Here is a 128,890-nt window from a genome sequence, read left to right as displayed (position 1 = left end):
TCATAGTTAGCACGTGGAGACTTAATTCAAGGTCAGCCTGACCTCAAATCCTTTGTTGTTCGTGACCACGTCCAGGAGAGGCAGCCTGGGGTCCACCTCTGGGATCAGTGTTCCAAGTGTGAATTTAGACTAATTACCTGTAGTTCCCAAGCTGGGTGGCCAGTGTACTTGATGAAATTTTTTCTTGAGCCTCTACTCCAGACATCTGCTTGAACAGAGCCATGCTGTGGACCTCAGTTTGGCCAGCTCCCATGTCTTTTCTGGCAGTTTCCTTTGCCAGGATGGAACTACGGCTTCCTGCCCGAGGTCCCTGATCCATCACCTGGTCCGGGTCTTGCTGCTGAAAAAACCTCTACTTTCTCAAAGTTCACTCCCACAGGGGAACTTTCACCCACATGCAAACAGAAAGTCTGCGATGGCCTTTGAAACCTGGTGATGTAGGGCTGTTTCCACCAGATCCGTGCCGACCAGACCCAGCTAGCTTCTGTGGATCCCAGACACTCATCTTGAGGATTACAGCGAACCCAGGACGAGCAGGTCACTTCTCCGAGATTGCCCTCTGATTTTGTTCAAAGGGACACGGTTTAAAGTTTATTTCAAAAACAATGCAAGTGAAAAGAGGAAATCAAAACCATGCCAAAAAAGATAAACTGACATATTAAAATATGCAAAATGATCTTTAAAAAACGACAAATTTATTTGTTAAATCCAAGCACATGCCCCAAATAACTGGAAGTGCTGGTTCAAATGTAATATAAAATGCAAATAGATTAAATTTATCTGTAAGATTATGAAGGGTTACTGATGATTGTTTTTAAAATGTTCAACTGTATGCTGTTTCTAACAATTACACTTTATCTCCAAGAGACAAAAACAGACTGAAAGTTGAGATAGCATTAAAATCTATCTTATTTATTTCAAATACTTGAAAATGGGGGTTACAAAGTTGGTATAGGGTTAAATTAGATGTCATAGCAAATAATACTAAAAAGAAAGTCAGAAGAGAGAATTAAATCTAAGATTATTAATTGTACGCAAATTGTTGTGAAGTACCTCTCTAGAAATTGTTCATCTTGCAAAACTAAAACCCTGTCCCCATTAAACAATAATTCCCCATTCTGCCTGCCCCCAGCTCCCGGCAACCATCATTCTATTTTCTTTTTCTATGAGTATGATTACTTTACATACATCATATAAGTGGAATCATCCAGTATTTGTCCTTTTGTGAATGGCTTATTTCATTTAGCATAACGTCCTCATGGTCGATCCATGTTAACGCCTGTCAGGACTTCCTTCTTTATTTAAGGCTAAATATAATAGTCTATCATATGTATATATCACATTTTCTTTATCCATTCATCCTGCTAGGGACACTTAGGCTTCGTCTGTTAAACAAGTGTATTTTTAAACTTTTCTCTGAAATACTTCATAATTAAATATTTTAAAAACAATTTAAAGAGCAAAAAAAATCAGTTTCAAATCAGTTAAAAATATTTTCAGCAAGGAATAAAGGTAAACTTGGTGGAATAAAGAAAATCCCTTGTTTTACGTGCCACCTCATTTTGTTTAAATAGAATAGAGATCTAAGCTAAACAAATAAATCTATTAGCTGAAGGTAGAGCGGTGTTTGCTACGAATGAAGATGACGTGGGTTCGGATCATGTACGTTGATTTGGTTTTGCATGATTTGGGTAGTGTACTGCATGATTTGGGTAGTGAATTTACACCCCCCCCCCCAAATGCTTGGTCTCAGCTAAGAGTGAACGTGGTAAGCATTTCTGGGGACATACCAACCGATATGGATTGCACTTTCTCTCCATTCCCACTGTCACTACTCTCATTAATTTTTCTGGAATGATAGCGATGTTTTCTAGAGACGTCTTGGCTGCTGTTTCTGAATCCATCACACCACGGCTGAAGCAGCGTCCGAGTGCAGCTGTGAAGCGGTTACTCCCTGCTCCAAAGTTTTCACTCTCTTTCTATAGAGGATCCGGCCAAGACTGATTTTCATGGTGGTCAGTGCTCTACCTTTTCAGCCTGAGCTCCAGCCTACACACCACAAAGCCAGATTATTGGCTCACCTCCAAACCTTTCAACCAAGTGCTTTCCCCGACACAGTTCCCCTTGCCTGGAATTCCCTTTTCCTCCAACGTCTCTCTATTAAAACCACATCCCTCTTTCAAAGTCTGTCTTAGTTGTGACTTCCGTCACCAACATTTTGCAGATTCCTCTGGCTGACATTCATCATTCGTGTCATTTGGGGGCATAATTGCAACACACACCTCCATGCCTTGCTACATTTTCTCAAGTGGAGAGACCACACACTCCTTCATTCAACGCTCTTTATAGAGGAAGACAAATAACATATGATATCACTTATATGTAGAGTCTAAAATATGACATATGACACAAATGAACTTATCTACAAAACAGAAACAGACTCCCAGACATAGAGAACATACTTGTGGTTGCCAAGGGGGAGGGGGTGGGAGAGAGAAGGATTGAGAGTTTGGGATTAGCAGATGCAAACTATTATATAGAGAATGGATAAACGACAAGGTCCTACTGTATCGCACAGGGAACTATATTCAACATCCTATGATAAACCATAATGGAAAAGAATATTTTAAAAAAGAATGCATATATGTATAACTGAATCACTTTGCTGTACATCAGAAACTAACACAACATTGTAAATCTACTACACTTCAATAAAATACACTAAAAAACCCACTCTTTATAGACAGCCTACTGTGTGCCCAGCACTGCGGACAGTACTCACCACAGTGCCTTTGAACATAACTGGCCCTTAAGTATCAACACTGACTTGAATCACTGTTGGAAGGTGACCTGGGCCCAAGAGTAATAATTCTTTCCTTTCATACATTGTCCTTTTCAAAATATGTCCACATCGAGCTATTTGGCTCCCAATAATGGAACATAATATTCAATACCATCTTCAAAATCTAGAGTCTACCTCTTACTAGATTAGTCACTGTAGCAGGTTACTTTATCTCTCTGTAAATCAGTTTCTTCACTTGTAAGATGGGGCTATCCCATTCATGTCATGGGGCGGCCGTGAGGAAGAGTAAGTGAAGAACAAGATAGGTGCCTGGCGCAAATCTAGGAGCTGTTCTGTGCTTGTATCATTACTGTCACTGTTCTAAACAGCAAAAGAAACCCAGCTTGGAATGTAAAACAGAATCAAGGGCATATAACTGAGAGTTGTCTCTAGTTTTCTGCCTAAGTTTTCCCTTCAGCCTTTGAAATTACACAGTGCTACACCTTCTGGAAAAATGTATCTTCTGGATACCGGAAGCGGGAAAAACACCCCTCCCCTCCCTTGTGTAGCGTGGGCTGGGGGAGTTCCCAGCCCAGTGGGTGCCTCAGCCTAGCCCTCATGGAAAAACCCTGTCACAGCTTTGCATTCTCTGCTGAGATAAAGACAATTAAGACCTTATGGGCTGAGTACCAAACAGAACCTCCAAAATTTGAACAAAACCATTCTCAACTAAGAGGTCCAAGATAATCTCTCGGTGGATATCTTTAACAGTTATTCATGTTGAAATAAATTCCATAGTATACTGTGGATACTGAAGTTGAGAAAGTAAAATTAACACGGTCTAAAAGAAAGTTACTTAGCACATTTTGCTGTTTTCTGAGATTGCTAGCGTGTTGGCGGTGGTTGGCTGTGGGCAAGGATAATGTGGAACATTTTTGTTGGTCTGCTAATAAAAAAAAAAGACCTTATCGGGCTTCCCTGGTGGCGCAGTGGTTGAGAGTCCGCCTGCCGATGCAGGGGACACGGGTTCGTGCCCCAGTCTGGGAAGATCCCACATGCTGCGGAGCGGCTGGGCCCATGAGCCATGGCCGCTGAGCCTGCGCTTCTGGAGCCTGTGCTCTGCAATGGGAGAGACCACAACAGTGAGAGGCCCGCGTACCGCAAAAAAAAAAAAAAAAAAAAAAAAACAAAAAAAGACCTTATGGCATGTTTTGCAAATATAAATATGATTTCCAATATTCTGGCCCCTTCCATTGGTCATTTCATCTCTGATGACTATAATCTGATATTTGGAATGACCTCAGGACAAGCCAAGCTAAGGGCAGCCTGGGTCACGCTTCTCCTTTTATGCTGATAGCCTATCTCCAAATTCCAAGGTCTTGGGAAAAAACCCACCACGTTTGATCTCTCCTGCTGTCCAGAAGCGCCAGGCTCCCTATCAGGGCAGGTGTGTATTCAGGTCAGGGGGTCCTGCACCTGGGGCCCTTCCACCAGCCCTGGCCCTGGGCGGCTCTCACTGGTGAATGGAATGTATTGGTTGGTACTTACATTCTCCAGATGTACAGCATGGAAATCGCTACCACAAATGCTGCCAGAATCTTCACTTTCATCGATGTGAGAATCAGTAGGAATCTAAGAGAAAAAAATTTCAGTACACTTCATAATGTTTAAATAAAAGAATAACTCATTTCGTGCCCAATGAGAATTCTCGGGAATATCAATACACTTGGCATTTGTGGCTCTGAGTGTAAGGCATGGTGGCTTAGATAACGGTGCGGTGATAACTATCACACATTTACAAAACCCAGTTCTAGTTCTATCATTGTGAAAGAGTATATTTTTAAAAGTCCAAAGTCAAAGGTGAGCTAACGTACAAATAGCTGTATCTGACCCTTACCTGCTTGTTTCGCTAGTTCAGATGGGGCATGACATGGAGCAGGTCTGTTGTCTACACGTATTTGAACTCTCATACCTTCCTTCTAGTAGTCAGGTTAAGATGTTCTGTCTTAGGTTCTTCAAAGATTATTTGTTTTAATTTCTCAAGATGATATTCCAGTATTCTGTCACATCTTTTTTCCTCTCTCTTACGTGTAGGTGTGGGCTGCTGTAATTTGGGACCAGAACACAAAGAGATTTCAGAAGAAAAATGTTAGACATTGGGTAGAGGTTTCATGAGCCAAAAACACAAAGTTAGAATGTGGGGGGCTGATTTCCTTGTTCATTCTTTTTAAAAAATTGTTTATTTTATATTGGAGGATAGTTGATTTACAATGCTGTGTTAGTTTCAGGTGTACAGCAAAGTGATTCAGTCATATATATGTATATATACAGATTCAGATGTTCTTCCCATATAGGTTATTACAGAGTATTGAGTAGAGTTCCCAGTGCTATACAGTAGGTCCTGTTGATTATCTATTTTCTATATAGTAGTGTGTATATGTTAATCCCAAACTCCTAATTTATTTCTCCCCCCCACCTTTCCCCTTTGGTAACCATAAATTTGTTTTCTAAGTCTGTGAGTCTGTTTCCGTTTTGTAAATAAGTTCGCTTATAGCATTTTTTTTAGATTCCATATATAAGTGATATCATATGATATCTGTCTTTGTCTGACTTACTTCACTTCATATGATCATCTCTAGGTCCATCATGTTGCTGCAAATGGCATTATTTCATTTTCTCTCTTTTTAAAAAAAAATTTTGGGGCTTCACTGGTGGTGCAGTGGTTGAGAGTCCGCCTGCCGATGCAGGGGACATGGGTTCGTGTCCCGGTCCGGGAAGATCCCACATGCCGCGGAGCGGCTGGGCCCGTGAGCCATGGCCGCTGAGCCTGTGCATCCGGAGCCTGTGCTCCACAACGGGAGAGGCCACCACAGTGAGAGGCACCCGTACCGCAAAAAATAAAAAAAATAAATAAATAAATTTTTTTGGTTGTGTTGGGTCTTTGTTGCTGTGTGCGGGCTTTCTCTAGTTGGCGGCTAGCGAGGGCTACTCTCTGTTGCAGTGCACAGGCTTCTCATTGCGGTGGCTTCTCTTGTTGCAGAGCACGGGCTTTAGGCACGTGGACTTCAGTAGTTGTGGCACGTGGGTTCAGTAGTTGTGGCTCGTGGGCTTAGTTGCTCCGAGGCATGTGAGATCTTCCCGGACCAGGGCTCGAACCCTTGTCCCAGGCATTGGCAGGCGGATTCTTAACCACTGTGCCACCAGGGAAGTCCTAGTTCATTCTCTTTTTATGGCTGAGTAATAGTCCATTGTATATATGTACCATATCTTCTTTATCCATTCATCTGTTGATGGACATTTAGGTTGCTTCCATGTCTTGGCTATTGTAAATAGTGCTGCAATGAACACTGGGGTGCATATGATGTTTTCAAATTATGGTTTTCTATTCCTTGTTAATTCTTGAGCCACGAAAACTTGGCTTTGCCGTTGAGTCGTTTCCATTATTCTCTGCTCTGTGTTCCCTGTCTCAGAAGTTTGCATTCAAACCCATTGCCAAAAGGGAGACAGTTGGGTCCATGGGTGCCTGGGGACTGACCAGCCGTTATAGGTCAATTCCAGTGTAGCGGCTTCCTGCATCCCTCCCAGGGAATCTGGGTGTTTCTGGCGGGGAAGGGATCACATCTGGAAGCTGCTCTCACTATGACACTGACAGCTGGTATTGCTGTCCCAGGTTGGGAAGCACCTTTGTATGAGTTATTGTGGTTGCCTCTGAGGTGTAAATAGGGCAAGGAGTATGTGGGTATCTGAGCCACAAGGGATGCTCAAAGTCATCTAGCTGAGAGTCTAATTTAAAAGATGATGAAAGTGAGGCTTGAGAAGTTAAGTCCGGGGCTAGAGTGATACAAGCTGGTCGTGGACAGAGGAGTGATATAGGGTGGGGGACAGACTAGTAGTGGCAATGGTGTCTGAACTGGGCAGACTGGTTCCTCATTTCCAGCCCCAACCCTAGCCTGCTAACTCACCAGCTGTCTTCATGACTTTGGGCAATTTTCTGCATGCCTCCATGTTCTCATCTGAAAAATGGGGATAAGAAATAGTACTCAACTCTGAGCATGTGTAAAGGGCCTAGAACAGTGCCTGCAACATATTAAGTGCTCAGTTAATGTCAGCAGTGATCAGTAGTGGTATCAAAGCACATTTAATCCATGGAATTCTGATCTCCAGGTAAGTACTCGGTGGTTTTTTTCATTTCATGTTGCATCTCTTGTGTCCTCAAGGGTGTCTCAAGGGCATTTCAAATGGAATGAACACAGCCAAGGAGAAAGGCTGTCCTGTTAGCCTTGCATCAAGGAGGGGCCTCATGAGCCTCCCTCACTCTCATCCCTAACGTACCTCTTGCAGTTTGGTGTCGGGGCAACAGGGTAAACTCTCTCCCTCTTTTCCAGTGAGATGGCAGGTGAAAGGGACTTGGAAGGAGAGGTGGATTGAAGGGGTCATTACCAAGAAGACCAGCACACTTGTGAGAGCAGTGCTGGGAAGTCTAAAAGAATAAATAGATGTGTGAGAGATCCCAACACCAAAAGGCACCTTTAAAGCTGTGTTTGGAGCGCGTGGGGGACAATGAAGAAGAATACTAGGCCTACAGCCGGGGAAAGCAGCGGTAATGTTAACTGGGAGTTTATTTAGCTTGGTTTTTCCTTGGAATAGGATAACCAACTGGAAGGTGTAGCATGAGCAATGGGTAAAACCCAGGAGGAATGTACCAGTAATAAGGCTGCACTGAACTAATTCAAATTAATCGTGTCTCGGCCCAAGACTAATTACATGCCAGGGAACCACAAGGAATTCTGGAGAAAGAGCTTGTAAATGACGCTCCTTTGGTTCCTTCAATTTCCGAAAAGGAGGCCATTTAGATTCTATAAATTATAGGTTGGGGAGCTTGAGGTTGACTTTATTTTTCTTTAGAAAAAGTATGAATGAATGAAACCATTCAAAAGAGGGTTTGAGAACTCTTGAGAAGGAAGCATTTTGACAAAGTCATGTGTGCGGAAGGGGTTTGGTGATTAAGGCTCGCTAGATTCTATGGGATAGGAAGAAAGTGGGAGGAATCAGTGTGAGATTTGGGGGTAGATGGACCAGAGATGGCAGAGGAAGACAGCCTGGGCTCTGAAGTCTTGGGAGGTGGGCACCCAGGAGGCAGAAGGGGAGTCTGAAAACCACAGGAAGGTGCAAGAATACTGTATAAAGACCTTCTCAAGGGTCAGGAAGCGGGAGGAACCAGCCACCTTCCGGTGCGTGCTGATGGTGGCTGGAGTTGAAACCCGAGGCATGGGCCCAAGCCTAGTCCGGTCCTGAGATGCAAACTAATTTGTCAGCAGAGTCAGGGGCTGGTAACACACACACATAATCCATTAACATGCCCGTACCGTGTATCATAGCCTAATTCTTCCCCTTGATTTGTAAACTTGTGAATGGCAAAGGGCCATTTCCTGCCTAAAGGATCAGTGATTAAGCAGTGCTTGATTGAACTAATTTCACTTCTTTTTACCCCAGTGTTTCTATGCTAGAGACCCAGACTTCTTATAAGCACAGATGGTTTCCAATGTGCTTATCATGGATGAGGTGGAAAATGAAAACGAATGAGCTTTAAACTGCTTAATTACAGAACCCATTGTTTGAACAAATCCAAGCAGAAGAGCTTTGATGAACAGATTGATGTTAAATTGAAGGAATGGATTTTGTGGTGAGAAACAGCATTCTAAAACTCACAGAGGGACTTCCCTGGTGGCACAATGGTTAAGAATCCACCTGCCAATGCAGGGGACACAAGTTCGAGCCCTGGTCTGGGAAGATCCCACATGCCAAGGAGCAACTAAGCCCGTGTGCCACAACTACTGAAGCCCGTGCGCCTAGAGCCTGTGCTCTGCAACAAGAGAAGCCACCACAATGAGAAGCCCGCGCACCGCCATGAAGAGTAGCCCCCGCTCACCGCAATTAGAGAAAGCCAGTGGGGAGAAACAAAGACCCAACGCAGCCAAAAAATAAATAAATAAAAAATAAAACTCACAGAACTTGTTCAAATAAAATATACTTGAAGTACACTTGAATGAAACACTGGACAAAATTTCAGATGACAGGTTGTTGGAAAGAATGCCTAATATTCTGGTGGACAGATGGAGAATCCAAAGACATCTGGATAGGCCAAAATAAATTCCAGAAGCAGTGAAGACTCAGTGCGTTCACCAATGTAGACTCTACCTGGAATATTGCATTCAATTCTGAATGAAATTCAGAATTTGACTCTCTTCTCTGTGGCCTCCCCACGTGACCTGCACTTCTCCCTGGATGGCTGCGGGGCCTCCACAGGAGTATTCCTGGTGTGTGACAGTGGAAGCTGTAGATGGGTAAGGCCCGTCCATGGAAATTACGCAGTCACACTTCTGCTGCATTTTACTGGGTCAAGAGAGTCTCCAGGCTCCCCAGATTCAAGGGCAAGAATTCCACTCTGTAAACAGCAGGTTCATCATAATCAATGACCAATCACGTCACTTCTTTCACGGTCTTTCTGTGATTGGCCGCTAAGCGTCTGTTATTGGGTTCAAACACAGACAGCAAAGCATGTACTTGTGTTTCCTCCTTGTCTCCCGGTGATAAACCCATGTGACATTTTACAAACACGGATGATCGAAAGGGAGAATTGGCCCAAAAGATGAAAGTGCAGGAAGAAAATGAAAAGCAATCATGCTGGGAGTGGAATTTGGATTTGAACGTAAATGGAGTCACAACGAAAAGCTGACCCGGGGGATGTGGACACTCTAGCTGGGCAGCCACAGAAATTCTGTGAAGGTGAATTTATTGCATAAATGAGGAAAGCAGTTGTGATGGAAAGAAGGATGTCTTTTAGAGAAAGTGACACCGCCAAAAGAACACACTTAAAGGAACGCTTGGAGGTGTTTCACAGCACTGAAAGCTCAAAGGAAGAAATCTGGGAAGCGAACCCAAACTTATAAAGAGGTAGGGCAATTTCCCCAGGCATAGAGAAGATGCTCACTTAATGTCAGAAGTTACAGAGCGGGAAGAAGGCCAGCACTGTTCAACTACTATTGGTAAGTTTTTACCAAAAAGTAAACCACTTTCTCAATGTTTTTGATGTCTGAACTTATGGTGTATTCAATAAATACTAGTTTTACTCTTTTTAAATTTTCCTATGCATTTGTAACCAACAGTAAGAGAGTTTTTAAGGTTTTGACAAAAAAATTTTAAAGGTCAAGGAATAATCATCATTTTTCCCATTTATTATTCATTGGTTTGCACAGTATTAGCATCTAGGGTCATGTTTATGGTCTCACGTTGCAAAGGGAGGACCACCTCTGTGTGTGTGTAAATATGAAAATAAAAATAAATACACATACACATGCACACAATAGCTTGCTTTATGGTAAAAAATGGGGCCCCCCTGGAATGTTTTAGAACCATGAAGCGGGCCTCCGCCAGGGGCTACTCTGGGAGTTTATGGGGCCACCTTCTGGTTGTCTTAATGACTCTAAGGTGCTGCTAGCAATTGGTGGGTGAGGTCAAGAATAACAAGTGTCCTGCTTTGCACAGGACAGTGAAGGCCACAAGGCATCTGAATGACCCACCAGACATCTGTGTAAGTGAAAAGCATGTTTAAAATTATTTGGTCTTCCAACCTAATTCTATTTCACACGATAGTTTAAAAATGTTTTAATGTAATTGAATTTGTGGGAATGCAACTACTGTGCAAATTAATGAATGATTGTACTTTGAACCAAGAAGTTTGCACCATTTTGGAAAATAGCATCATCGATGACAAAGGTGATAATGGAATCTGTATCTTTTTTTTTTTCTGGTCAAACTTTTTTTTTAACATCTTTATTGGAGAATTGGTGCGTTAGTTTCTGCTTTATAACAAAGTGAATCAGTTATACATATACGTATGTCCCCATATCTCTTCCCTCTTGTGTCTCCCTCCCTCTCTCTCACCCTCCCTATCCCACCCCTCTAGGTGGTCACAAAGCACTGAGCTGATCTCTCTGTGCTATGCGGCTGCTTCCCACTAACTATCTAGTTTACGTTTGGTAGTGTATATATGTCCATGCCACTGTCTCACTTTGTCCCACCTTACCCTTCCCCCTCCCCATATCCTCAAGTCCATTCTCTAGTAGGTCTGCATCTTTACTCCCATCTTGCCCCTAGGTTCTTCTGATCATTTTTTTTTCTTTTTCTTTTTTTTTTTTAGATTCCATATATATGTTAGCATACGGTATTTGTTTTTCTCTTTCTGACTTACTTCACTCTGTATGACAGTCTCTAGCTCCACCCACCTCACAACAAAGAACTCAGTTTCGTTCCTTTTTGTGGCTGAGTAATATTCCATTGTATATGTGCCACACCTTCTTTATCCATTCATCTGTTGATGGACACTTAGGCTGCTTCCATGTCCTGGCTACTGTAAATAGAGCTGCAATGAATACTTTGGTACATGATTCTTTTTGAATTATGGTTTTCTCAGGGTATATGCCCAGTAGTGGGATTGCTGGGTCGTATGGTAGTTCTATTTTTAGTTTTTTAAGGAACCTCCATACTGTTCTCCATAGTGACTGTATCAATTTACATTCCCACCAACAGTGGAAGAGGGTTCCCTTTTCTCCACACCCTCTCCAGCATTTACTGTTTCTAGATTTTTTTGATGATGGCCATTCTGACCGGTGTGAGATGATATCTCATTGTAGTTTTGATTTGCATTTCTCTAATGATTAATGATGTTGAACATCCTCTCATGTGTTTGTTGGCAATCTGTATATCTTCTTTGGAGAAATGTCTATTTAGGTCTTCTGTCCATTTTCAGTAGGAAGCTGCTGTGCGAAATCAGGAAGAACAGTCTGGCAGAGTCTGGAAGAATGATTCTAGAGCGCCTGCTTACTGGGGAAAAGATTTTAGTTTAATTCGAAGTTTCTGTTTTTACCGCGATTCCTAAGTCTAACCAAAGCGGCTTTTGGAAGGTGTGGATCTGCAAATCTCAGCCGTAAATAACTGGAAATATTTTATATGTGTCTCCACTAGATGGCGCAAGGTGCTCACCTATTTTGAGGTGATCCAAAGGCCCTTGGGCAAAATAGGGACCCAGAACAGTAAAACACTGACCAGGCAGTGGGTGGATACCAACTCCTGTGTCATTCTAGAATAATCATAGGAGCTCTACTGTAGTGGCACTGCATTAGCACACGCCTAATATCACCAGTCAACCATGCAGTGTTCCCTCCAAAAACGCTGGCATCGCCACGTATTAAAATTATTGATTCTGACATACAACACATAAAATTCATGAATACCCAAGAGAGATTCACTTCTAAGTCTTATTCAGGAGCTGCACTTAGAAAACAGAAGATGTGGATAATTACTTATAGTAAACTAATCAGCCAGTCGAGCAAGGCACATTTACTGAATAGTGGAGTCCCACATACCCTTAACTCGACTGTCCTGTTGGTAACATCTCACATAATTATAGTACAAGATCAAAATCAGGGAAATTGTCATTGGTCCAATCCACAGCCTTAGATTTCACCAGTTTTATATGCACTTGTGTGTGTGTGTGTGTGTGTATGTGTGAAGGGGGGTCAGTTCTTTGCAATTATATCACGCATGTAGATGTGTGTAACGACCACCACAGTCGATACAGGACAGTTTCATCACCTCAAAGATGTCCCTTGAATTGTTACTCCTTTAGAGTTACACCCAATCCCTCCATCGCTCAGCCCTTCCCTGCATCCCTAAACCCTGGCAACCAGATGGGATGATGCACGTGCCAACATTAATGGGTGTATTAGTCAGCTCAGGCTGCTGTAACAAAATTCCACAGACTGGGGGCTTAAACAACAGACATTTATTTCTCAAGTTCTGAAGGCTGGAAGTCCAAGATCAAGGTGCTGGTGGATTCGGTTCCTGGTGAGAGCTCTCTTTCTGGCTTGAAGACAGCTGTCTTCCCACTGTGTCCTCATAGGGTGGAGAGAGAGACAGCTCTGGTATCTCCTCCTCTTCTTATTAGGAGGAGACCCCACCCTTATGACCTCATCTCACTCTAATCACCTCCCAAAGGCCCCACCTCCAAATACCATCACATTGGGGGTTAGGGCTCCAACATATGAATTTTAGGTGGACACAAACATTCGGTCTATAACACAGGTGATGACTGAGGACCAGTGGACCCTTCCTTATACCCCCAATCCATTCCCTAATGACTTGATGGAACTTAGGACCCATCCAACGGAGAGGAAGGAAGGCAAAGAACCCTAAATTGACTAAGAAAACAGTAATTTGATTTTTAAAAGACCCATATGGATGGTTTATCATGAACTGGCAAGAGTAAAGTTCGTTCTACACAGGAGGTTGGGAACTCAGTATGGAGAAAACCTTGAGATACAGGGTAAAAAGGATTACATATTTTGGTTCAGCAAGTCTGCACCTGTGAGATTCAAACCTGCCGCATGTGTTACAGAGACAAGAGAATTTCTCCTTCACCAGCCAGGCAGCAAGCCTGTGAGCACCGGAGAAAAAACTCGATGACAGCTCTGTTGTTAAGTCTTGATTTCAGAGAGTGCGATCTATCTCTTGGCATCAACCACAAACCCAACAATGTTTTGCTTTAGTCAAAACCCTTCCAAAGACACACCTGTGGCTTTCAGTGAAGTTCTCTGGACATCTCCCAACATCTGTCTGGAAAGGATCCAGCAGGTCATCAGGGAGAAAACTCACACTGTGGATGAACTCCAAGTTTCCATCTTCAGTGCCTGAGAGAGAAAGAAAAAGCCTGGTGGGGCATTCACGTTGGGCACTGAGGCAGGTTGAACTGATCCTCTGTCCCTGCTGTAGCATCAGCAAAGCCTCTGTGCTATTTCAAGTCTTCTGTGGTCCCTGGTTAAATCCCAGAAAACCAGGACACCTCTCGGGGCCCTAGGCATTCTTCCAGAAGATAAGATTAATTCCTAACTTTGCACTGAGCTTGTTCAGTGTTCAGTGAGCACTTCTACAGAAACAAACCATTGCTCAACGGACAAATATTTCTTCAGAATGATTTGCCCGGCTTTGAATTACTCTTTAACACAGATGCAGAAAAGTAAAGACAGCCATCCACAGCTAATGCCGAAGAGTGAGGAACTGGCTTTGATTTTTTGCGTGTGTGTGCATTTCAGGAAATAAGGCCAAATTCATGCTAGTTGTGCCTTCTGATGACCTCGGGAATAATAAAAATATATTACTACATATAATCCTTAAAATTTTTCAAGGGAAGGCGATGATTTTAGTCCGTATGTTTAGAGAAAGATGATAGTGATTTCTGAGAGCAGATTTTTTGGGGGGGATCTTTGAAGGGGCAAGGGTCTCCAGCATAGAAAAATAGAGGTAGGAGTGGGGAAAGTGACAGATTAGAACTCGCTTCTCTCACCATGAGAACTCAAGCCCATCAGGATCTAATCCTCTCAGAGAAGATTAAACATCGGATAGAATGTTATACTGCGGGTCAAATTCAGCTGTCTTTCCCCTGTTCTTTTAATTATAACTCTCACAAAGATGAATAAATAATAAAGAGAGATAACTGTGGGCTAAAAACATTTTCAGCCATTGAAAGTCAATATTCTGCTTTTTCTTGGAAAATATTCACCCCCAGAGAGGTAAACACTTTGTCTAAGGTCTTATGGCCATGCAGGCTGGTGTGGTAGAAATTCCCAATGAAAGGCACACCGTGAAGAGCAGGCCATTCTGAGTCTTCCTTACTGAGTCAATAAATATTTCTCAAGCTTGGAGGACATGCTGGGGGCTGATGAAGCATACGAAGATGAACAGAACACAGAGCCTGCCCTCCGCTGGGTCTTGGTTTAGTAAGGAAGACAGACGTGTAAACAAAGAGATGAGGTCTCTCCTAGAGGCGCAAATAGCACTCACCAACCTGATGAGTCAGTGGAATGCATTCCATGCAAAGCAAGGAAGAAAGACAGAACAAGGGAGTGTATAGGAAACCAGAGTCATTGAGTGTGTGTGGGGTGTGTGTGTGTGTGTGTGTGTGTGTGTGTGTGTGTGCGTGTGTCTGTGTTTCGGGGCGTACAGGTCCCTCCCATGTGTGCTACTGAGGTTAGCATTAACCCAACAAGCCCACGTGAGATCAAGTCTGATGTGAGAGAACCCTCAGGAGTCAGCTTTTCCATTATTATTGTTGTTTTTGTTGCAGCTACAATTTTAAATTAATTGATCAATTGAGTCCAAACAGGTAATATATTCACAGTGTTCAAAAGTAAAAAAATCAAATATTATGTGTAAGAACAAAATTCTTCCCTTCCTCTCCTGGATTCTGACCTGTTCCCACCCTCTCACCATCCTGCCTTCCCCAAACACGCTTCTTCTATGTCTATGTTTCCTAGAATTTCTCTATGCAAATACAAGGGATCATGAATACGCTTCCTTATCTTCTTCTTTTCTAACACTAAAGACGGCACACATTACACTTGCTCTTTTTTCTTAATTTTATAATATCTTGGGTATCTTCCTACAGCAACACAGAGGAAGCTGCCTCATCCTTTCTTCCAGCTTCATGATATCATGTTATATTTAACCAGACTCCTATTAATGAACGTTTGGATTCATTCCAGTTTCTGGGCATTACAAACAATGCTGTGATGAATAACTTTGTACCTACACCATTTTATATGTGAGCAGGTTTATTTGCAAGATAAATCCCCCAAAGTGGGACTGATGGGTCAAAGCGTAGATGGATGTCCAGATCTGGTAGAGACTGCTGCCACAGGGTTACATTTCTTTGGCTTTTCATTAGTGGGCCTACCACGTAAATCTATAGAGAGTTCTACATATATGTAACCGTAGACTGGCATCACAGTCACTTAGCCCAGATGAATCCTAGGTGGGGAGTCCACAGCGTGGGTGTCATTAAAAAGCATGTGTGTTCTTCTCAAGACTTGTCATTGCCAAGGAGGGGGTGGGTGGGGGAGGGGTGGATTGGGAGTTTGGGATTAGCAGATGCAAACTATCATATATAGAATGGATAAACAACGAGGTCCTACTGTATAGCACAGGGAACTATATTCAATATCCTGTGATAAACCATAATGGAAAAGAATATGAAAAAGACTGTAAATATATGTATAACTTTGCTGTACAATAGAAATTAACACACTGTAAATCAATTATACTTCAATAAAATAATTTTTTTTTTTTTTTTTCGGTACGCGGGCCTCTCACTGTCGTGGCCTCTCCCGTTGCGGAGCACAGGCTCCGGGCACGCAGGCTCAGCGGCCATGGCTCACGGGCCCAGCCGCTCCGCGGCATGTGGGATCTTCCCGGACCAGGGCACGAACACGTGTCCCCTGCACCGGCAGGCGGACTCTCAACCACTGCGCCACCAGGGAAGCCCTAAAATAAATTTTTTAAAAAGTATGTGTGCTCTTTCAAATGCATAATGCATCCCATGAAATGTTTATTGAGCCTAATTACACTGAGAGCTTTGGAGGCTGTGTAAATGTCTCTGTCAGATTCCTAAACAACATAACCTATCAAGACAGCATGTGGCAATGAGCCGTTTAATTTAACTTTAATGGTTTACTAAGAACACGTTACTTGATTTACAACTGGTTGCTCGCTTTCACCTGGCTGTACTGAAATGTCAAGTTGACTCGATCTGAAATTGTACTTTTTCCTTACATGAGAAGGTTAGACCACATGTTTACCAAGTAAAAATGTATTTTTTAAAAGTTTCATTAACATGAAAGGTTTATTCGAAAAAGCAAAAAATATATATATTTAACTACTCATTTTATAGTATTAATAATGGCAGCAAGTATGGGTCACTGAAACAGTAACAGTTTTTATAACATCTAGGTATACGGTACCGGTACCGTTTGTGGAGGGTGTGGGCGGGATTTCAGAATCATCTGGGAGATTTCCCAAATGGCAAGTTTTCCCTCCAACGCCTTCCTGAGGCTCTGGTTCACTGCCTCCTCCACTGCACCACCCCTGAGACATACTCTTCTCACCCAAGGACCCCCAGTGAGACACTAATAGGAGTGACAAAAACACTATCACTAATAGGAGTGACACTATCGCTAATAGGAGTGACAAGGACAGTTCTTTAAAAAAAATGAGCTTGAAAAAAATATACCATAATGCCTCCGTTTATTTATCTCCTTTTGCAAGGGGCTGGAGAAAACGTTGTCACGAGCCTGCACTGGTCTGCAGGTTTGCCCTTGGGGACTACTGAGATCTCCTTTCCCACCTGTTAGCTCAGGAACATTCTACAGGTAACTCCCCAAACTTGGACCTTTCCCCCAGCATTCTGTGTTCTTTTCCCCTATGTCAAAGCCTTTTCCACTCTTGGACCTTCTCCTTCTCCTGTCTCCTTAATGCCCTGTCGTCTCCACCTGGCTTTCAAGTCTGATTCACGCAAAGAATAATTTCCACTTCCTCCCCGAAGCCTTTTCTAATTATTCTAGACCACACTCACAATCTCACCCTCCTCTCCACTTAGCATCTCATCACTGAGCTCAAATTATGTTGTCTGTTAGTTCCACCTTCATATCTAAATGGTAAATTCTTCCAGGTTGTGGACTGTGTCTAAAACCCGTTATAACACAGCTAGCACAGGGCATCATAAAGCCAGAAACACATTCTTTCAACCATCCATCAAACGCACTGCATGTCGACTCTATTCCAGGCAGACTGGGAATATAAGAATGAGCATGAGACAATCCTTGCCCATGAGCAAATCAAGTCTAATTAGGGTCTCAAATCTTTAAGCAGATAATTAAAATAAAATATGATGTGTTACACTTTGTGAATAGTTGATAAATTCAGCAAATCATCAATCAGATCAAATTGGAAAACTGTATTCTCTGCTTCCAGTTTCACAAATCTTCTGTCTGGGTAAAACTCACTGTCTGTAAACTAGGTGAACAGTGGGTATAACTAGACTCCCAAGATATCAAGGGCTCCTGAGGAACCGTGGAGCCAAGGCCAAAATGAATCCGTTTCCTCCCCAGTCTTTTTGATTAAAAAAAAAAAGGCAAGTTGTAAGAAACTGTCAGGATTATGCAAAGTTGTCAGGGGTCCAGGAGAAACACAAGGCCATGTAAGTAGATAAAAAGGTGAGACCAGGGAGGTGAGAAAGAGCTGGCCCAGAAGAGAACAATGGCCTTGCAAACACTCAGAAAGGAACACAGACAAGGGAGGGACTGATGTGGGGGCCGGAGGAAGGGCTTGAATCTCAGAGCAGCTGGATAGAGGGACCAGGGGGTGACCCTCGGGGGTAAATTCAAGGGAGAAGAAAAGAGACCAAATGGACAGCCTGCCTTCCCTCTTCAGTCTCTGCCCTGGCTACGCTAGCTGGGCCCATCAATTGGTGGTCTCAAGTGGGGGACCAGGGGGAAGCCCCTAACTCTAATGAGTCTGATTCTAAAATTCTGGAATCCCTGGCCCATCCTTCAGTTACACAGGGGAGCCATTTCCTGGCAAGAGCCGGCACGGGGGCCTCTCCGACCGGCAGCTCGTCTTCGTTCTTGCACTACGAAGCCCTTGCTGCTGAGCCCTGGACCCAGATTCTGCCAATGAGCACCTGGGTCCTGGCTGGAGATTTGTGCCTAAATGGAGTGTGGGCCTGGTCCCTGACGTGTCTCCTTGGAAAAGTCAGGATAGGGTTTTGGCTTTGAGGTTCTAGAAGCTTTGTGGTCTCAAACTGCAAAGTCAGCAACTCCTGGCATCAAAGGACACATGCACGGGGATACCACAGCCCCTTTTGGGGGAGGACAGTTAATTTTTTTTATCCATATTTATAAGGTCAATATAAATCACTGTCTATGCTTATCAAGAGTTTTGTAAACCTTTCACAGGGTTCTTTTGGTTTTCTTGTGGGTTTTTTTGGCAGCGAGTCATGTGGGATCTTAGCCCTCTGACCAGGGATCTAACCTGCACCCCCTGCATTGCAAGGTAAAGTCTTAAACACTGGACCGCCAGGGAAGTCTCACTGTGTTTTATTTGTATCACACTACCTAGTTTTTAAAGATCATCCCTATCTGGTCGTGCAGATGCTCTGACATCACACAGAAGCCTAGGCTATTACAGTCTGCAAATACTAGGAAGTTTAGAAACTCTCTCAAGTCACATAGCTAGAAAGTGAATACAGCCCAGGCCTCCTCTGCCTCAGCACAGCCAGCTTGGCGGCAGGGGTGGGGGGCACCCTCAGGCCTCCAGTCTCCTAATTCCATTCATGGAATGCTTCTTCAATGCTAACTGTACCCTCAGCACAGTGTTACAAGTTGTGGAAGATGCTTGCCCTCAGGGAAGGTGGGATCCATTTGGTCAAAGGGGCCACAAAACAATGTAACAACCGCTAGCACCACAGCCTAGAGTACAATTGGAGAGTCCTACCAGATGAAGAAAATAAAACTATTCTCTTGACTGTTTGACCTCTGCTGAAACCAGTTGGGACAAATTGGGACCAAGAGCAGATATAAGGTCAAAAATAGAGTCCAGTAGGAGAGGGATGGTAGAGACAAAGACCGGGTCCCAGTCCTGTTGGAGGATTGATGGAAATAACAGTAGCTGTTACTGTTTCCTTTCAAATAACCCGGCTTTGTCCAAATTCAACTTTCAGTTCACCAGTAGGTATTTCCCTTTGGCGGCGAGGAGGTGGGGGGGCAATAGGCAAACCTTGATTCCAGATTTGGGGCTCTCCTCCTTAGTTTTAAAATGAGGAGGAGGGTAGGCAGGCTTTGTAGGCTGCAAAGTTTCTAAGTGCGCCTGGGATACATCTGTAACTCACGGTTAGTAAAGAACTAAAAATAAAAATCCTTTGACTTCCTTCTCCTTTACCAATGTTTTTGTTGCAGAAACTCAGCTGGACCAGCTACTGTCACTTCATGTTGGTGGCATTTTTTAAAAATTACTCAGAGGTTAGGCTATTAAATGTTCAACTGCTAATGACAATGATCTTCCTTTCATTTATTTCACCATAGCAACATTTCCCCCTCTCTTAATGTCATTGTTTAAACAATCAGCGTTTCAACAAGAGTAAATAAAATATTTTAAAAAGAGATCTCACCATAAGCTAACCCACCCACTGTTTTCATTTTTCCCTGCTTCTGATGTCCATGCATATGTATTTTTACCTAATTACACTCATACTCTCGATATGTCATGTGATCTGACTTTTTCCTTTAGATTATGCTGTAAACATTTTCCCTGTTTCCATAGACCTCGTGATTATTATTTAATAGCTGCATAACATTCCACAGGATGGACGTTCCATCATTTGAGTTAACCATTTCCTTGTTCTTGGCCACTGAGATTGATGCCAACTTCTATTACTCAGTGTATTGATTTAGATGCAATTTTTACAGAGACATAAAAAATGTCTTTGAGGTGCTTGTCTTTTGGAAGAGGAAACAAACAGCTCCAGCTCATTGTGTGTCTACCAGGTATAAAGATGGAGCCCAGGGCTTCCCTGGTGGCGCAGTGATTGAGAGTCCGCCTGCCGATGCAGGGAACACGGGTTCGTGCCCCGGTCCGGGAGGACCCCACATGCCGCGGAGCGGCTGGGCCCGTGAGCCATGGCCGCTGAGCCTGCGCGTCCGGAGCCTGTGCTCCGCAACGGGAGAGGCCGCAACAGTGAAAGGCCCGTGTACCGCAAAAAAAAAAAAAAAAAGATGGAGCCCAGACTCTAAAAGGCCAGTCAGTGGGTGAGTGGTTGCCAGATAATTATTCTATGACAGACAGAAACATCACCGATAGTTTGTAACTATGATAACAATGACATTCACTTTCATGATTAACAACCAAAAAATCAGAAATACTACGACATGGTGCCAATCCTAGCTTCCTCTTTTCTGTTCCTTTACGCCAGAGCCACATAAAATGGGACCACATTGCTAATGCCATTCTGCATTAGACTACAAATTAGCACCCCTTCATTGGGCCTGTGAGCGTCAGAGTTGGACGCCAAGGGGAATGCGCTGTTCTCTCAGAAGAAGGCAGAAGGTCTCTTGTTGCCTTTAGGCTGGCAGGTGGGGGAATGGTGGTGGTACATACAGTAGGTGAGGGGGTGGTATATATTAGCAGTGGGAGGTGGTACATATGGGGGGTATATATAGCAGGTGAACGGGTGGGCTGTGTACCGAGGGTCAGGCTGGCCCTTACCGTGTTCTCCTGCGACAGTAATGAAGTGAGTCCATGAAGAAGCGGGAGAGGAAGAGAGGGTCGGTCGGGGTCTTGGAGGTGGAGAGAGGTGCCACAGGCGCTGGGTGGAGAAGGGAGGCAAAGAAGCCGAGGGAGGGGCGGGGCTTATGGGTGGGGGGAAAAGGACAAGGGAGGGGGTATGAGCTGTGCGCTCTGGGCGTGGTGGGGTGGGGGGGTAACCGGTGTGGGTGCAGCGGCGCGGGGCAGGATGGGGGCGAGGCTCGCGGGAGTGCTGGGCCGGAGCCGGGGGTCTCGCGGGAGTGCAGGGTCGGAGGGGCGAGGGGGAGGGACCGAAGGGGCGGGGCCGGAGGGCGCGGAGGCGGGGCCGGGGAGGGTGCGCGGGGCGCGGGCGGGAGGTGCGCGGTGGGGCGGGGTCTGTGGTGGTGAGGGGTCCGGGCGGGGCGTGCGGGGGGCGGGGCCTGTGGGGCGCGGGGGCGGGGCCGCGCGCGTTCGCAGCCGCGAGCCCAGCGCTGCACCTCGCGCTGTACCCCGCGCTGTACCCCGCGCGTCCCGCCGCGTCCCGCCGCATTCCGGTGACACCGCCCCGGCCCTGCCATGCTCCCGCTTCTCGGGCTGTGCTTGGCCCTGCCGTTCTGCGCGGGGTCGTTGGAAGAGGTGCAGAGCTGGGGGGACACTTCGGAGCAAGTAAGTGGAGTTCGGGGGGCCCAAGGCGGGCCCCGGACGCGGGCTGCCGCCCTTTCCCACCGCCTGCTTCGGGCGCGTGGCTGCCGGACAGGATCCTGGACGCTAGAGAGGGAGGGTTCACCCCCATCTCCTGTCACATCTTTCCTCCACCTCCTCTCTGTCCCCAGCCTTCTGCTCGGGAACTTCCCCATCTACTGGTCCCTCGAGGAGAGCGTCTGGCTGGCGAAGTTTCTTGCAGAGTTGTGTCTGCCACTTCAAAGTCCTGCAGAACCAAATCTCCTTGGCTCCTGTTACCTGCGCGGGTTTCTGCTAGTTTTTTGTTGTTCATTTCTGAGCCAGAGCCCCAAGTTAACTACAGGATTCTTTAAGACTCGTGTGTGGGGTAGTGTGTTGTTGCTGTCGGTTCCTAGTTGTTCCAGAGAGAAAGCACATATAGGAAAAGTTCCAAACTCCTGGAAGCCTCTGCTTTTCCCATCTGAAAACCGGGAGAACACGACTTTCCATCAGGTTCTTATCAATGCTTTAGCAGTTTAAAGGTGGCCAGATGATGGGCAGAGGATCAAGAACCAAAGGGTCTCAGTTACCCTGGTTAATATTCTGTGTATCTGCCAGAGTTTTTTAAATGGCTTAACCTCACAGGTGAATGAATCCTGCAAATATGAAATCTCAGTACAATGCCCCATGGATAGGAAAGCTCTTTGAAGAGTATAAAACAGGTTGGAACAGTTTTCAAAGCACAGACCTTATAGGGAGAAATGGCTCTGTCCTGATTAAAGTAGACAGTGCATTTCTAAAGTAGACAGTGCATTTCTAAAGTAGACAGTGCATTTCTATGTCTCCTGGTGCTGTTTACACACACGTATTTAAATTGTTTAGCTGATAGCATGCTTTCACAGGATGGGAAGAAGAGATAAGCAAGTATACTTTGTGTCCCCTTTCCCAGCACCTTGGTTTAAAGAGCAGATCTGGAAAACAGAATCTACCTAAACATCCCGTAGTTACTTTCATGTTGACACTCCCTCAAGGATGTGCTTATCTGTGAAATGGAAGAAATGGTCATTCTCTTGTAGGACTATCAGGAGGAATAACCCATAAAAATTCCAGGAGGCTGTTCGGTGGAGGAGAAACATGCAGGCTTCGGATCCAGAGAGAAAGGCTGGTCTCTCCTTTGCCTTTTACAGCTGTATGGTCTGGACAAGCTGCTTACCTTCTCTGAGCCTTCCTTTACTGTCCATCACAGCATGGAACACACCTCCTCTTGAGCATACTTGTAAGGATCCAGCTGCTAGTTATGTAAAGGACCTGGTATACAGTGGGTGCTCAAGAAATGGTAGCTGTTTTGGTCAGTGGTTACGGGCATAGACTTGGTGCCTGGGCTGATTCCTGATTCTGGCACTTACCAGCTCTGTGACGCTGAGCAAGGTCCTGGGTGCTTCAATCTCCAGTTCTGTGAAAAGTGGGAGAGAACAGGGTGATGAGGATTGGATAGTTAATACACCTAAGGTGCAGGGAACGGTGTCAGCACTTAATGTTGGTGGCTGCTGTCAGGCTTGGGCAGCTGAAATGCTGAGGGTAGGAATTTAGGGTAAAGATCCTAAAACTTTTTTTAGGGGGCGGAGGGAGAAGAATGTGGGAAGCACTGAAACAAAGATTCTGTTTATGAGCTGGGAGGAGGGATTAAAGCTCTGACATCTGCAAGTCCAAGTAGGCTTAACACTGAACTTCCCTGAATAGAAGAACATAGGTTTAGCCCATTTTAGTGACTTCATGCATTCGTCAACTCACGGCACTATTTATTCATCTGGAAAATGACTAAATCAGAAAAGACTCCAAATATAAAGTTCTGTGAAAATTTGCGATTTTACCTTTGTATACTCTATTAAAAAAATTTGTGTGTGTGTATAAGATGTAGGATTTGAGAGCACAGGCTCCAGAACCAGACTTCCTGGGTTTGAATCCTGGCTCTGCAGTTACTGGGGAGTTAATTAACATCTATGAGCCCCTATTTACCCATCTTGAGAATGGGGATGATGAGATTACTTAATTAAAAGGATTTTGAAGATTAAAATAGTTAATGTACTTAGAACTTAGAATGGTGCCTGGCAATGCAGTTAGTGCTTTGGTCTCAATAATTATGGTCTTCAAAATTATATGTGAACAATTTTTTAAAATTTTATTTTTTATTCAAGTATAGTTGAATTACAATGTGTTCATCTCTGCTGTATAGCAAAGTGATTCAGTTATACATATATATATTTACATTCTTTTTCATATTCTTTTCCATTCTGGTTTATCACAGGATATTGAATATACTTCCCTGTGCTATACAGTAGGACCTTGTTATTTATCCTTTCTGTATATAATAGTTGGCGTCTGCTAATCCCTAACTCCCAATCCAGACCTCTCCCACCATCCCTCCCCCTTGGCGACCACCAGTCTATTCTCTATGTCCCTGATTCTCTTCTGTTTCATAGATAGGTTCATTTATGTCCAGTTTTAAATTCCACATATAAGTGATATCATATGGTATTTGGTGAACAATGTTTAAATTGCTTGTGTTGCAATTCTTGTGTTGCAGCTTGCCTATTAGCTTGTTATATACCTTTAATTGAAAATATTACTAATAATATCCTAGATTCAAGTCCCTTCCTCCCTCTCCACCTCATCTGTAAACAGTGTTACCCGTAGTGTAATAAACCCATTATCTGCAGTGGTTTTCAAACTTCATCTTGCAGAAAGACACTCAGGGGGCTCTTTCAACATTCAGATTCCTGTGCCCCACCCCCATCAATTTCCATCCACTAGGTTTGGGTGGGACCCAGATGATCCTGACGCAGGTGATGCATGGACCACACTTAGACTAATTCAGCTTTGAAAGAATCTTTCAGGAAATCAATATTAAAAAGCAAGACTCTTGTATAAAATCAGCCTGCTTTCAAATTGATATGGTTTCTTTTTTTTTTTAATATTTATTTATTTATTTTTGGCTGTGTCGTGCCTTCATTGTGGCTCGCGGGCTTCTCTGTAGTTGTGGCACGCGGGCTCGCGGGCTTAGTTGCCCAGCGGCATGCGGGATCTTGGTTCCCCAACCAGGAATCGAACCCGCGTCCCGTGCATTGGAAGGCGATTCTTAACCGCTGGACCACCAGGGAAGTCCCTCAAACTGACATGGTTTCTTTAACTAAGGATGGAGCTGTGTTCCCATTATTACAAAAGCAGTTTTTAATTTACAGAATAATAGTAGGCACCAAGTGTTGAGTGTCAGGGAGAGTTTGCTAGGAGCTCTATGTAGAAATAATAAGAAGCAGTAAAGTATATGGTTAAGAGCACCCCAAGTGGAACCAGACTGCCTGGGTTCAAATCTGGATCCCACCACTTACTGGCTGTGTGTACTTGGGCAAGTAACTTAACCTCTCTGGGTCTCCGTTTCCTCACCTGCAAGATGGCGTTGTTAATGGTTCCTACTTCATAGGCAGGGGTGGATCTAAGTTTTGAGAGAGGAGTCAAGTTTATATAATGGGCAAAGCCCTCTTAAAGAAAAATGCTAAATGCTAAAAGTGCTAAAATAAACATTTATTTAGAAGGATAAATAAATCACAGCAAATGACACATTTTGACAAACACTACGAATACCACTGTTTGTTAAGGGACCGTGCAAGTGAAGGATCCTGATGCTTACCTTTTATTAGCTTCTAAACAATAATAAACTATTAAATAAAAAGTAACAAACCCACTTCTGCTCCTGTTTGTTGTGAGGATAAAATGAGCTGATTCAGGCACAGCACTTACATATAGTAAGCACTCAGGTCCTATTAGCTATTTGGGTTATTTATGCACAGCCTGGTTGAATCTCTGCCACTGCAAGGAAGGCCTCAGCTAGCTTATGCTCCAGGGGAACCATGGAAGTCCACCCAGGGGAAGTGATGCACGCAAGTGATATTTCAGAGCCTAGATTAGAACCCAGGAGTGCTGAATGCCAAGCCGGGCTCTCAATGACACCTCCAAAGACCGCCACTTTCATATTTACAATGTAACGTAATTTGTTTAAACACGATTTTAATTTGTAGCTCCTGGCACATAGATTGTGTTCAGCGTAGGCTTCTGGTACCGCACGCACAGCGGTGATACATTTCTAATTCCCTGAATCGAGCATTTCTGCGGTTTTAAGTTTTATAGTCTCTCACTCAGAACCTTTGCATTTGGGAAAACAAAGAAAATCAAGACCAGTTTTGTTTTTTTCTTAACGCTTTGAAAAGGAAAGTCACGGAAAGATTCTGTGAGCTCCAGACCACTCGATAATGTCTCCTTTATGTGCACGGGTGTGATCGTTGCAATGGAGTCCTAAGGCTGGATGGGGAAGAAGGGTATTAACAGGAGAGATTCCAGAGATTTACTCACTCCCGAACCAGAGCCAGCCATATCTGGTTTCTTTGAGGGGGAGGTGGGGAGAAGGATGGGGGAGTCCCGCGAGCTGGGCGATGAGTCGTATGTGACTTAGTGTTCCTAACTAACGTTCTCCTAAAGTCCTGGATGCGCTAACATAAAGCATCCGTGCCCACGGTGCTGTCAGAGGTCCAGCTGGAGGTCCTGTAAGCTTTCTGTATCCAAGGAGCAGAGGGTCTGTTTAGGAAAATGGGGCCATAGGATGGAGACCTGAGCTTTCTTTGTGGGGTTGGGGGGTGGTCCCACCCTCCTCATTATCTTCCCACAAGCCAGATCCATTTCTCTTGTTTCTCACAGGTTAAAAGAAACAAGGTGACTTGCCTAAGGATAGTTGGTTTGGGTTTTGTTTTTGTTTTTCCAGCTGCCTGGAAAATTGTTTGGAATTTCAGCCCCCCAAAGAAGTTTCTTCTTCCATTGCTGAGGTTATGGGCCCCCCAAAGGGCAAGAGGTTCATAGCAGGACAACCTGCAGCAACATTTCTCCAAAGGAAGAGAACTTTTGAGAATTACCCAGACGGGATCCTCCCAGACTAACTGTCCTCGGTCCAGGTGATGGGTGGCAGCTCCCGTGCTTTGCAGCCTGTAGCCCTGGGTTTGGTGTCAGGTCCTGTATCAGATCTCTGAGGCAGCAGACTCCTGAGTTCCTGGCTCTTGGTTTCAGGTTTTCAGAATGCCCTCAGAAGATGGAGCCCAGCGGGTAGATACATTTCTGGCACAGAGCCCGCCAGGAACTCATGTCTTCAGCCGTTTGATGGTGTGTGGCTGAGGCTGGCCTAAGTACAGCCTGAGGGCATGAACCCTGCCTTTCTGTCCCTCTTTCAGTGCACGCGGGTCACTAAAGCATCCATCCGTAATGGGCATGTGTGTGTGTGTTCTACGTATTCACGATATCCCTCACCCTGGGTGGAATTAGGGTTCCCTCCTCTTCTCCTTTCCTGTGCTCTTTCCCATCTGTGGATTTTCTGGAACGCTTTCACGGTGCTTCTCTTCCCTCCCAATCCTGTTCCAACCCTGTGATCGATTCTGGCGGGAAAATACCATCTCTGTTATCCAAATTACGAACATGAAGCAGTGCCTGCTGTTTTCTACCTCTGGCTGGACTGTCCGATGACGGAGTAGATGGAGATTCCAGTCCTCCAGCTCTGACGGTGTTACCGCTACATTCTTTGTGCAGAGGCAGTCTTCAGCCACCCTTGCACATCCTGGTAGGGAATGTTGCTTGGTCCATGTGAGCTAAAGAGGCAGATTCTGAGCTTTTTCCCAGCATGCTTCCCGTATTGAACGGGATGCTCTGTAAATTTCCCTTCCCCTTTCATTCCACTCCAACAAACATCCTACACAACTACTTCTAGCCATCCCTCCATCGTAAAGCCTCTCACGGTCATCTGAGAACATAGTGAACTCTTCTTTTTTCCATTTCCTTTGTAAAAAATACCTCGTCTACTAAGTGTTCCTGAGTGTCCTTCTTTCCGGTTAGGTAGTATGGTCCTTGATGGCAAAGGTCATGGCTGGTATTTCGCAGTAAACACTGTGGTCTGGACATCTGATGCTGGAGAAGCAAGCTCAGCTCAGTAGGAGCAAAAAATCCTATTTGAGCCATCTCTTAAGTCTATTATCTGGTGGTCCATGCTCTGAGATTACTATTCATGGCAGCCCTTGACATTAAGCTGGAGTCGGTCACCCACCTGTCCTTAACCCACACTCCCAGGTTCTTACAAGGCAAGGGGAAAACTCTCGAACAATAAAAGGAATCAGGAATTCCTAACTAAAAACAATGCAGATGACTGCTGTCATTTCCACTTCTAATCCTAGCTGGTACCAGGAAGTTTTGATTCTGGTTCAGTCCGAGTCTAAATTTGGACTGAAGTGTAGCCATCGTGATCCCCTGAGAGGCCAGTCATCTCAAAAATGAGAAACCAGCCTCTCTTGTTCTCCTTAATGCTTGTTTATTTTCTTGGAAAACCTATTTTACAAAGGAGGAGACTTCAAAGAAATACTTCAGATCAACCGGAGAACATAATACCTGCGCAGGCCTGAGCTTCCCTTCTGACCAAGGCTATCTTAAGTGGTCCCCAGCCTATTCCACAATTTTAGGAAGGGAGAGGCCTGAGCTGAGCCTGCAGACCCGATGGAGACCTTGCCCAGGAAACTTATTCTGGGCCAGTTTCCTTGGGCGGTCCCAATCATCCCATGTCATTTTAGAAATAGAAACCAGTGTCCTCCTAGTCATTGTTTGGTTCTCATGGAGCCAGGGCCGAAGTCAACCTAAAACCCTGTACTAATTCTTTCTATTCCATGTTCTGTAGAATAGGAGACTCTACAATGGCTTATAATGGTAATGTACAGTAGCATTATCTATTTTCAGGAGGGATCAGGGAGAGGATAGTGGTTAAACCAGTTTCTGTTATACTTGGAGTTTACAAAATGGAAATATCTTTATTGTTTTTTTCCTATTTGGAAATGATACACAGTAATTTGTCCAAAACTGAGGTAGTCCAAAAAAGTTTAAAGAAGAAGAATTTAATCGCTCAAAGGTAACAGCCATTAGCATTTTGGGCACATTCTACACACGTAGACACTTATAAAAATGAGATCATGTTAAAGATAGCGTTTTGCTACCTGATTTAATCACTTAAAATATGGCTGAATGTATGAGTGAGGACAGGCCAGGCTGTACTGGCGTAACAACCCCCAAATCTCAGTGACTTAAATGACAAACGTTTGTTTCTTGCTTGTATGACTTGTCCATCTTGGATTGTCGGTGCAGCAAGTGTGATCTTGGGCTTGGTGGAGCAGTGACCGTATCAAACGTTGCTAATTACTATGCCGGTGAGAAAAGGCAGTTCTGGAGGACCTCACACCTGCGATCAAATCCTTGGCGCAGAAGTGACAGATGCCACTTAACATTCATAACTTATTGGCCAGAGCCAGTCCCGTGGCTCTGTCTTCCCACAAGGGGGCCAGGAAATGCAATCCTTCTGGCAGAGAGTTGGAGAAATATTTGGTGAACAGCACAGGAGTCTAGTAAAATTAACATTGATGTCAGTAAATATAGGCCCACAGTATTATTTTCAATAGCTATATTCTAATTAATCAATGTATCATAATATATTGAACCAAACCATTTTTAAAGGATATGTTAGGGTATTTCCAATGATTAGCAATTGTTTTAAAAGTTGCAAAGAATTTTTTTGTACATTCTTTTTTGTCCTATTGATTTTTCCCCCATATGATGCTTTTCTGAAACTAGGATTTCTAAATTGGAAGACGTGCATACTGGTGGAAATGTAAAATGTTGCAGCTGCTTTGAAAACTGGTTTATCTATTTCTTAAAAGTTAAATTTATCATATGATCCAGGAATTCCACTTGTGGGTATCTGCCTGAGGAAACTGAAAACATATGTCCAACACAAAGAACTCTATGTGAATGTTCATAGAGTTCAAGTTCCACATTATAAATAATAGCCAAAAAGTAGAAATAACCTAAACGTCCATCAACTGGCCAATGGATAAACAAAATGTGGTGTATCCACACAATGGAATATTATTCAGACGTAAGAAAGAACAAAGTGCTGATAAATGCTACAAGATTACGCTAAGTGAAAAAAGCCAGTAATAAATGACCACATATGGTATGATTCCATGTATATGAAATGCCCAGAATGAGTAAATCCATAGAGACAAAGTAGATTAGTGGTTGCCTGGGCCCAGGGCAAAGGCTGGGGTTGGGAGCCTTTCCGTTAGGACAATAAAAATGTTCTACATTGATTGTCGTGGTGATCGCACAACTCTGTGCATACACTAAAAAACATTGAATTGTTTTAAATGAATGAATTTTATTGTTTGTAAATTATACCTCATAAAGCTGTTGAAAAAGGCATGCATACAGTCTAAGCATATTTTCCAAGCCTGTGATGGACATTGTCAAACTGCCCTCCAGAAAGGCCGATTCATCACTCACAGCAGCGGTAGTTAACACTTCTGTTCTTTAAACAGTGATGTGTCATGAGAAATAATCAGCAACCAGCTAGGACTTTTAAATTAGTCCAGAGGGGCTGGTTAATTATTATATGATTTTTAAAAATAAGGATGTTATTACCGTCCCCTGCCCCTCCTCTGCATGTGGGAAAGTATAACAAATCATCCACAAAAAAACACAGTAAGAAAGTTCAAGGTAAGTTCAGTTTTGCTTCCAGAGTTTCCTGGAGTTTTGAGCAGAGTAAATGAGCCCATCAGAGTTGAGCTGACAGGTTTACTCGTTGTAGCAGACACAACAGCAAAGAGCCGATTTTCAAGCCAAAAATGAATGGAAACCGAAAACATATTCTAATGAACTCTGTCCTGGCCATTTCATCTGTCTTCCCCTAACAGATGTAAGAACCCTCAGGTGAGGAGGGGGTGTGACATCATGGGTTCAGCAGTCAGCCAGGTCTGAGAGGGATGAATTCTAATCCTGGCCTGGATGCTCCCTGGTTACAGGTCAAAACTGCTTTTCAGGATGGATAACCCTTTGCATGAATTTGAATTGGTTTTAACCCCACTCATGTAACTCACATGAGAATGACCTCACGATCATATTTCATGTCTCTTTTCTTCTTCTAGGTTGCACTCAGGGTCCCAAGGCAAGTCAGGCTGTTGCAAAGGCTGGTACGTATATTCACGTATATTCTCTTAAAAATCTGTTCCCCTTGCTATTCTGTGTAGTTTGAACCAGGCAATAACCATGTTCGCAGCTCCCCCAAAGCTTATAAATTGCATGTAGAAGAAATCGAACATGAAACAGTGTAGCTTCTGTAAGGCTTTCTTTTATAGGCTTTTATAAGGCTTTCTTTAAGTGGATTTTTTTTCTGAAAAGAGACCTAATTATTCCAGTAGAACCGTAAGGACAAAGTATGAAGTTTTCAAAGACCTTCTTAGAAAAAAGCCCAACACCTAAGTGAATCTTTACTTTTTTATGATGTTCTTACACAAGAAATAAAGGCTGTGTTGTGAAGTCAACAGCTAAAGCAAGCAAAGAATTCACATTTATAGATTAAAGCTTTGTGTAATGGAAGTTGGTCCAGGCTCTCAGTGCATGCTGGAGGTTTCCAGATGGAACTTGGGCAGATGTTCAGGATTCTAAGCATTTAACTGAAATGATCTCAGTCCTTCCTTCCCACTGTGTGTGCCGTGATCTATCAAAATGTGGGGACACGCCTTCAGGCTCTGAGGCTATGGATTTCTCTGTACATCCTCAGGAATGAGCCATTTACCCAAGGCCTCCGCACTCCTGGCTGGTGGTCGAGTCAAGGCTGGATTGACCATGACCAATGTCGCAATCATTACCATCTTTATTTGGACCAGGACTTTGTATTCTCATCGTTTTCTGCATGGCCTCTTCCTCCCCTCCCTTCTCCTATCCTCCCAATCCCGACTCCCCATACCCCAGGTTTGCTAACCTCATTGTCTCATGTTTTCGTTCATGTTCACATCATCATACACAGACATATGTGAACATAAACGGGTAAAGAATTGTGAAGAGTCTAGATTTTTCCCCTACTTACAAGCCAATAAGCTAGTCTGTTGCTGTTTCATGGATGCTGGCACAAAACAGGAGACTCCTGGGCCAGAGATGAAGGATGATTTATTACTCACAGTAAGAGCAGAAGTCAGAGTGGCAGGATTGGTGCCTTTCCTCCAGCTCAGTTCTCATGTAGTGATACAGAGAGGGCCAGGCAACACCTACACACGTGGTTGGTTTTATCACAAGAGAGGTACTGTATAGCACAGGGAACTCTACTCAGTACTCTATGATGACCTATGTGGGAAAAGAATCTAAAAAAGAGTGGGTATGTGTATAGGTATAACTGGTTCCCTTTGCTGTACAGCAGAAACGAGCACAGCATTGTGAATCAACCATACTCCAATAAATGTTAGTCAAAAAAAAAAAAGAGAGAGAAACGCTAAGCTTAGGGAACCTGCCTCTTTTGTAATGAGCACTAAGCCTGCCTGATCTTTGCCCTGGAGGGAGACATTCTCTTTATTATTCTGGACTTTAAGCCAACCTGCCCTTTGCTCTGAAGGGAAACCCCACCTCTCTCTTCCCAAGCTGTTCATTATACAAATATCCTGGAAAATGCAGTACGAAACAGAGGTAGCCAGTGCCTCTGCACAGAAAATGTGCAGAAATACCAGACTCATGGACAGTAGTCTCCCAGCAAGACATGGATACACATATTCATTCATTCAACAAGGTTTTTGTTTTGTTTTGTTTTGTTTTTGGCCAAGCCACGCGGCTTGTGAGATCTTAGTTCCCTGACCAGGGATTGAACCCGTTGCTGCTTGCAGTGAAAGCGCCGAGTCCTAACCACTGGACTGCCAGGGAATTCCCAAACAAGTATTATTTTGAATCCTACTATCTGCCCAGAGACGTTCAAGGCATTGGGAGTATAGCAATGAACGAAACAGGCAAAAGACCCTGTCTTTCATAGAGCTTGAATTCTAAAGTGGGGCAGCGATAGACACAGTCAATAAATAAATGGTTAAGTGTGTTAGGAATAGAGAAGATGCCATGAGAAAAACATCATGGCAGAGGCAGGTGGGGGACCCTCGTGTACATTGGCATGTATGAGAGTTCTCATATTTGCTTTCAGACAGTGGGACCATGTAACCACAGCTACTGTTCCCTGCATGCTGACCATGTGCCAGGCACTGTCCTGAGCGCCTCATGTGTCATAGCTCAACCAAATATAGAGACATTTTACAGATGAGAAAAACCGAGGTTCAGAGAGATTGAGCCCCTTGTCCAAGATTACACTTTCCGAAAGAGGTGGTTGAACCAGGATTTTGAGTCCCAGCAGTCTAGCTTCTGAGTCTGTGCTTGTCACTTATACACACAGCTGCCTCCTCACCTGATTGTATTTTTCTGTTTCTTATTATTTTCACTCAACAGTGCCTCACCTGGCCTGCCTCTATCCATTCTTTGAGATGGTGAAAAATATTACAGGTTGTTGGCACACGATGGTTTATCAAGCATTCTACTATTGATGAGCTTTCAATATTTTTCCAATTTTTTTGCCCCTGTAAATGCTTCTGCAAAACATTTTTTTTTCTATTATGTGGGTGCTTTTAATTCTGTGGCTGAGATTTTCAGTAAGAGGATTGCTGAGTCAGAGTGCACACACACTTTTAATTTTGATAGATGTAGTCAGACTACTTTTTGAATACACCTAGTACCTTATGTCTTAATTTCATTTCTATCAGCAGTGATGAATATGTACATTTCTGCCAGCAGTGCTATAATTACTCCTTTTGATTTGTCAGTCTCTTAGATTTAAAGTGATACCTCATTGTTCCTTTAATGTGCATTTCCCTGAGTCTGGACTTTTCCCCATATATTTATTGGCCATTCAGAGTCATTCTTCTGTGAAATTTTTTCTGCACCCATTTTTCTATTGTGTTTTTTTATCCCCTAATTGTCAGTATGTAGGAGATCTTTGTGTGCTCTCCATACTCTGTCTTCTGAATTGGAAGAGTTCTCCCCTAAATCTGTTACTTGTCTATTAACTTTGTATATAGTATAGTTGCTATATAAAAGCTTTAAGTTCCCGAGTAATAAATAAGTTTATCTCTTCTTTATACCCCTCAAGGTTTCATTCTTGGTTAAAAAGATTTCCTTGGCCCTTTGCCTTAGACTGTTTTACACAATCTCTTAAATTTTCTTAGAAATCTAGTAACATTAAAAGCCTCACTTTTATTGATGCATGTATTATAATGTTGTGATGTGGACTTGATTTACCCATCCAAACAGTACCAGAATGATCTTTCCAGCATAGGTCTGGTGCATCACTCTCTTTTGCAAATGCCTTCAGTGACTTTGTATCACCTGTAGGATTAACTCTGAGGACATCTATGGCCCCTTGTGTTCTGGCTCCTGCCTGCCTCTGTAGCCCTCGTTTACCCGAGTCTCCTTGTATTTTGTGTTCTAGCCATACCACACTAATCTGAATGTTCTCTACTCTAATTAACCAAGAGGACGCGGTGGCCACAGCTGGTACCCTCCTGTCACTGCCAGCTCATGGACCCCTGGGGATTTGCTTGATTTTATTCTGAATTAAGTAGATACTCTTTTAAGGAAGCCCTTGTATCACAGACGCCAAAAATGTGTATGTTTTGAAAAACAGGAGTATCTTTTTTTCTGAGTCTCCATGGTGCTTAACAGCTACTGGCCTGTTTTCCTAAAATAATTCACTGCCATCCTTTAACCTCCCGACGGCAGGGGCTGTGTCTTGGCATCCCCTTCCTAGCAGATATTCTAAAATTTGTAGCCGGGATATGTTTTGAGCAGATGTGGTGAGACACACAGACACGGAAATGATCCTCACGAAGGAGGAAGTTTATACTCAGAGGTCCCAAGGGATGAGAGGCATGGCAGCGCTATGTGGGGAAGCACCGGGTCAGTCGGGGCAGCAGGGACAGAGAGAGAATGCGGCCAAGAGCCTTTATTGGGGTTTCTACAGGAAGAAATTGATGAGTCAGGTTAGGCATGCTGCGTAAGCTTAGGATTGGGTAGTTGGAATAATGTTGGCAGTCTCTGGGCTACAGCGATGGTCCCCAGTGGTTGGGTACCTGGTCCTGGGGTGATACGGGGCAGGGGGAATATTGGTTGGTGTGTGAGAGTTTGGTAAAGGAGGTGGTTGAGGTGGAGGGCTCTGTGCTGATTGGTTGTATCTCGAAGGTGTGCTTGCGGGGGCGTCATTTGTTATCTCTAGGAATCAGCTGGCCCTGGGAGGAGCAGCCTCTCCAAGATCAAAGCCCCAAATGCCAGAGCATCAGGAGTATCGAAAATAAGAAAATATAGTCAGTTCAGCAGGTAGTGTGGTGCTGGGCCCCATTACCTCACTGAGAGCCAGCTACGTACGTGTCTGTCTCCCTGCTCCCAGCTCTAGCCATCGTGGTTTATCTGTTTTAGGGGGTGTACAGAATGGAATTTTTTTTCTGCATAAAGATGATAATTGCGGGCTTCCCTGGTGGCGCAGTGGTTGAGAGTCTGCCTGCTGATGCAGGGGACACGGGTTCGTGCCCTGGTCCGGGAAGATCCCACGTGCCACGGAGTGGCTGGGCCCATGAGCCATGGCCTCTGAGCCTGTGCGTCCGGAGCCTGTGCTCCGCAACGGGAGAGGCCACAACAGTGAGAGGCCCACGTACTGCAAAAAAAAAAAAAAAAAAGATAATTGCATTTTGTGTTTCCTCTCTAAACATAATGAAATATTGCCCTATAGAATGTATTACTGCAAATAGGCAATTCAGAGCTGATGACACCCTCTGTCTACAGAAGGAAAATTATTTCCCCAGGGTGGTAAATACAGTCATCAGGGAGGTGCCCTGTCTGAAGTCCTCTGCTTCATGTAATAACAGCACCCGCTGTGTTTTTCTCAAAAGGAAGAAGCATTCAGGTTTAGTAAAGATCTCTGGACTGGAGTCAGCCAATTGCCAAGCTCCATAAAGTGAGAGGAGCTGATGAGGTTGTTTCTGAGGTTCTCTCCCACCTTTGGGCTGATTTCTTCTAGTGGTCGACAAAGAACACTTAGACCAGGATCAAACAGCAGAAGGTCAATCTTCTGGGAAGAGACCTGGCTCCTGGCAAAGGCCGTGGCAAACACTCCCCTGTCACAGTTCCAGATGGCATCTTGGGGGATTCAGGATGTCTTCTGGGTGACTTGATCTTAAGTGACTCACATGAGTCACACAGAAACCTCTGGTCCCCCAAGCAGCTAATTAAGACACTCCCTGCCTAAAAATGCTTTTCCATCTGTTTCATTTTTTCAGGAAAGATAATGAAGACATTATTATGTCACAGGAAGACTTGACTTCTGCCCCCTGTTTTCCAGCCCACATCCCCAAACAAAATACTGAGTTGAATGCATATATGGGAAGCATGTTGGATTTTTAAGAACTATGCTTTGGGAAAAACCTAGACCATGGTTTTATATCCTCTCTTTTATGACACATTTTCCTAAACTTCTCCCATTCCAGGTTCTGTGCTTGGCCTTGGGGTGGTGCATCTCCTCACGATTTTATGTACCTGGCCAATATTCTTCGCCCCATGTGCCCTCCTTTCTAACTAAACTGCACTATTCTTGTGCCAGGAATGGGCTATGGTTCATTCCCATTTCTATGTCTTTTGTGTTATTAGAATATTCTTTTTGTTTTCTTTCACCACATGTAAATCCTACATCTCTTTAAAAGCCTTTTCTTACTTTTATGGTCTTCACTGTTTTCTCTTCCTTCTGAGCTCTGGAAAGTCTTCTTCTAGTCAATCAGTAAATATTACTCAGTCATAAAAAGGAATGAAATTGTGTCAGTTGCAGAGACGTGAATGGACCTAGAGACTGTCATACAGAGTGAAGTAAGTCAGAAGGAGAAAAACAAATATCATACATTAACGCATATACGTAGAATCTAGAAAAATGGCACAGATGATCTTATTTGCAAAGCAGAAATAGAGACACAGACGTAGAGAAGAAACATATGGATACCAAGGGGGAAAGGAGAGGGGTGGGATGAATCGGGACATTGGGATTGACATATATACAGTACTGTGTATAAAATAGATAACTAATGAGAACTTACTATATAGCACAGGGAACTCTACTCAGTCCTCTGTGGTGACCTAAATGGGAAGGAAATCCAAAAAAGAGGGGATATATGTATACGTATAGCTGATTCACTTTGCTGTGTGGCAGAAACTGACACAACATTGTCAAGCAACTATACTCCAATAAAAAAAAGTAAATACATATATCTCCCTATATCTTCCTGTGCTTCTCTCTATTTTTTGCACTTTATTCCCAATGCGCCTTGAGAGAACAGATCGTGTGTAATATTTCTTCCCAATCCATCATAGAATCTAGAGTCGTGCTTCTGAAATACTACTTTATTACTATTTCCCTTTGGAGGATATCTATTTTTCTCTAATTGTTCAAGATTCCGAAAATTCAGTTTTACAAATGTTTTTGATTTTGATTCTCTGCTGAGAGCTGTGGATGAGAAAAAAGGAATAAGTCATGGCCCCCGTTTTCCACGTGTTCACAGGCCAGGAGGGGCAGGGGAAGGGATGGGTAGCTTTCGGGGATGGGGGATAGAGTTGCACATAATTGATGTTAATAGATTTTTGGCGGACAGCGCAGTCACGGAAAGGCAAGGGCTATCCATGTAAATAACACAGGGGCTCCTGTGGGAAAACACTAACTGGGCAGAAGCAGTAAAACTAAAATAGTTTCTTGAAACTTTTCTCAGCCTGTCTCTCGGGGCTACAGACCATAAACTGTGCTTCCTCGTGATGTAATGTTGTGGAAAATTCTGCTACATCCATAATCTTAAGGCAAAAGAAGATACCATAGTAGTCAAACTTAGCATTTTGTCAGGCGTCTCCTAATTTTCACATTTTAATTGCAGTGAGATTTTAAGTGATCATTATCTCATAAATGAGAACAAATCAACATGACATCAAAGATAATCTCAAGGGTACCAAGTGCAGAAGATCTTTAAATACTTTAGAAATAGTCCAGGGCAAGGACTCTTTATGGTAGAAGCTGCGTTTTGTTTGGAATGCCGTGCAGCTAGAGTTGTATGCTCTGTTTATCAAAGACGTAAACTAAACAAGATTTTTTCCCTAGTAGTGCTCGACTTTTGGGTAAAGAAGTGATAAGTTGATAAGAAAAATATTGGGGGGGGGCGAATTCCCTGGTGGTCCAGTGGTTAGGACTCCGCGCTTCCATGGCAGGGGGTGCGGGTTCGGTCCCTGGTCAGGGAACTAAGATCCTGCAAGCTGCGTGGTGCAACCCAAAAGAAAAAAGAAAAAAAGTTTTAGAAAATGTCAGAATGTGGCACTAGTGCAGAATGGATTCAGCTCCCTGACCTGTCTGGAGTGTTTACAGTTTAATGGGGGGGATAACTGAGGTTTACAGGTAACTTTTGAATTGAACCAGCATTACATATACTATGCTTTGGCAGTTCTGTATTTTACTGGCTGTCTAACAGTGACCGCTGGGAAAAGCCTTGATCAGCCAGGCCACCTCTGGAATCCTTTTACAGAAGAGGCAGGATTGGAAGTCAGCAACTCCATATTCTCATGCTGGATTTCTTACCTCCCACCTGTGTGACCAGGGGCAAGTACCCTAGCCTGGTCTTAACGTTGGTAAAGTGAGGGGATTGGACTTGAGAGTTTCTTTTTCTTTATATTTGTCTTGATAGCTTTTACTATAACTGCTTCATTTCAAGGGTGTTTCTAATATGCAGAAGTCTAGTTCCCAAAACAAAACCAATAAAGCACGTAGAGATCAGAAAGAGCATAGAGTTCGAAATAAATTAACAAAATGACTAAATCCAGCTCAAGGGCAACTCACACTAAAGTAGGGTTGTAAACTCAAATGTCTAAAGGTGTCCAGGTCTAAAGGTCCAGGTCTAAATGTCTAAAGGTGTACGAGGAAGGTGTCCAGTTTCTGTTGTTGTATGAAAATCTTCTCTCAGCTTGGCGGCTAAAGCAGCGGATTTTGTCCTAAAGAGACTAGATGTTCATAAAGAATGTTTTGTCAACATTGCTTTACAGTGTTGTGTTAGTTTCTGCTGTACAGCAAAGTGAATCAGCTATATGCATACATATATCCCTTTCCTCTCGGGTCTCCCTCCCACCCTCCCTGCTCCATCCCACCCATCTAGGTCATCACAGAGCACCGAGCTGAGCTCCTTGGGCTGTACAGCAGGTTCCCACTAGCTCTCTGTTTTACACATGGTAGTGTATATATGTCAGTCCCAATCTCCCAATTCATACCACCCTCCCCTTCCCCCCGCCGTGTCCACACATCCGTTCTCTACGTCTGTGTCTCTATTGCTGCCCTGCAAATAGGTTCATCTGTACCATTTTTCTAGATTCCACATATATGCGTTAATATACAATGTTTGTTTTTCTCTTTCCGACTTACTCTTTGTGACGTTGTAAAGCAACTATACCCCAATTTTAAAAAAAGAGGACTTCCCTGGTGGTGCAGTGGTTAAGAATCCGCCTGCCAATGCAGGGGTCACGGGGTCGAGCCCTGGTCCGGGAAGATCCCACATGCCGCAGAGCAGCTAAGCCTGTGCGCCACAGCTCCTGAGCCTGTGCTCTAGAGCCTGCGAGCCACAACTACTGAGCCCGCATGCCACAACTACTGAAGCCCGTGTGCCTAGAGCCCGTGCTGCACAACAAGAGAAGCCACCGCAATGAGAAGCCCGTGCACCGCAACGAAGTGTAGCCCCCGCTTGCCGCAACTAAAGAAAGCCTGTGTGCAGCCACGAAGACCCAAAAATAAAATAAATAAATAAATTTATTTTTTTAAAAAAGAATATTTTTAAATAAAAAATATAATCATATATATGATTATATATTATATATATATAAATATGTATGTGATTATATATTTTATATATAAAATCATATATATATTTTTTATCTATATAATCATCGATTATTTCTGATTTCAGGAATAATTTCCTAAAACCCAATGTTTTATTCCTTACTTTTGACCTTGAGTTAGATTCTTGGATCTCAGAAGAAGACATAATTTAGGTGATTTACAAACCCTCTCAATTTATAGATATAAAATTCTAGCAGAAATACATGAAGTGTCACCTAGTTATATTAGTTTAAAAGAGTGCTTCTCAACCCTCAGAATCCCCTGGAGGGCTTGTTGAAACATAGCCTTCTAGCCCCACCCCCTGAGATGCTCGCTCTGTAGGTTTGGCATGGGGTCTGAGGTTCTGCATTGCTAATAAGTTCCCAGGTGGTGCTGCTGACGCTGCTGGTCCAAGGACCACATCTCAAGAACCATTGTTTTGAAATACCTCCTTCTCAGGCCAAATTGGAGAACTTGTTTTCTTTCTAGGGGAAAATCTTTCAGATGTGTTTAGATTTTTTTCCGCTTCAAGTTCAGCCACCAGATGAACAGTCTGGTGGAACTCTGCCACCACCACTGCCCACACTCTGGCCTGGCTCATGCGGTGAAGAAGACACTTAGCAGGAGTTATAATACCATGAGGCAGAAGCAAATGCATATATTATAGATGCACAGAGAACTGTGAATAGTTTAACCAGCTTTTAAATTTGCACTGGGTAGCTACTGCCCTTACCAGAAGTTTGGGGGATAAATTTAATGAGCACAGACTTCCCTATTTCTGGGTTCTAATTCCCCAAATACTTTCTTGAGCTCAGTATTGATTCTTATTTTACAATAATGTGATTGTCATCTGAAAGGAAAAGCCCCAGAGTATAGTTTCTCTAAGTGGATATTGAAATTAATTAGGAAATATGAGAATTTCTTTAGGTGTAATCTGATGTTGTGGTCAATTCAGTGAGTCTAGAAATGTGATCTAAACATTTATAACAGAAAAGTGTTATATACTTCACATACTTCTAAAATTCCAATATTTTATTAAATTCTTTAAGTAGAGTATATTCTCTGTTAAATTGGAAATCTTAACTGTGTCCATTTCTTTTTGTTTTTTACAGTTTTTAAAAAAATTTTATATTGGAGTGTAGTTGATTTACAATGTTGTGTTAGTTTCAGGTGTACAGCAAAGTGATTCAGTTATACGTATACATATGTCTATTCTCTTTCAGATTCTTTTCCCATATAGATTATAACAGAGTATTGAGTAGAGTTCCCTGTGCTATATATACAGCAGGTTCTTGTTGATTATCTATTTTATATATAGTAGTGTGTATATGTTAATCCCAACCTCCTAATTTATATCTCCCTACTGTGTTCATTTCTTAAAGCTGGGCTAAATAATTTGTTTCTCTGTCATGTACTGGTTGTTCAACCATGACTTTTACAACTGAGGGGAAAATCCGGAAAATCAGGACAAGACAAAGAAAGAAGAAAACAATCACAAGTCAAGGGCTCCCAAACTGAAGATGATTTCTCTTACGGAAAAAAAAAAAAAAAAAACACCTACTCCCAAATGGTTGAATCATGCTTTCATGTGCCATTGAAAATACTGGGTTTTTTTTAAATTTTTATTGACGTATGGTCGATTTACAATGTTGTGAGAGTTCCAGGTGCACAGCATACCGTGTGTTTTGATTCCAACAGAAAACCAAACCCTTGATGACAGAATTCTCAGTGAAGTCCACCATCATTTCCCGTTACGCCTTCACTACGGTTGCCTGCAGGTTGCTGAACAGAGCATCTGAGGACCAGGAAATCACGTTTCAGATGCAGATTCCAGCCGCAGCTTTCATCACTAACTTCACTATGTAGGTGACACCCTGGTCAGAGACCCTGGGTTGAAGGTTTCTAGGCAGGAGGGTCAAGGGGAGCCTGAGATGCTGTGAAGACCACAGTCTTTGGCCGTGAGAATTTATAAATTCTCAGTCCAGTGGACAGTTCGTGGGAAAGAATGTTGATTCCCTCCCCCCCTTCCTTTCCCTTCTTCCTTCTGTCTCTCCCTCTCCCCCTTCCTCCTTTTTATTACCTCTTCTTTTATTCCATTACTCTCTTCTTTCCTCCCTCCTTTCCTCCCCCCACCTTCATTTCCTCTTTCTTTCCCTCCAACGAACGGGTACCCACCCTGGGCCAGGTGCGCTTCAAGGTGATTGGTCTACTTCTATGAAAAAAGACAATGTTGCTCTGCTCCAGAAATTCCACTGGGGAGAAACAATAAATAAGCAAACAGATGAATAAATGAGATAACTTCAGACAGTAGCAAATGCTGTGGAGATGGCAAGTAGGATTGAGGCGGCTTGTTTAGTTGGGGAGGTGGGTCAGAGGAGTCAGTGTTGAAGTTGAGATCTGAAGGACGAGACGCCATGAAACCTTTGATGTACCAGATAGAACATCTTTCTTCTTTTCTCCTGAACTAAGAGGTAAAGAGATGCAAATGAGGTGTGTGGGTTTAATTTTAGGTCTGGACAAGGTTCAAGTTGGGGAATCTTCTTGGAAGTTTGAGCAGGTCTTCTGATTTCCTCCTGGAGAATCAGAGGCCCCCTGGCTTGGATCTTCCCATCTGGACCTGTTGAAAATCGCCCTAGAATGAGATGAGTGATACAAGGGGAGTGCCCTGGCCTGGAATGCATTCTTTCTGCACATCCAAGAGGCAAATAAAAATATTTTCTAGGGTTGTCATGGTTATGAGATCCATGTTGGAGTTTGTCTTGGACGGCAAGCTGGCAACGCGGCTGTCTTGTGTTTCAGGCTTATTGGAGACAAGGTGTATCAGGGAGAAATTACAGAGAAAGAAAAGAAAAATGGTGATAAGGTAAAAGAGAAAAGGAATAAAACCACAGAAGACAGTGGGTAAGTACCATTGAATTAAGGAATTAAAAGTCCACTTTAGCCAAGTGTCAAATTTTCTACCCTGCCCTACCCATCTTGTTCTCACCCTTTTCTTCAAAGGTTTATCTTTTTATTTTTTATCATCATAATAAATAATTAAATATACCTGGTTAGGGACTTCCCTGGCCGTCCAGCTGTTAAGACTTCACCTTCCAGTGCAGGGGATGTGGGTTCGATCCCTGGTCAGGGAGCTAAGATCCCACATGCCTCAGGGCCAAAACATCAAAGCATAAACCAGAAACAATACTGTAACAAATTCAATAAAGACTTTGAAAATGGTCCACATCAAAAAAAAAAATCTTAAAAAAAATACAGATATTTACCTGGTTAACAATATAGTAGCTAAGGGTTTATGATGAAAAGGAATATTTTATTGCTCCCATTCCCCAGTTCTCACTTTCTAGAAACATCCACTTCTGATATTTCTGTAGATTTCTGGTAGTTACCTCCCTCACTCTAAATATTATGATAGTTTGCTTTTTAAAAATTTCATGATAAAAATCAGATATTATCTGTCGATTCTGTGCTGTGAAGAAAGAGGATTTAGCATGTTTACAATACTCCCACTTTCTCTCTGCATTCCAGTTTTTTGTCTTATTATCTTTTTCTTCTTCAGTTAATTTAAGCAGTTATACCATCTTAGACGAGCCCTGTTATCTTCAGTGATAACATTCTCTCTCCTTCCTGTCATCCTACCTTTTCATTTCCATTTCCAGCACTCATCTCTTCCTCCTTAATCATTTACTTTTGCATCATCAGTTATCACCGTTAAAATTCTGATCTGTCCTGGTATTTGTATTCTTTGTCTATAAACTGAATCTAAACACTGAAAACCAATAAATCAATTCACTTTTAATGACTCCGTAGATAACATTAACTAGAGAACCACCTAGTATACTGAGAATAATCAATTTCCCTCTCTACCAGCCCATTTGAAAAAAAAGTCATCTGTTCCCTTTGAAGAAAAACGACCTTAGTATCTAGAGGAAAAGGTGTGGGCTTTATGAGGATTATCTTTTCTTACACTTCATAAATTGTGCAGAATCAGGCAAGCCACAGTTCCGTTTAGTCGGATCACAGCAGGAATCTGTTTTTCCTGGAGGTCAGCTGTGTCAATCCCCCTCCCCTTTGCTCCCTCGGGTCTGACACAAGGAGAGGTCGGAGAGTTCAGTAGTCTTTGAATTCTCTGCTCTTCAGAATTCCTTGAACCTGTGTGACCTTCCTCTAGTGCAGGCCTTTGCTACTCGTCCCAAAACTAAATTCTAGTTTTTCTTTCTAATGTCAACTGAAAAAATATGCACAACCTAAAAATCAAGAATTATGTTTTATTGGAGGCATTACTGAAGACTATAGCCTGGGAGACAGCTTCTCAGCTCTGAGGGACTGTTCCAAACAGGAGCCAGGATAGAGAGGAGTTTTTGCTGAAAACAAAAAAGAGGTAGTCACACATCAAAAGATTACTGCTAATCACACACACTGAAAAACAACAGACATCTCGAGTTGATGAATTCAGTGCTTCTGTGTATAGGAAGATGCAAGAGTGTGGGCTCATTGAAATTATTCCTTAGATATGCATCTTAACTATCTAGGGCCAGTCTCCTGGTTTTCTCCTTCCTGAATCTCCTCAGGATGCATCATGGGGGCAGCTGCAGTGGCTGGTGGCTTGATGATGGGGAAACATTGTGGTCCACGCTAAGACCTCTCGCTGAGAGAGTTTGGCCGGGGCCCTGGGGGACTCGAGGGAACCTGGCTTTCTCCAATCCCCTGTTCCCTTTTCTCTTTCTTCCAGGGAGAAGGGGACGGAGACCTTCAGAGCCTCCGTGGTGCTTCCCAGCAAGGACAAGGCTGCCTTCCTCCTGAGTTACGAGGAGCTCCTGCAGCGGCGGCTGGGGAAGTACGAGCACGTGGTCAGCGTACGGCCCCAGCAGCTGGTGGGGCGGCTGACGGTGGAGGTGACCATTCTGGAGAGGTCGGGCATCGCGGCGCTGGAGGTGCTGGGGCTCCAGAACAGCCGTCGCCAGGGCAGCGGGCGGGGGCAAGGTGAGCGGTGCTGGGCGGATGCACTCAGGTGTCATGTGCTGACTCCAAGCTGGGCGCTGGCATTAAACCAGATGGCACCCCTGCAGCACGGGCCCCAAGAGGAGGGGGAATCTGAAGGACAGCAGCAAAACAAAGACAGTGCCCTGTACCTTTGTTTTTTAAGCCAGGCTCTATCAGGAGATTTAAATGTTCAAATCATTTGACACTGTCGTATCACTCCTGGGAATCTAACCTCGGTGAGACATCTAGAATATTGGTACTGTTACATGTACAAACCCGTTTGATAATATTTGTAGTAGCAAAAACATTCCTTCATCCTAAGTATTCAACCACACAGACGTGATTAGTAAAATAGGGTTACAAAAACAATTCAGCACGTGATAGAGAAAAAAGAGACACAGTTGTACATACACTTTAATGTTAAATATGTTAACTGTGACGCTGACAAAAGACCAGGAAGTTATATAAAATAATCATTTTATACTAGGGGTAAGGGAGTATGTGGTCATTTTCTAATACTCTTTTTTTATTATTATTTTATTTTTCAATACTCTGTTTTTAAAGCAAACTTTAGACATTAACGTAAACATCTAAATAATGTGCTATATCTTTCTAAATTTAAATAATGAAAAATATGTACTGCCAGTTTGACTTAAGACACAGACATGTTTTCTTCATTAGTAAGATTGCTCAATTTGCTTTTTTCTCAAATTTTAATTTTTTAAATAGCACTCTGTTGAAATGAAAAATTCAATCTAATCTAATTTTAACCACTATATTAATTTCCACTAATAGTTTACATTAAATATTCACTTGCATCGTGCCTTATCCTAAATATATCAGTAAGGCTTTATGTCAAATTGGTGACAGCATAGATGTGCCCCCAAATTCACCGGGGTTAGAATGACAAGATTTCGGACATCTGTGACACTGAGATCAGGGAAGTGCTGAGTGCTAAGTGATCATGGAGTGTGCAGAATCTGAATTCAACCCCTGTGACTGCAAGGAGGGTCCAGAGTCTCCCAAGAAGGCTTCTCGTACAAGAATATTTAGGGATGAGGTTGGAAGGAGAGGAGAGAAATAACTTGACACGAGGAATAACAGAATGTCGTTATCTTACATGATGCAAAAACAGTCAAGAGCCGGAGCTGGTACGTGGGACAGTGAACAGTATGGAACATACGCATTCTGCCCCCAGCACGCAGTTCAGTGGGTGACTCTGGACGTGACAGTATGGAACATACGTGTTCTGCCCCCAGTACGCAGTTCAGTGAGTGACTCTGGACGTGACAGTACGGAACATACGCGTTCTGCCCCCAGCACGCAGTTCAGTGGGTGACTCTGGACGTGACAGTATGGAACATATGTGTTCTGCCCCCAGCACGCAGTTCAGTGGGTGACTCTGGACGTGAGAAGTCGTTCACCCTCAAAGACTGGAGTGTGGATTCAGGTCTATTATAAGTTGACTCCAGACAGTGGGCTGGCAGTCCATCCAGATCTCGTCAGAAAGTTACAGATATCATCAAGGGACCTGACATTCAGAAATGACATGAGATACATGACACCATTCTTAGGTCATCTAGGTCACTGTGTGTATGGTTAATGGATTTTCAATCAGTTATGAACTATGTCCTTGAAAAAAGCTGACCTGGGCCGTGTGAGACTCAGCTTACGCATCTGTAAACAGGGATGGTAACTGTCTCTTAGGGTCATTGGGAAGCATTTGTGTACATGTGGTGCCGAGTAAGAGCTTAATCATCGTAATTAGTATTATCCCCTTCTATTTACTTTTTTTCTCTGCAAATCTTATCTCCCCTATTAGATCATAAGTGATTGTGAAGCAGGTCTTTGTCTGATTAACCTTTGTCTCCTTACAGTATTAAACAGGATGCGTTTTAAAGAGTAGATAGCTAATGAGGTGTCTGCAAAGTAGAGAAGAAAAGGAAGAAAAAAAAGGAAAAGAAAGAAAAAAGAAAAATACACACCTAATCTAATAAGAAAGAACATTTTAAAATTTCATTTCTCCCTAATCACAATTTAGTGGGGAATTTTCCCACGTGGGAAGTACGGGCGTCCTGTTGTAGGAATGAAATGGATGTGTGTCTTGCCAGGTTCAGAACCACTGTGAGTCTTCAGCGGTGTCCGCGTTGTGGTGTGTGGGTTATGCTTGGAGGGGACAGGTCTGAACCCTGTCGTTAATCCTGTTACTGCTTATCTGCAGGGCCTGTGGGAATCTCAGAGGAATTTTTCCAGACCATTGATCTCTCGGGAATCTGTTTATTTTTAAGAAAATTGTTTTCCTGGCTCTTTGCACCAGAGTAGATATTTTGCCTTCCAGAGTGAGAGGTCTCACAGGCCATTACCCAGGCCAGGTGCAGTGGACCGGGGCCCTTTTGCCCCTCATTCCCATCCAGAGCTCAGCTGTGCCTCTTCCTGCAAAACGGCAGCCCCAGGAGCCAGAGGCATAGGATGTTGTGATTTTGTCTGGACGCTATTGCGTGTTTCCAGAAAGCATCCAGGATAGAGGTGCAGCTAGAATAGCACTTAGACCAGGATGTTGGCTGTGATCGTGTGAATGTGGACCGGAGCCAGCACATGCCTCTGATAGATCTGGCTGTCCTTAAGAGGTCAGACTTCTGGACTTCTCTGACCGCTGGACCCATTGACATCTTTACAGAAGCAATTCTAGATAAAGATGACTATGTGCTAGCCACTAGACTCGGCCCTTGCACACAAGATTATCTCCTTCAACCTCTAGGACAGCCCTCTCTGGGAGCTTTTGTAAAATACTGAGGGTGTGAGTTCAAATTCCGAGTCTCTCCCTAGTTACGAAAAAAGAAAGAGAAAGGCTAAAAGCAGTGGAACCTACCTTTGCCTCAGTTTACTTGTCCGATGTACGGGGATTGGACCCACGGCTACTGAATCGTAAATGAATGGGCTTTTTCTCACTGTGAAAGCCAATTCGGTGAGATGTACTTTGGAAGCCAAAGCATTATACTTTCTGGATTATTAAAATAGTTAACTCATGTGCATGGTTCAAACTCTAAAAGGATACAAATTGGTATTCGGTACAAGACCAGACTCCCTCTCTCATCTGTCACCCTCCCTTCTCCTCCAGTAACTCCTCTAAAATATTTTTATGATTTGTGAGCTCAGTGGAACAGAATATTTGAAATTAAGACTTTCCTGGAACATCCCTGGATGTGTGATCTTCTCAAGTCATACACCAGGATAGATATTCCATCTATGTTTAAAGCTGGTTATTTCACTCTCTAGGTTAAAATCTCAGACTTCTTATGGCCCTATGGCACCAAAATTACTGCCCTTTCCATGCTTAAAAAAAAAAAAAACTGGAGGGGGGCATAAAACTTGCATTTATGATCAGATCCCTGATGGCTAGGAGTAAAATAAAATGAGATAAACAAAATAAGAAATAAGGTACCTTGCCTGTTTTATCCCCTTTTGCTTTACATCAGTGATGCTCAAACCTACAGGCACAGGAGAGGTTAAAAAAAAAATACAGATGACTGAGTCCTACCTGAAACACGTGAATTAGAATTTATCTGGGTGAGGCCTGGGTAGCTGTATTTTTGGGGTTTGATATTATTTGAATTTCTATGAGAAACAGATTTTTTATGAGCGCTTTTTAACATGCTTATTTATTTGTAAAGCTAAAGAACAATGTTGAAAAGATTTTCTACCACTAAACAGATACGGTTCTGTGACTTTCATTGTTTATCGCTTATATTCTTTGCTTTTTGAAAAAGCAGTTTTTATTGAAGCTTAGTTTGCATAGCATAACATTTTCTCATTTTAAGTCTATAATTCAGTGATTTTTAGTACATTTGCCGAGTTACGCAACATCAGCACAACCCAAGTTTAGAACATTCCTATCACCCCGAAAAGATATTTGTGCCTACTTGCAGTCACTCCCTGTTCCCACCTCAGCCCCAGGCAACCACCCATCTACCTCTGTCTCTATTTTCAGACAGCTGCATTTTTTTTTTTTTTTTTTTTTGCGGTACACGGGCCTCTCACTGTTGTGGCCTCTCCCATCGCGGAGCACAGGCCCCGGACGCGCAGGCTCAGCGGCCGTGGCTCATGGGCCCAGCCGCTCCGCGGCATGTGGGATCTTCCCGGACTGGGGCACGAACCCGTGTACCCTGCATCGGCAGGCGGACTCTCAACCACTGCACCACCAGGGAAGCCCTCAATTCACTTTTGACTGCAGACTAGCCTGTGTTCTGTATATCCGTAGATGCACAATGAGGGGTTGGTTGAATCTGTTTAAAAATCTTATTTCTCTTTTTCTTTGCTTGGTCTGGTAACCTCATGACTCTGCCTTTTGCTGTGAAGGCTCTCAGGATTGTAATCAAGGCACCTAGTGTGGTGCCTGGCATAGAATGGGTGCTCAGTGAATATTTGTTAAAAGAATTTAGGAATAAATAACTGTCGGCAGTGAAGATGCTATTGGATTTTCAATACATTCCTGGCTTAAGTTGGTCAATTTTGTCACCTCTTGGGTGTAGCTCTTATTCTGTTGTGAAGGAGGGATTAGGAGACAGAATTTGGTTCCAGAAGACTGGTTACAAGAATCTAGATCCCTCCCTTTTCCAGAATTGCCAGATAAAAGACAGGATGCTCCATTACAGTTGAATTTCAGATAAACAGTATATCCTGTGCAGTATCTGAGACATACTTATCCTAAAAAATCATTCGTGGTTTATCTGAAATTCAGATGTAACCGGACATCCTGTCTTTTTATTTGCTAAATCTGGTGCTCTGCCCTATTAAAGGCTGCTTTGTGACTAATGGTTCACCCCCAGCTCCGGTTCCCCACTGCTGTGTGTCTTTCCCCTGGATCCAGTCTCCAGTCTGCAGCTGGAAGGGCATGGCCCCTCTTGGCCTCTGTACATTTTCCAGGAAGCAATCTGGTTGTTATGTGAGGGTTTCCAGCACTGTTCAGTGCAGAAATTATTGAGGTATGAATCATTTGGCTCCATAGTTGGATTTGGTTTTTTTTTTGTTCTGTTTTTAATGCTGTTAGGAGGACCCATGTTACTTGTCTGTTTGGACGTTGGCTGTAGTTGGGTCGGCGCTGGCTCTGAGCAGGGTGGCTCCGAGACACCGGGGAGGGTAGCCTTCTCTCTTTCACTTGGTACTGGTGACCCTCCTGCTCTTCTCTGGGAGGCCTCACTCTGTTTCTTCCTTTCTCCTGCTGTCTTAGTTTGCTGTGCGAGATGGGGTGTTGTCCGGGTGAATGGCGCTGTCCACCACAAGTGTGGCTGCAACCAGAGGTGGATGTTTTTGAGGAACCACCATACCGTTTTCCGCAGCGTTATACCATTTTATATTCCCACCAACAGTGCACAGGGGTTCCAGTTTTTCCACACCCTTAACAACATTTTCTATTTTCTGGTGGGTTTTTTTTGTTTCTTTTTTTTTGTGTGTGTGTTTTATTTGGTAGTAGCCATCCTAATGGGTAAGAAGAATTGGCAGTTTTGAATAGTAGTATAAGGACACCCTCTGTAAGGTTGCATCTATAAAATGCCACCCAGGTTTTCTCAGTGATTGGGCCGTGTTCTGCCTGAGTGCCAGAGGACAACGTAGAAGAATTTACCAGAAACCTCTTAGTCTTATATTCCTTTGCTGTCCTAGCACTGCTTTTGCTGGGCCTTCATTTGGTCCAGTTTCAGGCACTTAGAGCAGCTAATGTTGGAGGTCATCAATGGACACAAAATGGTATCAGGAAGGGGTGATTCATGTTTTTAGGGGTTATCTGCATTTAGAATGTATGAGGTAGCTGTACTTGTTTTCATGCATAGTTTCTCTGGGCAAGTCATTCAAACAGGGAAACCTGAGACTCAGTAATGTATCGTTTTGGGGAAAGAGCGAGCTTTGAGTAAGGAGTGAAGTAGTAAGCTAATTGGCTAAGAAATCTGGGCAAACACCGCTTACCTATACAGTGATGGAGTTGAATTTGAACGCCTTCAGCTGTAAATTTGCATTATCATTCTATGCTGTATGTTGTCATATCTATATGATGCTATTTTCCAAAAGGATTTAAAATACCAACTATCAATATAGAGGAGAAAGCCCCATTCCAATAAGAAAACTGCATGTAATAGGGGACTTACAATGGTATTTAAATTCTTTTCCGTCTTCATTGCCTCAACTTTACCACTTTGTTTTTCCCTGAGACCTATCCAATATAGGTACCGTTGACATACATTATGTTAGTTTCAGGTGTACAACAAAATGATTTATTTGTATCTAATGCAAAATGATGACCACAATAAACCTAGCGACATTCCTCACCATACGTGGTTACAGAATTGTTTTCCTTATGATGAGAACTTTTAAGATCAACTCCCTTAGCACCTCTTAAATGTGCAACACAGTATTATTAACCATAGTCGCCATGCCATAATTACATCCCCATCACTTCTTCTTTTAATACTCTGCCAGTTTGCTTGAATGTTGTCTTTATCGTGACCATTGAAGGGTAGTTGGCCAATTATTCACATGTTTTTGACTTGCCCTTTATTGAAGAAACCTCCCCACTGGAGCCCAGGTGAGAAAGTTACATAAGCAAGTATAGACAGTTTAGCGTCTTTTCCAAGGGGAAATGAGTAGACAGTGTTTGTTTGGAAATCCTTTTATAAAATCACCAGGTGTTGGCTGTTTTTCTCCGACAGTTGGCAAACCCAAGGCCCACAGGAAACAGAGGCCAGGAAATCCCCCATCAGTTGACCCAAAGAGGTGTGGCTTTCAGCTGATGACTTTGACTGGGGTTCTTTGCTCCTAAATCTTTTCACCTTTAGACACTGTACATAGCAGTCAGCTTCCCTTTTCCCCCAGGTGGTTGTCTAGGAGGGGAGTGTTTATTTGTGAATAACATCCGTTCTCTTCATGCTTTATGCAAAATAGATGACGTGCCTTATCATTACAAGATAGAATCAATGGGAAAAATAGGAATATTTAATGGCACTTGTATGCATGGCTCTTAGCTTTATGGGGGCTCCTTGGAGAATCTGGTGAAAGCTACGGACATCTCTCCAGAAAAAAATACACATGTACACTTTCTTTTTTGAAAAAAATATTTATTTTATTTATTTATTTGGTTGTGCTGGGTCTTAGTTGCGACAGGTGGGCTCCTTAGTTGTGGCATGCGAACTCTTAGTTGTGGCATGCATGTGAGATGTAGTTCCCTGACTAGGGATCGAACCTGGGCCCCCTGCATTGGGAGCACGGAGTCTTAACCGCTGCGCCACCAGGGAAGTCCCTACGTGTACACTTTCATGCCAAATCCTGTATATAATTTCAGGGAGCTCTTGGGAAGCTACTAATTCCATTATACTTTATAAAGATCATTCTCTGTATCAACATTCTTGAATTCCCTGTTAAGAATGTTCATTATGATATGTATTTTTTCCTCTAAATAATGCTTATTTGTTTTTACTAAGCTCTTAGTGGTGTAGAGAAACCTGTTATGGGAAGATGTAAACTGTGTTACCAAAGAGTTTTTCTTCCCTCATGAGTTGCCTTTCATCCTAGACAAAAAGAATAAGAAGGTACTTCTGAAGGGGGAGAGGCTGGGGCTATTATGTATTGAGCATCTACCATGTGCCAGGCACCATCCTCACTTGCTTTTATATATGATGTCACTTAATTCTGACTGTGATTCTATGATGTGGATTTAAAAGATGTGGAACTGAGGCTCAGAGATGTTAAGTCTGTCGTTTTGAGTCTCCCAAACTCTAGAGCCCACTTCCTTCGGTATTATGTGGGTTCTAAAATAACACGTATCTTCTTGTTCGAAAACATGGGGCTTTAGACAGGAAGAGGGCATCGTGGGGATGCTAATGACCTGAGAAGCAGGGAACGGTGGGTGGGAAAAGAGCAGTCGGTGAATCTTCTCAAGGATGCTCTAGAGGCAGTCTTGTGCCCCCGAAGGTCATCTTACACAAGACTACTGATGCTTGGATTAAAACAGGGGGATGACGTGAGAAGACACAGTTTCCTTCAATTCAGAGCAATCACCGAAGTTCACTGCTATCCCTGACCAAGTGGGCACGAAGGAGGGCAAACCAATAGCAGGAAAAAATATGTGGTTTCTCATTAGAAAAGTAGGTCAGATTCTCACTCTTGGTCTGCTCCCAACCTGTTGCCTTGCACTCTTCATTATGTTTAGGACACATCCCGTGATCGCTGAGGGCCCTGCTAATAAATTAGCTCATTGTACTTACGATTTTGTGGCGGTCTCCAGGATGAGCCCCAATTCACAGTCAGGAAAAGCTAAATAGTACTATTCTGCTTTGAGATTTTGGTCAGTAACTGTGGGCAGCCTATACTAATCTCATTGATTTTTTTCATTCTCTAATAAATTTTTTATTAAGATTTTTTCCTTCTCTAATAAAAAGAGGATTTTATTTTCTAGAGATACTACTCTGGAATTTTTCCCAGCAGACCTTTTTTTTTTTTTTGATAGGTAGTGGAAAATTCCTTGGGTCACATTGACTGTCTGGTACTTAGTGGGTGGAGGTCAATCTCAGGAACCGGGCTTCTTGGTGAATAACCCAGCTGGGAATCAACCCACTCTTTGGGCTCATAAAATAAGCCTATTTAGAGGAATCTCATGAATTTTCATCATGCACTAGCAAACATCAGAGGTCAGTAGGAAACAAAAATAATAATACACTATCCTTATCAAAGAGCCTAGTCAATTAATTATGAAGAGAGAAATTATACTTTTTAATCCTCAGTACTTTCATTCAACCATGAATGGTATTAATTCAGGGTAATTGTAAAGACCATTTCAATGAGAGAGACTTGAAACATGAAATAGTAGGTATGTCCTGACAGTGTAAAGAGAGTCAAATCTCTTTCATGTAGAATTTTAAGGTTAGAGAGAATCTAGTGGCGCCCAATTACAGGTATCAAAGGCACATGACCACTGTCTTTGTGCAGGAACCAGAATCACCTGGAGGGATTGTGAAAATACAGATTCCTGGGTCCCACCTCCAGGGTTTCTGACTCAGAGTTTCTGGGATGAACCCAAGAATTTGTGTTTCTAGCAAGTTCCCAGGTGATACTGCTGCTGCTGGTCCAAAACTACGTGGTAGAGCTGGTCTGCATCACCCCTGCAGGTGATGAACCCATCCAGCGTTTGCTGGAACACTTCTAGTGAGATGAGTTGTGAAAGCTGCTTCTGCCCACAGGACATCTTTCTTAGAGCTTAGAGATGCTGCGCGAAAGTGCTTCCTCGTAACTCTGTCCCTGGTCCTCATTCTGCCAGCTGGAACTACAGTGAATACACCTAATCCCCATATAAATGCCCACACAAACAGACTTACCCTAAGATAGAGGTTCATTTGGCAAATAATACTGTGTTCCATCCCAGGGATTGTTTGTTCAATCTATTGGACTATACAGCTTTCAATGAGTTTAATTTTGTTTTTAATTGGGCTATGCCCAGAATAAAGTGTATAAATCTTATGTGTGCAATTTAATGAATTTTTACCTATGTATATACCCAACCAATTACTTTCAGGTCAAGACGTAGAGTATTTTCAGCACCCCAAAAGTTCCCCTTATCCTCTTTCCCAGTCAGTATTCACCCCCAAGGGAACCGCTAGGCTCCTTCAATTGCCATGAGTGAGTTATGCCTGCTCTTGAGTTTTGTGTAAATGGAAACATAGTGAATACTTCCTTTTGTATCTTGTGTTTTCACTCAAAATGACTCTCAGATTCAACCATGTTGCGAATAGCAGTAGTTCTTTCCTCTTCGTTGCAAGAAGTATCCCAAGTTTGACACGTTGTGTTGTTTTAGAATTCACTGGCCCTTCTATTTTTTGTACCCCTTTGTGGTTGATGATAATGTTAGCTAGCGTGACTGCCCACCATGAATCAGAATGATGCTAGGTACATCACATCACAACCATTTCAATAGTGTGTTTGGTAGACCATTCATCCATTTTATAGATGAGATAACCAGGGCTCAACAGCCTGCCCGGAGCCTCAGAGATGATGAGAGGCAGACCCAGTATCAAATGCAGGTCCTTCTGACTCACTTGTGATCCTGAGTTCTTAGCTAATGTATTATCATACCTCTCACTCTTGGGGCTTTGCCAGTAATAACAATGAAAGATTGACTCCAGGGAACACAGGCTGGCACTTGTCAGCATGCCTTTGAGATTTTCACAGCTCCTTCTTCAGATGAGCAGATCTGTTGGAAGTATGTTCTCTTGCATACAATTGACTTTCTGTAAGAACAGACTTTCTGTTTGCTAGCTCTCTGGTCACTCCTGAAATCCCTGCCCTTGATAAGTACAAATAATAGAAGAGTCAGTTCTGCCTGGTGGTTCCTGTTAAGGTTACACCTAAATGGTCTCTAAATAATAATTGTCAGTTCTGTTGAAGGAAATGTCTAAGCTTCCTTTGACTTTTGTCTAATAAGCCCTTAGCAGAAAGAAGTTTATTTATTTATTTATTTATTTTTCGGTACGCGGGCCTCTCACTGTTGTGGCCTCTCCCATTGCGGAGCACAGGCTCCGGACGCGCAGGCTCAGCAGCCATGGCTCACGGGCCCAGCCACTCCATGGCATGTGGGATCTTCCCAGACCGGGGCACGAACCCGTGTCCCCTGCATCGGCAGGCGGACTCTCAACCACTGCGCCACCAGGGAAGCCCAAGAAGTTTATTCTTAAACACAAATTACCATGGACAAATTATGCCTCATTTCCTTTTTTGTTTTGCCAATTAGGGATGGAAAATTGCTGGTCAGCTTACTCCATGGTACAACTTGAATAGATTTAAAAAGAGAATCAGATGCTGTGCAGCAGTTTTAATCCGGGCTTTGATTCAGTATCTGGATAAAAAGTCCACATACTGATGTTTACGAATTCCTCATTTTGTTTTCATATTCTTCATGGTGCATGCAGATCTCAAAACTTTGGGTTTCTGTTGTTCGGTATATAGACATGGTGTATGGATATACAAAGGTGGGTAGTCCACGAAATAATTCTCTGTAGTGTGTCCTACGGAAGGAATGAAGGTTAGGAGTGAAACGAGATGCTCTTTGTCATCACTAATTTTTCTTAAATCACATAAAATTCATTTATCCTCTTTCTGGAATTCAATTTATATCCTAAGTTTCATGCTGGGGAAAGCTTTGGGAAATTTTTTCTTTAAAGAGTCATAAGTTTTCTGGACAAACAGTATGTTAGGGCAACCAAATGATTGATGGAGGAAAAGTGTTCCTTACTGAAGAATTCCATATGGAAGGAATGATAGAATTAGAAAGCAGCCTTCTGCGACTCTGATGAAATAGTGAACAGGCAGACATCATCAGTGATGGGTAAAACTATTAAGGGAAAGACTGATGAGGAACTTTATCGTGGGTGGTCAGAACCCACCATGAATCTTACTGCAACTAAAAGTAGCCAACTAGATATTGTGTACTTTCTGATGTGATAAAGTAGTAGGGACTCAGCATCACCAAGAAGTGTTCTTGTCCATGGCGCTGAAGCTGAGTGTAGCCTGTCTCTAGCTCTACCCACCAGAACACAGGAACTACAGGGGACTGAGCTGTGATTCTCAATCTTAACTGAGCATTAGACTCCCACGGGGAATTTAAACATCCTGATGCCTCGGCTGTGTCGCAGACCAATTAAATGAGCTCTTGGCCCGGGCATTGGTATGTTTTCTACTCCCCCAGATGCTACATTCAACCCAAAATTGGGGACCAGGGCTTCAGGAGAGCAAGTTAAAAGACAGGACAAGTAAACAATCACAAAATACAGAATGTAAGAAACTCCATAGGACAAATAACCAGTGTTTTACAACACTTATGTGTAGCGTTAGAAAAAAGGTGAAGAGGGGGGACACTAGTGGATTAAAAGAGATTTAAGAAACATAAACCAAATGTGATGTGGGGAGTTTGTTATGATCTTGATTCAAACAAAGCAACTGTTCCCAGATAGGTTCTAGAGACTCAGGAAAATTTAAATGCAAACAGAGTATAGGTTGATAATTAAGCACTGAGCATTAATTTTGTTACTTGTGCCAGTGGTTTTGTGGTTACACTAAAAGTGTTCTTGTAGTTAGAGATATATACCGAAGTATTCATGGATAAAGTATGAGGGCTCAGATTTGTTTTAAAATTCTAGGAAACAATTGTGAGAGGATACATAAAAACAGATGCAAAAGATTGGTAAAAGGTTGATAATTGTTAAAGTCAAGTGATGGGTACATGGGAGTTCATTTTACTGTTTTGTCTACTTTTGCGTATTTTAAAAATTCTTATGAGAAAAGATTTGAAAGGAGGCATAGAAGTGAAATATATGCTAACATACCTGGTGCATTGTGATATGTTATCTGTACAAAGTTTTGGGAGTTCATATGAAACATAAACCTGCACTAAAATAAAGTCTAACCCTTTGTGTCCATGGAAAATAGATCTTGTTTCTTTTCAGAAAAAAATTTATGTATTCAGTTATTAATTATCTTTATATCTTGCTTGCAGATGACTCTGGGCCACCTCCTTCTACTGTTATCAACCAAAACGAAACTTTTGCCAAAGTCGTTTTTAAACCTACTGTGGTCCAACAAGCCAAGATTGCCCAGAATGGCATTTTGGGAGATTTCATCATTAGATATGATGTTAATAGGGAACAGAGCATTGGGGACATCCAGGTAATGGGTTCGTTGTTGCTGTTTCATGTTAGTTGCTTGATACTCTTAGTTACACCCAGAACTAGGGATTTCAATACTTACCTATGGGAGAGAGAACTTCCAGTTCTTAGGAAATCTGTTTTAACCCCAAATATGTCTCCAAGAAGACCAGCAGTGTTCCCTTGCTGGAGGCTGTGCTTATCTGTTTCCTGCGTCAGTAATCTGGAACCAAATGAAACCTATAATTTTCCCTGCGGTGTTTTAGATGAAGTTAGAACTTAGTTCATCTTTAATTTTAACTTAAAGAGACTGGCCCATGGCTCCTTTTTCTTAGGTCATGTTGCTCCAAAGACAGGGCGGGAATATCAAAATGTATTAATGTGCATCCAGGATGTAAGCAGTCTTTATGTCTTAACATGAAAGGTGGTTAGGAAAAACCAGATAATGAAGGGAGCAGGATTCTCAAGTGACAAGAGTCAAGAAGGGATGGATAATTTAAATTGATTTAGTCAGTGTAGTCGATATACTTTTAAGGAATGACTTTATACAGATTAAATTAGCAATTAGTCAAAGATGTCACAAAGAAAGGAAACTACAGACCAATATCACTGATGAACATAGATGCAAAAATCCACAACAGAATGCTAGTAAACAGATTCCAACAGCACATTAAAAGGATCATACAGGCTTCTCTGGTGGCGCAGTGGTTCAGAGTCTGCCTGCCGATGCAGGGGACACAGGTTCGTGCCCCGGTCCGGGAAGATCCCACATGCCATGGAGCGGCTGGGCCCGTGGGCCATGGCCACTGGGCCTGCGCATCCAGGGCCTGTGCTCCTCAACGGGAGAGGCCAAGACAGTGAGAGGCCTGCGTACTTCAAAAAAAAATAAAAATAAAAAATAAATAAAAGGATCATACACTATGATCAAGTGGGGTTTATCCCAGGAATGCAAGGATTCTTCAATATATGCAAATCAATCAATGTGATACACCATGTTAACAAATTGAAGGAGAAAAACCATATGGTCATTCAATAGATGCAGAGACAGCTTTCAACAAAATTCAGCACCCATTTATGATAAAAACTCTCCAGAAAATGGGTATAGAGGGAACTTACCTCAACATAATAAAGGCCATATATGACAAACCCACAGCCAACATTGTTCTCAATGGTGAAAAACTGAAACCATTTCCTCTAAGATCAGGAAAAAGACAAGGTTGTCCACTCTCACCACTATTATTCAACATAGTTTTGGACGTTTTAGCCACAGCAATCAGAGAAGAAAAAGAAAAGGAATCCAAATCGGAAAAGAAGAAGTAAAGCTGTCACTGTTTGCAGATGGCATGATACTATACATAGAGAATCTTAAAGATGCTACCAGAAAACTACTAGAGCCAATCCATGAATTTGGTCAAGTAGCAGGATACAAAATTAATGCACAGAAATCTCTTGCATTCTTATACACTAATGATGAAAAATCTGAAAGAGAAATTAAGGAAACACTCCCATTTACCAGTGGAACAAAAAGAATAAAATACCTAGGAATAAACCTACCTAAGGAGACAAAAGACCTGTATGCAGAAAACTGTAAGACACTGATGAAACAAATTAAAGGTGATACAAACAGATGGAGAGCTATACCATGTTCTTGGATGGGAAGAATCATTGTGAAAATGACTGAACTACCCAAAGCAATCTGAAGATACAATGCAATCCCTATCAAACTACCAATGGCATTTTTCACAGAACTAGAACAAAAAATTGCACAATTTGTATGGAAACACAAAAGACCCCTAATAGCCAAAGCAATCTTGAGAAAGAAAAACGGAGCTGGAGGAATCAGGCTCCCTGACTTCAGACTATACTACAAAGCTACAGTAATCAAGACAGTACGGTACTGGCACAAAAACAGAAATATAGATCAATGGAACAGGATAGAAAGCCCAGAGATAAACCCACACACATATGGTCACCTTATCTTTGATAAAGGAGGCAAGAATATACAGACAGCCTCTTTAATAAGTGGTGCTGGGAAAACTGGACAGCTACATGTAAAAGAATGAAATTAGAACACTCCCTAACACCATACACAAAAATAAACAAAATGGATTAAAGACCTAAATGTAAGGCCAGACACTATAAAACTCTTAGAGGAAAACATAGGCAGAACACTCTATGACATAAATCGCAGCAAGATCCTTTTTGACCATTCCTAGAGAAATGGAAATAAAAACAAAAATAAACAAATGGGACCTAATGAAACTTAAAAGCTTTTGCACAGCAAAGGAAACCATAAACAAGACAAAAAGACAGCCCTCAGAATGGGAGAAAATATTTGCAAATGAAGCAACTGACAAAGGATTAATCTTCAAAATTTATAAGCAGCTCATGCAGCTCAATATCAAAAAAACAAACAACCCAATCCAAAAATGGGCAGAAGACCTAAATAGACATTTCTCCAAAGAAGATATACAGATTGCCAACAAACACATGAAAGGATGCTCAACATCATTAATCATTAGAGAAATGCAAATCAAAACTACAGTAAGGTATCACTTCACACCAGTCAGAGTGGCCATCATCAAAAAATCTATAAACAATAAATGCTGGAGAGGGTGTGGAGAAAAGGGAACCCTCTTGCACTGTTGGTTGGAATGTAAATTGATACAGCCACTATGGAGAACGGTATGTAGGTTCCTTAAAAAACTAACAGTAGAACTATCATAAGACCCAGCAATCCCACTATTGGGTATATACCCTGAGAAAACGATAATTCATAAAGAGTCATGTACCACAATGTTCACTGCAGCTCTATTTACAATAGCCAGGACATGGAAGCAACCTAAGTGTCCATCGACAGATGAATGGATAAAGAAGATGTGGCACATATATACAATGGGATATTGCTCATCCATAAGAAGAAACAAAATTGAGTTATTTGTTGTGAGGTGGATGGACCGAGAGTCTGTCATGCAGAGTGAAGTAAGTCAGAAAGAGAAAAATACCATATGCTAACACATATATATGGAATCTAAAAAAAAAAAAAAAAGGTTCTGAAGAACCTAGGGACAGGACAAGAATAAAGACGCAGACGTAGAGAATGGACTTGAGGACACAGGGAGTGGGAAGGGTGAGCTGGGACGAAGTGAGAGAGTGGCATGGACTTATATACACTACCAAATGTAAAATAGATAGCTAGTGGGAAGCAGCCGCATAGCACAGGGAGATCATCTCTGTGCTTTGTGACCACCTAGAGGGGTGGGATAGGGAGGGTGGGAGGGAGACGCAAGTGGGAGGAGATATGGGGATAAATGTATATGTATAACTGATTCACTTTGTTATAAAGTAGAAACACACCATTGTAAAGCAATTATACTCCCATAAAGATGTTTAAATAAATAAACAAATTAATTTATTAATTTGCAATTAGTTGGAGGAATCAGGACCATGGATACTTTTGCTCTGGGTACGGAATCTGGCCCTAGACTCTGTTTCATGCTGCCTTTGACTTTTATTAGAGATCGCATGGACTATCCATTTTGGTTTGTTTTCCTACCTAATCTGGGTACTACCATTTTTACATTCTTTTCCCTCCACCAGGTTCTAAATGGCTATTTTGTGCACTACTTTGCCCCCAAAGACCTTCCTCCGTTACCCAAGAATGTGGTGTTTGTGCTTGACAGCAGTGCCTCCATGGTGGGAACCAAACTGCGGCAGGTGAGTGAGTGCTTCCTGCCCGTTTTTTCCTCTCTCACATTTGCCTGGGACAGTGATGTTCTCAGTGAATAGAATTCAACTGATGACAAATGTCTGCTTTACCATTCAGCTGTTCCTGCCTGTGGGGAACCTTCCTGAACTGATTCAGTTAAGCCATGGGCATAAATTATCATTTCAGCCTGGGGGTTTTAGGAGAGCAGAGGGCTGTAGAAACACCTTGAAATAAAGGGGACTGGCAGGGTAGATAATGTGAATGAGACGGGAATTCGAAGAGAAGGCCACTCAACAGCACCATTGTTGATGGAATAATTCCTTTCAGTAGTGCTGTCCTTTGAGAACAATGGAATAAAATCGTTGGCAGCCCCCTTGGCCTGTAGTTAGAACCAAGGACTTGGATCTCAGTAATTCAGGACTAATATTCTCACAGTATTTAGGATGAATCTTAGAATTCCAGGGATGGGGGGACATTAAGGGGACCTGTAGTCTGTGCTGAAAAATTAAATTATCCCCAAAATACAACCATTTACATTTTTTCACAAACCATAGGAAAAGGCTATTCCTTATCCTACTCTTGTGTCATAAATATCAGAAATTTGCATTTATAGTATATTTCCAACTCACATAGTGGAAAACAGAACTTTTTCTGTACTGGTTGCCGGACCAACGAATATCTCTACATTCAACAAAGAATTAGGTCTCTTAGGTTTCTTTCTTAATTCATTATCTGTTTTTATCAATTAATAATAAATATGTGGTCTAATGAGTAAAATAGTATCTGAAACCTCTTAGGAACCCTCTGTCCCCCCTGTTTCCACCCCTAGGTTTCCCTCCACATAGAATTGAACCTGATCTTAGCTGATAAATTATTGCAAACATTTTCTGTTATTACTTTGTAGTTACTTTCACCATTTATATTTTTAAAAAGATGCAGTATTATATGTATATATAGACCTCACCATGCGGCTTGTGGGATCTTAGTTCCCCAACCAGGGACTGAACCCAGGTCCCTGGCATTGGAAGTGTGGCGTCCTAACCAGTGGACTGCCAGGGAATTCCCAGTATAATATATTGATCTTTTCTCCATGACGTCTGATTTCCCCCCACCCAAAAATAGTGAAAAATATATTCCAAAATGTGATACAAGGATTTTTTTTAACTCTTTTCTTTTCGAGGATAGCCAAATATAATTTTTAACTTGTATAAGGGGAAGACAACCTCTCCTGTAAGCTAGATTTTCCTGGTTCTTCTGCATCACATTCTTGTACAGTCAGCCTGCTGACTCCTTCCTTTCTAATAACGTTTGCTTCATTCAGCATCTCTGACCTTCCATCTGGGATTCCTTTTTTTTTTTTTTTCTTTTTTTGCACCTGAAGAACATTCACTGGTATCTTTTTAATGGTGGATCTGCTGGTACAGACTTCTCAGTTTTTGCTTGTCTGAAATGATTTATTTCCCTCTCCCTCTTTAAGGATATTATTACTGGGGATGTCAGTTCTAGGTTGGCAGTGATTTTCTTTCAGCCCATTGAAGGTATATTCCATTGTCGCCTGGGTTCCATTGTTGCTGTTGAAAAGTCCATAATAATTTAAACTGTCGTTCCTCTAAAGGTAATCTTTTATGGTCAACTGTCTTTAAGATTTTCCTCTTCATCTTTAGTTCTCTGTAGTTTTAAAATGATGGTTCTAGGTGTGTATTTCTTCTTATTTTTTTCTCCCTGAAGTTCCTAAGGCTTCATGAATTTGGGGATTCATGGGAAAGGCGTCAGCTGTCATCCATGAAATTGCTTCAACTCACTTTTCCTCCTGGGATTCCCATGTTAGATTTTTTTCCTCCATATTCTCTGTGTTTCCCATGATGTCTTCTGTATATTCCAAATTTTGCCTTTCCATGCTTCATTCCAACCTGTCTTCCAGTTCACAGATTCTCCCTTCAGGTCTGGTCTGCTGTTAAACTCACCCATTGAGTTATTTCAGGTATTGTGTTTTTTAGTTCTAGAATTTCCATTTAATTCTTTTTCAGATTTGCTCTCTCACTTTTTAGAATGTTATGTACTAAGTTTTTAATATTTTTTTTATTTTCTCAAGCACAGTACACATAGCAATTTAAAGTCCACATCTGATCATTACAAACGCTAGAGCCACTTAAGAGCTCTTTTGATTGTCACTCATCTTTTCTCCAGTGTGACTGGTTATCTTCCATTGTGTGATGGACATTATATTGAAAATGTTTTGTAGAAATAGTTTGAGGCCTAGGATCAGGATCTATTCCTCTAGAGAGTTTTGAGTTATTTCTATCAGGTTCCTGGGGGAATAACAAACTGGGATCATGTTAGTCCATTTTCAGGGCTTGAGATTTTTATGGGCAGACCAGATGGCTCAGAGCTGGATTGCAGTCCTTTCAAAAACTGGTTTATTTCTATCCTTGGAGGTCTCTGGACATCAGCTCTTGGATGCTTAAGCTAAAAAGTGATCCCAGATGCTGAGCCCACCTCTTTAAATTTTCATCTTCTCCCAGATATTTTTCTCACTATTTTATTAACTCTTTGATACTTTCAAGATTTAAAAATATATACATTTTGTTTAACTTTTCAGTTGTTCTTAGTGGGAAGGTTGAGTACAAATTGCATGTAGGTTTTACTTATGGGCATCATTTTCCAAAGTTTTATTCACGTATAAGTGAAGCATTCTTTTGTTGTGGTTGATTATTTATTGATGTTTCAGAGGCCTTATAACCTTTCCATATTTACTAAGTACTCTGTAAAGTTCCTTGCTTTATGTACTCCAGGTTCTTAAATGCCATTTGTTTGCTAAGTTGTTTTTGTGCCTTTGGTGGATAATATCAATAGATGTGGACAGAAGGATAATCATGGCTTCTTTTGAGACCACTGTTGGCCACAGAATACAGTGTTAATTAGGCCTCGTATATGATCCAGTATAATAATTCCCGTTTGGAATTCCAGTCAGTTAACAGCTACAGAGTAGGTGCCATGTGCTACATTTCCCTGTGTATCTCATTAAATTCCTATGCACCTATTGCACTTCAGATTTTCTGGGTTTTTTTTTTCTCTTTTCTTTAAGACAACAAGCTTCGTGAGGGCAGGGTTTGGGTTTCCTCTATAGAAAACAGCATTTGATGACGATATTGATGATTAAAGTTGCTGCAACCAATCTGAATTCAGTAAATATTTTATATTTTGATATTTTTACTTACCATCATATTATAAATTATCCAATGGTTTTAAATATTCTTTCAAAACCTGATTTTAATGGCCACAGAGCAGCACTATTCCACAGAAACCTCTGTGAGAATGGGGATGTTTGGTACCACTGCTATCCAGTATGGTAGCCACATTGAGCATTTGAGCAACTGAGGAGCTGAATATTTAATTTTATTTAATTTTAATACATTTAAATTTAAATAGCGCATGTGGCTGATGGTTACCATTATTGGGCAGTGCAGCTAAACAATATTTACTCCACCACCATGAGAGACTTTGAAGTTATTTCCATTTTTTGCTAATATAAGCAGCATCGGAATGACTGTCTTCAGTAGAAATCCGTGGCTGTATGCCTGATCATTTTCTTTAGTTACATTTTTTAGAAGTAGGGCAAGGAACACCAACCCATTTGTGGTTTTTAATTCGTATTGCAAAAACATTTTTCCAGAAAGACTGTACCAATTTATAACATTTAAACCTGTTACCAGACTAAGAATTCTAAATAAATTAAGCAGTTAAAAGTAATCAATGAACCACATGCCAAAATATGTAAGAAAATATAGGTGCACATTTAACTACTTTTGAAGTAAGGAAAGACTTTCTAAACTTAAAAGCAATGAAAGTAATTACAAAGGAAGAAGATCAATAACTTCAGCTATATAAAAATTTCAAACTTTTGTTTTAAATAAAAAGGGAACAAAAGACTGGGGAAAACTTTGCAGCAAAAAGAGGTTTATCTTTAATATATATATATAAAGTGCTATATGAGGAGGAAAGGAGTTTATCTTTAATATGTAAAGAGCTACTCCAGATCAATGAAATTAATCCTGTATAAGAAAATGGGCAAAAGATGTGAAACAATTTACAGAGATAAGAAGATTCAATAAGATTATGAAAAAGAGTCAATTGTAGTAGTAACTAAAGAAATGCAAATTTAAAGAAATACGATTTTCATCTTCATAATGTAAATTACTTATAATGACAGTTTCTATTGTATGCATTTGTAGAACTCAACAAAATTATAATATTTAAATGATTTCCTAATAAATATTAAGAAACACCCAAATGGTAAAATGCATGATCAGTTCTACTGCATGGTCACAAGAAGGCCCTTCATCACCCAAAGGCTACAGCAGCTTGAAAGGCTCTCACATCTTCAGGAACCTGAGTCACTTCAGGATTTAACCTCAAGCCCAGTCCATTCCAGCACACATGGGTCTTCTCCCACTTCTTGTGGGAGAACTGTCAATAACCTTCTTACCAAATAACCCCCAGAAAGATAAATCCGGCCCCAAATTGTGCAGACAAAATCAATGAACTGAACCAGGGGCTCCTAGACTTACCTTTAATGGTAACATAATTCAGGTGCTTCTTAAAAATGGAGCATGAAGCATTTTCAATATGCTAAGGCAATTACATGAATTATTTAATTAATGAGTATTTAATCTTTATAACGATTTGGTTGTCATCCCCATTTTACTGATGGAGAAACTGAGGCTTTGCAAAGGTAGATAACACAGCTAGTAAATGGCAGGGCCAGGCTTCAAAGCCAGGTCTGACCCTGAAGGCCCTAAATCAAACCAAGATGCTGTGAGGTCTCAGTGAAAGTAACGGGGTGATGAGACAGCCTTCCCATGTGAAGTGACAGATGTGCAGATGGCAACACAGTCAATGCCTTTACATTTCAAGACTCAGTTGAGAAGGCTGCATCTAGAGGGAGGGATTTCCTTACCAAGTGCAGTGTAATGATAGATGTCACTCTGTTTGTTATTCTCCCCTCTTCCTTCATTCCTGGATAGGGAATCCCATTCCTTGCAAGGCACTGAATGTCTGGCATGCACTCTGCTGCCTTCTCAGCCGCGGTGTGGCCGCTTTCCAGGAGAACCACCCTAGAGCAGCCAAACACATGTCAGAAGCCTCCAGGCAATTTCTAAAGCCCGTGGCTGCCTTGAGTGGTTTTGAAAACCACTGACTGTTTTAGCAGCTCTCATCTCCTTGAAGGCCACAGCCCTGAGTGAACAGCTTAGCTGGCTCTTGGTAGAGTCTGGTACACAGTATTGTGTCCCCTGGTGAAGAGGGAGATTACCCCCAAACACAGGGCTTTGGTGATATATCAGCAGGCTTGGCAACATCAGCCGTGTGTCTCGGGTCCACTCTTGTGCTGTGAAGAATCATGCATTCACTCTCATCCTGGATGTTCTTGGCTCCCGCATCTTTGAAGGGCCCGAGATACTTCACTGTATTTATCACAATGTTGGGCGTATAGTTGGTATTGAGTAAGTACTTAAACAATTGATCTATAAGGAATTGTAAAGGTCATTTCACCTTAAAATGTATTCTTAGTCAAGGGTCTGTCAGTACCTGGGGAGCGCCCCGAACTGTGTGCGTTTGGCATTTTCTCGTTCTGGTCCTCACATCCTGGTAGGAACGTGAGCCTGGATGCTGGGACTTAACCCGCCTGGGGGCTGCTTCAGCATCTCCTGCAGCTGCTGGCTCAGGGCTCAGCTCCATTTTCTCTCCACCTGCTCTTGCTGAAAAATATATTGAGATGGCTCTGGTGTTGGGTCAGGCAAGATTTCTGCCTCCCAGCTTGAGTTTGTGAAACTTCTTAGTGAGACGGGGATCTGAAGAGGAATAAAAACCGTGAGCGGGTTAGACCTTTTTTACTCTGTCTGGTTACCTGCTTAAGGGATTGGCACAAGCAAACATAACGTGGGAACACTGAGGATAGTAGGTGTCTATTAAATACAGTCTTCTTTGACAAGGGTCTGCATGTTCTTCTCTTTCTTTGCCCTAAGCTATATTATTGGACCTACTACTTTTGCCTTCATATGAAGGAGCTTGGCTAAGGGACCCGCTTTGGCGACCAAGCAGTGGCTAATACATGAGTTAACAGATGTCTTTCATGCCACAACTTTCTGCAGACTTGCTCCATTCTCTGCCAATCCTAGACTCCCATGTGGCTTTGGGAGGTTGTCTTCCTTTCTCTGTTTAATGTAGTCAACAGTTTTCGAGGGCAAAGAACAAGCGCAGAGGTGCTTATCTGTAATTGCCAAACTAAAATGAGGGGAAATGTGAGCTCGTGAATCGGAGAACTCGCATCTGAATTTCATTCGTGCTTCCTTCACTGGCTTACTTCATGCTCCAGAACCTCACTTTCTTCTTTGAGCAAAATTGGGCTTCCATGTGCTATTTGGACAGTCTGTGTGTAACCTTATAGGCAAATGGTCTGTAAGCTCCATGGGTTTGGGAACCATCTTGGTTTTGATCATTAGAGTACACAGTCCCAGCTCCTAGCAGGGTAGTGATTTTTGCTGAAAAACCCACCAGAGCATAAATTATCAAATGTAACTGGCATTTTTAAAGGTAGTAGCTACAGCCCCTGAGTGACCAGCAGGTACCCAGCACACTAAGGGTTTTCCATACATTTGTTCATTTCATCTTCCAGCAATCCATTGAAATAGACATGGTTATCCCTATTTTGTAGATGAGACAGTGAGGGACAGGAAGGTGATGTAAGTGCACTGAAATATACACAGTTATATGTAGAAAAGTTTGGAGTCAAGCCCGGTCTACCCCACCCTGAAGCTCTTCCCCATAACATTCTTCACTGTATCATGAGGGCGGAACTTCAGGCCAGCGCTCAGGCTTTCAGGCTCTACCTGTTCTTTTTCTTTTCCTGTTTTTTTTTTCTTTCTTTTTTTTAATTGAAGTATAGTTGATGTACAATGTTGTATTAGTTTCAGGTACAGCAAAGTGATTCAGATATAGATATTCTTTTTAAGATTCTTTTCCCTTATAACAGTAGTCCCCAACCTTTTTGGCACCAGGGACTGGTTTCGTGGAAGACAATTTTTTCGTGGACCAGGTGGGGCGGGTATGGTTCAGGCGGTAATGCGAGCCATGGGGAGCGGCAGATGAAGCTTCGCTTGCCCGCCTGCCGGCACTCACCTCCTGCTGTGCGGCCTGGCTCTTAACAGGAGGCTCCCTGCCTTATAGGTTATTACAAAATATTGAGTATGGTTCCCTGTGCTAGACAGTAGGTCCCTGTTGGTTGTCTATTTTATATACAACACCTATTCTTACGCCAAGTGAGGAGATCACTTGAATGCTGCCCAGGTGAGTGCACAGAGGTCACCTGCCCTGAGAGACTTCCCCCAGCAGCGTGCTGTTGTGAGAAATGAATGGAGCTGCTGCTCTGATACACAGAATTAACTGTTAGTGTTTCCTTATTTAGCTTTAAGCCTACCTGGGGCGTGTGCAGGGATGCAGGCCGCTTTCCCTCTTATGATTTGGGTTGGAGAGGCTGAGCATGAGGATGGAGACCACAGAGGTGCAGAGTGAGGAATCTCTGGGTACCATGAGGTCCAGTGGTGTCTGCTGGTACATTCCTTTTAGCCGTTCTCTTCAAGAGCATGTGGATCTGCCACAGTGAGAATGCTGGGAAGACGTTAAGATGTGGAGAGAGTACCTTTGAAGTGGTGGGGATCCAAGGAGGGCAGTCTGAGTTTCGCTGAGCAGCCCGGAAGAATGCTGGACAGGGCCAGCCCGGCCCAGAAGGACCTCGGGGAGGTGATCTGGTTGGAGGAGAGAGCTCCCTGCACACGTGAAGGAGCTCAGAAAGGAGGGATGCAGGCATACAAAGGAGATCATGTCTAAGAAATTTGGAGTCTCCAGAGGTTGGCACCGTGCACCTGTCATGCAAATAAAAAATGGACAGTGTAAGGTTTGGGCCCTCCTGCCTCACTTTTTCAGGCTGCAGGCCTTGTGGTGAGCCTCTGAAGCATGACTCCAGTTAATAACACAATGTCCAGTTTCCCTCTTTCCAGTTTTCTAGGACAGGGGTCAGCAAACGTTTTCTAAAAATAACAGACCAGTGAATATCTTAAGCTTTACAGGCTGGATGGACTCTGTCGTAATGACTGAACTCTGCCGTTGTAGCGCAAAGGCAGCTGTTGCAACGTGCAAAGAAATGGGCTTGTCGTCTTCCCATAAAATTGTACTTATTCAAAAGAAGTAGCAGCCTGGATTCGGCCCCCAGGCCGTGGTTGGCTGGCCCCTGGTCTAGAGTGGCGGCTAATTGGTGTTGTCTAGGAATACTGTTTCAGTTGATGGCGTTTATCCTCATCTCCTGAGATGCCTTTGTCCAGACAGTGCCACTAACAGATGCGTGTCTCAGAAATACATTGCAGAACAGAGGTCTGGGACTCAGGGCCGTGAACAGAAGGCAGTGGGGGAAACTGGTGTCTTTGGGCTCAGACTCAGAATATGAGGAAATAAATGATGGGCAGAGGGCAAAATGTTTTTACCCTGGGCCACCAATGAAAACTTGAATCTTTTTGTTTCAAAAAAAAGAAAAACTTGCTCTTCAACAAAGATCATATAGATAATTTTAAATAAATAGGAGGCACCCATTTAAAAAGTTTGTTGAGGCAGTTAAGACTGAGCTAAATGAGGTCATGTCTAAAAAGTTTTGAGGATCTCTGAATGAAGGTACTATGTGGCTGTCATAGGAAGGAAACATGAACAGTACAGAGCTTTGAGTACTCTTGTATTATCTGTCCAGAGTGCGGGCCTTGTGGTCAGCATCTGAAAGCATGGTCTTTGTATAACCCAAAGCCTAGCTTCCCCTTCCTGGCATCCTGACCTTGCACTTACGTCTTTCCAGTGGGGATTTCGATCAGCAGACCTTCTCTGTAAGGGGCTAGATAGGAAACTTATGCTACAAGTAACAACGAGATAAATGCTATAAGTCAAAGAGGATTAAATGAGGTAACAAATGTGGAATGATTATCAGAGTGTCAGAAAGCATTGTTATTCCTGGATTGCATCCGCTTGGTTGGCTGATGGAAAGGGGGTACAATTCCTAAGACCTGCCCAGGTCTGACATCACAGCCACCTCGTTCTCTTGCTTAGGACCCCACTCTCCCTCAGGATGGCATCTTGGCTTTGACTCCAGACTTCAGATTCTCCAAGAATGAAATACATGTGGATTATGTGCTATGGGAGAGGTATGAGGCATGGGGGTACAAAGATAAGTAAGACAGAGCCTTTTCTCCCAAGAGGTCCAGAGAAGAAAAGTCATGTAGAAAATTGTATGCAAAGTGCTCCCTGTGATAGAGGTACATGTAGGGTCCAGTCACGGCACGATGGAGGTGCTGATCAGTTTTTTTGAGGGGATCAGTTTTTTTGAATGCTTCCCAGGGGAGGGGATAGTTGAGTCTTTCAGAAGTTAATTCAGGGATGGGATAAGAAGGGAGAGGGAGAGAGAGATAATGTGCAAAAACACGGAGGTGAGAGGAAGAGTATATATAAGAAAAGCACCAGAGGAAGACAAACACTGTATGATATCACTTATACGTGGAATCTGAAAAGTACAACCGACTAGTGAACATGGCAGAAAAGAAGCAGACTCAGGTAGAGAACAAACTAGAGGTTACCAGTGCGGAAAGGGAAGGGGGGCGGGGCAAGATAGGGAAGGGTAGGGGAGTAAGAGGTACAAGCTATTAGGTATAAAATAAGCTAAAAGGTGGTATTGTATAACACAAATATAGCCAATAATTTATAATAACTATAAATGGAGTATAACCTTTAAAAATTGTGAATCACTTTATCGTACACCTGTAGTAGATATGTTATACATCAAGTATACTTCAATTAAAAAAAAAGGAAAAGCATCCTATTTAAGTCACTTTAATGAAAGACCTTAGAATTCTGCTGGGGAAAAGAAATATAGATAATCAGGTGTTAATCAAATCCAACATGCCATGTATTCTAGATAGTGGAAAGAATTTGGTGGAAAGGAAAGGGCTTGAGGTACTTGACAAAAGATTAATGATGGAGGTGACCTAGGAGCTAGTCCTTGAAGGTGGCAGGAAAGGACGGAGTGAATTCTTGGTTGGGGAAAAACATGAAGAAAGCTACGAGACGAGAGTGAATAAGTTATAGCTGTAAGTTTGTGGTAATATTTTGGATTAGATAACTTGAAAACCATTCTGATTGGAGAGGCAGGGGTATTGTCACAAGTCCTCAGGTGCACAGCTGAGCAGACAGAGGACACCGCAGATTCTCAGCATGGAAGGGGCACCAAGGGGCAGAGCGGTGACAGACACAGGGACACCGCCACTGTCCCAGCCTGCTGGAGGGTGACTCCACTTGCTCGATTTCCTTGTGTGTGCGATCCTCATGTGCTGATGTGCTGTGTACACTTCTCGCATAACTGTTCCACTGTTTCTCACTGACTGTGGCTTTTTCACAGCCTCCCCACATCCTTCTGTTATATTCTTGATGTTCGCCAGGGCACATTTCTGGGTATTTAAAGCGAGTAGCCTAGGTGGACCTATGCCAGGGACACAGAAGTCATAAGAACTCATACCTAAGGGAAAGTTGGATGGGTCAAGGGCTGGTCAGAGAGTCAAACACCGCAAAAATCTGTAGACTGAAACGGGTAGGGCTCTAGCATCCAAGCATGCAGTTGGGCAATATAAACTTCAGAATCTAGACCTGGCCCTGGGGACCAAGAACTCAGTCCTCTTAGTCAGTAGGTGTGTCAGAACGTGGGTGAAGGACTCCATTTACAAAGATCTGTAAACTTAGGTGAACTTTTCTGGGTTAGCATCCTCTTATCTACTTCCTGCTTGAGCAGGAAGCCATACCTGTGAATGAACACCTGGAGCCTATGACCACCTGGATAGAAGTGGTGAGGTTATATTCTTGGCCAGAGTAAGAGGGATGGCATCAGCCATGTGAGCAAATCGTGATAACTACTAACCTTCCATGTGAAGAGAAGTGAAAAAGATTCTCTCTTTTGGGCCTTGAGTTATTTCTACATCAAGCACGGGAAATAGATGTGCTTACTACATCATAAAGAATCAAAGAAATGTTATTGGCAAAGAGCTTTTTAGAAAAATGTACCATGACATTGTTAGGTAAATACCTGATACATTTGTCAAAGCAAAGTCAAAACATTAGGTGATAGACTGTAACGTTATCCAGAGCATTCATATGAGAGTTTGCTTCTCAAGTTAGAATAATGTTATCCAAACACAAAGACTCGTGAAATATAGTTATGTTTATATTGCAAAAGATGCTCTAATATCTAAACCTATTCAGACTTTTTTTATTCAGCCAGAATTTAGTTAAAAACTATTCTCTTTTAGAACCAGTCCTGAAGTAATACTGGAATTTAGATCTGAACTTTTACTAGAACAGTGCTTTTCTCTTGCTATGAAGGGACAACCATTTAACATTTTTACACAGATTGGGTAATCAGAACCAGAGTTATAACATAATTTAGCACAGTATTGCATTGAAAGAGCGTTTGAAATTAGAATTCAAACAGTAAATGAAATTACAATAGCTTAAAATAATGTATTTTTAAATACGGGAGCCTTATGATTTTGCTTAATTTTGAAAATATGCTCTTCGTAATAGTACAGACAACGTAGAGAGCAAAGAAATAGTTTTCTCCATTTACTCCTAGGTGAAATTTCAAGTTAATATTTAGCACTTACTAAACTGTTTTAAAATATTGGAAAATCTGATGACTTCTATCCCCAATTTTCCAATTATATAAAGAAAGCTTCTGAGTTTCTGCTGTTTCTCTAAAAGGAACACTTTGGCCAGGAGAAAAATAGTTTTAGTTTCTTTCAACAAGATTCCTCATATTGGACAGAAACACACTTTGATGGTTTATGTTTGTTTTATTACAGCTTAAAGTTTTTATTTTTAATACAAATTATATAATGTGTTCCATTTCAGGAGCTATTTACGGCAGAGAGGAGACAGGAGGGCAGCAGGCTTTGTGTTATCACTGTTTTCCTTTATGGGTTTACATAACCTCTTGAACTGTGCCTATACTGTCATCAGTGGGGTAACGTTTTTAATATTTCAGGTTCTTCTCTGAAACCAATCTGTTGCTAGATTCTTTGGAAAGTGTAACAACGATATAGACACAAATATATTATGGAGAAATGGTCTTTCTCACTCAATTTATTGCCTTGCTCCTAAAATTGGGATTTTTTAAAAAAACCCAATTACTTGGTGGGTCAGTCTCGATACAATTTCGGAAAAATTCCCTTCAGATCATTGAAAGACATGTAGCATGTCCATGTAAGGTTGTGCTGCCTTTTGCAGAATCCGTGTGAAATGCCATGGTCTTGGAATACTGCCACTGAAGCGTAATTGCCACCCAGGGACTGGCGGCATCCAGCTGGCTTGTTGTGGCTGCTCTGGTCTTAGCCGTGACCTTGACTCCAGGGTGACGTGGACTGTATGCCTGCGGAGGGCACAGAGAGAGGCCGGGATGGTGGGCATCTCCGTCCTCCTCAGTGCCGGCTTAGACAGGTGGTTTGAGGGTGCAGGGAGCACCTAATGTTGCAAACTTTGATGGGATAACAGACTGTTTTTTATTTCTGTCTGTCCTTCCATTGGAAGGACTCCGTTGCCAGTCGTGGGCACAGAGGGGTCCCCCTGCTGGCAACAGGAGGGACTGCAGCTCACAGGAGGATGAGCTGCACACGCTTCCCTCTGGTCCCCACCCGTGTCCCTTATCTCCACCCACCTGGGAAGGGAGAAGGCCCACCTGTGCCCAGTTCCTGTTTGGTGTATTCCACTCCCCAATATTACCGCTCAGAAACTTAGGGCTGTTTGCAGGGTATGTATCTGCTGATCATGATTCTCTTTCATGGCTCAAGCAAGACTTTTAGAAGGTCTTAGATTTCTTTTGTTTTCGATGAGAAAAATCATAGATGCTTTTCTCTCGGGTTCATCCAGAAGGAGTGTGTGGACCCAGGAAAGAGAAGAGGTCAGCTCCTCGGTAAACATTTTAGAACGAGGCAAGTGATAGGACTGCTTCGGAGCACAGCAAGTCCATTCTGCTGAAAAGCATGGCGTGGCTAGTATCTAGGACCCTTGAACTTGGATTTCCTCTATGATGTCACAACCCAGGGTCTGTGGTACAGAAGCCTGTTGTGTCAGAGTTAGTTGCTGGTGAGTGTGGTTTGGCGGGGACACAGAAGTGTCTGAGAAAACTGCGTCAGCGGGCACCCCGATGGAGTGGGCAGGCAGCTGGGTTTTCCATGGGCTCCACTGATGGGTCAGCCTGAGGGCGTGACTGCACGATGCTTGTCTCCTGGGGGATGTCTAAGAGTTGTTCACGACACAGTGGTCAGCACAGGGGGTGCTCACCCCACCCCCCCGAGGCTGTGCCGAGAGCCTCCAGCTGCTCAGGCTTAGTTTTGCAGGGAGGGGGAAGGAAGGGCCATCCCTTGTCTGCAGGATGGCTTGATGCAGGGCCCAGAGCCCCCAGGACAGAACTGCCCACAGACACTCCCTTCCCCGGGAGCAGCCCTCGTGAAGGGCAGCGTGAGAGAAGGGTGAAAAGGGGGCTGTACCTCCCGGGGCCCAGCCCTGCGCCTTTCCACAGACACCATCAGGGAAGCGTACAGAGTTCTGCTTCCTGAAGACCCACTGGAGCAAGAGGGACCGTCACCAACCATGTTGAATGAATAGAGAATCTGAAACCGAGAGCTCGTCTTTATTTATTCACATGTGCCTGAAAGAATTTAAATGGACAGAGATGAAAAGGCTTAGTGAATAATAAACCAAAGGTAGCACTGAAATTAACCTCTAAGACAGTTTTCAAAGGAAATACTTCTTTCCCCTCCTTTCCACCCGAGGAAAGTACCTATAAGAAGAAGGATTCCGGGCTTCCCTGGTGGCTCAGTGGTTAAGAATCCGTCTGCCAGTGCAGGGGACACGGGTTCGAGCCCTGGTCCCGGAAGATCCCACATGCCCCCGCGCCTAGAGCCCGTGCTCCACCACAAGAGAAGCCCACCGCAATGAGAAGCCCGCACACTGCAACAAAGAGTAGCCCCCGCTCGCCGCAACTCGCAGCAACGAAGACGCAACACAACCAAAAATAAAAAATACATAAGTAAATTTAGAAAAAAAAGGAAGAAGCGTTCCTCACCATGGAAGAGTTTCAGGCAGGGACTCATCCCTGTTCTCCGTGATTCTATGTGGCTCAGATTAAAAGGAATCTTGTCTAAATGCTCCTTCCAGGCCACGGTGCTTCTTTACTATCTGAATAAGAAGTTGTTTTTCCTCTGTTCATTGTATCTGTGTGCCTTTTGTATCTTTCTTCAGTCCAAACACAACCTGGGATGTCAGAAGGAGCCCTTCTCGTTACATGTACAGACTGGTCTTTGCAGGTTGCCCTCTGGGACCCACAGGGAGTGGATCTGATCCATTGGTGCCTTCAGGGTAGCTCAGGCCTTCAAAGCAGCTTGGATTGTACATTCTCTGCCCTTCTGGGCTTTCTCTGATCTTTCTGGAATGCGCTTACCCTGTTTTCTGGGCTGTACTCTTGGAAAAAGTCTGACCAGGTTTCTGTTCATCTTCAGCGTATAAACGCACGGTGCAGAAGTATAGCTGAAGCCCCCTCATGTTTACTCTTCTATCTGGACCCTTACCTTCCTCCTGCCTGTTCAGCCTTCTGCAGAACCCAGAGCTCCCCAGGCCACCCGCCGTCTAAGGAGACGGTCGGAGCTCGGAAAGGGTTAACGGATGGCGGTGGCTCCAGGCACCTTCTGCCCAGGTCTCTTGGACGAGGCCTTGGAGACCAAAGGTTCTAAGGCAATTGGAAATAGAGCCACTGGGAACCCACGGGTCTGCCTGCCCTGGAGCACGTAAGGATAAGTTACAGCTGTGGCCTTACAAGGTCATAAGAAACCCGTCGCTGCTGAGCTCAGGGGAGGAGGGTGGAGAGGCTCGAAGGACTATTCCTAACGCAGAACATCCATCACGATGAGGAAAAAATCATCAAAGGAGCCAGGCCAGCCCCGCTCGAGGGCTTTCGCGCTCTATTTAAGGAACCTAAGGATGCCAGCAGCTAAACAAATGGCAGGTCCAGCCTGCACCCTGGGGTGCTCAGCCAGCTCTGAGCCCCAGCAGCGGGAACATTTCCAAGTGCCTGCCTTAGTGTCGGGCTCCAAACTGTGTCGTCTCACGGATGGCCACTGCTTGCTGTGGTCCCACCTGTCACCTCCCAGCTGTGGACCTTCAGACTTCCCAGAGGTCTAGACTCTGGGACTGAGAATGACGCCGAGCCCGTCTTTGCTCATGCTGGGGTTGTGTTGGCTCTGAGTGGAAGGAAGGATGAGGGGTCAAGGTGAGGCATGCTTCCAGGAATTCCGTCAGCATCAGTGCTCAGGGCACTCCACCCACATCTGTTTATTGTCATGATCTGATCTATTTATTTTTGGTTTAATGCTATCCATCATTCAGCTCTTGTTTCCTGCATATCATCCTTCTCAGTGTTCCCTGTCTTAGCTTCTCAAGGATGGGGGCTGTGTCTCTCTTACTTCCTTTGTATTCACGTCATAGAATTCCCTCTCTCTCTCCTCCTTTCTGTCTCAATTACTCATTCAACAGATATTTACTGACATACTGACAGCCCACAATGCGCCAACTGTTGTATTGGGTGAGGAGGAGCAAGGGGACAGCTGTTTTGTGGAGTCTAGCGTGACAGATGGACAGTTCATTCACCATTCACTTTTCTCTGGAAAAATGTATCAAGACTCTGCCGTGTGGCCAGGCACAGCCGGGTATGACACAGGAGTGATGGAACAGAGAAAGCTCCCGCCCTTGGAGGCGTGGAGCTGAGTTGGACAGTCAAGTAAATGCACAGATATGTAATGACATGCTCTCTATCGACGCTGTGAAGGCAGAGAAGCAGGGTGCCGGGCTTGAGAGGACAGAGAAACGAGTGAGCCCAGAACTAAAGGATGCGGAGGGGCCAGCGGTCATGCAGACTGTAGGGAAGAGCATTCCAGACACAGGGAACAGCAGGTGAAGAGGTCCTGAGGTGGGAAAGGGCTTGAGGACATAATGATAATGCAGTATGATAAGTGCAGAATAGATGTGTGTGCTGAGAGAGGATCTCAGAGAATGGGGCCATTAATTTTTTGTCATTTAATCTTTTCCCCCCAGTTGTATTGAGATACAGTTGATATTCGGCACTGTGTATGTTTAGGTGTACAGCATAATGGTTTCACTTATTGTGAAATGATTACCACAATAGGTTTAGTGAACATCCCTCATCTCATATAGATCAAAAATGCTTGTTTTTCCTTGTGATGATAACTCTTCAGATTTTCTCTCGTAACAGCTTTTAAATATACCACACAGCAGTGTTAACTGTAGTCGTCACGTTGTACATTACATCCCCAGGACTTATTTATCTCGTAACTGGAAGTCTGGACCTTTTGACCACCTTTATCCAATTCCCTCAGCCCTCACCTGGTGCCTCTGGTAACCACAAGTCTGATGGCTTTTTCTATGAGTTTGGGTTTTGTTCTGTTTTTAGATTCCATGTGTAAGTGATATCATATAGTATTTCTTTGTCTGTATCTGTCAGGGCCACACAGGTAGTAAGTGATGGATCCAGGGTGAGCCCCAGCCCTCCTGCCCTTACAGTGAGGTGCTCTTCACCCCTGTGAAGGGTGGCAGAGGTCATGGCAATGACATGGCAATGACACCACATGGCAGTTATGTAGTGAGTATCCCCTACCTCACACCTCATATGCCGCATCTCTTTCAATGTGTATCGATAACGCTATTTAGAGAAGGCAGTGCTTTGCTCACAATATCGAGTTGATTGTTTTAGAAACTCTTGTCCAGGCTCCTGGAGCTTTTCTTTTTTCTTTTTAATTTTTATTGGTGTATAGTTGATTTACAGTGTTGTGTTAGTTTTAGGTGTACAGCAAAGTGAATCAGTTATACATACACATATATCTATTCTTTTTCAGATTCTTTTCCCATATAGGTTATTACAGAGTATTGAGTAGACTTCCCTGTGCTATACAGTAGGTCCTTATTAGTTATCTGTTTTATGTATAGTAGTGTGTATTTGTTAATCCCAATCTCCTAATTTATCACTTCCCCCCTTTTCCCCCTTGGTAACCATAAGTTTGTTTTCTACATCTGTAACTATTTCTGTTTTGTAGGTAAGTTCATTTGTACCCTTTTTGTAGATTCCACATATAAGCAATATCACATGATAGTTGTCTGACTTACTTCACTCGATATGACAGTCTCTAGGTCCATCCATGTTGCTGCAAATGACATCATTTCATTCTTTTTTATGGCCGAGTAATATTCTATTGTATGTATGTACTGCACCTTCTTTATCCATTCCTCTGTTGATGGACATTTAGGTTGCTTCTATGTCTTTGTTATTGTAAATTACACTGCAGTGAACATTGGGGTGTGTGTATCTTTTCGAATTATGGTTTTCTCCAGATAATATGCCTGGGAGTGGGATTGCAGGATCACATGGTAACTCTATTTGTAGTTTTTTAAGGAACCTCCGTACTGTTCTCCATAGTGCTTGTACCAATTTACATTCCCACCAACAGTGTAGGAGGCTTCCCTTTTGTCCATACCTTCTCCAGCATTTATTGTTTGTAGATTTTTTGACGATGGCCATTCTGACTACCATACTACTTATGGTAGTTTTGATTTGCATTTCTCTAATAATTAGTGATGTTGAGAATCTTTTCATGTGCTTTTTGGTCATTTGTATGTCTTCTTCAGAGAAATGTCTATTTAGATCTTCTGCGAATTTTGATTGGGTTGTTTGTTTTTTGATATAGAGCTGCATGAGCTGTTTGTATCTTGTGGAGATTAATCCCTTGTTGGTTGCTTCGTCTGCAGTCCTGGAGCGTTTCTGTTTTCAGTTTCCGATGGTTTCTTTCCTCTTTCCACAAGTCACGTCTGACTTACCTGTACACCTTTCATTCACTCAGCATCTCCGGAACTCACCTGTGTCACCTCTCTGCTTTCCTCCAGCCGTCTCTCTGACCTCCTTTGCTTCTTTTCGGGATGCCCTCCCTCATCTCTCAAGTTACCCAGTTCCTTTGAGTCTCATCCTCAATTCCCCCTTCTCTGTGACACCTTCTCACGTCACTCCAGCCTGCAGTGCTTCGTTCTCTTTTAAATTCCAGTGGTATTTATTATGCGTGCCCTTCATCTGTAACTCATGAAGTGTCCATGCGTTCATTCATCCTCTGAACTTCTCTCTAGCGCCTCCTACGTGTCAGGAGTTCTCCTCTGCTCTGGGTGATAAGAAAATAGAGGCACCTGCCTTCAGAGAGCTGACACTGGAGGAAGGGAAAGAGACATGAAGCAGACTGTAGTCATGACGGGTAATACACACTTTTCTATGTGAGTATGTTGAGGACAGCACTAGCCTACAGGAGAGAAGATGTGCGCTCTCTTCAGAGGAGCTAGAAAATGTTGCAAATAGAGAATACAGCATGTTAACTGGGTTCTGAATGACGGGGGCCTTGTCAGATGAAACAAGGGCATGAGGCAGTAAGGAAGAACACTCCAGGTCTAGAGAATAGCAGTGGTGAAAGATACAGAGGCTTGATGCAACGTGGATTCCAGCAGATGTGATGGTTCATATATGAAACACCCATTGGTGTCTTATATAAAATTGTAACATATTAATGATGGGTTTTTTTCCAGCTAGGTGACAAAGTTCCTTGACATTTATCCGAGTCCCTTTACGTAGCAGGCACTTAATTTTAACCCTGGGATTGTCCCCGGTGTGCAGTTTCCAAGCCAGGGGACGCGTGGACTCATGCGCTCAGACGTGACTGTTTTTGCTTTTGTGTTTGCCTAGACCAAAGATGCCCTTTTCACGATTCTGCATGACCTCCGACCCCAGGACCGTTTCAATATCATTGGATTTTCCAACCGGGTCAAAGTGTGGAAGGACCATTTGGTGTCAGTTACTCCCAACAATATCAGAGACGGCAAAGTCTACATTCACCACATGTCACCGACCGGAGGTAAACGCACATCCTGCTTTGCCCATTCGCCTCGACGGGATACGTGAGTAGCTAACTTTCTGCCCAGAGACAAGGGTTTGAAAGCTGACGCTGATCACAGGAAAGGAGATAACAGGGGAGAGCTTTCCCAGGAGCTTGTTTCTCCTCTTCCAGGCCCCAAACTAAGATGGTCAAGTAAGTTAGGGGGGGAGGAAATACCTGATAGGTTTTGGAGCCTTTCCTGGTTTATCTCACAGATCCCAAACAATGCAGCTCTTTTTGTAAATTGTTTTTTGGGGTGGGGAATGAAAGCCAAATGGATGATTCAGTGTTTTGTGTGTTTGAATATGAGCACCTTAGGAAGCAGCAGATGAAGCTGCCCTCCTGAGCCGTTAGATCCCTTGGACCCCAGGTGGCCTGGGCGGTGCTCTGGGTGGAAAGGGGAGGACTCTGAGGTTTTGCACACTTGGCTGGGGGGTCGTGATGAGGTAAGTACGCAGACGCGGGAAAAGGTTAGAGAGTCAGAACAGCGTGTTACCAACCGTGCTGGATGTGAGTTCCTTCAACCCTGGACACAGAGCTGACTTGTGCTGTTACATCCATCACTAGGACAGCGGATGCGTGGCAGATGCTCAGTATTGGAGTGTTTATTGGACCTGAACCTGACCCTTTGACACCTTTCTTAAAGGCCCCTGTAGAGACACCATCTCCTGGGTGTCTCAGATAATTCTGCTTTGGATACCTGGAAACATAGAAAACACCCATTTCTGTCCATCCTCTTCCATCTGAGTTTCTCATCGCTCACATATTTGTTATTTTCCATCCAAGGCAGAGTTCTGGTTTCCCCAATGAACTTCATTTGGAACTTGATCTTGTTTGGATGGAATTTCGATTTACAAATGGGATTTCCTACCAGTCTCTACAGCAACACGGTCTAGTTACTGTTTTACTGGAACTAGATAGGAGAAATGAAAGGTTATATTTAATATTATAGTGATGATCTACAGCAGGAAGTTGACAAGGTGGTCAAGTCTTTGAGGGAAGAAACTCTCCTTCATCTTTGTTTAGCCCCTGTTTCCTGTCGTAGCTCCCGACCTACAGTGCATACCCAAAGAATATGCATTAGAATTATTTTAATGGTTCTACTTGCTATGAGAATCCTTTGTGTGTGGGAGGTGGAGATAAAGCTTTAGAAAACAGTCGTGTGTATTTTGGAATCTAAGCCATAGAAACCTTATTGGTTTCCTTTATTTTTTCTTGGTACTTCATTGTCCCAACCTCTGCAGGTGAACAGAAAATTAATCTGCTTCTCTCAGAAAAGTGTCATTTCAGGAGATGAGCAGATTCTGAAGCCAGACTGTCTGGATTTGAATCCAGCTCTACCAGCTATGAGTCATTCAACCTCCCTACACTTCAGTTTCCTCATGTGTAAAGTGAGGATAATAATGGACTTGTTATTAGGATGAGATGAGTTAAAATATTTAAAGTACTTAGAACAGTGGCTGCACATAGGAAGTCCTCTCTAGGTGTCAGATATGGCCATTTTACCCAAGTGATCCCTGTTGCTGGTGCACTTGGGTCCTTTGATGACCCTGGGGGAGCTCTCGGCGGAATGGTTGTGTCAGCTCCCTGGGGAGAAAGCCCCCCCCCCGCCGTTGTTAAGCATGCGGGAGATGCCCCAACTTAACGGACGTTCAGTACCAAGCCGTGCTGTGCTTTGGTGTCTCGTGTAAGAAAAGCTAAGTGTGTCCTTTGCCTGGGCTTTCCTGGGCTTTAAAATGCAGTGAGAGGGCTTCCCTGGTGGCGCAGTGGTTGAGAGTCCGCCTGCCGATGCAGGGGACACGGGTTCGTGCCCCGGTCTGGGAAGATCGCACATGCCACGGAGCGGCTGGGCCTGTGAGCCATGGCCGCTGAGCCTGCGCGTCCGGAGCCCGTGCTCCACAACGGGAGAGGCCACAACAGTGAGAGGCCCGCGTACCGCAAAAAAAAAAAAAAAAAAATGCAGTGAGAGATTTGGCGTCATTGTTACGTTCTAGGTTAAAGAGAAAATAAACACCTGCATTTTGGTTCATGCCCACATATCCAGAGGCAGCGTGAAACTAGGCTGGGCATTCAGAAAGGCAAGTGAGTGAACCCAAAGAAACGTTAAATACTGTGTCAGCTGTAACTTTCCCTTACGTTCGGGCCATGTGTACATCTTAGAACGAATTATCAATGTGTTTGCACAGTCACAGTCATATATATTTTAACCAGAAATTCTGGAGGATGGGAAGCAGTGGGCAAAATTGTCTGGTTCACTCAAATATGGTACATTTTGCGGGGAGATAAAAATCACTCCGGTCAGAGGGATGGATTGTGGTGATGGGTACACAACTTCATAAATTTACTAAATATCATTCATTGTGTGCTTAAAAGGGGTGAAATTTTTGGGACTTCCCTGGTGGTCCAGTGGTTAAGAATCTGCACTTCCTGTGCAGGGGGCACGGGATAGATCTCTGGTTGGGGAACTAAGATCCTGCATACCCATGCAGCTCGGCAAAAAAAGAAAAAAATCCCTAGCGACCAAAATGCGTGACATTTTTGGTACGTCAGTAAGGCCATTAAAAAAAAACCCCAGTGGAGTCAGAAAAAGGAAGTACGTATTCACGGCTGCAGTAAGAACTCTCAGTTTTTCTTGGCGATGGTAGAACAGCAGCAGCAGAGTTGAATGAAGTTCTCAGCTAATCCAGAAACCTCACCTCACGTTAGTTGGCAGTTTTGACTTCCACCAGCCATCCGTCTCTCCATCCCCCAAGCAAAATACCTGTCCAGCACCTCCCACAGACACTGTCCCCTGACTTTAATCAGAGCTGCAATGACAAGCGTGTCTGAATTAGAAACGGCACGGGTAGGAGGTGTAAACTCGAAAGCCTTCGCTTGGTGGGGTCCTGACAAGCAGGGGTGATCCTGAAGGGGCAGGAAGCAGGAAAGACGACAGCAATAAAAAAAAAAAAAAGTGAGTGCTTTAATCAGTATCCTCCAGCCCCAGGACACAAGTGAGGTCACCGCGATGGTCTCCGCATCGCCACCTCCTCATTCTGTGCCGTTCCCTTCCCTCTGGGACGCTTGCTTTCTCTGAATTCCTGCACCCAGCACCCTCCTTCCCTTTCCAAAGTGATTCTCCAAAAAGGAGGTAGAAACCGTTCATGCTAAGGGAGTGGAGACGCCTAAGCTGAGATGCCATCAGACACCTTCAGGACAAGGTTATATAATTCTCTGCTGTTCCTAGTCATTTGCCAAGTTTCTAGCAGTCTTTGTGACATGGAGTCACCCCAGGAATGCAGGTGGCTGCTTTCCCCACGCGTCACTGCTGCAGGTGCCCGTGAGGGGCCCGAGAAGGTGTGTCCAGGTAAAGGAGGTGGCGAGGCTCCTCAGGTGTCCTGTTCTATGTCCTGCAGGCACGGATATTAACGGGGCCCTGCAGAGGGGCATCAGGCTTCTCAACGACTTCGTGGCCCACAATGACATCGAGGACCGCAGTGTGTCCCTGGTCATCTTCCTGACAGACGGGAAGCCCACCGCCGGGGAGACCCACACCCCGAAGATCCTCAACAACACCAGGGAGGCCGCCCGGGGCCGGGTCTGCATCTTCACCGTGGGCATCGGGGCCGACGTGGACTTCAAGCTGCTGGAGATGCTGTCCCTGGAGAACTGTGGGCTCACACGGCACGTCCACGAGGACCACGACGCCCGCGCCCAGCTCATCGGGTCCGTGGGTCTGTCTGCGTCCTCAGGGCGGGTGGGGCAGGCTCAGCGGGAGGCTCGGACGTGAGGACGGACCCCGAGTCTGATCATCACTCCTTTCATGGGAGACATCGCCATGGGTCTTGAAACTGGGTGGATCTGGGTTCACGTTCTGGTCCTGCCTTGTGACTTGAGGCTTTAAGACTGTCTGTGCCTTGGTCTCCCCAACTGTGAAGTGAGGATTCTGGTCAGATGATAGAATTTAAGGAGAAAACCTACGTGAAGTATTGGCAGGACGGCTTTCACAGGTTAGGTGTTCTGTTAGCTCTTATGGTTATAACTGTCTTCCTGACACTTCAGAGCACTTCCTCATCTCAAGACGCACCTCAGAGATACTGCAGGTCAGTTCCAGACCACAGCGATAAAGCAAATATTGCAATAAAGCGAGTCCCACAGGTGGATTGCTTTAACAGTGCACACAAAAGTTATGTTTACATCACACTGTAGTCTATTAAGCATGCAATAGTGTCATGTACATACCTTAATTGAAAAATACTTTATTGCTAAAAAATGCTATCATCTGACAATGCAGGATTGCCACAAACCTTCATTCTGCAAAAAAATGCTAGGTCTTTGAAGTGCAATAAAACAATTTATGCCTGTATTTACTCTAATTCCACCCTGAGCGGGAGCTGGGATAGGTAGCGTCAGCTCCACCTTGCCTGCTAGTTACAATGATCGTGTTTTTATGTTGAAGCCCAATGGCCAGTCGAAAGTGGTCGCTGACTGTGCTATGTTCTGGGGTGAAGAGGAAACCAGAATTTAAGTCTGGCAAACGGCGAGGGAGTCTGTGAGATAGTGAGTTCTCCGTCACCAGTGGTGTTCGAGCTACAGCCGCACGGCCTCCTGTCTGAGATGTTCTGCTGGGTGGAATGTTGGACTTGGTTGCTTCTAAGATCAGATCTGCCCCCCCAAGACAGCCTGTGATTTCCTCTGGGACGTGACCTGCCTGCAGCTAGTGCAGGCCCCGATCCTCCCTCTCTGTTCCTCCTCTCCAGGTTCTACGACGAGATCAGGACCCCGCTCCTCTCGGACATCCGCGTGGATTATCCAGCCGGCTTGGTGGAGCACGCCACCAGGACCCTGTTCCCCAACTACTTCAACGGCTCCGAGATCATCATCGCGGGGAAGCTGGTGGACAAGGAGATGGACCGCTTGCACGTGGAGGTCACGGCCAGCAACAGTAAGAAGTTTGTCGTACTCAAGAAGGACGTGCCTGTGGAACCCCGGAGGATGGGGAACGACGTCCCGGGGAGCCCCAGGCCCAAGGGGGGTGGCCAGGAGGACCCGAACCACCTGGAGCGTCTCTGGAGCTACCTGACCCTGAAGGAGCTGCTGAGTTCCTGGCTGCAGAGTGATGAGCAGCCCGAGAGGGAGCGGCTGAGGCAGGAGGTACAGGCTCTGGCCGTGAACCATCGCTTCCTCGCTCCGTTCACCTCCATGACGCTCAAGTCAGCACCGCGGACAGAGACGCCGGAGGACGCCTACGGCACGTCGGCGGCCACAGGACCCGAAACGGTGATGCAGAGCCTGAGGGGCGCCCACCTGCAGCCAGGTAAGGGCACTCTCGGGATGGCCCTTCTGTCTCCTTTTCAGGCCAAGGTCGTCTGTTTTACTTTCTCGTATTATAAATCTTATAAACGATGTTCTCTACCTGCAGCTCCTAGCCTTCAGAGAGTGGCTTAGCTTATGTTTGTGTTGTTATAAACCATGGATCTCTATAGAGAAATTCGAGAAAGTAAAGCCAGTGTATCGATAAATCATCAATATTGAGTGCCTCCCGTGAACCAGGCATTACTGGAGGCACAGGGATGAACAGACAAGTAAACAAATACTCATTTTTAAATGCCTTTCTGTATTTTAAGTACTTCAATTATGTCATACGCTTGATATTATTTTCCTGAGAAAACAAAATATTTTAGTTTATAGATAAAATGAAATTTTATTATATATTTTATTTACTCATAGTTTATTAATTTTACTTATAATTTTCTAAATTAAAGTTTTATTTTTTAAAATTTTAATGATTTTGTTTAGAATTAAATAAAATTAATAAAATTTTATTTTATTATAGATATTATTATATAGGAGGAACTAAGTCCTGGATTCTCAGGAGAATCCAGAGTTTAAACAGAAATTCTTATTATCTGTCTCAGTGCCATTTGTCAGGGGGAAATTAGTAGCACCAGGAATGGGAAAAGGACAGGAAAAGTAATCCAACCGAAGCAGACGTTATATTCTCAGTAAAATCTGTTTATGGAAAACAGCACTTTTTTATGTGTGACATTTTTCTTAACTTCCTGTCAGGTGCACACGCCCTAAGGTGAGGGAACTGACATTAACCCTGGGCCTCATTTGATCCTCATATCCTCAACTCTGAGAATCACCTGGGCATGGTAGGGAGAGCACACGGTTAGGATCCAGACAGAGTTTCAGCTCACGGCTCCTCCTAGCCAGCTGTGTGGCTTGGGGCAGGTTTCTGAACGTCTCTGAGCTTCCATTCCCTCACCTGTAAAATGTAGATAGTAATCTCTTCCCTGAAAGGTTGTTGCAAGGATTAAAGGTGTAGAGGCCTTGGTGTATAATAAGTGTTCTACACATGTGAGATACCCTTTCCCATGAGGAGTGTAGAACTAGAAATTTATTGAAAAGTTCAGACCTGATGTAGGGGTGAAAAATGATATGTTGCCTTTTTAGAAAGAGTGGAACTTGTCTTGGCAAAACTAGTGCAATATTTGTTCTGATGAAAAGGATGAAAAGTAAGTTGCATGATGTTGTTACGTCACGCTACAAGATCCATGCCACATCCAGGGAAGATGGCTTTTTGAGTAACATCTTGATTCAGTGTCAGCAACTCAAATCTCAACAGCTTCAGGAGAGAGCAAACTCAAATGACACGAGACTCAGAGGGCCAAGAACACAGATGAGGGAATAACTGACTGATCACTCAGAAGGCTTGTTAGACATAGGATTTCCCTGAAGATGATTTTTTAGTTTTAATTTTATGATTTTTTTGAGGGTCTGTGACAATTTAAGCCGCCTCAAAGCAGCCGTTCAGACTGAGATGTCGTTCCGCCTTCGTGGTCAGCCTGATTCTGTCTGTGTCTGGCTGACCAGGGACCAGTTGGAGAAGGGGGCGCTTAAAAAACATTGAGGGCTTCCCTGGTGGCGCAGTGGTTGGGAGTGCGCCTGCCGATGCAGGGGACACGGGTTCGTGCCCCGGTCCGGGAAGATCCCACATGCCACAGAGTGGCTGGGCCCGTGAGCCATGGCCGCTGAGTCTGCGCATCCGGAGCCTGTGCTCCGCAACGGGAGAGGCCACAACAGTGAGAGGCCCGCGTACCGCAAAACAAAACAAAACAAAACAAAAAACATTGAGATACTGTGATCTTCATTTTCTGGGGGGGCAAAAATCAGTTAATAGGAGCATAATCTTAATACAGGCAATTTGAAATAAGATATTAATTTTATTTTATTGACAGAAAGTAATTTACTTTTAGGTTATTCTTTAATTGAGTGTTTATTTTTGCCTGCTGCTTTGTGAATTGTACTTACACACATGGCTATAGACCTGGATTATCGCGTTATCTGTTTCTTTTACATTCTCGTGTATTTTTGGTTGTTTTAAATTGCTATTTTGCAAAAAACACATAACGTAACATTTCCCATCATAACCATTTTTTCCATTCTTTCTTTTTAACTGAAGTATACTTGCTTTACAGTGTTGCATTAATTGTTGCTGTACAGAAAGTGATTCAGTTATATTCTTTTCTTGTAATATTCTTTCCCATTGTGGTTTATCAGAGAATACTGAATATAGTTCTCTGTGCTATACAGTAGGGCTTTGTTGTTTATCCATTCTCTATATACAAGCTTACATCTGCTAACCTCAACCTCCCACTCCATCCCTCCCCCAACCCCCTCCCCCCTGGCAACCACCAGTCAGTTCTCTGTATTGTAACCATTTTTAAGTGTGTAGTTCAGTAGTGTCAAGTATATTCCCATTGTAACCATTTTTACGTGTACAGTTCAGTAGTGTCAAGTATATTCCCATCGTTATGAAACAGATCTCCAGAACGTTTTCATCTTGCAAACCTGAAACTCTGTCCCCATTAAACAACTTTGCTTTCCCCCCTCCCCCCATAACTATACCTTAAGAATGATAGAATATTTTCTCCTATTATATACACAGAAATCACAGACAAGAAGAATATTATCTAATTTATAGAGGAATAAAATAGTTACGCCTCGTCGTTTATACCTTCACTTTGTGTTGCGAGGCCAAGAGCTTCCTTTAAAAGAGATGTGCTTAAATTGTCACAAACATATCTGAGAGCTGTACTTGACTCCTCTCAGCCCTCTGTACCTCTCACTTCCTCCTCTTTAATGAATAACGGTGGTGGATCTCTTCCTTCTCCTCTCCAGGACCTGCTCTCAAGAAACCATACAACCCAAGGATTAAAGTCTCCAAAACCTCAGGTAAAGGAAAGAATGTGCTGGTGTCTGATTCGAGAGTTGAAATGTTTAGGAAGCGGATGACCAGGAATTTCCCGAAGCCAGTTAGAACATCAGCTCATAGGACGAGATGTGAGGACCCATATTTATTTAGTGCAAACCGGCAGCATGGGGCAGTTCTCAAAACCAGGATCGTCATTAAACCATCACATAAACCCCATGGGTAACACAGTCCTGAGGAGCCTGGCAGGAGCCCTGATAGAAGGGTGGGTGGACAGAGCTACACATGCGTCACGATTGAGCTGGAAAGACGTTTGTTTTTAGAGATTTGAAGTATGCTCGCTTCTAATTTCTGGTGTTACAAATATCTGTGACACTGCAAGGTTTTTAAACATTATTATTTTATTATTTTCATGATCCTTGGCTTTAGAAGGGAAGACCAGATTACAATACCCTAAAATTTCCCTTGGCCATATTCCTGGGATTATAATAAAAATCTGGATGGAATAGGGACACAAGGGCTGAGTTTTATCCTTCAAATGTACACATCTGCCTTTGTAAGTCTTTCTTATTGCCTTGCTGCCGACGTGCTGGGTGTCCAGGTTCACGTAGCCCAGGACAACCTGGAGATTAGCTCTGGGGAGAGGAAACACATGGTCTCCAGTGGGTAGCGTGTTGTTCCTTTGAACACACATGCTTTATGGAATGCAGGAAAACTTTGCTGTTGGATGCAGCGTGGAGTAATGACTTCCAGACCTCTCCTCTCTTTTTTGGAGCAGGCAGCATCTTTCCTTATAAAGGGATTTGGAAGATTTGAGTAGAAATAATAGGGTATGAGCACAAGAAACTCTCAGAGAACTGTCACGTGGTTATATTCGTACCCACAGAGTGCCAAAAATATGGACTTTTATCTTTAACGGGTGTTATTTTTTTTCATCTACAAAAGACCCGTACCTTGTATTTCTTTATTAAGTTGCCATTCACTGGGTGCTTGAGGCACTTTACAGTGAGTTGAACCAGATTCTTCCAAAGGCCCTTCTGAGTCACGCTGGGGACAGAGAGGGTGTTTCAGCAGCTCCACCAAGAACATTAATTGGCTTGTAGCTTGAAAACACTTGAACTCCTGGCGCATACGCCCCACCATATACAAATGCGTATACATACATGTACACGTAAAGTAGAGAGGAATTCGGGAACACATTGTGTTTGGTGTACAAATTAGAGAGAAACTAATGCTCCAGTCTCGCGAGAAAAGAGAACTGACGTAGACTCTTGGGAAATATTTTGTCTGTACAGTGAGAGGCAAGACTGTTCATCTTTAGCAGAGGCAAAAATGAGGAGAATGGGTAAGAAACAGGGGCCAGCTAAACTCTGTGGTCTTATCCGCAGACACAAATTTGAGAGCAGTAAAGGCAGTAGGACCCAGAGGAGGGATTGCCACTATCATCGCTGGCTGCACCACCTGACCTCCCGTTGACTCTGTGTCCTTTACTTCTCACCAGCCCTAAACGGGGCTTGGTCATTACTACTCATGCAAGGGCTGTGTCCGTCTGGTGCTGTGAAGACTCAAGGGCCAAGGCACTCTGGTCACAGGACAGGAAGTTCTCATCCCCATCTCTTCACTGGGGAGGGCAAAGGGGGAAGAAAGTGATTAGCGGAAGCCACACAGGGAATTGAAGAATGTGAGCTCAGTGGTCATGGGGAGTGTAGGGTGATGCCCCGCTTGCCTCTGAAGTTCAGTTGTCTATGCTTGACTGCAGTGTGGTGACAGGAGCATCATATTTGAATTTAGGGGACCTGCATTCAAATATTTACTTTCCACGAACTGACTGCGTAACTGGTGCGTCCCTTCACCTCCCAGCCACCTTCCTCGCGTAGACACGGAGGATCCGTTGTTGACAGGGTTAAGTCAATAACTCATGAGAAAATAGAAGAAGAGTGCTTACACAGAGAAGGTGCCCAATAAATGTCTTTTCTTTCTTTTTCTCTTCCGTCCTCATCCTGTTCTGGCAGCGGATGGAGACCCCCATTTTGTTGTGGATTTCCCCTTGAGCAACCTCACGGTCTGTTTCAACATCGATGGACAGCCCGGGCACATCCTGAGGCTGGTCTCTGATCATGCGGACTCTGGTGAGTTCTGCCTAGAAAGTGAAAGAACTTGAGTTTTGGGGAGTGAAAAAAAAAAAACCCTAATCTTCGCATTCTGCCCCCCTGCTCAGTGGTGTCCCAGGGTCTCCAAATCAGGAGCAGTGGAAACTGATGGGTAAGAAATACCGTGTCAGGGCCACACAAGAGTTTGGGGAACTATAACCAGACACTGGAATGAAAGGAGACAAACATGTCAACCCCCTTTTTTAGAATTTTTATTTATTTACTTATTTTTTTTTCACTTTAAAATTTTTATTGGCATATAGTTGATTTACGATGTTGTGTTGGTTTCAGGTGTACAGCAAAGTGAATCAGTTATGCATATACATCTATCCACTCTTTATTTAGACTCTTCCCGTGTAGGTCATGACAGAGTATTGAGTAGAATTCCCTGTGCTATACAGCAGGTTCTTATTAGTTATCTATTTTATATATAGTAGTGTGTATATGTCAACCCCCTTTTTATGATATTTTCACCCAAACCTACATCAGCTTCTCCTACCCAGGACGTTGGTCAAAAATCACTCATACCTTCATGCATTCGTTCCTTCCTTCCTTCACTCAGTGGGCACTGAGTGGTCCCTACGTGTGAGCGTAAGTTCTTGGTTCTAGAGGTACAAGAGAGGAAGGAAATTCGGATGAGAAGCCCTCTTGTGAAAGTGGGGGTAGTTTTTCTAACCACTGCTCTCTTCCCCCCCCCCCCGCCTTCAAGGCGTGACGGTGAACGGAGAGTTGATCGGGGCCCCCGCTCCCCCAAACGGCCACAAGAAACAGCGCACTTACTTCCGCACCATCACCATCCTCGTCAACAAGCCCGAGAGGTCCTACCTGGAGATCACGCCCACCAGAGTCATCGTGGATGGTGGGGACAGGCTGGTCCTCCCCTGCAACCAGAGCGCGGCCGTGGGGAGCCAGGGGCTGGAGGTGTCGGTGTCCGCCAATGCCAAGGTCACCATCGCCATCCAGGGCAACGTGGCCTTCGTCATCCTCCTCCACCTGTACAAAAAGCCAGCCCCCTACCAGCGAAACCACCTGGGCTTCTACGTTGCCAACGGCCAAGGCCTTTCTGGCAACTGCCATGGCCTGTTAGGTAGGTGGCTGCTCTCCACGCTGACTCACAGCACAGAATTCAGTTTCCCAAAACGAAGCTGATGCTGCCCGTGTCTTTACTTGGTTGAGAGTTTCCACAGGAATGTGGTCCTTATGAAGCTCATGAAAAGTCTATTTCTTTTTCTTTTTTCTTTTTTTTGGGCACATGGCCAATTTTTCTTTTTGCTTTTTTCAAATACAATTTTTAAAGGTTACACTCCATATACAGTTACTACAAAATACTGGCCATATTCCCCGTGTTGTACAGCACATCCTTGAACCGGTCTTACACCAATAGTTTGTGCCTCCCACTCCCTCACCCCTCTCTTGCCCCTTCCCCCTCCCCCCTGGTAACCACTAGTTTGTTCTCTATGTCTGTGACTCTGCTTTTTTTTTTTTGTTATATTCACTAGTTTGTTGTATTTTTTAGATCCCACATATATAAGTGATATCATACGGTATTTGTCTTTCTCTGGACGTATTTCACTTAGCATAATGCCCTCCAAGTCCATCCGTGTTGCTGCAAATGGCAAAATTTCATTCTTTTTCACGGCTGAGTAATATTCCACTGTGTACCACATCTTCTTTATCCACTCGTCCGTTGATGGACACTTAGGTTGCTTCTGTATCTTGGCAACTGTAAACAATGCTGCTGTGAACGTTGGGGTGCACATATCTGTTCGAATTAGTGTGAAAAGTATCCTGACACTTTTCTAGAATAGGAATGGGCTTATAAACTAATTCGCACAGGCCTTTGGGGAAGGGGAGCAAAGAAATGAGGAGCCCTTCTCTCCAGGTCTGGTTCTTTACTCTCAGGGAGAGGATGCAGACACATCCCATGGCCCAGCACCAAGTGGGAGATGCACGGCCCCTCCCGGGCGGCACCCCCATGGCTGGGAGCCTCGGGCAGCCCACTCTGCCTGGCTTCCCTCCACGTGCAACTTCATGTGGGCGCTTTTCCCACAAGTAAAGAGGGAGCCACTGCCAGGGCTCGGTTTAGAAAGCAGGATTCCCTGGCACTCGAGAGGGATGCGTCTCTACGCAGCTTGCCTGGGAAGCTCCGCTCCCAGACGCAGACTGCTGTCCCTTCGGCCTTGGTAGTGCCCTCACTCGACCTGGAGGATTCTGACCCTGCCTTCCACACCCTCCACCCAGTGCACACCCACTAAGTGCACACATGGAAGGGGTCCTCCAGAGGGAGGAGAGCGGGGAAGACCGGACCCTTCTTCCCTTGTTATTTGCCCCCATCTCATCCTCCCATCTCAGTAGGAGACTGGGCATCTCTTTTTGTGGGTTGGGCATCTTGCCCGTGGTAGCTTCCAGAAGTGGAGGCCACTACCAATACACTGAGGTCTCTCCTCCCCACACCCTCCCCGGACACTGGAAAAGGTGGAGCAGCTCTGGGAGACTCCAGCCGAGGACCACAGTCACTGTCTGGTGTTGTGCGTCCCCTTCCTCTCGGTCACAGCCGTGCATTTGCTGGCCATCGGTGCCCGAACTGAAGTTAGATTTTGTTCAACCACGTTGCTTGCACTTGACCTAGACCTGATATCTCTTTTGTCCTCTCAGGTCAGTTCCTGAACCAGGAGGCCAGACTCACCGGGCTCGGCAAGAGCCCTGCCCATCCTTCCGTCCCTGAGACAGGTGAGAGGTCTGAGGCCGTCCTCGAGGTAAAAGGACACCAGGTCCCGGTGGTGTGGAAGCAGAGGAAAATCTACAACGGGGAAGAGCAGGTGGACTGCTGGTTTGCCCGGAACAACGCCGCCAACCTGATTGACGGGGAGTATAAAGACTACCTGGCGGCCCATCCTTTTGACTCCGAGACCACCTTTGGCCCAGGCACATCCCGGGGACTCTGACGCCAGCAGCCGTAAGGCAAGAGCGTGTGACAGGGAAACGTCTTCGGGGACCCCGTGGTGTGGTTCTTGTCGCTTGGCAGGTAGCCGCCGCCCAGGACTCACCCCTGGTGGCGGGGAGGTCTAACCTCTGCTTGAGCAAAGGGTGGGGTCAGGACGTTGAAGCAAGAATGGGATTTCCTGCTCTTCCCCTCCCCCTCCCCCATCTCCAGTAGAGAACAGTGGTGGCACCAAAGGGACCAGTCACAGCTAAAAGCAAGTCTCTATCTTATACCCGCTGGCTTGTCCATCTCACTGCCTACCACAAGGTGACTCTGATGAAGGAAGGGGGCCATCAGGTCTGTTTTCTCTGTGGAAATGGCCAGGCTTGGGCACTCTGCTTTTTGCCTTATACTAATGCATAGGCATCTCTCCTCCTAGCCCGCTGCGTTCTCCGGATGTGCGGCCAACCTCTGCCTCAGGGGAACCTCTCCTTGGGCCCAGGCCACGAGTCATGAAATAGCATGTAGATTTGATCACTGTAAACCATTCGGTCTTTTCTTAGGAGAGGATTTGCTTCTACTGTGATGTCTTGCCCTTGAAAATTTGTTTTCGTTTTTTAAAAATTGACTCAAAATAGAGACTCTGCATCCCAGATACCGGTATTTTTCTAACGGGCTTTGTAAATCACTTAACTTTGCTCTTGGAGATTCTCCTATTTATTCCAGAACGCTGAGCGCTTCTAATAAACAGGGCAGCCCACGTGGGTGTATTTCACTGGCCTGTCTCAGTGCTGGAGCGTCGGCCAGCAGCGTGATGAATCTTTCACTCGGCTCTTCAGCCTTGGTCCTGATTCCGACCTGATTTGCTCTCGGTCCCCCAGGAGGTGACAAATTAGGCTCTTGCAGAACTGGGATGGGGAGGTATTGGCAGCACAGAGCCGACCTACAGGAACCAAACTGCATGTTCCCAGCAGGAAGTGCGGACATGCTCACAGATCTAAGGAGCCCTCCCACATCCCAGACACGCGAGGCCAGGAAGCCAGCGTGAGCAAGAGGCTTTGGACAAGTCTGATTCCATCAGGGAGGGGTTAAAATCAGGGGCCAGGGTGGTGGCAAAAGTCAATGACTGCCACTCCTCATGGTGGAACCTGCGAAGCCCGTCGCATTATCAAGGGGAAGGGAGGTTGATGGTGGTCTTGAGACCTCCTCTCTCCCCCTCCTTCCCGGCTTTTTGCTGGACCACGGAGGTTCAGTAAGCCTGACCCTCACTGCGGTCAGGACGCAGATGGACATGGCGGGCACTGGAGCCGAACAGCAGGGAAAGGAAGGTTTGGGTCAGAGACATGGAATATTTTGACGTGAGACCGAATGAAATAAAAGCTTTTGTGCCGGCTTCATGGAACGTTTCTTCCAGTAGGGAGTGACTCTAGAACTTTCATGCCATGTGGAAGCAGACAGCACTAGGAGAGAAATCAGAACTAAGCAAATTGTTTACCACCTTTGCCCTTGCCTTCCCGTTTTCCAATGGGAAACATTTGAGCAGCAAAATGACATCCACATGTTTTTGTGGACCAAGTGGCTGCAGGAGTTCAAGTTAGTGCCTGGGCCGTCGGGGGTGGGGGTAGGGGGGCGGGACCGGTTGTGTCTCAGAGTCTCCGTCTCGCTCCACCTTGGGAACCCACCAGACGAGGGCCGGCAGCTGTGTTATTTTTGACTCAACTCAGCTGCCTGTTTTCATGCCAGCAGTGTGAATGCACAGGCCCAGGCTGCTGACAGCTGCTATTTCAGAGGGAAAGGAGGAGCCGGAGCTGGGCTGGCCAGGACCTGGGCAGGCTCTGCGGGGACTTTCCTGTTACATAGACCTCGGGCCCAACTGGGCAGAGATCCCTGCAGCCACGATGCCAGCCCATTGTGTTAGCGCCTGGAGCCGGGATCTGTGTTCCAGGTGCGGCCTCAAAGCTGCAGGCAGGGCTTCCCTGGTGGCGCAGTGGTTGAGAGTCCGCCTGCCGATGCAGGGGACACGGGTTCGTGCCCCGGTCCGGGAAGATCCCACATGCCGCGGAGCGGCTGGGCCCATGAGCCATGGCCGCTGAGCCTGCGCGTCCGGAGCCTGTGCTCCGCAACGGGAGAGGCCACAACAATGAGAGGCCCGCGTACCGCAAAAAAAAAAAAAAAAAAGAAAAAGCTGCAGACAGGAGGCTGTTACTACAGGACCAGATATTCCAACGGGGTGACCGTCCCTTACTCTCCTATTCAGAAAAAAAAAAAATGCACATTTTTAAAAGTATTAGGGATGAGCTTTTATTTTAGTGTTTTTACTTTAGACTCATCCCACTTTTCTTTCTCCTCCTTAGCAATTGTACATCTTTTTTTTTTTTTTTTTTCGCAAAAGGTATGTATCAGGGCATTTTCTGTTTTAGCCAGAGACTGGGAGATCTGTGGGCTCCAAACTCCACCCCAAGGTCATACTTCAGGGTTTTTTTTAAGTTGACTGAAAAATGTCATATTTTCGATTGGCCACACGTGTTGTGAATAGCAAGGTCTTTTTAAGTAAATGCAGCGTCAAGGAGAGATTCTCTTCTCAGGTGGGAAAACGGAGTCAGAGTGCAGTTGGGTGACTTCCCCCACATCATATAAAAGACTTAGAGCTGGGCCAGACTGAGCCTCCAGAGCTCACTGGTTAGCTTTGACACGATGTCACTGTACGGACAGTCGTTTGTCTTCCTTGAGCATTTATAAATAAGGCGGGGTCGGGGTTACGAAATGAGCAGTCGAATGAGGTTGAGAAGTACGTTGCAATTAGAGGGGATAAACCTCAGGTTACATCATCACTAATGTTAACGGGTCCTAACAAGTTGGCTGGCTGGGCTCTTCAGCAAGTCTCCACCCCTGGGACCCTAATCCACTCCCTCATCCGAAAAACAGAGGCATCTCAATGGGCCGTCTTTAGGGGTCTCCTAATGTAAAGTTTCCCATTCCCCAAATAAAATGGGCTGAACGTTCTCTACCCACTCGTGCTAGGCGCTTTATCTTCTTCCGTTTGCCTTTTCAGTGGTTCATTAGTTCAGGATGGAGGGAGCGGGTGTTGGGAGAATAACCCATCCTGACCCTCCCTCACAGCCAGGCAGTGTGATGCGGGGCTCTGGGGATGGGAGAGAGCACCTCTGTTTCTGTGTGACATAACATTAGGTCTTTAATTGAATCATGTGTCCTCACAGGTGAATTAGGGACAGGATTCCTTTCTTTAAATGTATGTGTTGGCTGAGCTGAATGCTATGGACAGAATGTTTGTGTCCCCCCGAATTCATATGCTGAAAGCCCAAATTAAACTCCCAAGGTGATGGCATTAGGAGGTGGGGCCTTTGGGAGGTAATTCGGTCATGAGGGTGGAGTCCTTGTGATGGGATTAGTGCCCTTATAAGAGACCTGAGAGAGATGGTTTTTCTGTTCTCCACCCTGTGAACATGAGAAGAATGCCTTCTAAAATCAGGAAGTGAGCTTTCATTAGACACCAAGTCATCTGGCACCTTGATCTTGAATTTCCCAGCCTCCAGAACTGTGAGAAATCAATGTTTGTTGTGTAAGCCACACAGTCTGTGGTATTCTTGATATAGTAGCCTGAGCTGACTAAGACGCTGACTCATTCAAGATACGAATTCCTTTTCTTTTCTTCAAGCTACCCAGAATGTATACAAACAATGTTGTTATTTAATCTGGACTCTTGGAACCATTCACACATGTTCCAACTAAAATAAACAGCAAATAAAAGAACACAGCTAAGAAAATACTTAGAACTGTGACTTTAAATATTTATCTTAGTCAGTTTAAAATAATAAGTAGGGCACAAGATAGTTCACCTTCAACAGACATTTTCCCTCAACAAAAATTTGTAAGAGAATGACATCTAAAGACAAACAATACACTGGTATATTTGTTTTGAGGGAAAACGTCTAGAGAGAATAAAACTTGTTGATTCTAACTGCACTGCTTGTTTGTAGGAATTTCTGAATTCCATAGAAGTATATGTAAATGGAGCAAGTGAGTAATATTGAAAGAACCATGTTAAAACAACACATTACTGGGACCCTGCCGTATGGCTCAGGGAACTCTACTCAGTGCTCTGTGGTGACCTAAATGGGAAGGAAATCCAAAAAAAAAGAGGGGATATATGTATACGTATAGCTGATTCACTTTGCTGTACGGTAGAAACTAACACATTGTAAAGCACCGATACTTCAATAAAAATTAATTGAAAAAAAAATAAAGTGACAGAGCCAGCAATAAAGGTAAAAAAAAAACAAAAACCCAACACATTACTGTGTGGAACAGCCAATGTACAGCATCCATTTCTGACCTTTTATAAAACTGTCAAATTTGTAGAGAAGTGTCTTAAACCTCAGTCCCTTATTTTCTGGGGACTCGGGCATCCCAGAGCTTCTCTCACCTTCTTCTTGGGTCACTTGTTTCCCCACACTGACCATCACCTGGCTCGGTTCTTCTTCCATTGGCACAGGGCATTTCTCTTGATTGTCATTCTCCAGTTCCTGTGGTCAGGCCAGATCTTGCTTAGATGTTAGATCCTGAATTAGAACCAAAGCAGACCTGGAGCAGGAGTGAGAGAGACATCACTGGGAGGTTGTGTTAAAGAGAAAACTAGCCAACTCCTCATCTCAAGGGCATGAAGTCCACCTCTTCAGGCTTTGGCTTCTTCGTCTCTAATAAAGGGACTGGACGGGTCATGTGCTCAGATCCCATGATCTTTATCTTCTGCCTGCACATGAAGATACGTCCTGAACGTCCTAAGTAATAAATGCAAAATGATTCAGTCAGTGACTCCAGTCTATTCTGAGATCCAGTGTTCCAGGCTTGGGGATTCAGAGGAAATCAAAGTTCCTGCCTCCATGGAGTCCACAGTTTAGAGCAGGAGATATGCAAAGATTGGAACAGAGTGTGAGAAATCCTGCAAGAGAACTCTGCAGAGGCCCAGCTGAAGGGAGGAAGGAGGTGGGGAAAACATTCCAAACATGGAGAGTACTGAGCTTCAAGGAAGAAGTGCATATACAGAGGGACCCACGTGAAATATGTCTTCTGTAAGGTTAAGCAGCTGGGAACAGCTTAGGAATTGAAGCCATCGTCTTACTCCATTCAGTTTCAATCAGTTTTGATCTGTGCCCTGTAGATTCGGGGGTTACTGTGAACCCACAGTGGATGACACTCAGTGAATCTGCAGGTTCCTGGCTCCCTGGACCCTTGCCTGGGTCTGTCTCCAGCCCCACATCCATCACTCTTGTCCCCAGGTATGGAGAATGCATCGGAGAAGTCAGAGTGCCACAATGGGTCCATTCAACCAGCAGGGCTCCCGCAGGCATTTAGCAAAACTGAAATCTGTTTTCCTTGAAGTGCATTGGCCTCCCTGGCTCCCGCCTTCTGCTTCAGCTTTCTAGACCACCTCACTCCGCAGCTCTCCCCAGCAATTCGCCTCCTCTTGTGCTGAGAAAACTGCAGAAGGAGTTCCCTCGCTTACTCTGTCTCATAGCATCTTTGTCCTGCTGTCTTCGGGGTATAACGGTCCACCTTCTTCCAGGCTCTATCCTTCTCACTCCATCTGGGCAGTTGCCTCAATGACTCCTCTTCTTTCTAGAATCTCCAGACTCTTACTTCCCAGAGGTTCTTCCCTCTTGGTTTTGGATACCCTTCCAGACGAGATCGGGCGTGTTCAGGGTGGTTCGTCCATAGACTCGGACACCCTTCCAGAAGTCTCCTCCAGGCTGAAGCGCTCCTCCCTGGCCAGGCCCCTGGGGCTTCCATCTTCTCTTTTATTTCAGTGTCAGGCTTGTGCTAGTGGTCGGTGTTCGAACCCTCACTTTTTTTAACCTCCTAGTCAGTTGCTTAAGTCATCAGATTCATTTTCTGTCTTTACCACGTTCATCAAACTGTGTCTCAGACGTCACATTACCATTTCTGACATCCAGCTCCAGCGATGGGTGTCTCCAGCCCCTACTACATGATACTTTGGGCCTCTTCCTCTTTTTTGAAATGTTGGATCCCTTTGCTTCTCTTATGAGATTAGAATTTTTTTTTCCTAGTCTCCTTTCCTGCATGTCTTTCCTCCTACCAACCTGTGGACATCCCCCAAGGTCATACTGGTCCTATTTTTAAATTTTTTTTTTTTTAGCCATGCCGTGTGGCTTGCAGGATCTCAGTTCCCCAACCAGGGATAGAACCCGTGCCCCCCTGCAGTGGAAGCGCAGACCTAACCACGGGACCGCCAGGGAAGCCCCCATACTGGTCCTTTATACTCTCCACTCCCTCCACCTCACGGGCTCAACCACTTCACGGTCTCAGCATCTGGCTCTGCGTGGACTTGAGGACACTCCCCTTCCGTTATTCTGGCGTCACCTCAAACTCAGAAATAAAAGCAAACTTTCCATCTTCAAAGTCTCTGTATTTATATTAGAGGGATTTGGGATCTGGGAGGAAAGGAAGAAGTTCTAGCACCATCTTTTAAAATTTTTATTGTTGCGTATAAACGTGGAAATGTGCGTGTGTGTGTGTGTGTGTGTGTGTGTGTGTGTGTGTGTGTTGGGTACATTTCCTAGGCCAACTCAAAATTAATTTTTATTGACACAAGAGTTCTTCCTGAAAATTCTCTGTTAATCATATTATTTTCTCAAAACAACAGCTGTGTTTGTGTAAGAGAAGGGCTGATGTCCTGACTGCTCACTGGGAATTTCTGGTTATATAAGAAGAAAATCACAGGTCCTAAGTTATCGATGTGTCAATTAAATCACTTCATTGTACTACAAGTATGAAATGCATTGTAAATACATTTTAGTGTGCTTTTTTTTTTTTTTTCAGTACGCGGGTCTCTCACTGTTGTGGCCTCTCCCGTTGCGGAGCACAGGCTCCAGACGCGCAGGCTCAGCGGCCATGGCTCACGGGCCCAGCCGCTCCGCGGCATGTGGGATCTTCCCGGACCAGGGCACGAACCCGTGTTCCCTGCATCGGCAGGTGGACTCTCAACCACTGCGCCACCAGGGAAGCCCTAGTGTGCTTTTTTGAAATGAATAAATTTTATTTGAAATGTATAGAGGCAATGTAGAAAATACAATACTGCAGTTACTTGAGCATGAATGAATGTCTGTATGGGAGACCTGCACCGTTGTCCCATCTGGGACATTTCCTACTGGAAGTCTGTTCAATCACTAGGCTCTTGCCTCCATGAAAGTAACATAAGCTCTCTAAGTGTTACAGAATGTTACAAAAGAAACAGACCTTTCCTGGGGAATGCAGAAACAGTATGTCTGAAGGCTCAGCTCCAACATGAAGTGTATTTGCTTTTGAAGAAGGCTAGAGTCCAGGAGTATTCTAGAAACTAAAAGTTCTCCTGTCTAACTTGGAGGCAACTACATATCCTTTTGATCTCTTCATCGGCCTGGAAAACTAAATAACACTTTGAGACCTTGTGATGAAAACATAGGGTAAAACTTTGTATACGATTGAAGGACAGGAACATTTTGAATTGTTCAGTGCAAATTTCCCAGAAGAGAAAATGCTTCAAAACAAGTACGTTCATTCATTCGAGTAATAGCGAGTGGGTGCGAACCACCGTGGAGGGGATAGAGGGGCCTCCCTAGCCCATCCTGGAGATACTGTTGTGTGTAGTTACTTATAAACAGAGACAGCAGTGTGCCCTTAAAAAGTTCAAAAAAAAAAACGTGGGTGGGAAGGGGTTTAAAAAGGAAGAGACTGCTTTCAGCCTGGGTGGAAGAGGTACTGGTATTTGATCTGGGTCCTACAGAACGGGTAAGGATAGGGGGGAAAACGTCTAGGAGTATATTATATAATAACTTACTTATTCGTAATAAAAACACTATAAAGGAAAGGAAAATAAATTGTGTAGAAGAACTAAAATTTCAGGGAGATGGAATGACTAGCCCTCATCACAGAGCTGACATCTGGCTTAGCCTGGATGCAGGGACTCTGCTCTTCTCATGACCCTGGCATGCTTTGGACAAAATAGAAGCAGCTTCCACAGTGACGGCTGTGATTGCTGGACACCGGATCCAGGATCCCACCTGTGTGTATCAGCTGAGCATCACAGGGCGAAGAAGTAAGGCTGGGGAAGGGGGCTCTCTTGCATGTCCCTGAATGTTGGACTGCTTTTTTTTTTTTTTAACATCTTTATTGGAGTATAACTGCTTTACAATGGTGTGTTAGTTTCTGCTTTATAACAAAGTGAATCAGCTATACATATACATATGTTCCCATATCTCTTCCCTCTTGTGTCTCCCTCCCACCCTCCCTATCCCACCCCTCTAGGTGGTCACAAAGCACTGAGCTGATCTCCCTGTGCTATGCAGCTGCTTCCCACTAGCTAGCTATTTTACGTTTGGTAGTGTATCTGTGTGTTGGACTGCTTTTTGCCACTGGTCTGGGCTCGAACTGGGCAGGGAATTCTGTGGGCTGGAGACACAGGACTGCGGCAAGTTCATCTTTCTCTCTCTTCCTTAGAAACGACATCCTAGGAAACATCTCCTCGTCGGTAGCTTCCTGAAACAAATCACCCCCGTGCAAAGGACACAGAAACACATCTGGGGAGCTGGGGCGAGGAAAGCCCGCTGGGGAAGGGGGTCCCAACCCCCCACCCGGTTAAATACACAGAAATGGAGAGAGACAGAACTCACGTGCACATCTGGTGGCTTTTAAACGTCATTTGTGTTCCTTGGGAGAGGCAAGGGCAATGCAGCTCTTGATGTGATTTTTTTTTTTTTTTTTTTTTTTTTGCGGTGCGCGGGCCTCTCACTGTTGTGGCCTCTCCCGTCGCAGAGCACAGGCTCCGGACGCGCAGGCTCAGCGGCCATGGCTCACGGGCCCAGCCGCTCCGCGGCATGTGGGATCTTCCCGGACCGGGGCACGAACCCGTGTCCCCTGCATCGGCAGGCGGACTCTCAACCACTGCGCCACCAGGGAAGGCCTCTTGATGTAATTAATGAGCCTCTGGCCGCACCTGGCAGAGAGAGACAGGCTGGGGAGGTGGAGACGCCAGCAAACTTTCCTTTTTCTCTATCAGACGCTCAGCGCCGTGCTAGGGCGATGTGCCCTGGTTTCCACGGAGGCGATGAGCAGGCTTGGCGGGGTGGAAGAAAGCAAAGAGCCGACACAGACCAAGATCAGGGTCCACAGGCCAAGGAGACTTAGTTCCCAGAGGCTGGAGAACAGGAGGATGGGAGGTGCTGGGAGGGCTCCCACTGCCCGAAGGTAAAATAACTTGAAAAGCAAGTCTCCTGGGTCCCTGCCAACCTCGTGCGCACATCCTTTTGTCACCGCAGATCACGTGAGCCACGCACAATTGAAGGACGACCTGCCCATATTTAGAACCGGTGACAGATTCTGAGGTTCTACTGAGCTCCTGCTGGCACAGCCCTGGCTTCTGCACCCATGCAGCATGGGTGCACTTTCCGACCCCTGCTCCCTCTTTCTTCCCTGCCGTTTGTCTGGGGTACCCTCGCCCCAGGGCCTGAGACCCACAGGGGAGTTTAGGTCCTATCACCTCTGATCTGCTTGCTCGTGTTTCCGCTCCAGGCACCGCAGTCTTGTTTGGAGGAAGAGTGAATGCAGGAGGGGCCGGGAGAAGTAAGGATGTAACTTCCCAATCATTAGGGAGCGGAAAGGGAGTTTGACAGTTCACAACATCTGGTTTTTTTCTTTTGTTTTACTTTTATGAATTTATTTCATAAACTCACATAAATTCACAAAGCAACGTGTACAGGATGTTACTTGCCACTTTCTAGTAATAATAAAAACAAACACATAGACACTATGAAATGGCTTAAATGATTAAAATGTACACACTACTATATATAAAACAGATAACCAACAAGGACCTACCGTATAGCACAGGGAACTCTACTCAATATCTTGTAATAACCTATCATGAAAGAGAGAGTAAAAAAAGAATATATATTTATATATGTATATATATAACTGAATCACTTTGCTGTACACCTGAAACTAATACAACATTGTAAATCAACTATTTCAATAAATTTTTTAAAAATAATTATAGTGAAATGAATCAACTTGAAAAAAAAAAGATATGGCCTAAATGGCCATCAGAAGACAGTCATTAAGGGCACATTAATACCACAGTTTATAGCTATTAAAGCTAGCTATGTATTATACAACGTGGAATACAGAAAGCTGTGTAACATGCATGAAATTAAAAACCAAGCTTCAGAAGCGCATGTACAGAATGACCCTCTGCTAGATCACAACCCCTTTATGTTCAACATCTTTGGAGTCACAGGCACTTCTGAGCACCTGACAAAATAGGACGTCTAAAATATGAGATCTCTCTCTCTCTTAAAAAAAAAAAAAAAGCTAGCTCTCAGGATAATTCCTTACTAAAGCTCTCCAAAGCAGAAGCGCTCTTGCTGCCGTATTCAGGTGGCAAACCGCAGCCAAGCCTGAGTACCTAGTGCTATGACTTCAGCCTGCTTCACCCAGGATGGGTCCTTAAGTGACCCTCATTACCCTCGTCTGCTCCCAACTGACTGTCCCTTTAAGGGAGCAGAGCCTCATTCCAGGCACAATACTTAGAATTGTTGTCGTAGTTTTCTCCCACCAGCTCTTCAATTCCTTTCCTCTGCGGGACTTTCACATTTAGACTAAAGCAGTTCCCAAGCCCTCCCTGCAAGTTCAGGAGAGGCAAGCCCATTCTTTCTGGCTTCTGGGGTCACGGTGGAAGCTGAGACCTAGTGACCTGCCGATGACCACACAGTCTGGGCAGCCGGGTCTGCGTTATCACCCCTGGCAGAAGCCAGCGCCTGGGCGCCCCTCTGCCTGGGCAGCTAGGGTTTCTGCTGAATGGACGGCGGGAAAGGGGAGAAGAGCCGGGCAGCTTCAGCCGAGCCTGGGGTCCCAACACGGGCGGTCCCTGCTGGGGAAGAATGGGGCTTATTATGTGTGGAGGGGGCGGAGAGGTGTCAAGTGGAGAAAATGGTTGAAATCCAAGTGTCGGGGATGCTGGCAGCCCGGCGCCTGCTGTTAGACGGTCAGATGAACCCTGATAAACCCCGAGGCACTTTCCCCTCACCCAGCCTGTTCCCCTCCAGGCCCGGAAACTTTAGCATCACGTGGAGAGCGAAGGGTCGGGGAGGGGTGGGGGAGATAGTCTGCTGGGAGCCCAGGGAGGGGGCTTTCTGCATCACCAGGGGGTCAGCGAGAGGCTGACTGTGCTCAGGTCAGGCTGGCAGCACTGGTCTGCTGACATAATGGGGTCTGCAGGGGAAGGTGCATGGCCAGAGGGGCCCTGCTGTTGGGCCCCAGGCAGGGGCAAGGGGGAGAGGGAGGGGGGCAGCAGGGGGACTCGAGTCCAGGAGGGCTGCCGTGAAACCGCAGTGGTGGTGACCAGAGGCTGGGGACGGAGGACAGTGAGAAGCCCGCCTAAAAAACACGCCGTGGGGCTTCCCTGGTGGCACAGTGGTTGAGAGTCCACCTGCCAATGCAGGGGACACGGGTTCGTGCCCCGGTCCGGGAAGATCCCACATGCCGCGGAGCGGCTGGGCCCATGAGCCATGGCCGCTGAGCCTGCGCGTCCAGAGCCTGTGCTCCACAACGGGAGAGGCCACAGCAGTGAGAGGCCCGCGCACCGCAAAAAAAACCAAAACCAAAACAAACAGAAAAACACGCCGTGGCTCCTGGAGATTGGGGTGTCCTCCCTGCTGGGTGGAACCCAAACTTGTGTGGTGGATCCCAGAAGCCTCAGCCTCTGTGCACAACGATGTGAATGTACCTAATGCCACTGAATTATCCATTTGAAAAGTGGTCAAACATTGAACTACCATGTGATCCAGCAATCGCACTTCTGGGTATACGTCTGAAGGACATGAAATTATGATCTCGAAGAGATATGTGCAGCCCCCCACCCCCCCATGTTCATATTATTCACAAAAGCCAAGAGCCAAGGTATGGAAAGACCCTACATGTTTGTCTGTGCAGGAATGGCTAAAGAAAATGTGGTACACACACACACACACACACACACACACACACACACACACACACACACAGGAATACTATTCAGCCTTGAACAAGGAGGAAATCTTGTATTTGCAACAACGTGGATGAACCTGGAGGGCATTATGCTGAGTGGAATAAGCCAGACAAAGAAAGACCAAAACAAAAGATTTCGTAGAAAGTAGAAAAGTAGAAAAGTGGTTGCCAGGGTCTGGGGTGGCAGGTGTGCCGGGGGGAGTATAAGGAAGGGTTGATATAGGGGTACAAACTTTCAGCTATAAGATGAATAAAGTCTGAGGGTCTCATGTATAACGTGGTGCCTATAGCTGATAACACTGTATCATATAATTGAAATTTGCTGAGAGAGTGTTTTAAAAATGGTCAAAACGGGACTAGAACAGATATTTGTACTTTGAAGCATTATTTACAATAAACAAGAGATGCAAGCAACCCAAGTGTCCATCAGTGGATGACTGGATGAGCAAAATGTGGTCCATCCCTATAGCAGAATAAGATTCAGCCTTTAAAAAGGGCATCCTGGGGCTTCCCTGGTGGCGCAGTGGTTGGGAGTTCGCCTGCCGGTGCAGGGGACACGGGTTCGTGCCCTGGTCCGGGGGGATCCCACGTGCCGCGGAGCGGCTGGGCCCGTGAGCCGTGGCCACTGAGCCGCAGAATAAGATTCAGCCTTTAAAAAGGGCATCCTGACACAGGCTACAACATGGATGGACCTGGAGGGCATTATGCTCAGTGAAATACACCAGCCACAAAAAGACAAATACTGTTTGAGTCCACTTATACGAGCTATGGAAAATAGTCAAAATCATAGAAAGAGGAAGTAGCACGGTGGTTACCGGGGGGTGGGGGAGGGGGAGGGGGAATGGCTGTTTCATGGATACAGTTTCCCATTTGCCAGAGGAAAATGTTAGGACTTCGCAACAATGTGAATGTACTGGGTGCCATGGAATTGTACACTTAAAAGAGATTAAGATGGTAAATTTCATGGTACTTTAAAAAATAGACTACTTTTAGAGCCATTTTAGGTTCACAGCAAAGTAGAGAGAAGGTACCCAGATGTCCCACAGACTCGCTGCCCCCCACGCCGCCGCCGCCTTGCCCACCATCAGCATCTTCCGCCGGAGGGGGATGTTTGTTACAATCGATGAACCCTCACGGACAAATCACTGTCACCCAAAGTGCTATATGGGTTTTGCCACAGTACAAAAAAAGTGGGGGAGAAAAGTGAGTGCAACATTGATAGAAAAGCCTGACAAAATGCTTAATGAGAGGAAATTATAGACAAAACTTTTAGGAACATGGATGCAAAAGTCTTCAACGCTGGCTAAGAGAATCTTACGTTAAAAGAATAACATACAAAATATGGTTAAAATGGTATATTTTATGTTCTATGTACTTTACCACAATTTTTTAAACCCCCCCCCCCGAGTCCTTTACTTTCCAACCGGAAGAACAAAACCCTCAGGGGCTCCAAAGTGAAGTGGGAAGACCAGATGGGCATCAAGGCGAAGCCCATGACCATGGGAAATCCCAGGCAGGCACCAGGACGTTCTGGCTCCCAGTCAGCGGCACAGCTGGGTGACAGTGGGGCAGGGCCCAGAGGTTCACAGGCTCCTAGGATGTCTGTGACTCATGGTTTAGCTTGGCCGATGGGCGGTGAACATCTGCGGGTGAGAGGGGACCCCAGGTCCCTCAAAGCGGGGGCCTTGATCCTTAAGAAGAGGGCTGTGTACCGACAAAAAGATTCTTGAGAGGCAGGAGGCAAAGAGAAAAAGTACAAATGGAATACAGAGCCAGAAATATATATTTTTTAATTTTCAAAAGAAATACCTAGCTTCTCTGTAGGATGGGTTAGGGTAACTCCTTTCTCTTCTCTTTTCTTTTCCTCCTCGTCATTCTCCTACTCCCCCCTTGCACCTCCTCCTTCTCCTCCTCTTATTCTCCATATGAATCCTTTACACCTGCTCCCATGTTATTTCATAAGTCACCCAAGTGTTTATACATAAGCCATACAGCATATTAAATTAGATATGTATATACATATATTTAATTTCCGACCTGAAGGCGTGCTGGGATTGACACCCTCGGGTGATCACGTGACTGATCACATGATCCGCTTCTTTGACCCAAGGCAGACACTGTGTCCATCACCTCCCTTTCCCATCTACACACCCAAGACACTTGACCTCTCTCATGGCAAGAAGCTAAACCTGGAAGACAAAAACCATTTAAAATGACTAGTATTTGTCATAATTCAAAATCATCAAAATGGACCACCGTTCAGACCATTGCTTCAACAATTTTACATCATTTTTTTCAAAGAAAGCGGAAGGTATTTGGTTGGTGTGGTTCTGTGAGTTGAGTAGTAGAAACTCCAAAATTACTTCTATAATTATTGCAAATATATTCAGCTTTCTCGTCTATTATTTTAAGCTACCAACTGTTGAGAAGGACTTTGCTTCACTTGTGAGTAGTTGGCAAGAGATAGTGTGTGTGAGAGTGCTTTGTTCTTTCACTAGAAGACATTGCATTAGCCTCCTCGTTGGAAGAACTTTGAAAGGAACATTCCATGAAGCACACTCTCCAAGGGGAGGGGGTGAGGCGGGGGAGAGAGAGAGAGAGAGAGAGAGAGAGAGAGAGAGAGAGAGAGAGATTTGAGAGAACACAGTGCAAAATGCCCCTCTGTGCTCCCACTGGCAGTTGGGCTGAAAGCCCTCTATTTTCAATGACCAACAAAGCACAATTGTTATCTGATTGCAAATAATACACATTCACTGTTAAAAAAGAACACCTTGGAAAATGAGAAGACCACAAAGAATCAATTTCTTTTTGATTTTTAAAATCTTTTTGGGGTCCTTTTGGGGGGAAAATGTTTTCAAAAGAGACCCATTTCCAGGAGATTATCTACAAGGAATAAAACACCTCTCTGACAGTTTAGGTAAGCCGTGCCAGTACACAGCAGGAACATGTATTCTCTGAAGTGAGATTCAGGATCTTTAGCCAAAATTGAGAAAAACATTGGTTCCCCATAGTCCTGTATTATTGGATTTTCTGCTTGTGACAAAGGCAGAAGGACCCCTGTCCCTCTCCAATGAATGTCTATCTGACCCTCAAGAAAGACAAGTGACAAGTGGGGAACATTCAGTGAGCAGTAAAGGATCTGGTCCTCCCTGGGCTGTGACTGACCACGTGGCCTTGGAAAGGTCCACGAACGCCTCTAAAGCATCAGTTTCGTCCCGTGTACAATGCGGAAGATCTTAGTGACTGCCTCCCAGTGGTTGAGAAGAATCAAGGGGCTGATGCATGGGGAGGATCTGGGGCTGTATCTGGCATATACTAAGTAGTCAAAAACGATAGTTATGCATCCGATAAATAGCGAAGCCACTGAATTTCTCTACTAAGCAACCTGCCTTGAATCACCACGCATGCCTCTAGGTAATTAGGATACCAGTTCCGAAGTCGCCTTTCTGAATAAGACGACAAAGACTTGGGTTTATCCGAGGAGTGGCCAGCTCGCTCCCAAGTGATCTTTTTCTGTTTACTTGGCATCTGGTGCCATGAGTCTGCCTGGTGCCATGAGACTCGCGGGATTTGGGGGAAGGTGCCAATCGTGGGGATGGAGGAAACCTCATCTTGTTTCTATCTCTCTGCTCTGCTGGGAGTGAAAAGTGTGTGATTCCCTGGACTATACTCCAGAGAGAGAGTTAGAAGGTGCCTCTCCAAGGATGGGAATGAATACTGCACCCCTGCCCTGAATTCTGCGGCAGACACTTTATCCCCACACATTGTTCCAAAGGCTACTGCTGCCGGCGGGAAAAAACAAGATGCAGCGATAGGACTGAGCTGACCCTTTGTCTACTAATCTGCAAGGCTGAAACCAATCCGGTCTGACACGTACTGTAATTGACAGGAGTGGAATGGATAGGACCCCTGCCACCTGCGCCATTGGGGCCGCCTGATCGCACTCTTTCTGTTGTATAAATGACGACACTGAACCCCTGTCTCGGTTTTGTTCTTAAAATTGGAGTTTTAGTGCCTCCATGAACCCCTACTTATTTCTCATGCACAGCGCCGAGACTTCCTTTGTTGTATGGTGTCTTTGTCAGCTCTGGCCACCATAACAAAATACCACAGACTGGGTGGCTTAACCAACAGATATTTATTCTTACAGTTGTGGAGGCTAGAAGTCCAAGATCCAGGTGCCAGCCAATGTGGTCCCTGGTGAGGACCCACTTCCTGGCTTGCAGATGGCCCACCTTCTTGCTGTGTCTTCATATGGAGGAGAGAAAAGGTGATCTTCCTGATGCCTCCCCTTATAAGGACACTAATCCTATTAAATCAGGGTTCCACCCTTATGACCTCATTTAACCTTAATTCCTTCTTTACTTCAGATACAGTCACATTGGAGGTGAGGGCTTCAACATATAAATTCTGTGCGGACACAATTCAGTCCATAGCATGGGGTTATAACTCAATCTCTACATTCCTAGATCCATGCCATACATGGAACTGGTGAGCTGACAGCATTCTAGGCAACTAACCATGGGAAGAAAGCCTTCAGGGAGGAATGAGGAGGCTTGTCCCTCATTCCCTGTCTTGTCCACCAAAGCTAGAAAACCTTTAGGCAGCTCCTATGTACTGGGTCCACTAGGTTTCCTTAACCTTGGATGGAGACCACTAGTGTGGCAATAAATGTTTTAAGAGCCCTACAAGTTAGTATCACTATTAAGGTCTGACCCCATTAGTTAAGAGGGGAGGAAGGTACATTCTGCAGCGATCAGAGCTCTAAGCATGCCTCGGCCAAGAACAGCTTTTTGCTCACAGGAAATGATCATCACGGTGACCTGGCTTCTCCCACAGAGACGTGAACACAGTTCGGGCAGCTTCCACACACTTGGGGCCAACTTGTGCTTCTCCCCATTGTCAGGAAACGTGAAGGAAAATTATCATTCAGCATATAGTTCACAATTATATATGGCAAAGGAAGGAATGATGCTTTGGGGACAGTGAATTGAAATCGAGTAGAGGCAACTCTCAGTTTTTCATGGCAATGGAAATCACAGAGATAAGTCATGAAATCTACAAAATCCTCCCAGGCTCAAGGGAACTCTACTGAGGTTTCTTTTCTGCCCTAATATGTGTTTGGTCAAAACTGCTTCAAAATGTATAAAATGGACCGGTTTATGTTCCCCTGGAGGACCAGAGAAATGGCTCAAATGTGAGCGGCAGGTTGAATCCCTATAATTAGTGCTTGAATAGCCAAGAGGTGGCCAGATCTAATCGTCATCCTGGCTCCAAACCTCACCGCTCCCTTGAACACCAACCCACAAAACTGCCAGAAATGTCACTCGAATTCTTACCATGGTCCAGCCTAGGAAGAGTAGAACGAGGTTGGTGGCCACCGTCACAAACACCATGGTCAGCAAGTTCAGGACGGACGGCCCAGCCCAGGCCGTGGCTTGGGGAGAGTCACCTGGAAGGATAGGATGAACCCAGTAGTAACCACTGACTAATACCCACCCTGGGGGCACCCACGGGATCACATCAGGCCAACCAGGGAAAGTTTTGGTGAATTCAAAGCTTAACTTCTGAGACATCTCTACTTCCGGGCCTTGGAACTTTAATGACCAGCGCCACCTGGTGTCCAGAGCCGATATTCCTCTTTTATAGTCAGCAAAACATACATAGTGAAGCAGGGAAAAATACTTGTGCCCTGGCCCAGAAAGTCAGGGGGCCTAAGCCGTGTGACACTGTGTTCTATTGTCCTAGATGTGCTGGTTTGATTGTGATTACTTTCCATTTCCCAAGGTACTAGAATCCTCTATCAGGGTGACTGCTTTCTCCCCATTGCTACCCCTGGTCCTCCAGCATCTGATTCGGGTGACTTCCTAGTAGACCCTACAGCTCTCCACGCACCTCTCTGTTTTCTGTGGAACTAAACAACCCCCCCCCCCAGGACAGTGATTCTTGTCCTCATGGCTGATACATGGGAGGCAAATAATACACATGGAATGGACGAGAGAACATAGAGGGACTGAGAGTAGGGCTGATTTTAACTCTGATCATTTTTTTTTTTCAAAACTATGTGTCACATAGTGGAGAGAAGCAAGAGCCTGCTTGCTCTTGCTGTTTTGTCTCCTTTCTTTCCATCTGCCTCCAATTTCCCTCTACATCACCTTCCAACCTGGTCTGCACGTAATCATGCATGGATTCTATCATCATTTCCCAAATAAAGGGACACAGGCCAACATTCTTTTAGGTTTTATACATAAAAAACAATTAAATGGTGTCGAAGAGTGAGAAAGTTATTCCCCGTCCAATCGTCTTTCCATTTTTCTGATTCTGACAAGGAAAAAGACAAGGTCCCGGATCATGTTACTACGCCTTTAACACCTCTCAGATATCCTTGTTAGCAAAGGCAACCATCACAGGCAAAATCGTCAGCAGGCAACAATATCCATCTATAACCGGAAAGTTTTACTTCCAAACCAGTAAGACTAATGTGTTTTCAGTACCGATTTTAGTGTTGTTTGCAAAGTAAACTTACAAAGTTTACCAAGTCAGCTTAAGGTAAAATATTAAGTAAATCATTGTAAAGGCAGTACCACTTTATGGCAAGAAAATCAGGAAGGTGCTATATGGTATGGGAATGACTTAAGTTGGGGAAAATTTGGACAACCAGACATCTTTTCCTTCTTCTCGCTGCCTTTCTGCACATCTGCACCTGGCGTGCCTTTCCAGGACTTGCTTGGCCATTTCAGAAGAGGTTAGGAAACCGGTGAAAGGTCTGGCCAGAGGTGGGCATCACTCAGAGGGATGTTTCTCCCATCAACACATTGTTTCTGCACTGCATCCTTGCATCGACGAGGCCGGCCTGTGGACCACAGTGAAAAATTCAACCCCTCTTTAGTTTTCCCAGGGGCTCCCACTTTGCAGCGATACTCATGAGCCAGGCTCAGCTTTGTAGAATCTCATTCATCAGAATCACTTGAAGGCTAACAAGCCGGCCCCTCTGCCGGGGCCACATGTGGGCAGATCGGATGTCTGGTGGCTGCCGATGCCAGCAAGATTGACAAAGAAACATGTGATGACTAAAGGTCTCAGGAAAGAACCAGGGGTTTCCATTATCCTAGGCTTTCTGGGTAATGCAATCTGAAAATCAATTCTCATTAAAAACAAGTGATACTAAGACCTCTGACAGGTTACATCTTAAGTGATAATTAAAAGCATATTTCCTGACGCTTAGCTGCTATGAAATGCATCCCTATTTATGCCACAGAGGGGGTCTCAGGCTAAGACCCTGTGGACAGTCATTCGCTCCCCCAGGAAACCTCATAGTTCCTGGAGTGTCATTCATTATTTTAATCTGATTTTCTTTACTTAAGTGAAATAGAACCTGGCATTGGCATTCTCTCTCCAATTCCACCAACAGTCCTTAAAAAGCAATTAATGTCGTCATTTATTTTGCACAAATACAGTCTTTAGTGCAACGTGTGGATGGACTTCATGAATCATCAAAAGCACCCCGCTAAGTTTTGTAAACCTTCCTCAATTAATACAAGGAGACGTGGTGGCTGAGACGTTAAACTCTATTTGAGGTGTCACAGTGGAGACCTCAATGTCGGGGGCCCAGAAGTGAGGAGCAGGGCCGACAGGGAGGCTCAGGCTTTCAGAAAAGTATGAGAATATTCACGACAGCCGATAATGGTTACTGATTTGCCCTTTTGGATATCAAGATGTCGAATTTTATCTCAAAAACTATTGGCGAACATGAAAATGTTCAGGATCTCTTTCTCCTGAGATTTGCAGATTATCAAAATATCTCATTAAGGCACAGGAATGAGCCACCAGGTCAAAAGAACAGAAATGTGTCCGTTATATGTTGCTTTACCTTCCCAGGGCCGCCGTAACGAAGTACTACAAACGGGGTGGCTGCAAACAGCAAAAATGTATTGTCTCACAGTTCTGGAGTCTGGAGTCTGAGATCAAGGTGTCAGAGGCCATGCTCTCTCTGAAAGCCCCAGGGGAGCATCCTTCCTCACCTCTTCCAGCCTCGGGCAGCCCAGGTTTCCTTGGTTTGTGGCAACATTACTCCAATCTCTGCTTCTGTCTTCTCACTGTGTTTCCGTCTTTTCATCTTCTCCTAAGGACACCCGATATACTGGATTAAGGGGCCCGCCCTATTCCAATATGACCTCATCTTTTGTTATTTTTTAGACATAGACTTTTTTGCTAGTTACAGCAAAATTAATACATATTTCCTACTAAATATTTAAGAAGCATGGAAATCCATAAAAGCACTTGAACTTTTTTTTTTTTTGATTTACTTATTTTATTTAGTTTTGGCTGTGTTGGGTCTTCGTGGCTGCACTCGGGCTTTCTCTAGCTGCGGCGAGAGGGGGCTACTCTTCGTTGCGGTGCGCGGGCTTCTCATTGCGGTGGCTTCTCTTGTTGCGGAGCACGGGCTCTAGGCGTGCGGGCTTCAGAAGCTGTGGAGCACGGGCTCAGTAGTTGCAGCACGTGGGCTCAGTAGTTGTGGCTCGCAGGTTCTAGAGCACAGGCTCAGGAGTTGCTGTGCACGAGCTTAGTTGCTCCACGGCTTGTGAGATCTTCCCAGACCCGGGCTCGAACCCGTGTCCTCTTCATTAGGAGGTGGATTCTTAACCACTGCGCCACCAGGGAAGTCCCAGCACTTGAACTTTTGTGTTCTTCTTTTTACTTATGTTGTGAGCTGGCTGAGGGGCGGTGGGAGTAATCCAGGTCATTTGGAATCCTAGTCCCGAGGCCACGGAGGCAGAACATGACTGGAGAGGAAGCTGTACTGGTCTTCAAGGTGTTCTTGTGTTTGTTTTTGTTTTGTTTTGGCTGCACTGCATGGCATGTGGGATCTTAGTTCCCCGAATAGGGATCGAACCTGCGCCCTCTGCTTTGGAAGTGCGGAGTCTTGACCACTGGACCGCCAGGGAAGTCCCCAAAGGTGTTTCCGTCAGACGCTCATGAGTCCTGGAGGGGTCCAGGGTGGAAAGAGGCCTCCTCCTGCTCTGACTCTGCCGTCACAGCTGCCATAACATCTCTTTCCACAACTACAAGTCCCAAAGACTGTATTTGCTTCCTAGGGTTGCTGTAACAAAGTACCGTAAATGCTTGACTTGAAACAACAGAAATTTAATGTCTCACAGTTCTGGGCACGAAAAGTCTGAAACCAAGGGGCAATATGACCTCCTCTTAACTAATTACTTCTTCAAGGACCCTATTTCCATAGAAGGTCACATTCTGAGGGACTGGAAGTTAGGACCGCAACCTCTCTTTTTGGGAGACACCGTTCCACCCATAAGACACGTGGAAAGAGAGATTAGTCCCTAAATGATGTTTGGATAACTGGCGAACCTTTAGGGGAAAAACGAATTCCTTAATTTCTTACCCACTCCTTACACTAAGAGGCCAAAGGGATCTAAGTTTTAAATGTGAAAAGTCATTAGCACAAACACTTCTGTGCAGGCATGGTTTGAAGAGCTTTACACGTAACAAAACTGAATCCTCACAGCAACTCTGCTATTGTCTCCGTTTTACAGCAACAGAAACTGAGGCACAGACAAGTTAATTAATTTGCCGGAGGTCACACAGCTGGTAAGCGCTGGAGCTGGTTCCAGAGTCCAGCTGGTTCCTGACAGCTTGGTTCCAGAGTCTGTGCTCTTGATCAATTTTATATGATTTTTTTTCTTTTTTTTTGGCTGTGTTGGGTCTTCATTGCTGCGCGCAGGCTTTCTCTAGTTGTGGCGAGCGGGGGCTACTCTTCGTTGCGGTGCACGGGCTTCTCAGCGGTGGTTTCTCTTGTTGCGGAGCACGGGCTCTAGGCATGCAGGCTTCAGCAGTTGTGGCTTGTGAGCTCTAGAGCGCAGGCTCAGTAGCTGTGGCACACGGGCTTAGTTGCTCTGCGGCATGTGGGATCTTCCTGGACCAGGGCTCTAACCCATGTCCTCTGCATTGGCAGGCGATTCTTAACCACTGTGCCACCAGGGAAGTCCCAAATTTATATGATTAATACAGTCTTGGAAGAGGGCAGCTCTAAAGTCCATTTCTTTAATGTTCATATGTAGTGTTTAAAATTTTGTAATAGGGACTTCCCTGGCAGTCCAGTTAAGACCCTGTGCTTCCAATGCAGGGGGCACAGGTTGGGTCCCTGGTCAGGGAACTAAGATTCCACATGCCTTGCAGCTCAAATAAAATAAAATAAAATAAAATATTGTAATAGATATGCATCACTTTAAAATTAATGGGAAAAATAGTTTCACCTTTCTCCTTTTCTTCTTTTCCTGCCCACACGCTCCTTCCCCTGCCAGGGCCAGATAGATGGTTAATCTGTTGGAGATTTGCAACTGAAGGAACCCAGAAGCTTCTAGGATGGAGTGTTTGCTGTAGAACTGCTCTCTTATATCTGGAATTCTCTGTCTTGCTTGGTGCTGAAACTGTTTCTGACTCGGCCAAATACAGATTTCTTTCACAGTTCTGAAGATGGCTGTGTGAGCTTTTCTAACCTTTCTTCTCCAGCATTAACCACTTACGAATCACCTGGAGAACTTGCTGAGCCGTAGCTCCTGGTGTTGAGTGGGGAGGGGGATGACCCTGAGATCCTCCGTGTTCCAGCAGCCCCCAAGGGAGGCCTAGGCCATGTCCTTGGACCACACTGTGAGCCGTGAGGTCCAAACCTCTCCTTTCTCCATCAGCCCTACCTCCCATTTCTATTTCCCTCTGAAAATCGGGACTGCAGAACTTGAACTTGAAAAAGCATAAAGGACCAAGGCTAAATCTTCTCCTAAGACTCTGTCTTCCCAACAAGCTCCTCTTGGGAGATGCCTGGGGAGAAAGAAAAATGAGAAAGGGAGTACAGAGCGTTCCTATTCAGCTTGTGGAAATGTGGGCCCGAGAAATAAAGCCCTCCGACACTTCCACGTGGGAGACACCACTCAAAGCGAATTCGCCAAAAGTTGGGCTTCTGCCCATAGAAGCCAGATGGCCAAAACATGACGTGTCACCACACTGATAGTTTGGGTGCTTTGTCTGTTCATTCACTTGGTCATTTTACTGCTTATTTGCTAAGTGTGGGTCCCTGTATCAGACACGCGTTTATTTTATTATTAACAATAGAGAAATAATGTGGGGTCTTGAGCACTCTTTTCTTCTGGGATCACAAAGTGTGTTAAATAAAGCATCTTATTCCTGTGCAAAACCAGCCATGACTCCCTCTTAGCAGATGAAGGAAACTCGCACATGATTTCCTGCCGGTCACCTAAGCAAGGCAGCAGAGTCAGAGCCAGCACGCAGCTCCAGGCTCTACTTTCTGCCAGTGCTTGTTGCTAAGTTCTTCGTAGCAGGGGAAGGAAAGGTATCAGCTTTTATGGATCCCCTGTACACTGGGCAGCATGTCAGGCCCTTTATATAGGGGACCTCATCAGAGCAGATAAGTGGCCAGAGTCAAGCTACTAACCCAATCTACTACCGTCAAAAGCAAATCGAAACCACAGTGAGATATCACCTCATACATGTTAGGGTGGCTATGATCAAAACAACAACTGCAGCGAAAGACAACAAGTATTGGTGAGGTTACGGAGAATTTGGAACACTTGCACACTGTTAGTGGGAATACATTACAGTGCAGTCTTTATGGAAAACGGTATGGAGTTTCCTCCAAAAATTGGAACTAGAACTGCCCTATGACCCAGAATTCCAATTCTGGATGCATATCCACAGGAATTAAATTCCAGATCTCGGAGAGAGATAATACTCTTCTATGTTCACTGCAGCACCGTTCACAATAGCCAAGACATGGGAGTAACCTAAGTGTCCACCGATGAATGAATGAATAAAGAAAGTGTGATGTACACATACAATGGACTATTACTCAGCTTTAAAAAAAGGAAATAAAATCCTGTAACTTGTGACAATACGGATGAACCTTGAGAACATTATTCTAAGTGAAATGAGCCAGTCACAGAAGGACAAATACTGCATGATCCCCCTTCTATGAGGAAATTAAAACAGTGCTCTCTTCGGCAGCACACACACTAAAGCTGGAACGGTACAGAGAAGATGAGCATGGCCCCTGTGCAAGGATGACACGCAAATTCATGAAGCATTCCATATTTATAAAAAATAAAATAGAAGCAGATAGTAGAATGGTTGTTGCCCACGGGTACACAAGACGAATAACTTCTAAGGCTGTGCTGTACAACATGTACACTGTTAACAATACGGTATTGTGCACGAAAAATCTGTTGAGGGTAGATCCCATGTTGTGTGTTCTTACAAAAAAAAGGATGTTTCTGGGAATGTGAGTTGTATGCATGAACCAGGACAGTGAGATTTCAGTGAAATCATGTGTTTACCACACTGTCGTGCATAAAATATCCAATGTAAAGACACACGTAGAGGGACTTCCCTGGTGGCGCAGTGGCTAAGAATCTGCCTGCCAATGCAGGGGACATGGGTTTGAGCCCTGGTCCGGGAAGAACCCACGTGCCACAGAGCAACTAAGCCCGTGCGCCACAACTACTGAGCCTGCTCTCTGGAGCCCACGAGCCGCAACTACTGAGCCCTCATGTCACAACTACTGAAGCCTGTGTGCCTAAAGAAGCCATCGGAACGAGAAGCCCGTGCACCACAACAAAGAGTAGACTCCACTCGCTGAAACTAGAGAAAGCCCTTGCGCAGCAACGAACACCCAACGCAGCCAAAAATAAGAGTCAGGTACTGTGGGGGAAAAAATCATCTATATGGTCGCCAAAAAATTCCTGGTAAGTCAAGGGATTTGCAAATGGTACCATTGCCTAGGAGTTGATACTGAAAGCATTAAGCTATTTGACTTACACTATGTAAACAGATATTTACCCCGTGCTTATTACGTAAATACAAACGTGTTTCGGTCCTCAAGGAACTTACCCTCTAATTGGGAAGATAAGAAAAGCAGATATATAATTATTTCCTATTTTACCAGCTGGGAGAGTTTGGACAAAAATATTCAGATTTCCTCTCCATTGTGGTAACTAGGATGGATGATGCAGTCAACCAGGACTGAGGGAGGAATGGTGAGATGGGGCCAACTTGGGGAAAAGGTCCCCCTGGCACGCTGAGAAGGGGATGCCTGCCCGTGACAGCGGCCTGACCGTCTTCATAGATGTCCCTTGCAGAGTCACCGGCAGGAGGACACCTCTCAGCCCAATTCAAGTTTTTTTTCTGATTCTGAGTAAACGCAGCTAGTGGCTTTTGTTCCCTGGATACTTGTTACTCCAATAAAATTGCTTATTTAAGTACGATCTGAGCCCAGTGCAGACTCCAGCCCACACTCACCACGCTCCGTTATGACGGGGGGGGCGGGGAATCCCTCCTCTCAGTGACATACACAAGCCCCAGAGGGAGGGTGTTTTGCCACCGCCCGGAAACAAAAAGCTCTCCTTAAAATCAAGTTTAAATTACATTCCCGAATTCCCTTTTATTCTTCTGTAGAAAAGCCTAAAATCTTGAAGCTGCAGAAGTTCATCATTGCATGTCCCCCATGTCATTAGCTCACTGCCCCCCCTCACTTTTTGTTTTCTCACTCTGCTCTCTGCAGCTACCCGGATCTCACGGACATGCAAACCCCTGCAGCTGAAACACTCAGCTCGCCCTGCAAAGGAAAGGAAAGTAGAGACAGTGTGCTCATTTAATACCTTCCAAGCAACTCCGTGTCTTCCTCCGGGATCACCCCCTTTCGCTCTTGAGCCTGCGCTTATGTACATGTCTGGCTCGGGCCGCAGTTAAACTTTCACACACAAAAATCAGAATAGCGATCCCCAAGGGCCCTCGATCCCCTTCCAGCCTGACTAGCATCATGCAGGGCAAACGGCCCAAGTTGGCTTGCCCAGAAAGTGGGAAGGCTGTGTTATGGAAACACTGCCTGGTGTCATGGCAACAGAAGAGATAGCATCCCCCACGCCTGCCTCCATGGCCGGCTGGATGTGTGTCTAAGACATGACGGCAAAGGACCAGCCACATTCAGAATCAATCTTATTTTAGGGAGGAATTAAGTCTCCATGTCCTTTGGATGATGAATGACTGCAACCCCAAGGGCCATATCTATAGAGACAGTCACAGGAAACAAACAAAAAAGACCCATGACTTGCTTCAGTTCATCCTTCATCGGAATATAATATATAGTTTTATTTTTACATAAGGAGGAGAATTTATGTCAGACTTTCATCCTGTTCTTTGTACATGATCTTATTGCGTGTTCACCACCAGACACCCGTGCATACGCTATTTGCACAGTGTTGTAGGACACTCCATGGGGTTTATTCCTAAGAGAGCAACAGTATCTGCCCTCAGGCGTCTATCCTCAAAAGTGCAAAGCATGAAATGAGGCTTCTCCTTGAACCTCAATCTTTGCTTTAAAAATAGGGAGGGAGTGAAATGGTTGCCTAGCATATTGGAATAAACATTTTCTCACCTTTTAATCAATCACATAGTTGTTAATTGTCAACTAAGGATGGAGGAAAAATACCATCTGTTATCTGTGAATGGAAACCTGGTACAAACTTGCACCATCCTTGAAACTAATGTGGGCAAATTTCCCTGTCACAAATTGGCATGTGCTTTAGGCAAATACAGAGAAACTGTAGAATTAAACAGGAAGAACATAACTGGAAAAGTGGAACTTGACCTGAAAGCAGCACATTATATTCTAAACAAAGAAGAGCAGAATTTGATGATCCCCTCTTGGATAAGTAATGTGATCATTCCGTTCCTGTACAACTCGTTCCGGCTACAGCGCATCCCAGGCCCCCAGTCCTTCTCCTTCTTGCCTCCAGGGTGCCCACCCCTGCGAAGCACGGCTTGTGGTCTGTTTCTCACTTCTAATCAGGACGTATCCTCCAAGTCCCAACAAGAGCGGTTCTGCCCTGCCCCCTCTGCCAAGAACAGAAGACAGCTGGGAGCAAAGAGATGGGAGGAGAACAAATACATATTCTCTCCCCATTGGGCTTTCAGATTAAGAAAGATGCATAACCCTCCATCGGTAGAGAAATCTAAGCCTCAATAAGTCAACGGAAATTACCTGTGAAAGTTCATAAGTGTAACATTACGTAGAGCTGGATGATTTCGTTGAAAGGACTTTTAAACTCCTTCTAAACAGATGAATGTCAAGGCTCACCATCACTGACTTCCCTAAGTCCAACAAGCATGAACTTGACCTGACAGTGACTTTATTCCCACCCACTCCCAGTTTTTGGAGCAAGTTGAAATAGTTATTTCTTCCATCCTCTGGCCATCTGCTCTCCTCTCGCACAAAGGGAGTCAGTGAGGAGCGCCCCCGCCCCAGATTCCATTAATTCTGACCCTTCCCAGCTTCTTTATATTTTTACCACCCCAGAGTTACATGGCTGGTGCCTTTCATGCTTAATTCCAAGCAATCGTGAAACATCCAATTCTTTCTATCTTCAGAAGTACAAAGCCAGGACGGCAGGAAGATCAGAAAAGCAAGAAGACAAATCTGACATTTATTTTCTTGTTTTTGAAGGACATCACAGCACTCAGATGAGATGTCAGATTTGTAAATAGGTCATGGGGCTGCAGTTTTCTTCCATGTTGGTATGTAACCCATGGAGACGAATTTTACACTGATGTAATGAATGTATAATCTAATCAAGAACAACTTATTGCATGCCTGCTCTGTGTTCAGCAGTGTAAGAGATGCCAAAGTCTTCGTATCTAGTCGAGAGGTAAACATACACACAAGGAAGTCAACTCCTAATAGAAGCAAGTATACGAAGGGTTCTGCCAGTGATATAGAGAGTAAAAGTGCAGAGGAGGGAGAGGATATTGGGAAACAGAGCAGCCAGGAAAAGCATGGGAGGCGATGTGGCTGAACCTTGAAAGATGGCAGGATGGCAGAAGCCAGAAGGAGAGAGAAATGTCCAGTGCCCACTGTGAGAAGACAGTCCTTCCCAGAGCAGCAGAAAGTTGGCATTGGAGAGCAATGCTAATGTTGGCATGGAGAGCCTATGAGTGTGGGTTTAGCATCTCCTGTTTCCTTTCCTCTTTGCTTCATTACCCAGGGAATTTTGTCTTATGTGCTGCTGTGGGAATGCAATGCTGCATATGGGCTGGAGTGAAATTAGTGCCCTGGTTAGTGGAATGTCGGGATTATTCCCACTGGTGTTGGAGAGTACAATGAGTGACAGATGCAATCCAGCTCGGGAGGATTTAACCTTTGCAACAGAGAAAAGAGACACTGGAATCAACTTTCTGTTTACTCAGAGCGTCAGCTTTTCTCCCCCCGCAGTGTGGGTCCTCACAGAAGGTTTTTGTGGGATCCCTGCACCTCCTGTGTTCAGTTAACAATAGGGGTTTCAGGAGTTTCCACACTGATCAGGGTTCCCTGGCAAAGAGAACAGTCCATTCTGGTGAGCTTAAGCAGAGGATTTGTTACCGGGCATTACGTGATTCCCAGGATCCTCAGCGGGACCGAAGAAATTGAAGAAGCTCTAGGCTGAGTTTCCAGGAACTCCTCCCAAAGTCACAGCACAGAAACGGGCCACCATGGAGCTGCCATGCAGTCATTGTCGGAAAGCCACATGTTATTTCAGCTGGAACTCCATGAATCCGGTTGTGTCCATTCCAGCACAAGGCATGCCTTGCACCCTGCTACTCCCCCTAAGTCAGTTTGGTCCTTCTTTGTGATAAGATTTGCACCGAGAGAGATGAATCTATTTTTAATTTTATTCCCCATGAAGGGAGCACTTTTCAGATGGTACTTCCAGCTCTATCCCTGACTGGGGATTGGCTAATTTGTGGTGGCCTCCCTGAGCTCAACTGATACCCACTCACTCTTTGTCACACTGGTTTTACGGGCTGTTAAAGTGGCCTTCTAGAAAGTTACAAAGACTTGAGCTTCAAGAAACTGAAGAAGCTCTAGGCTGAGTTTCCAGGAACTCCTCCCAAAGTCACAGCACAGAAACGGGCCACCACGGAGCTGCCTCTCCAATTCAAAGTTAGACTCACCGGCATCCACGCGGGGCCTACTGTGCGCCAGACCTTGTGCTTTTCGTGAGGCGTTTTCTCCTTTAAGCCTCCTAACAATTGAGTGAAGTACATTTTCTAATCTGCACCTTAAAGATGAGAGGACGCAGGCTCTCCCAGGCTAAGGGATTTGACCAGAGCTGAGACTCCGGGGCTCAGAGACGCATGGCTTCACTGCCACAGTTCTTAATCACCCGGCCATCTATTTCCTACTGAAAACTCCTTTTAAAACTGTAAATTCAAAAAAATTCAAGCTAAACCCACACTCGTAGGCTTTGCGCATCAAAAAAGACCCATACACAGGTCCCCCCAGTGGGAAACATAGCTTCTCTTTCATTGGCTTAAAAAAAAAAAACAAAACGAAGGCTTTATATTGGCGGCCAGTTCTGTATGGCAATCCCATTTTATTGAAACGATCCAGTCTCTTCCCACAGTTCTTTGGCTAAAAAACATGAACACCATCCTTTCCAGGCAACAAAAACTTGGTCTCTCCCTGAATATCCATCCTAGATTCACTCAGCATGGCTAACTGCTGGCCAGGGCCCATTTTCAGCTGTAGAGCAATTAGTGACAATTAGATATATTATACATATTTATCTGTAGACAAAATTCAATAATTATGGTTGCAAAGACAATGGCACGTTTTAGAGAACTCTGTATGCGCACAGAGATTAGGGTCTTGTTCTACAAGATGTTATAGGGAGATGGTGAGATGCATGAAAAAGACTCTTACTGTTTGCTTTCAGGTATCATAGAACTGAGAAATAGGTTTCTTAAATCTCATCATTTTATTATACCATTACAGTTTACCCTGTACTGTTCTATATCATACCTTCGCAAATGCATTTGATTCTATGCTATTCATATGGGCAAACATTTAGAAATGAATGAGATGGGCATCCAATATAAATATATTACAGTTCTTTATACACCATGATGTTTGGCCCAGTTACTTCAATGGAAGAAGTGAATTATAATATTAATATTTTATTTACATTCAGAATAACTCTGATGATAAGTCATCCATTTTATTTTTGCAAAATGAGGAAATTATGCAGAGTTTAAGAAACATTCTCAGACAAATCGGTAGGACAGTTGGATAAAGTAGAAAAATCTAGAAAACATCCATATACCCAAGCAAGGCCTTTTAAAAATAAAATGAAGTTAAAGAAAGTCAAATGTATTTCTGAGATAATTTTAGGCTTTTTGGGTAAATATTAGGTTTATCTCATTTGACTTCCACGTGTGGTAGGTAAAAGGAAGAACAACGTATTTCGTGTTAGAGGTTATTATATAAACTAAGAAAACATACCCCCCAAATGGGTCATGCTTGGAATATCCAGGAGAAAAAAGTAATATGATTACAAGTTATCATTGAGGAAAATGCTCTGGAAGCTGGGAACTTTCATCTTCTTTAAATACACATGAAAAGTGGTCAAAACCGACGAGATTCTCAAGCGTGTCTTTCTTCCTTTGGTTCCTCAAAATGTTGCACTAGAAGGGAAGGCAGAAGAAAAATCAGAATTCCACCGCAACATTTTCAGATTCACCGAGGCAGGAAAAGTTGTAAACAAGGACGTAAAGATGAAAGACCTGAACCTACCCTATAACTGTGTAAAGTCCTTTTTCTTATTGTTATTAATCACAAGACCAAAACCTTTGAAGTGATCTCCCTTTCTCCCCTGGGGGGGCCTTTGCATAACCTCCCCCATCACTGAGCATCTCCCTGGGGCCTGATCAGTTTCAGTAAAAATATTCGAAGCATGTGGCATTGTAATCAAGTGAGCCCATTGTATGTACACCAATCCGTAAAACAACAAATCTGCTGTTTGGGGGATCCTTTTAAAAAGCAGAAGGACTGGGTGGACCTGGTCTTAATTAATCATTGTTATTTTTAAAGTGGCTTCTTCAGGGCACTTATGCAGACTTGAGGGATACGTAAGTCCCAGGATGTGTCTAAGACTGCTAGAGAAATTGACAAGAGGCTTTTTAAAAAAAATAATAAATTTATTTATTTTGGGCTGCATTGCGTCTTCATTGCGGCGCGTGAGCTTTTCTCTGGTTGTGGCGAGCGGGGTTTACTCTTGATTGCAGTGCACGGGCTTCTCATCGTGGTGACTTCTCCTGTTGCAGAGCACCGGCTCTAGGTGCATGGGATTCAATAATTGCAGCATGCAGGCTCAGTAGTTGTGGCTTTCGGACTCTAGAGCGCAGGCTCGGTAGTTATAGCGCATGGGCTTATCTGCTCCGCTGCATGTGGGATCTTCCTGGACCGGGGCTCGAACCCGTGTCCCCTGCACTGGCAGGGGGATTCTTAACCAGGGAAGTCCCAGAGCATTTTTCTAATGTGACCTCAAATTGAATACTTTAATTTATGAACCAAACGGCCAGAACTCTACCAGTAAAGCCCTCCCATCAAAATCTCTCTTCCTTCAAGAGTCCACCTACAGAGCACGCTTGGGTCAAAGAACAACTTTCACAGGAGGACATCAGCCCGCACCCCGAGGGCTCTTTGCAGTGGAGACACAGACTGCATCCCTTGGAAGCGTCCTAGGACCTCTGTATTCATTCTTCTGCTTCTGAATTCTTAACTCTGCTTTGTCGCTACAGAGAAAAGCCCTCTTGCTTCCCAACAGCTGCCCACCTTCTCCATGGACGGAGCTCACGGCCATCCCAACACTGCAACATCCCTGCAGCAAACCAGAGACTCTATAGCTCGTTTTAACAAAAATATGTTAATAGGATTTCTCTGTGAAGTTAACTAATAAATTATCTGTGCCTTTTCTTTGGATTACCTTTGTAGCTATGAAAAATAAAGTGGAGTCTAAAGTTTATTTATCCGCCTTCCACTTATCTATCACCTATCTATCCATCCATCATATCTATCTATCTATCTTCATCATCATTATCATCTATCTGTCTATAGATCTATCTATGTGTCCATAATCTACCCATCTACCTATCCATCCATCTAATCTATCAATCATCCCTCTCTCACTCTCTCATCTTTTTGGTTAAATAAAATGACCACAGTCAATGAACGCTTCCAGTGATGCTACTGAGGCTGGAAACCTCACCCTCGCTTCCCCACACCCTCCCTTCTTCAACTTAAAAAATAAAATCACTTTTGGAAAGCACCCTAGATGAGTGCTTTTAGAAAACTCAGGCCATGTCTGCCCAATGAATGTCACAATTACCGTAAAGCCACTTCAGATAGATGGAGGTGAGGGGGTGGGTTGGAGAGCTTAGCAGAGGGCTGAGGGAGCGGCAACGTGTGTGAGGCCACACAGAGTGGGGGTGGGCGGCCTGTTTGCCTGAATTCCTCCCGGAACACGTCTGAGGCGCCTTCCTGAGGAGCTACGAGGCATCAGTGTCCCAATGTTGACGTTAATGCAAGTGGACGCACCCTGGGGTGGTCTGAGGAGAGCTGTCACCCTGCATCTCATCAGCCTGATGGTCTAGTACAGGGAGGACCACTCCTCCCCAGCTTCGCTGCCCCCTGCCCCCACTGCCAGGTGGAGGGGTGGTCCTGGGCACCGAAGGGTGTGGTAAATCATAGCCCACCAAGGACAAGTCCAGTTCTTTGTGAATCGGAAATAATCAGATCCTAGTTTTTAATAATAATAAAAAAAAATTGTGATGAAACTTTCAAAAGGAAAAAAGAAAAGAAAGTGGCAGGCTGTTTTGGTCAGAGATCACAAAAGAACAAGAGGCTGATAAGAGGGGAAGGGGACAGAGGGAGACAGAAGAAAAGCGTGGAAAGAGCGGGGGCAGCTGAGGTCAAGGCCAGGGACCGGACAGAAGGCCCAGCCCACCCTGTGGTTGGAGCTGCCAGGACACCCCTGTATGCAAATGTTCTCGTCCTCTTGCTAATGTGCCCTTGGAGCTCAAACCCAGGGAAGGGCCTGGAAACTTGAGCGCCATTCACAGAAGTGACATCAAATATTTCCCAAAGTGGCTTGATGACTTCCAGATGACAGCCCGGGCTCACGGGGGGAGGGAACCGGAACCCTCTTGCCCCGGTGGGCAGTCAGGTGAAATGAAGCACACAGGTCTAGGATGCATTTTCCAGGCAGTCACAAAATTTACTGAAACTTAGAAATGGTGTTCCGTGGAATCTTAGCTTCTTTCCTTGATGTCTTCTGTCCACCTCCAGAAAGGCATCACACAGGTTTCGTTACAAAACCCCCTCGCGTCAAATGCTTCCTCGTGGCAAACTGAGCCTTGCAGCTGGGAGACTGGGACCTTTGTAGGCATTTTATATTCAAAGCGGTCTTTATTTTACTTTCTTTTTAATTGATAAGTCATTTCTGAGGAAATCTTGCCCTCTAGCTTTCGAGTCTCAAAATTGGATTCAACCGAGTGGAAGGGCTGCGCACTGACAGATTAAACAGATGGATGGCGCCATCTAGTGGATGATTGTCATGTGGCACCCTGAGTCCAAGGAAAAATTAAGCATAAGAGGAAGAAAGGACAGTGGATTTTCTCATGGCCGAAGATGACACTCACAGCTATATTGTTTCCACTATTAATAGATTTCCCATTTCATTTCTTTGAAGTAGAGCTACATTCTTTGGATCATCTATAGGTACATCCTCTCTCCATGGTACAGAGGTGAGCAGGTGAGCCGCTGAGAGACCTCTGACCTGCCTGTTGCTGACTGATTTGATCCAGTCATTTACCACCTGGCACTAATTATTTTCTACTGCTGAGTAAAAGATGCGATTCATTACCAAATATGAAAGTGCCTGTGGGAGCTGGAAAAACGCAGCAATTTTCTAACCTAGATGGGAGTGGGCTGTGAGAAAGAGTTGAGGCTATTGTTGTAATCAAAATCTTTTAGGGGAAGGACACTTCCAGACGTCAAAGACCCTCAATTTCATTCTCATCCATAAGTGATGTTCCCTCTTTTGGTTTCCCTTGAACTTTGAAATCACAGGCACTCACATAACTCTGCTGCAAATTCTAGTGATTTTTCTCTTGTTCCAACCTTTTTCACAGCCTAGGCTTATTATTTATTTATATTTTTAGTTAAAAAATTTAAGACTTGGGCTTCCCTGGTGGCGCAGTGGTTGAGAGTCCGCCTGCCGATGTAGGGGACGCGGGTTCATGCCCCGGTCCGGGAACATTCCACGTGCCGCGGAGCGGCTGGGCCCGTGAGCCATGGCCGCTGAGCCTGCGCGTCCGGAGCCTGTGCTCTGCAACGGGAGAGGCCACAGCAGTGAGAGGCCCGCGTACCGCCAAAAAAAAAAAAAAAATTTAAGACTCTACAACACTGTGAATATACCTGACACTGCCAAACTGCACCCTTAAAAATGGTTAAAGTGGTAAATTTTATGTTATATTTTTTAAAGCACAAGTTTTAAAAAGTGTATTATCTACTAGATTCTAGAAACTGAAAAATTATGAGAAATATCTTACGTGTGAACAACATTAAGATCTGGTTCTAAGCAGCAAAGTGAACCTACCTTTTCTCCATCTCACCTAGTTTTACACACTCTTGGGATTGGAAATATTTCAAACAACTCAATTCAACAGCCCTAGATTAGTGGGTAACAGGAATCCCTGAACTTGACCTTGTGGCGTGTTGGTCTACCTATGGGTGAGGTGGGCAGGGACGGTTTTCCAGAAGGAGCCTAAACGCCTTCTCATGTTGTCCCCTCAGATGTTCTGGAATGTTCTTCCTCTGACCTCATGGCTGCCTCCTCATTCAGGTCTTGGATGAAGTGTCATCTCCTCGGAGACCTTCCACGACCCCCTCATCTAGCACGGCTCACCCCTCACTCACCAGCCTGCTTAAGTCTCCACCCCAGAACCCTGTTTTATTGTCCTCACGGCATTGTATCACAATTTGCAATTATCTTGGTTATTTGTACGTGAAGGTTGTCTGCAGGCTGCTCGCACTGGAACGTAAGCTCCATAAGAGCTGAGCTCCTGTCTGTCTTTGTCCCACTGCACCCCCATTCCTTGGGACACAGCCTGGACCCCACAGTTGCTGGTGGGGCTGCAGAAGGGCAAACCCCTATTTGAAGGGAATCTGACCTCCCCAAAATGCAAACGCATGTACTCTGTGATCCAGCAACCCCACCTCTGGACATCTATTCTACAGATGCACTTGTATAATAACACGTGCACAAAAGTGCACGGTGACAGTGTTTGTGTTACAATAGCAGAAGATTAGAAACAACCCATGCCCCGCAATAGAAAACAAGTTGGATAAACCATGGCACTTACAGTAATGGAATACTATACAGCTATAAAAAATATCAGGAAGACATCTATGCGTAGATATGGAGAGATCCAGGTACAAAACAGTATATAAAGGGTGCTTCTTAACACAGGAACTCAGATTTATATATTTCTATTTGCTTATAAATTTTATTTTATTTTTTAACATCTTTATTGGAGTATAATTGCTTCACAATGGTATGTTAGTTTCTGCTTTATAACAAAGTGAATCAGCTGTACATATACATATATCCCCTGCTTATAAATTTAAAAAAAAGTAACAGTGCTTTTGTACGGGGAAACTTAGTTTATATCTTTTTAATCTAATTTTGGACTTTGCATTGTGCAAATATATTATGTTTTAGAAA

General features: G+C 44.4%; 1 protein-coding gene across 1 annotated transcript; it reads left to right on the top strand.

The window, feature by feature from the left end:
* Positions 1-21,526: 21,526 nt before the first annotated feature.
* On the top strand, positions 21,527-93,231 carry ITIH5 (inter-alpha-trypsin inhibitor heavy chain 5; the record flags this gene model as incomplete). The annotated part of the gene is made up of 14 exons (XM_082851079.1): positions 21,527-21,616; positions 30,661-30,705; positions 41,169-41,332; positions 42,270-42,371; positions 44,200-44,450; positions 56,977-57,146; positions 60,725-60,841; positions 79,750-79,918; positions 83,335-83,644; positions 84,679-85,235; positions 88,106-88,159; positions 90,149-90,265; positions 90,996-91,373; positions 92,942-93,231. 14 exons carry the CDS (start codon positions 21,527-21,529, stop codon positions 93,229-93,231), a joined length of 2,814 nt encoding a protein of 937 aa, XP_082707205.1.
* Positions 93,232-128,890: the final 35,659 nt, after the last annotated feature.

The sequence above is a fragment of the Leucopleurus acutus genome (genome assembly GCF_964270905.1).
Source record: "Leucopleurus acutus genome assembly, chromosome: 1".
In the NCBI taxonomy this organism is placed as follows: Eukaryota; Metazoa; Chordata; class Mammalia; order Artiodactyla; family Delphinidae; genus Leucopleurus; species Leucopleurus acutus.
Note: the sequence above shows the minus strand (reverse complement) of the source record. Positions and strands in the feature narration are given on the sequence as shown.